This window comes from Arvicanthis niloticus, chromosome 3, assembly GCF_011762505.2.
Source record: "Arvicanthis niloticus isolate mArvNil1 chromosome 3, mArvNil1.pat.X, whole genome shotgun sequence".
NCBI lineage: Eukaryota > Metazoa > Chordata > Mammalia > Rodentia > Muridae > Arvicanthis > Arvicanthis niloticus.
In genome coordinates this window covers 63,349,552-63,471,447 of record NC_047660.1, presented here as the reverse complement: position 1 = coordinate 63,471,447, position 121,896 = coordinate 63,349,552, and the positions used below count along the sequence as shown (strand labels likewise).

General features: G+C 47.4%; 5 protein-coding genes and 3 pseudogenes across 10 annotated transcripts; 4 read left to right on the top strand and 4 right to left on the bottom strand.

Annotated features, from left to right (window-relative positions):
* Nucleotides 1–3,236: 3,236 nt before the first annotated feature.
* On the top strand, nt 3,237–14,180 carry Nfatc4 (nuclear factor of activated T cells 4). Of its 4 annotated transcripts, XM_034497703.2 has the most exons (12): nt 3,249–3,379; nt 3,953–4,673; nt 5,095–5,222; nt 6,253–7,348; nt 8,893–9,055; nt 9,654–9,853; nt 10,156–10,328; nt 10,719–10,859; nt 11,928–11,983; nt 12,247–12,373; nt 12,516–13,097; nt 13,790–14,180. In XM_034497703.2, the coding sequence occupies exons 3-12, from the start codon at nt 5,123–5,125 to the stop codon at nt 13,855–13,857; spliced, it is 2,706 nt and encodes a 901-aa protein (XP_034353594.1). In that variant the 5' UTR covers nt 3,249–3,379; nt 3,953–4,673; nt 5,095–5,122; the 3' UTR covers nt 13,858–14,180. The 4 variants fall into 4 exon arrangements, with proteins under 4 accessions (XP_034353596.1, XP_034353594.1, XP_034353595.1 ...); XM_034497705.2 differs by lacking the exon at nt 3,953–4,673 and having other exon boundaries at nt 3,237–3,379; XM_034497704.2 differs by lacking the exon at nt 3,249–3,379 and having other exon boundaries at nt 3,467–4,673.
* Nucleotides 14,181–24,683: 10,503 nt separating this feature from the next.
* Nucleotides 24,684–25,514, bottom strand: LOC117705607 (large ribosomal subunit protein eL24 pseudogene; annotated as a pseudogene).
* Nucleotides 25,515–31,252: 5,738 nt separating this feature from the next.
* Nynrin (NYN domain and retroviral integrase containing) lies at nt 31,253–49,894 on the top strand. Its single transcript, XM_034498283.2, has 8 exons — nt 31,253–31,549; nt 38,319–38,974; nt 39,091–40,605; nt 41,469–41,599; nt 41,739–41,835; nt 43,328–43,429; nt 43,723–43,824; nt 45,326–49,894. Exons 1-8 carry the CDS (start codon nt 31,352–31,354, stop codon nt 48,162–48,164), a joined length of 5,640 nt encoding a protein of 1,879 aa, XP_034354174.1. The 5' UTR covers nt 31,253–31,351; the 3' UTR covers nt 48,165–49,894.
* A 3,450-nt stretch (nt 49,895–53,344) lies between these two features.
* On the bottom strand, nt 53,345–58,693 carry Cbln3 (cerebellin 3 precursor). Its single transcript, XM_034497230.2, has 3 exons — nt 58,295–58,693; nt 57,869–57,988; nt 53,345–57,584 (listed from the first exon to the last, which is right to left on the bottom strand). Exons 1-3 carry the CDS (start codon nt 58,568–58,570, stop codon nt 57,387–57,389), a joined length of 594 nt encoding a protein of 197 aa, XP_034353121.1. The 5' UTR covers nt 58,571–58,693; the 3' UTR covers nt 53,345–57,386.
* Nucleotides 58,694–59,353: 660 nt separating this feature from the next.
* On the top strand, nt 59,354–72,935 carry Khnyn (KH and NYN domain containing). 3 transcript variants are annotated; one of them, XM_034497522.2, is made up of 8 exons: nt 59,354–59,454; nt 60,179–60,396; nt 60,906–62,044; nt 62,170–62,300; nt 62,376–62,472; nt 68,261–68,368; nt 68,556–68,657; nt 69,071–72,935. In XM_034497522.2, exons 2-8 carry the CDS (start codon nt 60,196–60,198, stop codon nt 69,318–69,320), a joined length of 2,028 nt encoding a protein of 675 aa, XP_034353413.1. In that variant the 5' UTR covers nt 59,354–59,454; nt 60,179–60,195; the 3' UTR covers nt 69,321–72,935. The 3 variants fall into 3 exon arrangements, 2 of the variants coding, with proteins under 2 accessions (XP_034353413.1, XP_034353411.1); XR_004606418.2 differs by having other exon boundaries at nt 59,392–59,574; nt 68,261–68,428; nt 69,071–69,090; XM_034497520.2 differs by having other exon boundaries at nt 59,393–59,574.
* Sdr39u1 (short chain dehydrogenase/reductase family 39U member 1) lies at nt 71,448–74,350 on the bottom strand. The gene is made up of 6 exons (XM_034497523.2): nt 74,290–74,350; nt 73,913–74,019; nt 73,747–73,829; nt 73,301–73,422; nt 72,409–72,552; nt 71,448–72,164 (listed from the first exon to the last, which is right to left on the bottom strand). The coding sequence occupies exons 1-6, from the start codon at nt 74,303–74,305 to the stop codon at nt 71,752–71,754; spliced, it is 885 nt and encodes a 294-aa protein (XP_034353414.1). The 5' UTR covers nt 74,306–74,350; the 3' UTR covers nt 71,448–71,751.
* A 30,680-nt stretch (nt 74,351–105,030) lies between these two features.
* On the bottom strand, nt 105,031–107,279 carry LOC117706332 (crooked neck-like protein 1 pseudogene; annotated as a pseudogene).
* A 14,298-nt stretch (nt 107,280–121,577) lies between these two features.
* Nucleotides 121,578–121,896, top strand: part of LOC117706334 (large ribosomal subunit protein uL23 pseudogene) — a 470-nt pseudogene continuing 151 nt past the window's right edge.

The following is a 121,896-nucleotide window of genomic DNA, read 5'->3' as shown; positions in this document are numbered from 1 at the left end:
CCTGTGAGCTTTCAGAGTCTCTCCTGTCTCAACAGTCTTCTCATCTTGCCTGAGAATCAGTAGGATTGCAGAAGCAATCTACCTAGTGTGCCCTTATGTGGGCTCTGGGGATTTGAACTCAGGTCTTCACCCTTGCACACCAGAGCTTTACCTGCTGAGCCATCTCCTCAGTCCATTCTTTTTGTTTCTTTCTTTTGACAGAGCCTTATAATTAGCCCTGGGCTGGCCTTGGTATCTCAGTGTAGACCAGGGTGGCACTGAACTCACAGAGACCCGTTTGCCTTGGTTGTGGGATGTTGGGATTAAAGGCTTGCATTAGCACACTTGGCCCTGCATCTTTTCTGGCCATTGCTTATTATATGGTTTTTTTTTTTTTTATCACAACCAATACTAAAAATAATTTCTTATACTGTTCTGCGCACCTCTCGAGTCCCCTTCGCCCTCGAAAAAGGACACGAGAGACAGTCGGGTAGTTACTGCAAAACGAGGCTTTACTCTGTAACAGCAAACGTGGAAAACTCGGAAGGACGCGGAAGGAAGCAGAAGGGCTGAAAACAGGAAGGGGCCTAGCTTAAATACACCCTAGAGTGACGTATTCACTTCTGATTGGCTGTTCACTCACCACCCAATATTACGCCTCGGGATTGGCAGTGACTTTGGCGGGCTTTCTGCCTTTGCAGCTGCGCAGTTACTTGTTTACTACTGGGAAGACACGAGGCCAGCGCCATCTTGGAATGGCAAATGTATAACCACTGACCACGGCTTCCTACATTATACAGAAGAGTTTTTTATATTTTTTATTATTTTTTGAGACAAGGTCTCACTATGTATGTATGTTTTGCCTGTATGTATATCTGTGAACCACATACATGCCTGGTGCTCTCAGAAGCCAGAGGAGGGCATCAGATACCCTGGACCTGGAGTTACAGATAGTTATGAGACACCATATGCATGGGAAACCAAACCTGGATCCCTTGGAAGAACATCAAGTGCTCTCAACCATGGAACCATCCATCTCTCTAGACCAAATCTAATCATCTTTTGTGTTTTAAAAATAACACATTGTGTTCAATTTATGCCTTGCATGCATTCACGGATATGAGGCCACACCTCATCTAAAGGAAACTGCTGCTCCTTCCTCCAGAATTAGGGGTGGAGGCTGGAGAGATGGCTCAGTGGTTAACAGCACTGACTGTTCTTCCAGAGGTCCGGAGTTCAATTCTCAGCAACCACGCAGTGATTTACAACCATCTGTATGTAACGTGATCAGATGCCCTCCTCTGGTGTGTCTGAGACATCAACAGTGTACTCACAAACAGAATTAGGGGTGGGAGCTCATGAGCCCCTCCCACCTCTATGCTATAATGTTCGATGGCTTGATGGTGTGCATGCAACCACAACTGCTCTGAGTTCATGACTGTAGTAGTCCTAGAATGTCCTGAAGAAACATTTTCACTTGGGTCTCCACCCCCTTCCTCAGTGGTCTTTGAGTCTTACTGTGCGGAGTGATATAAATGTTGTGTTTGTGGCTGAGCCCTCCACAGGGACTGCTCTGCACCTTGCCCAGTTGTGATTTTCTGTATTAACTGCCATCCACTACACAAGACACTTCTCTAATGAGGTCTGCTCCAAGGGTGTTGAACTATACATTTTGAGAGCCATTTGACACTATGTGATAGGTTTACCACTAAGAGCTACCCAGGCGTGGATTTTGGTCAGCTTTACAGTAGCAAGCATGTGTTTCTTCCTTTGGAGCAGGCCTTAAATCTAACCAGAAAGAAGTTTGTTACCCCCAAAACATCCATGCCACCATTGCTGCCTTACGGTGGTTGTTTCACAGGGTTCAGGGCATGGTAAGGTTGTTGATGACTCTCCCAATTTCAGCAGTCAACATAGGATTTTCCAGTCCTATGAGTGATTGTCACTTTCATATGCACATGTACTTGCAGAAGAGCTATAGATAATTTTCTCTTCCCACCCCTTTCTTTCCTAACAGACTCTTGTTATGTAGCCAGGATGGCCTCTAGTTGGTAATCCCCTTGACTCAGTCTCCTGAGAACTGAGATTACAAACTTGACACGAGGTCCAGCTGCCATTTATTGAGGGCATAAAAGCAAGTCAAGAAATAGTATGTTAACCAAGACCTCATGCACATAAAAGATCGTGTTTGTGTACAAGTATATGCTAAATAGACACAAAACTTGCTATCATAGTTCACTACATATTTTGTCTGACCTGGATCATTTACAAAGAGAATGCATTTTGTATAATTTTTTAAAAAAGCTATTCTATAGACTTCCAAGTCTATAGAATAATACCTATTAGAAAACAGAACACAAACTGGGAAAGGCATCATTAATTTAAAATTCCAGCACTTGGGAGGGGGGAGGACGATAAAGAGGGGCTCCAAGACCATCTGGACCACTTGAGACCGGCTCTAGAGCCGTGGTTCTCAACCCTCCTAATGCTGCGATTCTTTAATACAGTTAGTTGCTCATGTTATACTGAACCCCAATCATCAAATTATTTTCGTTGCTACTTCCTAACTGTAAGTTTGCCACTGTTATGAATCATAATATAAATATCTGATATTCCCGATGGTTTGGGGAGCCGCAGGTTGAGAACCGCTGCTTTAGAACAACCGAACTGAACGAATAAAGCAAAAAGCAAAGCCAATCACAAGTGAACTCTGTTCAGGTGGGTACGCTAGGGGGCAGAGGAGCTAAGACCCACAAGGTGGCAGGAGAAACCGCCAAGAGGGAGGAAGGGCAACTGTGCTTTGTGGTCGCCAGGGGGCAGTAGTGTAGGACAGCCTAACCAGTCCTCGACCTTTAAGACCAGGGTGGACAAATCAGAGGTCATATGTTCCATCCCTCTGTCTAAGCCTAGGCTGTCTGGAGAATTTGCAGTAGAGGATGCCCTACTCCGAAATACTTTGTCTATCTGGGCAACCATTGACATTAATACCTCACTTGGGCCTAACTGCTCTCTCTTCTGCCTCCTTTCTTTTGCAACACCATGGTGGGGAAGTTGAGTCACCGGGAGGAGAAGGGAAAGAAAGTCGAAGTCAGCCAGCCCTTGTCTTCCAGACGAGGGAAGGGGGAGGGTTCTCCAAGAAAACAAAGCGGGGTGGGTGGGGAGGCGGTTGGCTGGGCAAAGGCTGAGCCAGACACATGGAGAAACACTGCCCAGGATCAAAGGAAATATGACATTTGAAAAGAATGTGCGCGTCTGCTTGTGCCGCTGAGCGGGGGGTATGAGGGAGCAGGGCCCCGGCCGAATTTCCGGGTCTGTTCTCCACGGATTCCCACCTCTGCCCACCCTTCTCTTAGGTGCGGGGTGGTAGATGTTCTCGAGGTGCTCCTCGCGCCCCCTAACCGTGAGTTCCGCCAGTTTCGAGGTGAAGCAGGACGGGAATGTAACCTGAGAAGAACCAAAGGGGAGAGAGGGAGGAGGGGGGATCAAACCAGGCCCTCTCCAGGCTCGGCCTCGGAACATTCTTCTCTCCCGCCCGCCAAGCCTCTCCTCTCTGCCCCTCCCGCCTCGCGGCCCTGGGCTTGCAGCCGGGGAAGCGCCGCACGTCACTGGGGTCCCCGGGGGCTGGGGGGTGGTCCCCAGGACGGGCTCCAGGGAGGACTGAGGGGAGGGAGGGGCGCCGACTCCGCCGCCAAGGAGCTGGGGCCCGCCAGGCCGGCCCCCCTTCCCTCTGCCCCGCAGAGCCTGTTTCTCATTAGAGTAATGGGCGCGGTCCCCGCCCGGCTCCCGAGTGTTTGTAAACGTCTGACCCGAGGGCCGGCGCTTAACCCTTTAGGTGCTGGGCCGGGGTTGCTGTTGGGGGCGTGGGCCGGAGCCTGAGGGGTCTAGAGACTGGAGATCAGCCAGGTTTATTAGGAAAGTTTGGAGCATGTGGTAATCGTGCAAGGAGGATGGTGACTGCTCCCTTGCCTTGCAGCTCCCCCAGTCCGAATCAAGAATCTCCAGTCCCATTCTTTCTCTTCTAACCCGGACCTCTTCCTGCCCGCCCTTCCTAGAAACTCCAGACCGGGTCTTCCTTCCCTGCCCAGGTGACAGGTGTCCAACCGGTGGGCCTAAGTTTTTAGCTTCTGGCCCTTTCTAAACCAGGCCAAGAATTTAGGATGGCCGGGAGCGGAATGCCTTGGGATCAGAGAGCCATTCGAGTCTGCAGCTTTTGAGAGGGGGGAGCGGACTTCCTCTGAGGAGGCTAATTAATGGCCTATCTAGGTAGCTGGGACAAGGGTATCAACAAAGCCTGGCCTGGATCTATGCCCAGCGGGGGCTGTGGGCCTTCAAAGGGTTAGAAAGGTCTGAGAGGCTTCTCGGACAGCGAAAAGTTCTTCATCTTAAGGGGTGGCTGGTGGAGGTGATGGTTAAGGAGTGCAAAGGCTCCTTGGAGGGCCAGGTAGAGTGGTCTCAGCGAGGGTGGAGGAATGGCCTCCTCTTCAGAGCAGCTTAGATCCTCTCTCAGTCCCAGAACTCTCTTCAACTCAAGATTTAGATTAAAAGTGCAGTGAGGTGGCCTTTCTTGGGAGATTTTGGCTATACTACTCCAGAATGTACCGTTGGCCTGCTACAATGGGGGGCGGGTGAAAAAAATATGGCCTCTTTAAGGAGATCGGACCCGGACCCCCACCCTCTACGCTGGGACTAAATGGGTGAGGTTTGCGCCCTCGGTGGGAAATGATTGTCACAACTGCGAGCCAATAGGTACCATTAGGGTTCTATAACGTTTGAAGGGACCATTTTCCAATTCAGTTTTTTCTCCCTCTTTGGAGGGGGTGGGACTGGAGAAATGACTGAGGGAGGGAGAGTGGGGGAGGACTAGGGGCGCGTGGTTTTCCCATCTCATCCCTGGAGGAGGGGCCGGTGCATCCAGGGTAGCCAATCAGGGACAGGCTGGGGGGGCCGCTTTGAAGAAGTTTGGGAGAAAAAAAGTTTGGAAAAGTTTCTATAATAACGAGGGGGCGTCCGGAGGGAGGCGGCAGCGACAGAAGAGGGGGCGTCTCAGGGAAAGGGAGGGAGGGAACTACCCTCCGTGAAGCTACAGAAGCGTCCAGAGTCTCCCCTCCCACCCAGGCGGGACCTAGGGTCTCCGGCAGGATCCATGGGGGCAGCAAGCTGCGAGGATGAGGAGCTGGAATTTAAGCTGGTGTTCGGGGAGGAAAAGGAGACCCCCCCGCTGGGCCCTGGAGGCCCTGGGGAAGGTTAGTGTGGGGCTGGGTAGGGGTCTTTTGGCCAGTGACTGAAGGGCCAGGAAATCTGAGTCGGGACAGTTTGGGGGCCTGGAGCCAGGGGTGGGGGGTGAGGTGGGTCAGAGGATGAGGGGAGCTGAGGGACTAGACTACCAAGGCTGTGGAAGTGAGGCTGGGGGCCATGGCATCATTTTTTCCTTTTTAGGTCCTGACTGGGGTGGGAGTAGGGGTGTTGTTGGCTACGCGCCGCCTGCCGGCTGGGCCGACTGTCTCTAGGATGGGGTGCGGAAGGGAACCTCGGCCCCCAAGAGCCCGAGGTGCCGGCTTGGGAAGGGGAGGTTTGGCCCTGGAGTTTAAGGCTTTAGGACCTAGACCTGGTTCTGCAGACGCGACGCCTGAGGCTGGGGGCTCCCTCGGGCAGCGCAGGGACACCCCTCCCCCTCCCCCTGTCTGGCCGCAATGAGAGGCAGATGGCGGGGAACGAGTCGGGGGCGGCGGCCGCCGCTTGCACGGAATCCGTGCTGCCCGCTGCCCCCCCCCCCCTCACCCGTTGGCTGGGCCCGGCATGCATCACCCTGGGGCTGCACCCCCGCCCCCTTTTGGGGGGGGCGAGGGAGGAGCCACCTCCCCTCGTCACCACAGACATGCCCCCATCCCTCCCACCCCCAGGCCACTGTTGCGATGGTAACTAGGGTTTCTGCCAGCACCATTTGGGGGTTTGGGAACCGACGCTAATTGGGTTCATGTGTGAGTCGCCCCCAGCCCAGCCCAGAGCCTGGGCAAGCACGCCTCCAGGCCCGGCTCTAGCATTCCCCAATCCACCCCAGCCCACCTGCCCAGGACCAGGGTGTTAGAGTATGAGGTTCTGGCATGCCTGTATCTCTTTTCTGTCTTCTGATGTTCAACTTTTCTTTTGTCCCGAGACTAGGAGACCTCTTCTAGCTGAGCATGTCAGGCTTTAGGGGCTGACCATCGGAGAATCTTAGACATCTCACCAGCTTCTCTCTCCCCATCTCCCTCTACTTCCCTTCCATTTTGACAGAGCTGGACTCAGAGGATGCCCCTCCTTGCTGTCGTTTGGCCCTGGGGGAACCCCTTCCTTATGGTGCTGCCCCTATTGGGATTCCCCGACCCCCACCCCCTCGACCAGGGATGCACTCACCACCACCCCGTCCCGCCCCTTCACCTGGTACCTGGGAGAGCCAGCCAGCTCGATCGGTGAGGCTGGGGGGCCCAGGAGGTAATGCGGGGGGTCCTGGGGGCGGTCGTGTTCTTGAGTGTCCCAGCATCCGGATTACCTCCATCTCTCCCACGCCTGACCCACCGACCTCGCTAGAGGACACTCCTGAAACTTGGGGGGACGGCTCTCCTAGAGATTACCCTCCACCAGAAGGCTTTGGGGGCTACCGAGAGGCTGGAGGTCAGGGCGGAGGTGCCTTCTTCAGCCCGAGCCCTGGCAGCAGCAGCCTGTCTTCGTGGAGCTTCTTCTCTGATGCCTCAGACGAGGCAGCCCTGTATGCAGCGTGCGACGAGGTGGAGTCTGAACTTAATGAAGCAGCCTCCCGATTTGGCTTGAGCTCTCCACTGCCCTCGCCCCGGGCTTCTCCTAGGCCATGGACCCCGGAGGATCCGTGGAGCCTATACGGTCCAAGCTCCGGAGGCCGAGCGCCAGAGGATAGCTGGCTACTCCTCAGCGCTCCTGGGCCCGTCCCAGCCTCCCCTCGGCCTGCTTCTCCCTGCGGCAAGCGGCGCTATTCTAGTTCCGGAACCCCATCTTCGGCCTCCCCAGCTTTGTCCCGCCGGGGCAGCCTTGGGGAAGATGGTCCAGAGCCACCTCCACCACCCCCATTGCCTCTGATCCGGGACCCTAGTTCCCCTGGCCCTTTTGACTATGTGGGTGCTCCACCAACCGAGAGCATCCCTCAAAAAACGCGGAGGACTTCTAGCGAGCAAGCAGTGGCCCTGCCTCGGTCTGAGGAGCCTGCCTCATGCAATGGGAAGCTGCCCTCCGGTACAGAGGACTCTGTGGCTGCTCCGGGGACTCTGCGGAAAGAGGTGGCTGGCATGGACTACCTAGCAGTGCCTTCTCCCCTAGCTTGGTCCAAGGCCCGGATTGGGGGACACAGCCCCATCTTCAGGTGAGGGTCAGATCTTGCACTCTTGAGCTCTACAACCCACTTTAGCAGAGAGCAGGAAGGACAAAGGATGAGTTTAAGACAAGTCATAATTCCATGTGTGTTCCATATCTCATAAGAGCTTCTGCAATAACATGGCCACAGTTAAACCAAAATTTGGTTTTAAGGCAATTTAGTTTTTTGGGTTTTTTGTTTGTTTGTTTGTTTGTTTTGTTTTTTTAAAAGGCCAGCTGTCTGACAATGGGCTGAGCTGTAGATGGCTGGCTGCTTCCCGGGAACCTATTAGAAAAGTCCTCTTCACCCCCACCCTCCAGTATTCTAAGAGAAACAGGCAAAATGGAGTTCCTTCAGGGCTTCTTACACCGCCAGCTCTGGCCTAGTTGATCTTAGCCACTAGCTGTTTAGACAGAACAGATAGAACAGGCCTCTGCTCCAGTATAAAACATTCTAACTCTTAATTTCTAGGTCTAGTGCTTAAGAGCAGCACTTCAAATTGGAATAAAGTTACATATATTTATTTGCAAGTCAAAGAATTTATACTGAAATTTGGCATCTCTGTCCCTTCTACTCTTAAAGAATTCTGTTCATTTCAATAGTCTCAAACCTCAGGATGTCAGACTGAGGTGGCTCCATCCTGACAAGCTTCTAGAGGGAAGCTGAGTCCTCTGGGATTCCAATAGGTCAACATTTCTCAACCTCAAAAAACTACTGTTTGAGTTGGGAAATTTGTAGTGCCGGGCTGTACTGTCTGCTGGTTTATCATCCCCCCAGGCCTATACTTACCTGCCACAAGCAGCCCCATTTTGCAATAGTTACATCGATTAAAAGACATTGTCAGGTATCAGTTCTCTCTACATGCACAGGCAACTGCCAGCTGAGATTTACTAGCAGATTATAAGTACAATTCCAGAAAAGCGGCTCCCAGCCCTTGCAGCTTTACCTACTTAACCCCAATTAGAGGGAAGGAGTTGGCCAGTAGCAGAGTAGCCAACCCTAGGTTTTACACAGGCTCTGTCCTCAGTCTCTTTGTCTGATGCTTTTTCTGGTCTTAAGTGACATGTCTGCGTTGTGCCTGTGCTCCTAGTTGGGAAGACCAGCTTGGCCTTTGGGCTTTCTTTCTTTCTTTCTTTCTTTCTTTCTTTCTTTCTTTCTTTCCTTGTTTTTCGAGACAGGGTTTCTCTGTGTAGCCCTGGCTGTCCTGGAACTCACTCTGTAGCCCAGGCTAGAAATCCTCCTGCCTCTGCCTCCCAAGTGCTGGGATTAAAGGCATGCCCCACCACCGCCCAGCAGGTTCCTCTGTTTCTTGATAAAGCCTCACATCCTGTGTGCAGAACTTGGGAGAAAGGCGTCTCTCAGGGCTTTTGTCATCTTCCACAGCCTCCTCTTCAAAGGACTCTGTTCCTTATCAATCCCATTTCTAAACTTTTAGAATTTAGATCCTTTGTGGTTTCTTATCTCTCCCATATCCATGCTTCCTCCTCCCTCCCAAACCCAGTGTGACCCCAATGGGTCTGAGGTTCCAGGCAACCATGTTCTCTTCTCTCCAGGACCTCTGCCCTACCTCCCCTGGACTGGCCTTTACCCAGCCAGTATGAGCAGTTGGAGCTGAGGATTGAGGTGCAGCCTAGAGCACACCACCGAGCTCACTATGAGACTGAGGGCAGCCGGGGAGCTGTCAAAGCTGCTCCTGGAGGCCACCCTGTGGTCAAGGTAAGGGCAGAAGGCAGGCCCGTGTTCTGTGTTCTTTCTCTTCTCCTGTCCCAGGTTCTTGCAAATGGGCTTCAGCTGTACACAGAATCATGGCACTGCCCTTTCCCACACTCTCAGCTGTGACCCTGCAGACAGCCTAGGGGAGGGACTGGAACTGGGGAGGAAGGGTACACAGCAGGACCCGGATATACTTTCTACTCTTCTGTTCCCCTACACCCCCCGCCCCCCCCCCCCACTTATCCCATGGGACATCAGCCTCAAGTTGACTTTGGAAAATGGTGACTTGCCAAATGTGGGGGACGGTTTGAGCTGAGGCCAAAGGTCACTGGGAGTTAGGTTTTCTCTATACTGAGTTAGGCTAGTCTTTCTTGGAAGCTCTTCCTCCTTTGCCCAGCCCAGTTTGGGCTGTCCAAGAAAAACACTGTGAACTCCAGGTCACATTTTCTCTACAACTGAAGCCCAGTTTCCCACAGGGAATCCCTTATAGGATATTCTTTATCTTTTACCATTCTCATCCTTGGACTGAAAATCCAAGGATGGATAAAGGTTAAAAGACACAGGGGCTTTCAAATAGGTGGCCTCTGTCTCCCTCTGTCAGCTCCTAGGCTACAGTGAGAAGCCACTGACTCTACAGATGTTCATTGGCACTGCAGATGAGAGGAGCCTGCGGCCCCATGCCTTCTACCAGGTGCACCGTATTACTGGCAAGATGGTGGCTACAGCCAGCTATGAAGCTGTAGTCAGTGGTACCAAAGTGTTGGAGATGACCTTGCTCCCAGAGAACAACATGGCTGCCAAGTAAGCCCCCAGGCAACTTTAACCTCTTCTTCACCCCTAAAGTTCTGGGAATTGAACCTAGGGCTTGACATATGCTCAGCAAGCCACACCTTCCTCCCCATCCTGTCAGTTTCTATCCTTAATGTTTAGGAAGGTAGTTTTGAGATTGGGGAGCTTTCTGGAGAGGCCATCTTTAGATTAGAAAACAGTCCCTCTAAGCACCTCTAGACACTCATGGCCTGAGGCCTGAGGGCAAGGGGACTTCCCCTCTGGAAAAATGCATCTTCGGCTAGAAAGGCTTACCATCTGTCCTTTGACTTCAGCATTGACTGTGCTGGAATCCTGAAGCTTCGGAATTCAGACATTGAGCTCCGGAAGGGTGAGACAGACATCGGGCGCAAAAACACACGTGTGCGGCTAGTGTTCCGGGTGCACGTGCCTCAGGGCGGCGGGAAGGTCGTCTCTGTGCAGGCAGCATCAGTGCCCATCGAGTGCTGTGAGCAAACAGGCCCTGGCCAGTTCTGTGTCTTGCAGCTCTTTTGTCTGTCTGTCACTTATTTTTGCTACATAGTATCCTGTGCACTGTGTGTCCTGGGTAGTGGCGTAGAGGTTTCAGCTTTTGTTCTAAAATGATGAGGGAGAGGTGGAGGTGGTATTTTAGTTTGCCCCTGCTATAGACTCTGTCTCGGGGATGCCAGATGAACCTGTAGGGCTCTGTTCTGTGTCTGCTTCGGGTCCTTACACAGGCTGTGTGGTTTCATGTTGCTATTGGTTACCTTTTGTATTTGTCACTAAAAGGAGGGCTCCCCTAAGGCTGCTTGTGGTGGAGAGGGCTGTCTTTTCTCCACTCAGCCCAGGCAGGTTTCTTTCTTATTTTACCTTGCAGCCCAGCGCTCAGCCCAGGAGCTGCCCCAGGTGGAGGCCTACAGCCCCAGTGCCTGCTCGGTGAGAGGAGGGGAAGAGCTAGTGTTGACTGGTTCCAACTTCCTGCCAGACTCCAAAGTGGTGTTCATTGAGAGGGGCCCAGGTGAGTACCTACTGAGAGGAGAGGGAGGAAGGAGAGCTAACCATCAGCAGGCAAAACTCTGACACTGTCACAAAAGTTAAGCCCCAGTTTTTTTTGTTGTTGTTGTTGTTGTTTGTTTGTTTGTTTTAATCTCTCTTCCTTGTGTACAATTTCTCATGAGGAGATGGATGTGACCACAATCTAAAACTCCAAGGACAGTGAGCAAAGGCAAGGAATACATATCTCTGGGGCTGGAGAAATGGCTCAGTGGTTTAGAGCACTGGTTGCTCTTCCAGAGGACCTGGGTTCAATTCCCAGCACCCACAGGACAGCTCACAACTGCCTGTAACTCCATTCCAGGGGATATGATGCTATCACACAGACATACATGTAGGCAGAACATGAAATAAAAACTAAAAATCAATAAATCATAAAAAAAGAAATGCATATCTTGCTTATTGAAGAGGAACTGGCTTTGAGATGGTTTACCCTCATGAAGATAAAGTATTTGAAGAAAGAACTCACAGTCACAGATCCTCCTGGGCCTGTCCTGGGATAAAGGCATAGCTGTGGTTATAAGAGCCTGTGGGGTGCCCCAAGATGAATCTAAGGGGTGGAGAAGTGGGAGACTTAGAATTCTGGGGCCAGCCACCAAACTGTTGCTTTTCCTTCATTCCACCCCGCTCACTGATGGCCCAGCTCCAAGACCCACATTTAGCACCCTGGAGTCAGGTCAGAGAAACTGCAGAGACTCCACACCATTAGCTTTGGTCTTAGCCCCTCCCTTGAGGATGGGGCCCACTCCTCCCTGTTGGTAGCGAGGGAGGGGATGTGTAAGTTAGTAGGTGGGAGGTCTCCCGGGCTGTTGCTTTCTAACACTAACTCCCTCTTTGTCCTAGCCATTTTCCTTTGCCTTAGTTTGACTTTTGTCCTGTCTCTTTCATTGGCCAAACACCTAATATACTCTGTGCCAGACCTGCTAAGAACCTTTTCAGTTTGGTGTTGACTCCAGCAGGAGGAGACAGGGCAGAGGACTGGGGCAAGGGGTGGAGTCTAGAGCGGGGCTGAAGCTCTTTTTCTCCGGAACAGATGGAAAACTGCAGTGGGAGGAGGAGGCCGCAGTGAACCGGCTGCAGAGCAGTGAGGTACCAGTGTCCCCGGGGGACCCAACCTGGTTGTGGGGTGAAAGGGAGTAGAAGTCAGGAAGTTCTCAAGAGCCCTCTTGGGCTTGGCGTCCAGAGTTATCTTCTCTGGCCGGGAGGGTCTATTTGCTCACGTAGGGAGATCTTCTCCAGGCAACCGACTTTACTCCTTAGCCGTGGAACTAGGAGCTAAGTGTTGGGTCCATGGAAAGATTGGGGTGATGCGAGGCCTCCAAGAACTTCTGTCCCATCCTCTGTTCTCCTAGGTGACATTGACTCTGACCATCCCTGAGTACAGCAACAAGCGGGTGTCCCGGCCAGTCCAGGTCTACTTTTATGTCTCCAATGGGCGGAGGAAACGCAGTCCTACCCAAAGTTTCAAGTTCCTGCCTGGTGCGCTCTAAGACTGCCTGTAGTGGGGGGAGAGGGTGTGGACCCCAGCATGAGGGGCTCAGGGGTGAGTGGGAAGGGAGGGAGGGTGGAAGGTGTGAATCGGTCACCAGAACCTCACCAGCCTCCTGCCTCATCTTCCTAGTGATCTTCAAGGAGGAGCCCCTACCAGACTCATCTCTCCGGGGCTTCCCTTCCACATCCGGTCCCCCCTTTGGCCCTGATATGGACTTCTCACCGCCCAGGCCCCCTTATCCCTCCTATCCCCATGAAGACCCTGCTTATGAGACTCCTTATCTGTCAGAAGGCTTTGGTTATAGCACACCCGCTCTGTACCCCCAGACGGGGCCCCCACCATCCTATAGATCTGGCCTGCGGATGTTCCCTGAGACTGGGGGTACCACAGGTTGTGCCCGCCTACCTTCAGTCTCTTTCCTTCCGCGCCCCTTCTCTGGTGATCAATATGGAGGACAGGGCTCCTCTTTTGCCCTGGGGCTTCCATTCTCCCCTCCAGCCCCCTTTAGGCCTCCACTACCTTCCTCCCCACCACTTGAAGACCCCTTCCATCCCCAGAGTGCTGTCCACTCCTTACCTGCTGAGGGCTACAATGAGGTGGGGCCAGGCTATACCCCTGGGGAGGGGGCTTCGGAGCAGGAGAAATCCAGGGGTGGCTACAGCAGCGGCTTCAGAGACAATGTACCTATCCAGGGTATCACCTTGGAGGAAGGTGGGTGTGGGACTGGGGGCGGTGAGTGTGAGTGATCGTAAGGCATGTTTGCTGAAGGCTGGAGCTTGGCTGCTCAGGGACTTGGCATTCTTAGTCTCCCAGGGCTAGTCAGTGGGCTCAGAAGCAAGTTCCTGGTGTGCGTGTGTGTGTCTACCTGAATTCATCAACTCAATTCTGAAGGGCACACAGAGTATCTGTTCCAGCCTTTTTTTCTGTCTCTGCCCTAATCACAAAATTTTGGCCCTAGAAATATTTCAAGACCATTCATCCCTTCTGGTTCCCTGAACTGTAGACCCAGGCAGTGAGTTTCAGGGAGGGACATGGCTTGTGGAAAGCCAGGCTGAGTAGTTCCCCCTCACCTTATCTTTCCTTGGCCACTGTAGTCCACATTGGTGAAGAAGACCTTCCCATTTTGTCTCTTTCTCCAACTGATGACACCTGTGTCCGACCCGCTGCCACAGATGTAGGCCAAGATGGCAGGAGAAGGCAGGGCTGGAAACTTGCATGGATGGAGTTGGGCAAAATTTAGTTAGAAGCAGTTGTTATGAGACATTGGGGAAACTGAGGCCCAGCCAAAGAGGAATCCAGAGGTGGCCTAGCTGGAGGCCTGCCTGGAATTGAAGGGAGGGGTGGTCTCTGAAAAAGAAAAAGACCTGCCTTAGCCCTATCTTTCAACTGCCCCTCCTTTACAGTGAGTGAGATCATTGGCCGAGACCTGAGTGGCTTCCCTGCACGTCCTGGAGAAGAGCCTCCTGCCTGAACCACATGTAGTGACCCCAGAAGCCCCACCTCCTTGCCCTCTTAATTGGGGTCCTGGCTCCAGAAGCTTGGGGCCAACTCTAGTTTCTCTTTGCCCAGCTTCTATCTTCCTGTATCCCCTTTCTCTCCCAGCTAAGGTGTAGCCCCCAGGCCTGGTGCTGCCTTGAGAGGGACTGAGGGTGTGAAGGACAGGGGATGAGGGTGGAGCCTGAGGCTGGATGCCAGAACTGACTGGGATGAAGATGGATGATGCCCAGGTTGTGCAGGCTGTGATGCTGGCAGGCTGGACAGGTTGATGGGTAATAAACTGCTCACTGACCAGTGCCTCAGGTTCCAGAGCTCTTTGGAGAAAGGGGTGGTGTAAGCTTACTCCAGCTTTGGCCCATGGAGCCTGAGAAGTTGGGAGGAGATGGGGCCTGGCTTGGAGCAATGAATCCTAAGAATCTTTCTTATGGAGGGGACTGGGGGCTGCACACAGGGGTCCCTGAGGCCTCGTGGCTGGAGCTGAGGTGGAGATTCAAGACCTCCACAGGCTTCTTTACCCTGCTTGGAGATTCAGGTTCCTTAGCTTTGGGATGAGGTCTTGGAATCTTTGAGTTCTCAGGTTCCTGTGTCTTGCCACTACACAGATGATTCTGATTTATAGTCAAGGTGAGAAAACACCAGTCTGGTTTCTCACTCATTTAGAGAAAAAGGAATATGAAGTTCAGAGAAACAGGCTTGCCTAAAATCACACAGCTCCACAGCAGCAGGCTGCACATTGGATTCCTGTCCCACACTGCACACTTGGACATGCTAACCCAGATGACTCAGGCCCCCGAGGCTCGTTCTCTGAAGTGAGGGAGGGGACAAGGAAGAGTTGGCATGGGCCGACTACCCATGGAACCCACTATCCTTGATGATTATGAGGCCAGTCTAGAAATATTATATGTTAGTAGTAGACTGCAGGAGGCCAAGCAGTTTTCCAAACAGCTCTGAATTCCTTGGTGCTAAGGCATGCATGAGCTCCAGGCTTACCTTGCAGATATGTCCATGCTGGCGTCCTGCATTGCTGGTACATCCATTGTTGTTAACAGACCCAGGCAGGAAGCCTGTTGTGTGCCCTATCTGGGCAATCTATGAGACTGAGATGCTATGAGCCAGGGAAAGTCAGACTATCTACCTGCTTACCCAGAGCCTGGTAGACATGGGTAGACATGGTGTACAACCAACTTCATGGGTTCCATTCGCTTTGAGAGGGTACACCCAAGCCATTCAGAGAGTCAGTCCTTGGAAATCTTGCCTCACCTCTAGGCCGTTGGAGGCATCTTCATGCCCATTGATTGCTGATAGCCCTGGGACTTTTCCTGGACTCCTGGAAAACAGGGCAAATCCAGATAGCCCTGGAAAGTCCCTGGAAAGCCACAGAAACTGGCTTAGGATTGGAAGACTGAAGAATCCAAGTGCCCTCTTCCCTCTGTCCATTGCTGCTTCATAATCAGTTTCTTTACTTCCTAGAACACAAACTGCTGCAAACCAAATTGACATCAGCTGCTCAGCTCACCAGGCCTTAGTGTGTCTGTAGTGTGTGTGTGTGTGTGTGTGTGTGTGTGTGTAATACTCTCCAACTCCAATCCAGAGTCATTATCCTATCAGTTTCATGTTGGAGGGGAGGGACCAGGGGACACATTGGTTATTTAGAGCGTTCCTCGGCTCCACCCCAACCTCTTACAGGGTGGGTTAGTCTCCATTTGAATGAAGGGTTGAGAATTTGTTGTATTGGTTACTTTTCTGTTGTTTTGTGGAAATACTATGGTCAAAAGCAGCTTAAGAAGAATGAGTTTATTTTGGTTTAGGGTTCCAGAGGGCTGGGTGTTCTTAATGGTGGGAAAGTGAGGCGGGTGGGGGGGTGGGGGGGATGGGGGATGGGGGGAGGGAGGGGGAGGGCGGGAATCGGAGAAGCCACATCTTATCCACACACAGGAAGCAGAGAAAGAAAGCACGAAGTAGGGGGAGGCTATTAACACCCCAAAGCCCAGCCCAAGGAATGGATGCTCTCCAGCAAGGCTCTTCCTCCTAAAGGTTTTGTAACTTCCCCAAGGAGCACCCTCAACAGTAGACCGAATGTTCAAATACTTGCACCCATGGAGGGCATCCTCTCCCCACAACCACAGACCTCTAACAGTTGGGTCCATCTCCTGGCAGGACATTAGGGCTCGGCGTGGCCAGATATTTATTGAGCAGCTACCAAGTGTCAGTCTGGAGGATTTCTTAGTCTGCTGAGCTGGAATTCATATCAAATCAAAGACACGTGTCACTACATTGGGCTTTTTTTTTTTTTTTTTTTTTTTTTTTTTTAGATAGTCTCTTCTAGCCCAGGTAAGCCTGGAACTCACTCTGTAGCCAAGGATGACCTTGAACTTCTCATCCTCCGTCTCCTGACTGGGACTATAAGTGTCTGCCAGCAGGCCCAGTTTTATGCAATGCCAGGAGTAAAACCCAGGGCTATATTTTATGGTAGGCACACACTCACTCTACCATGTAAGCTATATTCCCGGGTCTCTAGTTTGTTTGCTTTTGTTTTTGTTTTTAATACAGACTTCTAAGCAACCTCTAATCTACTCAGTTATGGTCTTGAAGTTCAGGACCCAGGTATCTGCATTTCGTTTTTATTTATTTGGGGAGGTATCTGCAATTTGTTTATTTGACAAGCTAGCCTGGAACTCAGTATATAGCTAAGGCTGGTCTCAAACTTGCTATAGTCCTGTTTTACTGGGATTACAGTGACCACTATGCCCACTGGGTCCATGAATTTTAAAGAACACAGAAGGCACTTCTCCAGCTCAGGAAGTTGAGAACTAGAAAGTGTAAGCTTCCAGCATAGGGTTTTTTTTTCCCTTTATAATCATGTCTGTGTGGGTCCCAGGGGAGGACTGTGTGGAGAAATGGGCTGGAGCCTCTACCAGGTCTATCCACCTGGTCAGCTTTTGTTCCAATGGAATAAGAGACAGTTTATTCTGAGACAAACAAGTAACCGTGGACAAGGATCCAGGATGCCTCGAATGACATGTTCCACTATAAGAGAGGTTACCTGAAGTTAAAATCACACATAAAAAAAAGTTGAAGCTGGGCGGTGGTGGCCCACACCATCTGTCTCAAAAATTCTGTCCCGAAAAACCAAAACCAACCAAACAAACAAATTGAAAAAGAAAGTTATAAATGGATGTATTTACATGGGTGACTACATCAAGTGGGTGGGCTACAGAAGAACAGGGAGATTTTTGCTGCAGATTATAAAATTCTTACTTTTAGGGTTGGCGGACCTAGGGGTCAGATAAGTTCAACCAATGTTTCAAGAGCTTTATCAATAGCTATGGAGATGCTGCTCAGATAGATCTGTTGAGAGATCTCAACAGCTACCAAATGAGCTAGAGATAGCCCAATTTCAACAGCTACCAAATGAACTAGAGATAGCCCAATTTCAACAGCTACCAAGTGAACTAGAGATAGCCCAATTTTAACAGCTACCAAATGAACTAGAGATAGCCCAAGGTAATTTTGGCCCTTGATCAAGCAGCAAGTCGATCTACATTGTGAGATTCTAATCAGTCTCCAGGGTCTTTAACACAAATGAGGTTTCTTTGGAGAAGTTCATTTCACAGAATAATTCAAGGATGGTCTCAGGCGGATCCTGGAGCCGTGTTGCTGAAGCAGCCGTTCTTGGGACTCGCTGAGTCTCCTGTGGCTGGAACTCTGGGCCTTCAAGATACTTGGAAAGAAACAAACTGGGCTGCCTTCCAGTTGAGTTTTTGGCTGTGTGTGGAGCCAGTTCTGTGAGTCCTGGGGTCTTGCTGCTGGGCTTTCTGAGTTGTGATGGAGAAAAAGGCCACACAGAATTGTCATCTCACACACCCTAGAAATTGCAGATGCAGAGCATGTGAGGGCTTGATCACTTTTTTAGTGCCTTGTTTTGGTGGCTGTTGGTTCTCCCACAGACTTCTACAGGGCTCTTGTGCAGTGAAAACTCAGTGTCTTGTAGTGGGGACACAAGGGTCAGTGTCATGCTACGACGGCCTTGAGCTTGGATGTCCAGAGATGTCTCTAGAGGGAAGAGGCCTTTCTGCCTAGAGATTAGAGTGATGTGGGCGATAGGACCTACGAGGCAGAAATGATATATTGCTGTGGAAATGCTGAGAGTCGAGCCCAAGGTCAAGTGTGAAAAATATTTTACTAAGTGAATGTTTCTAGGCTGGCTTGTAAGGGAGGAAAGAGAATTTCTGGGAAAAAGATAGATTGGGGGGGGGGGGGGGCATTGTGCTTGCAGATTAAAGTGTATGAAGCCAAACCTTGTTTGGTGACCACACCTAATGATATCAGCACATGGGTGGTGGAGTCAGGACAATCAGGAGTTTAAGGCCAGACTTGGTTACACATGGAGTTTGATGCCAGCTGGAGCTACAGGGAACACTTTCTCAAACCACACAGACAGACAATGCTGGAAGTCACATCGGGACAGCTAAGAAGAAGTGAAACACACTTTAATTGACCAGCTAAGAAGTTTGGCATGCATTTTATAATAATAGAGAAACATTTTTATGTATTTGGTCAGAGAATGTGTGTTTATATATGTGTGTACATGATAGCTTACAGTTAGAACCTATGTGAAGAGATGTTGCCAAGAAGAGCAGAAAGAAGGGTTTTGCAGCAGGTTAGACAAAAGCAACCTGTTTTTACCTACTGCTCAGATAAACAGGACGACCTAAGGCAGGGGTCAGAGAACAGGAAAGCCGGAGAGTTGAGCTTAGCCACCAATGAACCATGTGACTCTTCATCATGTCACTAGGCTGAACTGGATCCTAGCTACATTGTTTCAAAAGCATTTATTGATCTCTTGCTGTTTATTGTTCTTTGCTTTTAAAAGTGTAGCAGGCAGCTAGAGGTTTTGGAAACTCAGAGAAAGGGCAATCTACCTGTGTTTTTCTGTTGCTTGCTTGTAGCGCTGATACACAACTATACTTGGAAATAACTCCCTGGGCTCATCTCTTGTTTGGCAGGGAAGAACAACCATACATTCTTAGAAAAGAAAATGTATTCCCAGTGTTATTATCCTGAGCCAAGGAGTGTCTAGGGTCAAGACTATAGATGCAGACACTGGGTGAAATTGGAGAAAATAGCTCTCCCTGCTCTCTCAGATGGATGCTGGGGTATCTAGTAAGGCCTGAGGACCTCTAAGCAGCCTCTCCCACAGTGAGGTAGAATCTGGGCAGGGCTGATAGCCAGGAGCCAATGTTGCCCAAGGTGGCCCACAGGGGTGCTTCTTATCTGAGACTGCCCAGAGGCTAACACCCAGAAGTACTGGGCAGGTGACTGACAAAAGACAGGAGCAACAAAGTGGAGGAGTAGAGGCAGGGTGGCCAGGAGGGCGGGGCTTCTGAGAAAGGTTAGGAAATGGAATGTCACATTCTTGTGAGAATTTCACATTTGGTGTCCTCCTTTGCCTTTTCTCAGCCTGTCTCCCCACTCTCCCACCAGAGAGACTGACTCCTCCTCCTCAGAATCATTAGTCATTTGGCCCTTAACAGTCCTTGTGGTGGTGAATAAGGATGTCTCCCATAGGCTCATATACTTGAATGCTTAGTCGGCAGGAGGTGGCACTATTTGAAAGGCTTAGAAGGATTAGGAGGTGTGACTTTGTTGGAAGAAACTGTCACTGGGAATGGGCTTTGAGCTTTCAAAAGTCCACAGCAAGCCTAGAGTGTCTCTCTTTGCCTGTGGATCAGGATGTAGCTCTCAGCTACTGCTCCAGTACCTGCCTGCAGGCTGCCCTGCTTTCTGCCATGGTGATAATGGACACTGTAAACAAGCCCCCAATTGAATGTTTTCCTTTTATAAGAGTTGCTGTGGTCATGGTGTCTCTCCACAGCGACAGAACACTGAGACAGCTGTAGAGCTGCGTTATTAAACGTCCTGTGAGGGAGACCTCCCTGTCTCCTTCACTGAGTGGTAAGATTCTAAGGAGCAGAGACCACCTCTGCAGTGTCTCACAGCGCTGTTGTGTGCTGCGGGGAGAGGGTTTTCATGGTTTAACTCTGAGTTTGGTGCAGCTGCAAACCCAGGTTCAGGGAGTTATAAAGGAGGCGGCAGGAGCCCTCACTCCACCTCAGGTGCCTCAGCCAGCCCTTTACACCGTCTCATTCCTGTGATTCTGGCAAGTTGGTCTTCTCAGACAAGAAAACAGAGGCACCAAGGGTTTAAATAATATGTACAGAATCAGATATCACCAAGGAGAGAGCTGGGATTTGAACCTTCAAACTCCAGATTCAGTTATATTTTATCCCAGGTTGCAACCAATTCCTTATAATATAGATGAAATCAGATTAAAAGAAAGTTCCACAGCAGTCTTTCAGTGGGAAAGAACTGATTTTTAACCAAAGGTGCTGAGAGTCAGGTCTCACTTGGATACTATGTTATTTCTCTTAGCCTTGCGCATCTTATTCAGGACAGCTACTGCCAGCCTCCCTGCCTCATCAAAGAAGTGAATTGTGGGCAGGGAACAGGAGGATGACAGGCTGCATTTGGGGTTTGATCCCTCCTTTCTTACTCCATTCTTTAAGATTTTAAGGGTGTTACTAGGTGTTGGAGAGAAGTCTTCTGTGTCCACTGTCTCCTAGAAGCAGAGGGCAGAGGAAGAGAGGACCCCGAGGCCTTGACCTGCCTTGACTCAAAGTGAGGACACACAGCAGGAATGGCTTTTCAGAGCAGAGATGTGGTTTTTTGGATTGTTTTTTATGTTATTTTCTCTATTCTATTGTTCACACACATCCTGCCCCCACATCTTCTGATGTCACTGAAGGAATGGCAGCAGCAGGGAGAGTGAAGGCATCTGCCACGCCCCTTTTATCTGGGTGGCCATATTTGGGGGTGGGGATTCCCACATCAGTTAAAGCAATCAGGACAATTCTGCAAATGAGGCTCCCTTCTCCTGTGATTCTTCCGTGCTATATTGTCATTAAAACCAACTGTCACTGGGCTGGAGAGATGGCTCAGCAGTTAAGACTGCTTCTCTGGGTGACCGTGGGTTTGATAACCTGCACCCAAATGGTGGCTCACAGTGGTTTGTAACTCCAGTTCCAGGGGATCTGAGCCTTTCTTCTGGCCTTGCCCTCTTCTGGCTTCCATACACACCATTCATGCATATGGTGTGAACATGTAAAATAGAAATAAATAAATTGTTAAAAAAAAAAAAGCTTTAAGTAGACTTTCTTTTCATGATAATTTTTGGTGAATAATTTTTATTTTTTTATTTATTTTTTTTAATTCTTGAGACAGGGTGATACTGTGTAGACTTGGCTAGCGTGGAACTTACTATGTGGACCAGGCTGGCCTTAAATTCACAGAGCTCTGTCTGCCTCTCCAGAGTGCTATGATTAAAAGTGTGCACCATCATATCCACAATGGCTAATTTGATATTTCACATTCACTGAACTAAGGAATATTCAAAGCTGGTAAATCATTGTTTCTGGGTAAATCTGGAGGGGGTTTCTGGAAGCCTTTATCACTTTAAGTTATAGAAGGTCTGTCCCCCAATCCCAGCCTCAGAGAAGGGTATACCCAGTCATCTGAGAACCTGAATATAATAAAAAGGTAGATGGAAGACAGATTCTCTCTGAGCCAGGACAGTTTCTGTCCTCAGACATTAGAGCTACTGGCTCTCAAGTCTTTGAATCTGGCCTGAATTTGCCACGGACCCCTGTGCTTCTTCAGCCTGCAGATGGCAGAATGTGAGATTCCTTAATCTCACATTCCATAATTCCATAATCATTGTCTTAGTCACTGTTCAAGTGCTGTGAAGAGACACCATGACCAAGGCAACTCTCTTTATAAAGACTCATTTAACTGGGGACTGGCTTACAGTTTCAGAGCTTTAGTGCATTAAGTCCCGGGAGGGAGCACAGCAGCACTCTGGAGGCACAGAGCAGTCCCTGAGAGATCCTGGTCTGCAGGCAGCTGTGGTGCTGTGGAAGTGGCTAAGAGCTACATCCTAGTCCATAGGCCAAGAGAGATGAGCTTGGTTTTGAAACCCCAAAGCACACCCTCAATAACACACTTCCTCCATCAGGGCCACACCTCCTAATCTGTCTAATTTTTTCCAATAGTTTTGTTCTTTGGTGACTAAGCATTCAGGTAGATGAGCCTTGAGGGTCATTTTAATTCAAACCACCACAGTCAGATTAATCAATTCTAGTAATAAGTCTCACATTCATTCTTGCCTCTCTCTCATTGGTTTGTTTCTTTGGACAACTCTGACTTGGATAGAATTATCAGAGGAGGATTTATTTCTGTGCGATACAAGGGGAAGTTTGTTCTGCAGTTGCTGCTATTGTCACAAGTCTGTGGTGTAGCTCTATGAGTTTGTTCACAAAGAATTTACTCACTACTAAGTAGTGGAAAATGGTAGGTTCTAGAAATATCAACAAATCCCATACTTCCCATACTCAGGAAGTTGGTCTCTTTTTGAGACAGAGTTTCTCTGTGTAGCCTTGGCTGTACTGGAACTTACAAGTTAGTCTATAAACTTAGTTTGTAAACCAGGCTGGCCTTGAAATCATAGAGATCCATCTGCTTCTGCCTCCCAAGTGCTGGGATTAAAGACATGTGTCACCAACGCCCCGCTAGGAGTTGATGTCTTAAGACAAAGTGTTTGCTTGATTGGTAAGGTAGCTTAATAACTTCTGTCTATTGTGGCCTCATAACAATCTGCTTCAGTTCTGTGGTTTACAGTGACATCGATTCACTTCCTCATAGCTGTGTGGTTGATTCATCCTGGCACTTTAGTCACCTGGCATACTCTTGAACTATGTTCAGTGCCTGGTTCAGCTGGTTGGTTCTGTCTCCCAGGTCTGAAGCTAGATTTTTTTTTTTTTTTTTTTTTTTTTTTTTTTTTTTTTTTTTTTTTTTTTACAATCATGTGAACTTTTTCTTCTGGCTATCCTGGGATCTCTTACATGAGGACAGAACATCGCAAGACGGCCAAAGCCAAAGTTGTTAGGTCTTACTTAGCTCAGTGTCACCCTCCCAACATCCTATTGGTCAACACAGGTTAAAAGTCAGGTCAGATTGGGTATGTGTTCATTGGTCTATGCTCTGACTGTGGTGTAACATGTAACAACATCACATGTGCATATCAGGATGGGAGAGGTCTGGGGCCATATTTTACCATCAGCCAGAGTTGCTAACATAAAAATAAAATTTCTCATGAGCACTGAGATTATAACTCTTTTTATTTTTTTAAAAAAGAGAGACTCGGTAATAAGCCTCTAAGATGAGTGGATTCTGTCCTGTTTAGACTAGACAGCTCACCTATAGCTCATCATAGAGGCTATTTCCCTTTAAAGTTGAAAAAGGTGGGATTTTTAGAGTGAGAATGTAGATTTTGGATACTATAACTGGTGTGCACCCACCCCCCTTCTTATGTGGCTGAGGCTGTCCTTGAACTCTGATCTTCCCACTGCTGCCTTTCAAGTGATGAAATTACAGGCTTATGCCACCATGTATGGCATGAGCTTGTGTTTTTAACCACTATATTCAACTTCTGTCACCAAATGTTCTCCCTGGATAATGAATGATACTGGAAAATCATTGCTAAGAAATCACTCAGCATGTTCGAGGAAGGCCGTGCCACAGAGAAAGTGATGTTCTTTAAGCAACCAGAGTCTGGATTTATTGTGGAGCAGGGAGAAGCCTCTATACCAACTTCACTGTGGTTACAGTAGCCTGGGCAAATGGTGTCTGCAGCATCTGCACCCATAAAGCTCAGAAAATAAGAGGCTCGTGGTCAGACCAGAGAAGCCCCAGATGAGCCAGTTGGCCATAAGACATTAACTTGACTGTACCACTTTTCCTCCTGAGAACTTCACAGGCCCTGTCCTACCTGTACTTGGTGGTCTCTGTTTAGATATATTATTTTGTTCCTAATTATTTAAAAATAGAATGGGACAGAGAGATGGTTTGATGGATAAGGTTGTTTGCTCTGAGCACATGAGAATCCCGGTTTGAATTCTTATCACTTTATCCTGGCACAATACTGTTCAATTGTAACTCTGGTGTTGGGTTTCACGTGAAGACAGGCAGATCCTAAGAACTCCATTGCCAGCCAGAAAGCCATACAAGAGAACTATGAAGTCCTAGTTCAGTGAGAGGCCCTGTCTCAAGGCAATTAGGTGGAGGCCAACAGAGTAAGACCACAGGCCAGCAAGGGCTCTAATGTAGCCTGTGAATCTGGGTGGATGATGATGTTTCAATGTCCATTGATTACCTTGGAGCAGATGCTGATGGCGGAAGAATTTGCCAAGAAAGGTAGGAATGTGTGGGAACCCCACACTTTCCACTAAATTTTGCTCTGAACTAAAACTACTGTTAAAAATAAAGTCTAAGTTGGGCTCAGCGGAGTAAGCCTGGAGTCCCAGATACTCAGCAAGGGGAGGCAAGAGGAGCAAATTCAAGTCCTGCTCCAGCTACAGAGCAACTTCAAGGACAGATGGGAAACTCCGTGAGACTTTGTTTCAAAATAAAAAATAAAAATAAAAATAAAATAAAATAAAATGTAAGAAAAAAAAATTAAGAAGCCACTGAGATGGCTCAGTGGGTAAAGGCAGAAAATTTGAGATAAATCTTCTGGACCCACATGGTAGAAAGAATTAACTCCTAAAAGTTGTTCTGGCCACCACATACCTGATATGGCATGTGTACACACACACACACACACACACACACACACACACACACACACACGCCTAATAAAAATAAAACACAAAGGAAAAATAAAGTTGGGAGTATAGTTCATTTGCATTAGTCTAGCGTATCCAAAGCCCTAGAATCAACCACCAGAACTGCCAATAAATAAATAAGTAAAATCAATGAATACACTATTCATTTATTTAAGACAGAATCTCATTATGTAGCCTTGGCTGGTTTGGCACTTGCTGTGTAGAACAAGCTGGCCTTGAATTCATATAGATCTGCCTGCCTCAGCCTCCTGAGCTCTGGGATTAAAGGAGTGCACCACCATGCCTGGCCAACTTGGTTTTTTTTTTTTTTTTTTTTTTTTTTTTTTTTTTAAAGGATAACATTTCTGAAGAAACTATAGTACGCAGTTGTTGTTTTAAAGTTAAAGACAGATTTTTAAACTCTGATTTAGCAAATTAGTGTTTCCCACCAACTCTGGGAGCAGAGACCTTCACAGGCTTCACAATCTTTTGTTTAGGCGCTGCCTTTGTGGGGACCTTGGCAGCAGCCATTGCTGTCTTCTTTGATGCCTGCTTAGCCTTTTTTACTTCCTCGGCAGCCCTGATAGCCTGCTCTCCCTGATCCTTCCTAACTCCTGGTGTCTGATTCCTCTTGGCCATTACATCAGCAAGAGGTGCGTCAGTAACGGCTCTCCGGAATTTGACTGCATGGTGGGTTCTTTTTTCTTCCGACTGTCCTTTCTTGTGTTTTCTTCTGTAGAGGACAGTCCAGTTTATCTGCTGAGGATTCCTTTTGGAGAGGAATGCAGACTCACACTTCGCATTAAGAAATGGGGAAAACCTTCCCCTTGGTCCCGGCTTAGCGCCGCCTGTGTCCCAGGTAGATCTTGTACCTGCCGAAACCGCACAGCTCGACCTTCATGGTGATAGACGTTGGCCTGCCCGGGGAAATAAGGCGAAGAGAAAGAAACTGCAGTTGTTTTAAAAAACCTACATGACATATAGCATTGGTTTTTATTCATAATAGTTAATGTAGTTAGAATGAAATCATTGTGCAGTTTCTGTCATTTCAGCTCTGTCATTTCAGGGCCTTAAGCAAGCTCACTCTGGTTCCTACTGGTCTCTAGCCTCTCTTCCAGACACCTAGAACCTTGCTTGGCACATGATGGACACTGTAGATATTAGTTAAAGGACAGACAAATCGATCTACATGGCTTAATGTGTAACTGGATGAGAGTAGGAGCTGAGTCCCCCTGCTTCAGAGTGGCTTTCATTAATATTTGACATCCTCCAGGGCTCCTCTCCCTGTGACGTCCTGCTTAACTCTGATGGCTTCTGACCTCTAGTCCTGCTGAGTGACCACCTTGGTCCCTTATCTCCCCTCAGTAACCATCACTCAGTATGCCTGGTGCTTTCCCCAGAGACCTACAGCCTCTTTGCAGGTATTCACCCTTAAAGCGTTTCTACCGAGCCCCAAAGCCACAGGCTACATGGTGCTCTGAGGAACTGTAAATCTTGTTCCTTAGACTTAGTTGTTCAGAGTGCACCAAGGGCTTCGTGGTCGAAGATGTGGGCCAGGTGTGGAGGATATCAAGGTCCTCTAGTGTCTCTTGTACTTGGGGAGTAGATCCTTAGGAATACAACTCCATGGTTCTTTTAACAAGGGCTAAAAATATGCCAGGATGGAGGCAAGGCAGAAATCACTGAATCTGGTGAGCCAGCAGGGCAGACAATCTTGCCAGCTCAAGCCAAGACAGTAGTTCAAGGAGTCTGGTTCAGAAATGAGTTGTGGAGAAAGGTAAAAAGTGTCATCATGTAAGATACAGAACTCTTTCTTTGCCCATTGGCCTTGAGATAAGGTCTCACTCTGTAGCCCAGCTGCTGGTCCTAAACTTGGGGTGATCCTTCTGCTTCAGTCTATTTATAGGATTTTAAATTGTGAACCACACACTAGCAAGAAAAGTATTAATGACAGATGTATTTAGGTATTGGAACATGTATATAATAACAGGGACACACACACACACACACACACACACACACACACATCTTTCTCCTGTTAATATTAAAAAATTGTGCCAGATGGCAATAGGCACATACCTTTAATCTCAACACTTGGGAGGCAGAAGTAGGTGGATCTCTGAGTTTCTAATATGGCTGATATTGGCTTAGTAGTTTGTGTTTGTGATCCAGCACTTGGAACGTGGAGGCAGGAGGCTCAAGTTCAAGGTCATTTTTAGGTTACGAGGTGAGTCTGAGCTGTGTGAGACCTCTCACTGGTGGCAGCACCTGGGAGAGCAGGACCTGTAGCTGGCATGGGCAGCACAATAGAGCTGGCCCTGGTGGCAGGGGCCCAGGTGAGCCAGCCCTGAATGTGGGAGAGCGGGAGAACTGACTTAGACTTGTGCTGGCTGCAGGACTTGGCAGAGTAGGCCCCAAGCCTCACCTAGGCAGCACAGTGAGCTAGCCCTGAGGGCTTGAGAGCAGGAGACTTGACCCTGCTCAATGCTGGAGGTGGCTTGGGTAGGATAGCTGAGGGCATTGACAGGGAGTTCACTTGGTGGTACAGATAAGAGAGGTTGACCAGCTCAGCTGGGTTGGCCCAAAACCTACCTCACCTGTGAACTGTTGGCCCTGGTGAAAGGGCTGGTCCTGCAGACCCAAAGCTGCAGGATCTCCGTGACACAGAACAACAGCAGGATATCCAAGAGGAGTCCTGTGAGGATCTAATATTGATGGTGTGTCAGAAGCCAGAGGCCTGGAACCAGACTAATAACTCATTGCAAGGAACTCATTGCAAGTGAAGATGTGTGGATAGAGAGGTATACTGTGGGACACACTGTGACTCCAGCTTTCTATGCTTTGTTTTGTTTGTTTGTTTGTTTCTTATTTTCTTTGGGGGGGAGAGGTTGCCAGGGTGGAGGGTGGATAGGAGGAGACAAGGAAATAAGTGGGACTGGGGTGCATGATGTGAAATTCACAAAGAATCAATAAAAAGTTGAGGGGAAAGTCTGAAAACAAAGCAGGATGCTACAGTGTGTGTCGATAATCCCAGCACTTTGTTTGGAGCAGGAGAATCACAAGTTCAAAGCTAGCCTGGACTACATACCAAGATCTCTGAAAAATGAGTAAATTAAATAAATAATCTACAATGATGGAAAGCAGGAGGATGAATTCTAATACTAGACACACACACTCGCACACATGTGCACGCACACGAGCACAACGCACCTAGCATGTGCATCCCTTCTCTTTAGGAACTGGTCCACCATTTGCTCCATCATCCTAACTGTCTTGACACTTTCCCGAAGTTCTAAATTACCACGGTTCTGGAGAGCCATCTCTGTGTATATCTTCTACTGCAGCTTCAGGTCCAGGAACTTTCAGGCCGTATGTGCAGGAGTGTGAGCTCCGGGATTGTTTGCAGCAGATCTATTCATTGTTATATAGTCAAGGACAGATAAAGCTGACCACTTAGGAATGTGAAACTCTGAGACAAAAGGCCGTTATCAGTTAGTGTACATAAATTTTCTACTAATAACTTTCCTTTTTCGGCAAAATAGACACGGCAGTAAGGCTATCTAACCTATGAACTAGATTCCTAAAGTCCAGAAAATAGCAAGGATATTCCTGATAGTTTTTGGTTCTGGTTCACAAAGCTCCCCACCCTATCCTTAGGAGCTCACATGGGTGTGGATCTGGGCTAGGTATTTGAATGACAGAACTGCCTCTCCCTCCAAAGCTTTGGAAGGATAAGGATCTATCAGTCAAACTCACAGGGCAGGGCCCTTCTTAATCCAGATGATCTTTTGGCTTGGAGGCCTCTCATTCCTCCTGCAAGCAGACTCCTGGCAGGGCTTCTTACCCACTGCCTTTCATGCTTATACACTTCCTAACATTTACTTCTCTGTAGCCAGGACCCTTCTACTCAAGGTAGATCTGGGCCAGGTTTCAGGAGGCTTCCACCACAAGCAAGCACCATTTAACCTAATGTTGTAGGTAAAGAATGAATGAATGTAGGCCAGGCAAGGTGGCAGATACCATTAATCCCAGTATTCACTTGAGAGGCAGAGGCAAGGATCTCTGAGTTTGAGGTCAGCTGGTTTACAGAGCTGGTTCCAGGACAGCCAGGGCTACACAGAGAAGCCCTGTCTCGAAACTTCCCACTCCTTTTCTCCCTCTCAAAGTCAACGAATGTAGTTGAGCTGGTGCTGGGAAAATACTTGGATAAAAATTTGTTAAGAGAAGATGGGTATGTTGGTGCATGCAAGTAATCACAGCCTTTGGGAGACAGAGACAAGAGGATTGTTTCTAGTTCAAGGCCAATTTGAATGATGTAGTGAATTCTAGGACAGTCTGAGTCATGTAGGATCCATTCCAACAAGCAAGTAGATACCCAAGTTGAAGCTGCACCCAAGAGCCTGGCTCCTAGCAGATAAATAAGTAAGTATTGAAATTGTTGAATGAACTTGACCCAGTGAATACATCAAGAGAAGGGACACTTGAGTCCCAACCAAGGGATTTTCTGACTTGTTTGAGGGTTCACAGCCTCATTCCTGACAAAGTAGGGTGATAACCAGCTTTTTGGACAAATCCACTTCATCAGTGTGGATGGATGATCAGGCAGTAAAGGCCGAGTCAAGGAGAAGAGAACTTCTAGGGCAGAGAATCTCTAGGACACATCGGCTTGAGCTGGGATGGGGAAAAAGACAAGATGTGGGAAAGGAGATGACCAGTTAGCAAGTGTTGCAGTACACTGTGCACAGCTACACTGGTATGTAATTCAGTCCCTGAATTACGTAAGTTTATTATGAGATCTGACGTCTATCCTGTGCCCCAGACTATTACCCCCACGTTTGTGAGCTAAGGCGACAGAGCACAAGCGTTTAAATAAGTTGCTTTAAAAGGATCTGTTTTGGAAGTATCTATGCTTGGCTTCTTTTCACCCTCCACACCACCTCTTTGAACATAGGATTAAACCTGGGGCCTTTCCCTGACAATAGTAATTGTACTTGAAGTTTCAATCATTAGTGGGGGACCAGAAAGAACTTAGCATCACTAATAGAAGGGGTGGCAAGAGGCTGTGTGGCTCCCCACCTATCCCTTGATCCTGAAAGGGAAACTGAGGCACAACCCTCCATCCTCTTCTGAGTCAGGGTCTCTGGCCTCGGCCTTCTGCGTGCTGGAATTTCTGATGTGCACCACCAAGCCTGTCTTTTGATAGACAGCACAATTAAAGGCAGGGAAAGTGGAGAGAAGTGTGGTCACTCAGACAGCCTTTGACTTCAAAGGGTTGAGGAGCTGACTACCCAGAACCCCACAGACCACCTTTTCCTTTTCTGAGTTCCAATCCAGGGATAAGACCTTGTAAAGGTAGGGTTTGACCATCCAGTCTAGTCTGGCAGTAACCTGAATCTTTTTCCCCTTGGCCCCTTCTGTATAGAATGCACCTCCCCACTGGCCTGCATACACACATAGGTGGCTCTGTAACACAGATGCCCCAGGAAAGAGACTTAGTTTTTTAAAAAAATCAGCTGTCCTTTGTTCCCACGGGCCAGGTCATACTTGTGTCTGTCAGACTGTGACTCTTAGTTTGTTTGGAAAGTAAGGTTTTCTTGAGGCCCCAAGTGCAGACTGTGCCTTCACAGTGCCAGGCTACTTCAGGCTACAAGACTACATAAAGTGTTCTTTGTACTGAGCATGTCTCCAAGGCTGCTAGGGTTTTTAAAGTGTCCCCAGCCCAGGGCTAGTCTTGAACCACTGATGCCAACCAGATGGCTGTGGATAAGGGTGGTTGGAGACCCTACCTCCCACTGGCTCCTCACACCCTAACTCACACTTGCTAAAAAGGGGTTCTCATAAACACAAGCCTGAAAACCCTGGCAGCTAATTCCCCTGCCCCTCCAGCCCTGGGGGGCTTCCGCAGGGTCTGGGCCTTGAGCCAGTTCCTGGCGGTCCCCAGACTTGAGTGGGGGGTGGGGGTCAGAGCTGTAACCCTTTACTTCCTGCTTGGTCTCCAGCCCGTAGTTACTACAGGCTGTAGCCTCTGTGGTCTCTCCACCCCATTTTCCCTTAACCCTTTCCTGTCAGAAAGAGCTGGGTGAGGTAAGGGTTTTCAAGGGAAGTCCAGACAGCCAAGGAGTGTGTGTGTGTGTCTGTGTGTGGTGTGTATGTGTAGTGTGTGTGTGTGTCTGTGTGTGTGTAGAGCACTACTTGGAATCTAAAAACAGGGTCTCAGAGACCAACTATTCAATCCTTCCACTTCTTTCTTTGAGGAAAGAACTTTGACCCTTGAACACAAAACTTGGGTGGAAGGCAGTTGCTTTCAAGACCCTGTCTGGCCCTCTCCCTCCCGCTCAGCCTCCTCTCCTTCCCTCCCTCAGTCTCCAGCGCCCCTTTAAGCCATCCAGCGGCCTAGGCGAGTTTATCCAGGGGGCCTGGCTTCGAGGTCGAGGGGGAGGAGGGGGTGATGGTTGATGGGGAGGAAGGGCGGCGGGAATTCGCACGGTCCCACCCCTAGCTACAACCCTTAGCAGGAAGAGCTTGTCTCCAGAGCAGCGGCGGAAAGGGACAGAGCTGGGAGGGCGGGCGCGGAGAGCTGGCGTGTGGGTCGCAGAGCCCGCAGCAGGGAGGCGGGGGCTGGGGGGCGGGGGCCGGGGGCGCGCCTCAAGGAGGGGAGGCGTGGCTTAGTCTGCGGGGCTAGGTGGCTGGGGGCCTCCGTGCTGGGACCCGTGACACTTCTCACGCTTTCCAGGGGCGGGAGGGACAGCCATGCTCTTGTCGGGGGGTAGACCCCCGGCGCAGGAATGGTTCATGGTGCAGACAAAATCGAAGCCTCGGGTACACCGGCAGCGGCTGCAAGTCCAGCGCATCTTCAGGGTCAAGGTGACCGCCTTCCAGAGCCGTCCCGACACCCCTTACTTTTGGCTGCAGCTGGAGGGGCCCCGGGAAAATACGGGCAAAGCCAAGGTAAACAGCTCGTTTTGCTCCTTCCTATCTCTTCTGGCCAGATCCTCTTTCTCACTCCTGAACAGTTAGTAATTCCAGAGGTCTTGAGCTTGGGTCCTGCTGCTCGACTTGCAGGCTCTTGGCCTCCCTCCCTTCAGATCTGCAGTCCCAGCTCTGTCCCTCTGCTTCCTTCTTTCTCTTCTGCCCCACCCCTCTCTTGCATGTCACATCTGTCCTTTAAGTGTGCTGGGGTAACCTCTGCTCAGAGTCCTTTTCTGACCAGAGCCCTGATTTTCCATCTTGGGATCAGTTTAAGGGCCTGCATTTCTGTGGCCTCTGTAACACACCTCTTTGTTCTCACCAAGACTCTCAAAGGCCTCCATCCTTTCTTTCTGTTTAAATCCTGGGCGGTTTCTCTAAGTACTAGGACGGAGGAGGGCCCTAGAGACACTTGTAGAGCAGTGTTGGCAGTTTATAGAAGAGGCATTAGGGCTCAGAGAGGGTGGGGGTCTGCCTCAGTTATCAGTGTCAGGAAGAAGTAGGTTGGTGGAGGCTGAGCTAGAACCTAGGACCCTGCCCCATATTCTCGCTGTGCCCAGTGGCCTGTCTGAGAAGCTCAGGGTAGGACGCGTCTGTTCTGGAAAGCAGTGCCTTGGGATGCCAGGGAATCTGGCAGGAGGACCACAGACATTGAAATGAAAGGCCTGCTGTATGGAGCTGGATATTGGATAGGCCAGGTCACAGCTTGTCCCTTATACGCTCAGCTTGGCTTCTCCCACCAGCTCCTCTGATTGGGCTCCTCCTTCTGCTTCAATTATACCCAAGGGCCCCCACTCCCTCAGATTCCCTTATCTTCTCCTGTAGGAATGCTCCAGGCTCCCTTCTCTCAGCTACTACATGCCAGTCTTAACCCTTTGGCTGAGCTTTACCCATATCTCAGTTAGTCAGGGCCTAGGTAGGGGAGGCCCAGAACACAGCCAGCAGAAGGACGGGGAGGCTGGGAAATTTCTCCCTTAACACGCCCAGTAAGCTGCTGTATCAGCAGTTTTCCAGTTCTGACAGAGGTGCTGGGGGAGGGGAGAGGTGTCTGCCCAGAGAACAGATGTGCAGGGGCCTCCTAGTTTCAGAGGCTGGGGTAGGGTAAGCTAAGAAGAGGCTTAATCTTTCTGTTACCGTAAAGTACCACAGCTCAGCCTTCATGGAGATCTAACTAACCAGCTGACCAGCGACTTCCTTAAGATGGAGCCTGAACCCAGGGCCTGTGCATACCACACAGGCCCTCTGCCACTGAGCCGCCTACTTCCCCTGCCCCCCTGAACAGCACTGCTTGAGATGCTTGCATTGTGTTTCTTGTTTAAACTTCAAGTCAGCTTCAAGCTTGTCAACATCGCCACCTCTTTGGGCTGTAGATTTTCACCCCCAAGTTTCTCACTCCAAGCCCTGCTAAGTGGATCCAGTGGCGCTGTCAGTTTCCTCTTGCGTCCCTCATTGCCTTAGAGAGAGGCATTGTTGAAGGTGGGAACCGCTTGCAGGGATTCTGGGTAACTTCCTTTCTTGTACTGGTGGAGACAGAAGGAAGAAGTGGGGGAGGGGAGCAAGGGCAAGGGACAGTGGAATGTGGGGAGGATAAGGATTTCAGGAGGTCTGGGTTTGACACGCTGCCACCACATCATAGCCCAAATAGAGAAGCATAGTTTGAAGAGGCCCAGGCTTAATAATTCAGCCATCTTGAACCGTTTTTTCCTTGTTTGTCAAACAATGTAGTAACATGTAAGAATTGTGAGGGCCACCCGAAAGAATGAAGACAGAAATCAGGTACTGCTGTTAGTAACTAGCTTTATAAGGGACCAGGCCTTTCTCCCAGTTTGATGTCTTGAAAGCTGACCGGCTTTGATTACCTGCTGTGAGCCTTTCCTAATGTGAGGATGCCTTGTTTTTCAGAAGGATGCAGTGTGGCGGCTCCAGTTGTACCTGTAGGGATCTGGAGTTTTGCCTTCGGGTGGTTGGTTGCCTTCCATTCATAGGTCAACTGGTACAGAACTTTTGGGAGAGACGGAGGGGGAACAATGAGGTCGGTCATTTGTTCTGGTCTGAGCGGAAGAGGGGTCAAGAAAGATGCAGGCTCACTTAAAGTAGGATCTGGTATGTTTTTATATTATTTGTGCTTGCTTTTTGGAAAAAAAAAATCTCCATTAAACTTGTGCTTTAAAGTTCTTGTGCAGTGGCAGGATTTAGGAAATATCAGATATGTTACTGTGTATCATACCCCAGGTAGGAAAACAAATCCTGGGGAACCTGGCTCCCCTGAGGTGAAATCACCAAGTGGAGAGAGGGGTTGGGCAGTGGTGGAATGAGCCCAGCGCTGAACCTGTGCACCCCTTCTGCACTGTTCTGCATAATGGACTATGGGGATGGGTTTGAATGCCGCCAGACAGGACAGGTGACATGGTTACTTCTCTTAATTTTGGAGAAAATAGATAGAGGTGACGGGGAATCCAAAGACAGTGCTAGTGGAAGTGGCTTCTGGAGTCTGTGTTCCAGTTCTCTGGTTGTAAGACGGAAGTTGGTCTGTCCCTGGTACTCAGTGGGTAGAACCATGGAAATTGATTGTGGCCAGGTGTGTGCTGGGTGTGGCTCACGCAAACCCATTGTTAAAATTTTAGGAACTTTGCAAGCTACTGGAGAGCTCTTTTTAGCCACTGTGAGAATATTTACACCGCACAATTGGCAAGCGCTCTGAATCAGGGTTGTACCTCCTAACCCATGAGCTGCTGATGGTATGTTAGCCTACATGTCTGTGTCGTGACTGAGAGCCTAATCTCTTTTTGTTTAAATGTAAGTTTAAAAAAAACATTTTATTATTATTATTTTAAATTTTAATTTAAAGTTTTATTTTGTTTTTGAGACAAGTCTTTCTGTGTAACCTTGGCTGTCCTGGAACATGCTCTATAGACAGCAGGGCTGGCTTCGAACTCACAGAGATCAGCCTGCGTCTGCCTCCTGAGTGCTGGGATCAAAGCCGTGCAGCACCACTACCCAACTTTTTGTTTTTGTTATTTTTTTTTTAATCACATAATATACATTTAATAGTTATTGTGCCTTTTTAAAATTCACAAAATGTTTCCCTCCCTGCCTTCAGCACCTTCCTGGTGTTCACGAGTCTCCATGTTTCTCACGGAGTATGTATCTACTCTTGTGCTTCCACTGATGTCAGATGTTTGCTTTCTTTTTCCTGTTGTTACACGTGAGGGGTTAGCTCCCTCACGCTGACACTCCCTCTTCCTTTCCAACGTGTTTGGTCTCAGTTTTCTAAGTCTGTATTTAGGTTTTGCTCCATCATGCCTCTGCTCATCATCCTAGAACGAGTCTGGGGCCCTTGTTTTCCTTTTGCTTTTATGGTTTAGATGAGGTTTACAACTCCTTTCCAGATTGCTTGCCTTTCTCTGTACACATTGCTGATGCTCAGACCTTCTCCTCGCTCCCACTGCATTCTTCTCCCTGAGTAAACAATTATAAACAAGAAGCTTTCACTTGAGCCTGTAGTGGTGCCTGGTCACAGTGAGAGCACATTGCAGAGGAGGCCTCTTCCTTTTAGAAGAGCTCAAGCTATGAGAGAAAGGCAGGGCAGGGATCCCAATATCCACTTAGGAGCATGTCCTGATGACCTCACTTCCTTTCGTTAGATCCCACTTTCCAGAGGTCCCACCATCTCCCAAGAGTATCCAGTGGAGGACAAGTCCCTACAAATAGGTTTTAGAAGAACATTCCGAACTCAGCAGCCAGTCTGTGTAGCTGCGGATAGTCTCTTGTGGACAGCCCTCGGTTTATGCTCCGTTCTGTCCCTCTCTCTGTCACCTCAGGCTTCAGTTTACCGATCTGGCATCCTGTTATCTCGTTCTCTGTTAAATCCATTCTTTCTTGGGTTGATGGTGCTCATCCATTTGTAGTTTCCTTTTCTCTCCTTCTTCTCACCCCTTTCTTCTCTTCTTTTCTTTTGACAGAGGATCTGTGGAATATTGGGCAGTATGTTTTTCAAATAATATCACTTTTGTTTTTGATGTTTTTCTTATTATTAGGTGCCATTTATCTATAGATTGTTCAAATCATTTTCTGGACTCTAGATACCTGCTGTTTCCTTGTCTGGTTTTGCTTTTCAGTGTATATCAACATTATGGGTAAGACCGTTGACTTTGGGGTCATTGTGCTGGGTAACCATGCTTATATGTGAGCTTGAACATGTGATTTTCTCTCATCTAAAAGGAAGGTAATGAAGGTTGGCTTTGTAGGACCAAGGGAGGAATATATTAGATAATCTATGTGCCCAGCACATGATAAGGTTTAAATAAATAATAGTTCATATTTATTGTTTTTGAAATGATCTTAATTGCTATATCATTCATAAAAATGGTGAACTATCAGTGGAACAATATTTTAAGCACTCTCTGTGTGGTTAGAAAGACTGAGAAGGAGAAAGAGAGAGAGAGAGAGAGAGAGAGAGAGAGAGAGAATGAGAAAAAGAGAGATAGAGCCCTCATGAGCGAGCATAAGTGTGCCATGTTGGGACCTGCACTAGTCCCTGTTTGGGCACCAAAAATGTTGGGGCCTAGGCTGCCCCACGTTGGGCACCAAAAAAGTGTGGTACTCTCAGAGGCTAAAAGGTGACAGAACTCCTGGAGCTGGAGTCATAGGCTGTTGAGAGATGTCAGATATAGGTTCTGGGAATTGAATTTGGGTCCTCTGGAAGAGCAGCAAGCACCCCTAACTCTTGAGCCATCTCTCCAGCCCCTCCTGCCTACCTTTTTGAGGTAGCATTTTTCACTGAACACGGGAGTTGCTGACTGACTAGCCTGGCTGGCCAGTGAGTCTCTGGGATGCTTCCCCCACTCTAGGGCAGTGGCTCTCACCCAACCTTCCTAACACTGCCGCCACCCTTTCAGACAGTTTCTCACGTTGTGGTGACCCCCAACCATACAATTATTTTGTTGCTACTTTAGAACAGTAATTTTGCTATTGTTGTGAATGGAAATGTAAATATCTGTGTTTTCTGTTGGTTTTAGGTGACCCCTGCAAAAGGGTCATTTGACTTCACCCCCAAAGAGGTTATGACCCACCAGTTGAGAACCACCGCTCCAGGTTCTGGAGCTCTAAGCTCAGGTCTCATGTTTGTGCAATAAGTATTTTACCCACTGACCAATCTCCCTAATCCCATTAGGCTTTTTTTTTAAAAAAACAATTATTTATTTATTATATATAAGTACACTATCACTGTCTTCAGACACACCAGAAGGGGGCATCAGATCTCATTACAGGTGGTTGGGAGCCACCATGTGGTTGCTGGGATTTGAACTCAGGACCTCTGGAAGAACAGTCAGCGCTCTTAACCCCTGAGCCATCTCTCCAGCCCCCATTAGGCTTTTTTTAAAAAAAAGAAGTTGTCCCCAATTTTCTTCCTTAACCTGCCTCTGACTTTACGTATTGTTTTTGTATAGTTGGGATGTGGGGTGCATGGGGTGGGGAACATCTGTTAAGGTGAGAGCTGTACATACATTTGCTCTCTCTTGGTAGTGAGACCAGTTGAGGTTTGGGTAGGATGCCCGTCAGATTTTGTTGAAAGAAGTTACAACCCGGGAAGAAGGTAAACCCAAGCTAAATCAGGGGGAAGTGTCCTGTGCCCTGAGCAAAGGTGCTAGCGTGAGCTTCAAGATGGCTGCTAGAAATTTAAAAGGGATGGGGTGGAGGAGCATTTGTCACGGAATGGAACTGTCAGGGAAGGCACAAGAGGGTCTCTGAAGGGTGTGGATGTGAAAGGTCTCAAGGGTGACCTCAGTTCACTTGGGCTGCTGTCTTCAGAGACTGTTTAGGAAGGAGCTTCTGAAGGTCACTGGGTTATGCCGGTAGGTAGATGAAACCAGCCGCTCTCCCTGCAAACATGAGGGCTAGTCAGCCAGAGAACTAGAGGCTCTCTTTCTGGTTAGACACAATGTGAATCTGCTGCATTTTCATCTGGACACTGGCCCAGCAACTTATCTCTACCACCAGGCAACAGTTACCATGGTAACAGGTACAGGTTGTGCTGGAGAGCTTCTGACGGGAGATTAAGCCTGGAATCCTAGAGGATTACCTGGAAATCACTGTGTAGTCTGCCAGAGGAGCCTCAGAGAGCTCTGGTTTCAGTCAGGTAGACATAGGCTATGATCTGGTGCAGACACTGTTGAGCTGTGTGCACTTGGGCAAGCTCTTATGAGTCTGTAGAATGGGAACAGGCTGTGCCAGGCACTGTCCTAGTAAGCCGAGCTCACTTAGCTCTTTGAAGCTTCCAGTAGACTCATGAGGCAGGAATGGATGGGGAGACACAGATGGGAGGAAGGAATTAATAACTTGCCCCAGGCTGCCACGTTCTCAGCACATGAGAGTACTTAATAGCGTGTGGCTGGGGGTCTGGACCCAAGCATATTTAGCTTTACTTGCCACGCTCTATGAGAAGACATCGAAGTCCTGAGAAGATGGCTGACTTCCTACAATCCTCCCTTGTCTGTTAAGGCCAAGTTAGAACTAAGGGTGAGGTCTCTTGACTCCAAACTTGGATCTTTTCTTCCCTCTGAGTTCTCATCCATTCTGTCACTGTTCCCTGCAAAGAGGGGGTGGGACAGTGGGAGAACATCTGGCCTTGGTGGTGTCAGCATTGGTCAGCTTGAGCTTAGTGAGAGGTTGGCTTTTGAGGTACAGGGGACAGACTGGGGTTAGCCACTAACAGAGGACTGGTCCCCTTTGTTCTCTCCTTTCTACCCAGGAATATCTGAAAGGTCTGTGCAGCCCAGAGCTATGGAAGGAGGTTCGCTACCCCCCAGTCCTGCACTGCGCCTTCCTTGGGGCACAAGGCTTGTTCCTGGACTGCCTCTGCTGGAGTACTCTGGCCTACTTGGTGCCTGGTCCCCCTGGCTCCTTAATGGTGGGTGGGCTGACTGAGTCTTTTACCATGACACAGAACTGGCTGGAGGAGCTGGTAGCACGGCTGCGCTGGGGCCCTGCTCCAATGATCACCCCCCGAGGGGTTTGGGAGACAGAGGTGACCCGGGCTTTTGGGGCTCTGGTGTGGATTCGTGGTGGCAAGTATGCAGGAGACCTGCTGCAGCTTCCTCCAGCAGTCCAGGAGCTGCTTCTCAGTCTGGTCCGAGATGCTGCCGGCAAGGAAGACATCATTGAATGGCTCGGCCACTTTGGCATCTCTGGTACTTGCCCCCACCCAGAGATCCTGGTTTGCCTTGCCCGGCAGCAGAAGGAAGGCTCATCCCTGGTGACCGTAGGAGAGAGTCCTGGAACCCTCCAAGAGATAGGAACCTTAAATCGGGCTTCAGAAAACTCAAAGAAATCAACAAATTCAGGAGCAACTGGGTCCCTGGTCCCAGCTCAGAGCACTCCACAGGAGACAACACCCCAGCTAGGCGGGTAAGTACTGGAGAATGGGTTTTCTCCGCCCCTGCCCTGATCCCGGTCCCCATGGAATAGTAATTCGGTACCAAATTGCCATTCTCACCTTTTCAATGAACTTGGGATTTCTCCAGGGACCAGTCCAACAAGCAAGGTGATGATACGAACAGTGTTGGAGAGGAAGGGGCCTCTGCACAAGACAGCAGCAGCCAGGACTCTGCGAACCACACACAAACCCTCTTGCAGCAAAAGCAGGTACAGAAGACAGAAGACAGAATCTCATTGCTGTCGCCAGTGTCAGCTCTGAGCGAGTACACATCCTGGAAAGTCTGGGCCCCGGGGCCAGCCTTTGGACCCTCGTGGCCAGGGACCATTGCTGCCACCTTCTGGAAGATCAATGAACTGCAATCTCTTCACCTGGCCTGGCTCCTATCCCAGGCTTGCTTCAATTTCCCCTTCTGGCAGAGGCCCACGGGCCCCATTCAGCTGAAGCTGCCAGGGAAGAATCCTTTGCCTTTAAAGCTGGAATGGAAGCAGAAAGTGCTGGCTCCTCTGCCCAGTGCAGAAAGCCCAGCTTGTAGACCAGATGGGGCGCTAGGGAGGGAGACAGCCCTAAAGGATAGCCCGAGGCCAGAGACTACCACCAAAATTATTAGTTTATCGGTGGGGTCAGGGGATTGTGGTGTCAAAGAGAAGGTTAGCCCAGGACTTTTGCAAGGAGGGCCATCTTCGACATCTGTACTCCAAGCTGGATCTGAGCGGGGAGATAAAGGAAGTGCATTGTCAGATTGTAAAGGCCTGGAAAAGTCGGCCTCTTTAGCACTGTCTGCAGAGCAAGCGGGACCCACAGCTCAAGCCGGGATGTCAGGTCGCTCAGTACCTGAAGCTCCAGCAATGTCTGAAACTCTTGAAGTGTCCACAGCTGCAACAGTGTCCAAGGTTGAATACCCACCCACCAAGGAGGGTCTGCCTGCAACTGCCAAAGTGTCTACAGCCTTAAAGAAACCTGCCGTGTACACAGAGTCTACAGATCCCAAAGTGCCTTCGGCTCCTACAGAACCAGCAGCTCCTGTGGTGTCCACAGTCCCCAAAGCAGCTGTGGATCAACCAGCAGCTCCTGCCACACCCACAGCCCCCCAAACTCCTACAGCTCAGAAATCACCTTCAGTGAAAACACCTGCAGGCCCCCAGAGCCCCAAAGTTCAAACTGAGACCATAGCTAAAGCAGGGTCTGAGGCTCCCAAAGCACCTGCAGCTTCTAATCCCTCCAGAGCTTCTAAAACACCAGAAGCTCAGGGGTCTGCAGTAGCAGGGCTGACTGTGGATGAAACCAAACTCCTGAGTGAGGTTCAGGCTTCAAAGAGTAAAGCCACTATGCCGAAAGGCCAGGTAAAGCCTGGAAGGCAGGGTTTCCAGTCCAGTACCACCATGGCCTCCAGAAGTAAGCATCAGTTCCTAAAGGAAGGACTTCTTGGGGCTTGGGAGGGGTCCCAGAGGCTGTCACCTTACTCCCAGGGCACCAACATAGTGACCAGCTTCCAGAGGTACAATGAGGCCTTGAATACACCCTTCGAGATGAACTTGTCTGAGGAGCCTGGGAATCCAGGGCTGAGGAGAGTGGTCATTGACGGCAGCAGTGTAGCCATGGTGTGAGTAGCGATGGGCGGCTGTGCTGGGGAGCTGGGCAGGCGTGGTGTGGGTAGTGATGGGTGGCTGTGCTGGGGAGCTGGGCAGGCATTCCTTCCAGACCTTCTATGCGAGCAAAAGATAGAGGGAAGGGGTCCATGCTGAATGGCTACTTCACTGTAGGTCGCGTGTACAGAATTGGCACAGAGGACAAAGTCTTTATTCTTAGGTAGATGTAGAGAGAATCTGCGAGGTGAAAATTTTTGCTTATGGTTTCTGAGTCAGCCAGGGATTTATGTGGCCTTTGGGCTCAGATCTATCTGCTGCAAAGGTCCATGCTCGACTCAAGTCGGCTTTTTGGTAGCTCAAACTTCAAGACCTGGCCCCAAACCTACTAGAAGCTTTTCCAGACCGCAGCCAGCCTAAGATTGTTTTGCATGCTCAGTGCTTGCTTCTGTAGAGGTGTGAGTGCAGAGATGTCCTTAGTCTGTCACATGGTAGAGCAGTTATTTGTGCTCTTATTTCGGCACACAGTAGGTGGTCAGGATTTTTTTTTTTTCCTTCTGTCTTTAAGTTCTAGGCAGCTGTTTGAGGGCAGGGCTGCAGGCTGAGTCAGATAGCACACAGCATTCAGCATTCAGGAGGCAGAGGCAGGAGGGATCTCTGTGAGTTCAAGACCAGCCTTGTCTACATAGTAAGCTCCATCCAGGACAGCTAGGACTTCAAGGAGAGACCCTGTCTTAGAGAGAGAGTCGGGTAGGAAGAGGGTAATGCTGGAGCATCTTTGGTGCTCTTGGGACATTACCTGCTTGGTTCTCAGGGCAGGGGATGAATGGTGGGACAGGGCCTTCTGGGAAGTAGCTCCCTCATTCCCACTGTCCCACAGACATGGCCTCCAGCACTTCTTCTCGTGCCGAGGCATCGCCATGGCAGTGCAGTACTTCTGGAATCGTGGACACCGAGAGATCACCGTGTTTGTACCCACCTGGCAGCTGAAGAAGAACCGGAGGGTGAGAGGTGAGGTGCCTACACTGCCCAGCCCTTCCAAGGTCACCTGACTTTTCTTTTCCTTGCCTTTCTGGCCCACTCTTCCACCACCCCACCCTGGTCTTTCCCACATCGCCCTTCTGCTATCTCTCTGTTCTGTCACCCTCAGAGAGCCACTTTCTGACGAAGCTTCACAGACTCAAGATGCTTTCCATCACTCCCTCCCAGCTGGAAAATGGCAAGAAGATCACCACGTATGATTACAGGTATGCTGGGCCCTGGCTCTCCGTGGGGCTCAGGGTGGAGGGTGTCTCACCTCATTTCTCAGGGGGAAATGGAGACAAATACCATGTCTGAGAGCAGGGATTGGCACACAAAGGAGGAGATGCCTGAAGGTTGGTTCTTCCCAACCACAAGGTCACGACTACCATCTTTGGAACTCTGGCGCTGTACCTCCTCAAGTTTACTGGCTTACTTTCTCCATGGCCTCTAGATGCTACTACGCATGTTCACGAGCACGCGGCTCATTCAAACCATTGCATTGGATTGCAGCTTGAGCTGCTAATTTGCTAATTTGAGGTGCTGCTCAATTGGACGAGCATGAGGCCCATCCAATTAGCATTCGAGGTACCCAAGGCTTTCGGTGCCAGCTTGGGTTAAAGTTCCTATCTCAAGAAATGCTTTCAATCTTTGTTCCTCAAGCTCTGATGCTGGAGGAACCTTACCTAGGCGGATCCTTGGGCGAGGCTATAGAAACGGAGTTAGATGGGCCTGGTTAGCCTAAACGTTGACATCCTCTCTGCTTGTCAACCCTCAGCCTTCATTGTCCAGCATGGCTATAGAACCAGCATGCCTAGGGGAGTCTGTGATCTGGCCTGTATTAGGGCAGGGAAGGAAGGCCCTGCTGTAGACCTAGCCCAGATGCCCAGCTGGCAGCTCTTGACTTCTCTTTGGCATCTAGCATGTTGGGTAGGGAGAGGTTCTGTTTCTTTCCTGTGTTCCCTACAATCCATACAGCCATTAAACCTGTGAAGAGCTGGGCAGGGCCAGGCAAGCTTCCCATCTCCCAAATCTGACTCCTGAGTGAGTTCCTGTTCCATTAACTCCTCTAAATCCAGGCAAGGGTTGAAAGGAGGATGACGTTTCTGTTGAAGCGCCCTCTGCTGGGCACTTGGAGAACAGCATGTGAAATCCCGGGGAATGCTTTTTCCTGGTTATGGCCCTCCTTAGAAGGACAGTGATCCTCTGGGAGAATGGGTTTGTTTCTTAAGCCATGTGATTTTATGTGTTGTTATGTATGTGGATGTCCATCTTTACATGGGTGTGAGTATTGTGCCTTGATGAAGACTATTATGTGCTCTGCACTAGGCACTGAATCAGACTCAGTTTAATTATTACAGCAACACGGGGCAGGTATTTTATCTACATTTTACAGGTGAAAAAATGGGGGCAGAAAATACTCATGTGTGAACATGACCAGAGGACGGGTTCTGTGTTGCATGAGTCTGCTACGTGTGTGAGAGGGGTGTGTGGTTGTATATACATTTGGGGGTCTATGCAACCAAGTCCACCTTCTGAGGGATGCTGGGATCCCAGGTGCACACATGGGAGAGAGGATGTGCTCTAAAGCCTTGGCTTGATCACAGGGAGCAGAGTTTTTGTCTGACCCTCCAGGGAGTTCTAGTTCATTTCCCAGAGGGTCCAGAAAAAGAGAGGGGATAGCTGCTAGTCAGTTGGTGACTTCCTTTTCTCTTGCAGGTTCATGGTAAAGCTGGCAGAGGAGACAGATGGAATCATTGTCACCAATGAGCAGATCCACATCCTAATGAATAATTCCAAGAAACTGATGGTCAAAGATCGGTGAGACACTCTAAGGACTTGAGCCTCTGTTTCCCAGTGATGTCAGACAGCCTGTGGCAGAGAAGATGGTGGGGCAGGAAAGGGAGCCTTAGGGTAGGGCTTGCCAGTGCCTGCCGGGGTGTGTGTGTGTGTGTGTGTGTGTGTGTGTGTGTGTGTGTGTGTGACAGAGAGAGAGAGAGAGAGAGAGAGAGAGAGAGAGAGAGAGAGACTGACAGACAGACCTGCGGAGGCAACAGGGCATGGCTGATTCTTGGGCTCACCTGTGACTTTGCCTCTTTCTCCTGTGGGTCTAGCCTGCTGCCCTTCACCTTTGCCGGGAGTCTCTTTATGGTACCAGACGACCCCCTAGGCCGTGATGGCCCCACCTTGGAGGAATTTCTGAAGAAGCCAAACAGGTAATTTGTCAGGCCTTTACCTCGAAGGCATTCCTGGGACTGACCAGAAACTTAGTGTTAGTTAACATTTATCTAGTTCTCAATATTGAACTATTGAGGGCGGTTTGACCTGTTAACATCTTTAGTCGTCTGCCACATTTTGGTGCTTTTATCCACTCTTTACATTAGGCTTCTACTGTTTCCCACGTGCCTTTTCATGCGTATTTCCACAAATGGTGTCTGTGCTCCGCCTTTTCTTGCTGTCTTGGAGCTGTGCCGTATTGCAAATGTCTGTAGTTCACTTCAGCAGCTGTGAGACACTCCATTACACGTGCGTCTAGCAGGCAGAAAGAACATAGTCTTGGGCCGGGGCTATTTGACTATTTCGGCTTTAGACTGGTGATGTGGGGCAGGAAACAGGCTTGTTTTGCTTTCCTCATGTTCAAGAGAGCCATGTCTACATTTGCACTGTCACTTTCCTCTCCTTCGATGCTCACAATTTCAGTTAGGTGTAAATGACCATATTCCTCATTTCATAGATGAGACTCAAGTCAGTTTTCCAAGGTCATTTTGGCAGAACTAGTTTGTGGCAACTCTGAGCTTTGACTTCTCTATGGTTTGAGCCACATAGACTGCCCATCCCCCGTGCTCTGGGGCCTGTGGACAGGACACTGCTTCCTGCCCACCCCAGCCATCTCTCACCTCATTCCATCAGCGGAAATGAAGCTGAGGCTTTTCTGTTGTGTGTTAGGCTTCCCCTCCAATGCTGACCTTCCCCTGGAATGTTCATCCTGAGGTAATAGTGTCAGTTATTTTTTTACCAAGCCATTGGCTTAAAACTAACTTAAATGATTCATGGTCTTAGTTTATTTAGTTTTGTTCCTTGCTGTGATAAAATACCCCAATAAAAATAACTATGGAGAAAGGGTTATTTCAGCTCAACAGGGTTTTTTTTGTTTTGGTTTTTGCTTTTTTTTTTTTTTTTTTTTTTTTTCGGGGTGGGGGAGGGAGTCACAGTGGCAGGAGCTTGGGAAGAACTGGTCACGTTATATCTGCAGTCAGAAGAGAGCAGTAGATGTGTGTTTGTTGGTGCGCAGCTCACTGTCTCCGTTTTGCAATCTTGGATCTCCTGCCTAGGGAATGAAACCATCCATAGTGGGAGGGTCTTCTCACCTCAGTGTAATCAAGATAATCCCTCACAGATCTGTCTACGGGTACTAGATCCAGACAGTCCTTCACCGAGACCACCTTCTCAGCCGATTGTCAAGCTGACAATTAAAACTGACCATCACAGTCAGTAAGGTTTTGGGTTGATACATTCTCAAAGCCCAGAAGAACCCTTATTGAATGAAGTTCTAGCATTCGTAAGCTAGAGAGCAAGTATTTACGGGCTGGCTCCTGACTGACCCCTACCATGAGTGTGAAGTAGGCTCTGTGGGGTGATCACATGTGTGGCTTTCCTCTCGGATAATCTGTGGGCTTGGGGCCACCCTTCTCATTTTTCTACTTGTTTTGGCAATAGGTTGGACATGGACATTGGCAATTTCTTGAAGGTGTGGAAGACCCTTCCTCCCAGCTCAGCCAGCATCTCTGAGCTGGGTGACGATGCTGAACCCTTGGAGGAGCCACAGAATGTAGAAGAAGGGGAGAAAGCGGGGGAAAGCCTGGAAGAGGAACTGATGCAGGAGCCAGGAATTCCAAAACCCGATGAAGAAAACGAGCAGGACTCCAACCCCGTGTCGGTGTTTGGGGTGGAATGCCCTTCCTTTTCCGAGGAAATCCTCCAGTGTCTCAGCCTGCATGACCCCTCTGAGGGGGCTTTAGACATCGACCTTCTGCCTGTGGTGTCATCTCCATACCTGGATGTCCCCTGGGATGGGAAGGCTCCCTGCCAGCAGGTTCTCGCCCAGCTTGCCCAGCTCACTATCCCCAGCAACTTCACCGCACTCTCCTTCTTCGTGGGCTTTATGGATTCCCACCGGGATGTTATCCCTGACTATGAAGTCCTTGTGGGCCCCCTGCACAGCCTCCTCAAGCAGAAGCCCGACTGGCAGTGGAACCAGGAGCATGAGAAGTCCTTCCTGGCCCTGAAACGAGCTCTAGTGTGCGCCCTCTGCCTGTCAACCCCCAATCCCAACCTGCCCTTCTACCTGGAAGTGACCGTCAGCCAAGTGTCACTGACGGCCAGCCTGCACCAGGAGCACTCAGGAAGGAAGCACCCCATCGCCTATACCTCGAAACCCCTCCTCCCCGATGAGGACAGCGAGGGTCCTCAGTCAGGGGGGGACAGCCCCTATGCTGTGGCGTGGGGCCTCAAGCATTTCTCCCGATGTGTTGGAGACAATCCAGTGGTTCTACGCCTTTCCTATGCCTCCCGGACCACCGTGGATAATGAGGCATGGGATAGCCGTAGAGCTTCCAAAGCATGGTTGATTCGGTGGTCTCTCTTGCTCCAGGACAAAGGCAAGAGGGAATTGGAATTGTCCCTTCTCCAGGGCCTGCTGGGGGAAAACCAGCTGCTGACACCCGCTTCCTCAGTACCCCGAGTTTTCCAGCTTCTGCCTCCTTCTTCTGACCTGTCTACTTTTATCTGTGTCCATGTGTCTGGCTATTGCTTCTACCGTGACGACGAGTTGTGTGCTGGGTTCGGTCTCTACATCTTGTCCCCCACAAGCCCTCCGGTCTCCCTTGCCTTTTCCTGTTCCCCATATACATCCACATATGCCCACCTGGCAGCCGTAGCCTGTGGCCTAGAGCGCTTTAGCCAGTCCCAGCGCCCAGTGGTTTTCCTCACCCACTGCAACTGGATCTTCAGTGTCCTCTGGGAGCTCCTGCCACTTTGGAAAGTACGGGGCTTCCTGTCATCTGACGGGGCTTCACTACCTCATCCAAGCCTTCTCTCCTACATCATATCTCTCACATCTGGCTTCTCATCCCTTCCCTTTATCTACCGAACCTCTTATCGGGGCTCTCTGTTTGCTGTGACAGTGGACACTCTGGCCAAGCAGGGTGCCCAAGGGGGTGGGCAGTGGTGGGATTTGCCAAAGGATGTGCCAGTGCCAGTGGTGACTCCCCATACTAAAGGCAGGAAGCCCAACTTGCTGGCCTTGCAGCTGAGTGACAGCACCCTGGCCGATATCATTGCCAAGCTGCAGGCAGGGCAGAAATTGTCTGGGCCCTCCCCTTTCAGTTCTGCCTTTAACTCACTCAGCCTGGACCAAGACAGTGGTCTGCTCATGTTCAAGGCGGAAAAGCATCCCAGGGTCTGGGTAGTCCCAAGGCAACTTCGGAGGGATCTGATTTTCTCTGTGCATGACAGCCCCGTGGGGGAGCACCAGGGCCTGGAGGACACTTATAAGACGGTGAGGCTGCTGGGATGGTGGCCTGGGATGCTGGAGCACGTGAAAGATTACTGCAGGAGCTGTTTGTTCTGCATCCCCCGGAATCTCATAGGTGGGGAGTTGAAAGTTATTGAGTCCCCATGGCCTCTCAGGTCGACTGCTCCCTGGTCCAGTCTGCAGATTGAGGTGGTGGGTCCAGTTACTGTAAGTGAGGAGGGTCATAAGCATGTGCTCATTGTGGCAGATGCCAATACCCGGTGGGTGGAGGCATTTCCTCTGAAGCCCTATACGCACATGGCTGTGGCCCAGGTGCTACTGCAGCATGTGTTTGCAAGATGGGGTGTTCCCATAAGGCTGGAGGCAGCCCAAGGCCCCCAGTTTGCCCGGCATGTTCTGGTGAGCTGTGGGCTGGCCCTAGGAGCTCAAGTGACTACACTGAGTAGGGCCCTCCAGTTCCCCTGTCTGATGAGTTCTGAGGCCTACTGGGAATTTAAGAGGGCCCTGAAGGAGTTCATCTTTCTATACGGCAAGAAGTGGGCATCCTCTCTGCCCTTGCTGCACCTGGCTTTTAGGGCCTCCACCACGGAGGCCACACCATTCCAGGTGCTGACTGGGGGTGAGATGAAGCTGATGGAGCCCTTGTGGTGGGAGATGAGCCGGGCCAACATCGAAGGGCTCAAGATGGATGCTTTCTTGCTACAGCTGATGCGGGAGCTGTTGGATCTCCACTGGAGAGTGGCCGAAAAGGCCAGCGAGAAAGCTGAGAACAGGCGTTTCAAGAGGGAAAGCCAGGAGAACGAGTGGAGCGTGGGTGACCAGGTCCTCTTGTTGTCTCTCCCCAGGAATGGCAGCAGTGCCAAATGGATGGGTCCTTTCTATATTGGGGACCGGTTGAGCCTATCACTCTATAGGGTGTGGGGCTTCCCAATCCCGGACAAGCTGGGCTGCATCTACCCTAGCAGTCTAATGAAGGCCTTTCCCAAGAATGACACACCCCTGTCCCTTGACTTGGAGCAGTGAGTTAGAGCAGTCAGGGAGCTGCCTGTTCTAGGGGTCCCACATTTCTGCTGCTAGTCCTCCCTTCTGATCAGAGCAGTGCTCTCAGCTCTTTGGGGCCCCTCAGTTGTGCCTTTTGTGGAGAAGTTCCTTTGTAAAGCCTTGTGAATTGCCTTGACCTAGGGATGAATGTCCCTATAAAACATCCCCAGATAGGGGTGTTGGAGAATGTGCCAAAGCTTGTCCTATTTGGGCTCTGGCAGTTTTACACCTGGGAGCAAAAGAGTCTCCTTAACAAAGTAGGCTGGGTTCACAGTCTTTCCCAAGTGCTGTCTTTTCCCTTCTTACACATTCAGGTGTATATTGGTGTATCCACCTCTCCCCAGTGTCCTACACTCAACATATTACACTTAATAGTGTGTATTTGAACTTCCCAGTGGGTATCATGGCTCTCTCCCATATGAGTGCCTCCCCTTACACCGTGCATTTGGTCAAGCCTTTGCCTTTTGAGTTCTCAGTGGCACAGACACACACTGCCAGCAAGAAGGGAGCAATTCTCCAGTCAGCCTCCTTTGCCAGCGTCGGGACAACTGTTAAGAAAGGGTTGTAGCCTTCCCGTGCCTCCAGGATGATGGCTCCGGGTGGAGGTGATCAGCCATAAGCCTCCTGTTCCCTTAGGGAGATGGAAGGGATGAATTGGCCTACCTCATTTGATTCCAGTCTACAGAGATGATTCCTGACCCCTGCTGTGGTGGTGGTCACCTCACAGGAATCAAGGACCTTGATACCAAGCGTGGCATCTGTACTGGAAGAGCTGCTTCTATTAGGTTCAGTGATGCTCACGCTCTGCTTCAAGGGGAAGGCATCTGACGTGGGTAGTTTGATTCGTGGCCAGGCACTGGGTGGCTTTTCCTCTCCCTCCTCTGACTCCTCTCACCCCTTGCCAAAGCTCACAACCCTCTCCTGCCTGCAGTATGCCCATCTCCTTAGATGGCACTGCTTTGTCCTGGTCAGCTGCAGTACCCTGATTCTGCCTTTGTGCAGAGCTCACTCAGCAGGAGCGGGCCTCTCATAATCATGAGGGCTGATTCTCGCTGCTCTGCATTTCTACACAGCTCTGCAGACAGTCTGGAGAGAAAGGCCACTGTGACTTAGATCCCTAGTATCCCATTTCTTGAGGAGCCAATCCAGTTGTCTAGCTGAGTTCAGGTTGCCAGACAGGATGTCATAGACTCCCCTGGGTCCTGAGGAGAAGTTGCTATTGAGTCCAGCTTTCACAGCAGAGGAAAGAGTGAGATGACTTGCCCACAGTCAGGCTGGAGCTGGGACTTGGATAAACCTTCCTGACTTCAAGTTCACGACGACAGGGGTTCTAGCAACATGCTCAAGCATGAGAATCCTTTCGGATTTTGTACCTCTCTTCCCTTTGATGCCGTTTCCCAACCCTTCTAGATAAACTACCTGGATGCTGTTCTTCAGCTGCCCAGGAATGGATGCTGGGTGCTCCCCAGATGCTGAAAGGTTAGCTGTAGGATTTTTAGCAGGTACTGTATTTCTTCACACCGCCTCACTTTTGCCTCCCCCTCCCCTTCATATATTAGTTGGACTCACTCCCCACCCCCCTTCATATGTTATTAGTCGGACTCATTTTCCCACCCCAGGGCTTTATTCAAACCCCTCTTCCTGTTAAGTACAATTTCGATCATACGCTCTTTCAAGTGATTTTTATTTTTCAATAAATCAATTAAAATGGAGCCAATGTTTAATTTTTGTTCCAAACTGGGGGATAAAGAGAGTGGGGGGTGTCTGTGGGGGTTTATTGCTCTTCCTGAACTGGAAACCCTTGTTCTTCCTCAAGTTCAGAGTCCTTGCTCTTGGCTAAGCATTCTGAATTTGGGCCTTGGCTTTCTGCTGCCTGTTCTACATGCCCAGACTTCTGCTTGGTGCTGGCACGGTTATAGAGCGTAGGAGGGAAGTGTGACCTCATATGTAACCCCATTCATTTCCTATTCGGAACACACCCTACTGTGTGCCCTGCTCTGTCTAGGAGTGGAGAGGGTGACACGGAATGTGAAGGGCATAATCTCTTTCCTCTTGGAGCCCAAGGGCGAAGGAGAAAGATAAGCAGACCCAGGATATCATAGTTTGACATGAGGCATGTTAGAGCCCATGGAGCAAAGGCCGAGGCTTCCGACCTGTGGTATTCACAAAGGTCATCCCAGAGCCCCTCCTGCAAAAGCAAAGGTCGCTAGTTAGTGCAGGTCAGAGAGTGAGAGCTCACAGGTGCTGAAGTGGATGGTCGTTTGGACAGGTGGTCAGCAAAATCCCGTTCTTTTCCTGTCCAGACAGCTTAAAGCAATGATCAGCTCCTATGCTCACTGGTTTCTAAATATATATATATATATATATATATATATATATATATATATATATATATATATTGCTTACTGTTACTTTGCAAGGTTCTAGTAGAGATTTGCATGTCCCTCTGTTTTTGAGACAGGGTTTCATGGAACCCAGGCTACCCTCCAACTTACTATGTAGCCGAGGCTGACTTAGAATTTCCGATCCTTGATTCCACATCCCAGGTTTTGAGATTACAGGCACAGACCACCATGCCTGGCTGAGAGTCCCTTTGTTTTTTTGGAGAGTAGATAGTTTGCCCACAGCCCAGCTTGTGGACAGTGTTAACAGACACCAGCGCCTTTGTTTCCACCCATGGCGTTCCCATTCAGGGCATCGGTAGCCGAGCTTTCTCATTTCTGAGTGAGGAGTGAGAACAGTTACCACACAGACAGCCCCTTCACCTAGGGTCAAACCATACAGCCCTCCCATCCTAGGCATCCTAGGGTCAAAACGCACATAAGTATCTGTGAGTTTGATACCACTGTACTGGGCTAAACCTTTGTGCTCACTCTAAAACTGAACACACCCGGAGGAAACATTGAAACAGGTAAAGGGCCTAGGACTCAAAGCATCCCATCTGCTTTTGGAGATTGCCCAAGACCCCTGGGACCTCGAAGCCTCTAATTGTTTACTAATTCACACACTAACAACTCATATATATTGAGTATTCACCAGGCACTAGGCTATGTGCTTTCTAGACCTAACACACTTAATAGCTCCATTTTACAGATGAAGAAAATGAGGCACAGAGAGGTGAGGCACCTTACTGAAGATGTAGGTGGCTAAAAGAGAGGCTGGGTCTGTATGACATATCTGATGCCACTCAGGAACCGTGCGTCACTCATGCTTTCTCCTCTGCCAGCATTTTAACATTGCTGTTGAGTTCCGTCCCCATGCCTCAGTCTGTGGTGTCTCTGTATTTTATTAGTGCATCACGTAGTGTTAGTTAAGATTTCTCCATTTGCGAACTGAAGAGATGGGTAAGCGGCTAAGATCAGTTGTAGCTCTTGCAGAGGTAACCCAGTTTGTTTCCCAGTACCCACATAGCAGCTCCCAGCTGTCTAACTCCCTCTTCTGACTTCCACCAGCTCAAGACATGCACGTAGTGCACATACATACATGTAGGCAAAACAATCATACATATGAAAAAAATTTAAAAATATAAAATAATCTTTTCCTTTTCAGTTTGGTCCAGATTAAGATGCTTCACAAATTGAAACATATCCTGATTTTTTTTTTTTTTCTGTTGAGTCCAAGAACAATCCTCTTGATCCTAGGAAGTTTTGACTTCAATATTATATTTTCTAAGGAGTGTTAGCTTAATGATGTGATTTCTTATGTATTCATGTTCTTACCGGTGATGAGCAATGAAGCTAGGGAGACTGTAACAGCTGGATTGTGAGACATCTCACACAACGTAAAAGTTATTCATGCCATTCCAACAGCTGGATTGTGGGACATCTCACACAACATGAGTGTTTTACATGCTGTTCCAACACCCACTGGAGGCTTTCAAAGCTTGATGGTCTCTTAGCTGGAACACTAAGGCAATCCTGGAGTGGAGAGAACGCACTGAGGGTTGAGGAGAACTGGAGGCCAGAGGCAGGTTAAGGAGCTTTTCTAGAAATCTAGCTAAAGGATTGCTAGTTCCTAGCCTGGTAGTTGGAAAGCAATAAGCAGAACCAGCTGCTGTGGTGGTGAGGGGGAGTCCCGGGGAGAAATGCTGGTTTCTGGTTTGGGCAACAGGAAAGCTCAAATTACAAAGTGAACAAAGTTGTGAGTGGAGCCTGTGATTCTCAGCGGGTTGAGCAGAGGTGGAATGCGGGGGTCTGTTCAGAAGGGTTACTGCTGAGAAGGTGTAAACATGGGGCGGTGTTCATCGTGTGGATGGACACTGGTGCTATTGAGAGTGTGTTAAGACCAAAGAAGTTCATTTAAGGGAGAGTTAGGCCTGGTGGTACATGCCTGCAACCCGAGCAGCTCAGCAGGCTGAAACCGGAGGATTGTGGGGCTGGAGACCAGGCTGGTAAGACCCTGCCTCAAAACAACAAGGAAATGAACAAACAAAAAGTGGCAGACAAGTCTCACAAAGGGGTTGGGACATGGGCAGAAAGATATTCAGAAAGCCCCGAGAGTGCTCCAGCAGCACACTGTTAGGTCATGGGCAACAGGATCTGAAGGTAGGGACAGCCTGGGCTGCAGGAAAACTCTCCATGTATGACAACAACCGTGACCACTGGGGGAGTAGGTGACTGGCCAGAACAGTGTGGGTGGAGTAACAGAGCCAGACTTCACCAGTGACTTCCCTGGCCAGCAACTGGTCACAGATGTTTATATCCTGACATCTAGGCCTAAAGAGGAGGTGAGTTGATGCTAAGGGGTTTGGTGGTTTTGAGAGTTGAAGATTGCTACCTTTTCTCTTTTAGATGTAAGAGATGCAAACTCTTAAACCTAATTGCTGAAGGGAAGGAGTGGAGAAGAGCCATAGGCAAGGTGTGTGCCCAGAGGAAACAAAGTTGGTGGAGGAAGACAGACACTGGGACCAGAGGGGAAGTTCAGCCTCCAGAAAGCAGTGGAAGAGGCAGAAGGGGGGGAGGGGGGAAGGGGGGGGGAGGAAGAAGGCCGGTGTGGGAGCGATGGGGGTCGGGGCTCCAGTCCCAGTTTGCACTCGGTGGCCCTTTTCCTATGTGCAAATTAGGTGCCAGGAAGGGAGCAGAGTGAAACTTGACAGTGGATTCTATTTTTTAGGTTCTCCAAGTCTAAGGAGCTTTGGTTCCTAGAAAGGACTACCCACTGCCTTCAGGGCTTTCCTCAGGATTTAATAGAAACATACTTAAGCAAAACCGAACACAAAAACACATAGCCAACAATCAACAATCTTTACAACAAATTTTACAAGTCAAATCACTTAAACACTGATTACAAATTCAATTAAATTCTCCTGAATATTTTAATGGAATTGCAAGTCTAATAGGTCAGAGCCGTTAAAAGCTTTGAGCATTTTGATAAAGCAAACACATCACTACAGTATTATACAAGTTTTGTGTGTGCATGTGTGACAGAGTTTATGTAGCCCAGGCTAGCAGCCTTCAACTCCAGATTTTCCTGCTTCTGCCTCTCAAGTGGCAAGTTTACTGGTGTGTACCATCACACTAGGCTGGGTTGCTCTGTTTTGTTTCATTTTTTGTCAAGACAGGTTTTCTCTGTGTAGCCCTAGCTGTCCTGGAACTCACTCTATAGACCAGGCTGGCCTTGAATTCACAGAGAACTGCCTGCCTCTGCCTCCCGAGCGCTGGGATCAAGGTGTGACATCACCACTCAGCTGGATTGTCCAGTTTTAAACCTTCACTCCCACTATCATAAATATGAGTTTGTAGTTATGAAATGGATACTATCTCACTCAGACCAAGTTTTGGATTTGGTCCTCAAATGTAAAAACGAGGGCCACACGGCTATGTGGCGTAACGATACGCCATCTGATTCTGGGTCAAAAGAAAGGAGGGCCATTTTCTTTATGGCAAAGGAAGTCCTGGACTATCAACCAACGAATTCTTGTTTGGGCAAGAACTGATTTACCTTCTAAAATGATTAAAACCAGAGTCTGTGTGAGTCAGGGAGCAAGCTGGAGAGATGGATGGTGGTTAAGAGCTCTGGCTGCTTTTCTATTGCTTATACTTCCAGCATCAACATGGTGGCTCACTGCCACCTGTAACTCAATCGCAAGGGATCTGATGCCCTCCTCTGGCCTCTGAGGGAACTGTGTGTATGTGGTGCACAGGCAAAATATCCATACAAATAAAATAAAAATAAACTAGAAAATAAAACAAAACCAAAAACTTACATTGATCTTTTTTGTCTTGGATATCAGACTAGTATCTCCCATTTGATGGGTGAATTGTGCTGAGTGTTTTTCTGGAAATGTCATCTCGAGATTTTTAAGTCTGTGTTATGCCGGTATCTCAGAGTCTATACCCTAATCACCAGGATATCTTAATATGCTGTTACATGGCATGGGGACTTTGCAAATACACTGCTGGTGGGGACTTTAAAATAGAAAGATTCTTCTGTATATTCTGAGTGGGTCCAGTCTAAGCACCAAAGCCTCAAACTTCAAGAACTTCTCCCATGGATATCAGAAAGATATGGCAGGTATAGGCTGGAGATAGTCAGAGGGTAGGGCTGTGTCTAAAGCTTTTAGCTGGAAAACAGAGGAGCCTGGGATATCAGCACTACAGTTCTAAGGGGCTGAATGCTAAATGAATTTGGAAGTGGCTTCTTCCCTCTTCCCTTCTGGGAAGGAAGGGTACCTACCGCCTTCCACCTTAGTTTTCAATGTTGAGAAACCTTAGCAGAGGACAGTCATGCTTTTGCAGAGTGTTGACATACAGAAACTGCAGTAAGTAAACAGCATCTATACCTCCTGGTGTCGCAGGCTGATCTAGTCTATTGTATTCTGAAAAACTTCCAATGTCCAATTACCCTTCTTCCTTACTCTAAGATTCCTGACTTTTAGCTGGACATGATTGTCTGGAATAAAGTCTGTGGGCTTTGGAGGCATGTCCATGATGTGCATGCCTGACAGCCTGAGTTCATATTCAGGCCGGCCATAGTGATGCTTCTTTAATCCTGTGCTCTAAGGAGAAGGCAGAATTTCAGAAGCTTCCAGACCAGATAGCATGGTGTACGAAGTGAAAAATTAGAGTCCCTGTCTCAAACATAGCAGGAGGTGGGGACCAACACCCAAAGTTGTCCTCTGACCCTCTCCCTCTCTCCCTCCACCTCTCTCTCTCTCTCTCTCTCTCTCTCTCTAACACACACACACACACACACACACACACACACACACACACACGCCCAGTGTGGCTCCATTCTGGCAACTTGATGTCGGGATGTAATCAGAAATGTGTGTAGGCAGCTGTCAGAAAACCTTCCAAGGGAGCTGTGTCCTTTCTTCTCTACCTTTTTCCAGCACTGCTGGGATGTAATGGCTGACACACAGGGAGCCATCTTGGGACATGTGGTGGCATGCCAAGAGGTGTCCCAAAAGGGAAGACTGGGCTTTTGTGGTTATAAGCAGCTATGTATCCTGAACTCCCCAGGGGCAGATTCTTCGATGTGAGAAACTTCAACTCCAGATTTTCCTGCTTCTGCCTCTCAAGTGGCAAGTTTACTGGTGTGTACCATCACACTAGGCTGGGTTGCTCTGTTTTGTTTCATTTTTTGTCAAATGTTGTCTTGTTTAAACTATTCTTCGTGGTCACAAAGCAAGGACAAATGCTGAAGGAACGTGTTCCCCTACCCTCTTGTCTACTCCCTACCCACTAACCCAGTGCCTGGGTTCAAACCTGGTGCTTCATGTGCTTCTGTCTCTGAGCTACAGCTACATCCTTATTTCTCTCTGTTTTCTCTTCCTTTCTCTCTCTCTCTCTCCCTGTCTCTCTGTGTCTGTGTCTGTGTCTGTGTCTGTGTCTCTCTTTCTCTTTTGGACACGGTTTTACTATAGCTTGCCTGAAACTCACAGAGAGCCACCTGCCTCTGTCACCTGAATGAACACCTAGATTTTTATTTTAAAACTTGGTTTTGGTATTTATTTAGCATGAGTACTATATGTTATAGCTTTTAAAAAACTTTGACTGTTATGATGCTCAGCTTTGAATTTATTTTCTCTTCAACACGCCATATGTGCTTCAATCCATAGTCCCTGTTCCAAACTGCACCCTCACTAACACCACAAGTACACTGTCTTAACAACCGCAGCTCCCCAGTTGCTCTAGATAGGTCCATTCACGCTGGACCGCTGGGATGACCTGGTAAAGGAGAGTTTCTGATGTTGGTGAAAGAGTAGTTGGAGGGAGGAGTCATGAACTTGCAGGTAACAGGAGACCAAAGAAGGAGAGCAAGACCATGCAGATCTAGAGAAAGAGTGATGAGGGGTGGGGTGGGAGAGGGGGAAGCACAGGCTACAGGTACAGGGAAATTAGCTGGGAGACAGCTGGAGGAACTAGGTGTTGGTCAAGAGTGGGGAGTGACTGAAACTTAGGTTTCAAAGGTGGGGCAGTCCTAGGAGGTGGAGGAAGAGGACACGTGGTTACTAATGACTCAAGCATGACCTTTGACCCTGCCTCCAGGTCTGTATACCTGCTCTAGTTTCTCCTGTTAACTAGAGCAAACACACACACACACACACACACACACACACCTGTGCCTCTGGTCAGGAGATGAGGGCCAGAGTCCATTGGGACCTGGCACAGATGGATGGCAGGATTCCTAACTTCTGACTGTCCCAGTTTACCTGCAGAACATTTACATGTTCAGGGTAGGCACATGGTCCCATCCTGTCTCTCCAGCTATGGATGCTCTGTGGCCCTCCCCACACTGCTTTTTGTGGTTGAGCTGTCAGCCCTGTTCACAGGGTGCTGGCTGAGAGCTCTTGTTGGCATTCCTCGCAGGATGGAGCCTGCAGGTACTATGAGGCTGGTCCATCTGGGCCCCTGTGGGAGCCTGTCAGGCTTACCTGCACCACCTGTCACCAAATAGCACTGAGCAGGAAGCTGGGGTGGAGAACAGGAGTGGAGTCTGTGAAGAAGTGCAAGCTTCCCCCTTGGCAAATCCTGCCTTAATCCTGGGCTGCGGGCAGGATGGTGAGGACTGTTCATTTAGAGATCCCATAGCTCTGCTCCTAGCCTTAGGTGTTTAGATATGATCTCATGCAAGGAGGTGGGCCGTAGGCAACCTGGAGGGGCCCTTTCTCTTGCTCCAAAGAGACTTGTTTCTGGGGCTGGGGCAGGGGAGGGCGGAAGGGTCAGGTGCTAGATATCTGTCGTTTAAAGGCATGGGTCCTCAGAGTGGGAAGATGAGGAAGCCAGAGAAGCTCGAATACTTCCAGCCACCCAGAAGATTCCCTCGACGAAGGCGCAGGGACACACGGTCCCCGGGGTCCAGGGGAAGCAGCACAGAGCTTGTGGCTGCCTCTCGGGTCACATCAGGGTCATTTGCAAAGGCTGAGATGACCGGCCATGTGTTCAGCATTAGACTCACCTGGGGGGGAGGGGAGTCCTGTTAGCATCTATGCAATAGTCCTTAGCTCAGGGCCCTCCATCTTCCCAAGAGCTTCCCTTTGGGAACCTGAGGCTCAGTGGGCTCTCCAGTGGACACTGAGGGGTGGCCAGTGTTGGGCTCTGTACATCTGCCATACCCTGCTAGCCAGGACCGTTCCTCCCTTGCTCCTGGTTCCCTGGTCAATAAAAGGGCCACCCAGGGATGGGCCATGGTCCACTATGACCTTCCCCTCCCCCCCGGAGGTGGGCTGGCACTCAGGTCACCTGGACAGTTTGGCGGTTGTACACCTTTACCACATGGAATCGGAAGCTGTAGACTCCACGGACAGGGGCCACGAAGCAGCCCGAGGTACGATCGAAGCCACCACCCTCATTCACCAGCACCTGGGGGAAGCAGATGCCCGGGGCTCAGGGACGACATCACTGGGGTTGGCACTTGTGCAATGAGTGAGGAGAGAAGGGGCAGCAAACAGATGTGACAGGAATCTGTAGACTCAAAAGCTATGAGAAAGGGCTAAGATGGCTGTGTGTGTGAATCAAAGAAGGCAAACAGTTGGTGGCCATCTTAGAAGAAGGTGGAGCAAGAGATGCATGGAATGGTTTTCTTGCAGTCTGAGGGATGCCAAGTGGCTTGGACAGTAGAGTCCAGGTCCCCTTGCATGGCTTCTGAACAGGGGCAGAGGGGATTACCTGGTCGAAGTAGATCGCACCACTGGTACCATTGCCGGTTTCTCCTGATGGTTCATGGTGGTGGCTTCGGACTGCAGCAAACGCCACTCGTCCTGGGGGTGCCTCTCCCAGGGCTGCTCCCCCAGGTCCTCCTGCAACAGGCCGGCCTGGCTCACAGACCACCAGGCACTCCCCCTCCAGCAGGACAGGCTCCGACCCTTCTTGAGCCCACCCAGCCTCCAGGGTCAGAAGCATCAGGGCCAAGGACAGCTTGGGGCTGTGCCGTTTTGTCCCCATCCTTGGTAGGTGCCTCTGTCACCCACAGATTTCCCTGTCTTCTGTCCCCTTTGCTCTCCCTCTTCTGCTTCAAGGCTTCAGTACTCTTGCCCTGATCTTCTGTCCTCTGTGAGCCTGGCACCTAGCCCGGGCACTCCCCCCTCTCCTTCCTCCCCCCCCCCCCCCCCGTTTATTTTTGTGTCCCACAGCTCTGCCTGGCCTTACTACTGCTGTCCCTGCAGGTCCCTCCTCCTTGGCAGAGCATGGAGTGACAGCAGTTGGGCCCTGGGAGGGAGAAGAGGAACGGAGAGAGGACACGAGGGCTCTAGCCACACAAGGGTGCATGTATACACACACACACACACACACACACACACACACACACACACACCACAGACACTCAAGTGTGAAACCAAGTTTCTTCCAATTTCTTCCTCATCTTCTTTTCAGAATTCTCCACAATCTTTCTTTCTCCAGGGAGTCTTATTGTTGCAAGGTGTGTCCTCATCCCCCCACCCCCCCACCCAGAGCCCCCAATCTATCTACTTAGTGAAAGGGCTTGTGCCGAGGCCAGGATTCTCTTGTGACTCTGGACCAGTCACTTCCCCTCTTCGAACCTTCAACTGTGCAGAACACGCAAGGACCCTGGGAACGGGAGGCGAACGTGAGAGTTGGCAGGAGGCGTTGGGGGTGGGGTGAGTGTCGGTGACACCGTAGGCCCCGCAGGAGATGCGGAGGGCGGGTCGCTCGGCAGCAGGACAGGAGGCGGAGCCCGGGAGGAGGCGCGCAGCCCTGCCTTGAGCCTAGGCCGGTGCAGCCCTGGCGGGGGAGGAGCCGGGCTGACTCCGCCCCGGGCCGGAAAGTGACTCGGAGACCACAACGCGTTGTTGATGAGCGAAGTCTAGGTGGGGTGAAGGATCCGAGAGGGCCTCTCAGATTCGGGCCCCTGGCCCCTGGGGCGCGGGAGAGGCTCCCCCCAACCCCGCGGGCACCTAGAAGGGCGGGCGGAACTCGCGGCTTTGGCGGTAGGCGCGCCCTTTCTCGGCGCTCGGGAGCTGAAGGCCGCGGCGGGAGGGTGGTCGGGCTGAGGGCGGCCGCCGCAGGCTGTGGGAGGGCGGGATGGCCCGGGGCCCCGGGTGGGTGCTTGGGCTTGGACAGCTCCGGGGGGCGCCCGGGAGGTGGGAGTGGCGGACAGGGCAACCCCCCACCCCAGGACTACACAGTTAGAGCCTCTGGCGCGAATTCACTTCCCAAGAGGCCCTCCTCGGCTCAAAAAATCCGAGACCTCTCAGCTCTGAGAGTCTTTCTTCATCCACCCACTTCTTGTGACCCACACAGAATGAGCTGGAGGCCCGCTCACCCTTCCCCTCTCAGGGCGGTGGTCATCAGTTTCCTCTGGCCTGTCGCCCATCCCAGATAGCCTTGTTGATGAAGGACTTAGGCTCTGGGAGAGGCCTGTGTACAGATAATTTTCTATACTCTCCACCCGAGAGGTGGACTTGCTACCTCCTTGGGTTGTTTACCAGTTCTATAACTAGGTGCGACCTGTTGATTGTTGGATGTATGTTGTGTGATTAGGATTTGGGTTGAAGGGAGACAGAGACTTTGAGATTGCCTCTGTCCTTCCAGGACTCCAGGTAAAAGCCATGTCTATTTGGGGGTTTGCCTCCCCGACTCCCGACCGCTTTGCGGTGTCTGCTGAGGCAGAGGGCAAGGTTCGGGAGCAGCAGGCTCGCTTGGAGCGTATCTTCTGCGTGGGAATGAGCGTCCTCTCCAAAGACTGCCCAGAGAACCCTCATATCTGGCTGCAGCTTGAGGGCCCCAAGGAGAACATCTGTAGAGCCAAGGTGAACTCCTCTTCCTTTTAGGGCTGCTACAAAGCCTTTTACTACGCTGCCCCTCCCCTAGGCAGAATCGGGAGGAGGGGCTGGGAAATGCCTCTTGGCTGTCTTATTGGCTGCCTCTGTCCTGAGCTTTGAGGAACTCTGCGGATCTTTTAATTTAGAATTTTGGTTTCACTTCTGCTATGATGGCCTAGGTTCTGCAGGCATTTAAAAACAAATCACTTCTGGTTCTTGGGGATAGTAGGGTAATCCCCACTGTACAGGTGGGCCTTGCTAAGGAATTCCCTGGGGTTTAGAGGGGGCTGGCCACATTTCTCCCCCCCCCCCCATTGGACCCAAGGCCAATAGGCTCCACCAATTGACAGCCCTCTGGTCTGTTCTTAAATTTCGATGTCTACAGTGTGAATAGTAACAGTATCTACTTATATGATATAATCGCTTGGAGCTCAGGAAGAACAGTGGACCTGAAAGGGATGGCTTCTAGAAGTTTCCTCTCTGACCTTCCCATCTAGGAATACCTGAAGGGGCTCTGCAGCCCAGAACTACAGAGTGAAATCCACTACCCACCCAGACTGCACTGCATCTTTCTGGGAGCCCAAGGCTTCTTCCTTGACTGCCTGGCCTGGAGCACATCTGCCCACCTGGTGCCTCTGGTTCCTGGTTCTCTGATGATCAGTGGCCTAACTGAGGCGTTTGTGATGGCCCAGAGCCGGGTGGAGGAGTTAGTGCAGAGGCTGAGCTGGGACCTTCAGCTACAGTCGTGTCCTGGAGCACCTGACAGTGGTGGAGTGCTGAGAGACTTCTCTGCCCTGCTACAGACTAGAGAGGATGCCTACACAGAGGCCCTGCTGCAGCTGCCCCTGGCTGTGCAGGAGGAGCTCCTAAGCCTGGTGCAGGAGGCATCCAGAGGGCAGGGTCCACAGACACTGCCCTTTCGTGAGCTGGGGAGCTCAGGCCTGTTGAGCTCTCAGTTTCAGGGAGTCAGGGCTCCCTTGAATGAAGGCAGGGACCCCCTGGGCACTGGAGTGGCAGGGTGGGGAAAGTCATGGGCAGTAAGAGGACAAAGTCGTACTGTGGAGAAGGAGGGAAGGAAACAGGATGCAGTCAGGGACATGGGTTCAGGGCAGAAGGAGCTGTTTGGGGAAGAGGTCTGGGAGACAGGAGTGGCTTACAGGTCACAGCCAGCAGGTGGAGGAGCAGAGGAGGTGGCACCCTTGAAAGGAAAGGCCTCGGGAAAACAGGAGGTTCCTCAGCAAAGAGTGGGGTTCAGTGTGCAGGGTGAACCTTCTGGTACGCATGTGCCTTGTCAGAGGGCAGCTCCAACCCGGGGAGCCTCTCTCCTCCAGCGGCTCCATAATGGGAACACCTCACCTCCAAGAGTGCCTAGCCCTCCACCTGCGCCGGAACCCCCATGGCCTTGTGGAGACCGAGATCGAGATCGAGATCGGGGAGACAGGGGAGACAAGCAGCAGGCTGGGGCTCGAGGTCGAGGGTCTCCATGGAAACGAGGCACTCGTGGGGGCAACTTGGTGACGGGCACACAGCGTTTCCAGGAAGCCTTACAGGATCCTTTCACCCTGTGCCTTGCCAATGTGCCTGGCCGGCCAGATCTCCGTCATATTGTCATTGATGGCAGCAACGTAGCCATGGTGTAAGTAGCTGGTGGGACTGAGTTCTGCGGAGGGAGGGTGAGACAGGCCTCTTTGTTTTGGAGACAACTGCTGAGGGGCTGATCCTGCAGCCTTCTCTGGGTCTGAGCATTGCTTCCCGTTACAGGCACGGCCTCCAGCACTACTTTTCAAGTCGGGGCATTGCTCTTGCTGTGCAGTACTTCTGGGACCGCGGCCACCGTGACATAACCGTCTTTGTGCCTCAGTGGCGCTTCAGTAAGGATTCCAAGGTCAGAGGTAAGTTGGGTCTGGTCATCTGTGTCCTGGCGAGGCTGGGTCCACCTTGAGAACCTTGTTCTCTTTGTTCTACAGAGAGTCACTTCCTGCAGAAGCTGTATTCCCTGAGTCTGCTTTCCCTGACACCCTCACGAGTCATGGATGGCAAAAGGATTTCTTCTTATGATGACAGGTAATTGTTCCTCTCCTGACTCCAAGTTTGATATTTAAGGAGTCTAGTGGGATTTGTGACAGAGACGCTCTTGACCTCTGCCTTCCAGCCTCAGTAGTGGAGTTAGTTTCCGTGGGACTAATGATGGGGTAGGTAGTTCAGTTCTGCAGGTGAGGGGAGATAGGCTATAGACAGCGATCGTTTGCCTGCTCATTATTCACCTCGTATTTATATAAAGTGCTTTATTGTCTAGAAAATACTGTGCAGTTGAGATCTGCAAAAGCTGGTGGCATAAATAGCTGACAGAATTTCTAAATGTAGAGAAATTGTTTGAACATTCTGGGAAAGGGAGAACAAACCTTTAAATAAATAGAATGCAGAAACACAATCTTTAAATGCTAGGAGTGTCTGGAACAGGGTATGGTGGCAGGCCACCTGACTCAGGATGGAAGGGAATGTTGGAATCAGACCCCAGGATTCCTTAGTTGTCTGCTTTCTCTGAGGCTTCTGCCCTACCTCTTAGTGAATCAAATCAACCTCTTTGTCTCAGGACCCTTCTCCATTCATTCATCTCCTTGTGAATTTCAAAGGAAGCTAAGGTATGTGCTTGCCTTGTCCCTAGTGCTAAGCAGGAGTCTAGTGACATTCTCTCTTAACATTGCATGGGCCCAGTTAAGTGTTGCATGAAGCTGGGTGTGGTAGTCACTCCTATTGTCCCAGCACAGGAGAGACTGAACCAGGATAGTCCCCATTAATTTGAGGCCAGCATGAGCCACAAAGTGTATTTCAGGCTAGCCTGGACAACAAGGTGAGACCCTGTTTCAATAAACTAAAAAATAATAAATAAATAAAGGCAAAAAGTGATACATAAAATATCATCTTCATTTACAGAGGTAGAGACAGAGGCTAAGTGTTTAACTCCCTTGGCAATAGAAAATTAGAATTTAAGGTTACCATGTAGGCAAAACAGAAAACATAGGGTTTACTCCTGCCACACTTGTGCACACGTGGTGTAGAAATATGTGCATTTTAAAGCTAATTAGCTATTTTTAAATTTTTGTAAAAGTTACGTTTTATTTTATGTGTAGTAGTGTTTTGCCTGCATGCATGGATGTGTATGCCTAGTGCCCACAGGGTCCTGAAAAGGGTGTTGGTCTTCTGGCCTGGAGCTGCAGGCCACCGTGAGTTCCTGCTGTGGATGCTGGGAACCAAATGCAGGTCTTGTGCATGCACAGCACATGCTCCTAACTTTTGAGCCATCTCTCCGGCCCTGTTTAAAATCTTTCAACAACTATAAGTACTTATTCCTTAGGACATTCATTTAGTTTTTAAAAATTAGTTTCCAAATCACAGTGATTATCTTAGTTTATTTTCCTATAGTGGTGATAAAATACTCTGAAAGAAGCAAATTAGAATCAAGCAAATTTTAACCTGGAGCAGTGGCTCAGGTTAAAAGTGCTTGATGCTCTTTCAGGGACCGGTTTCTTTCCCAGCACCCCCACCATGCATCGCACAGAGCTCCAAGGCATTTAACACCCTAATCTGGCTCTGTGAGCCTGCGATGTGTGTGTGCAGACACATACAACCCAAGTTGGATCCTTGGGCCCAAATGGTAGAAGGAGTGAACTGACTTCCCCAAGTTCTCTGATCTCCACATTCTCATTGTGTCACGTGTGTACATGTACACACACACACACACAAATTTAAAAAGCAACTTTAAGGGCTGGAGAGATGGTTCAGTGGTTAAGAACACTGTTCTTCCAGAGGTTCTGAGTTTAATTCCCAGCAACCACATGGTGGCTCACAATCATCTGTCATGGGATCTGATGCCCTCTTCTGGTGTGCCTGAAGACACCTACAATGTACTCATATGCATAAAATAATACATCTTACAAAAAAGGGGCAACTTTTAGAAGGATAATTTTAGCTCCCAGTTTCAGGTTATGGTCCACCATAGCTGGGAAACCATAGTAACAGGAACTTAAGGGAGCCAGTCAGTCACATCACATCCATCATCAGGAGCAGAGAGCAATGCATGCATACATGCTAGTGCCCAGCTTGCTTCCTCATAGGATCCAGAATCTGCTGCCTAGGGAATGGTGCCACTCACAATGGATGGATCTTTCCACTTTAATTAAGGACATTCTTTCAGACCACCTGATCTAGACAGTTCTTCATTGTGAATGCTTCTCAGCTGATTCCAGATCGCATTAAGTTGACAATTAAAAGCTAACCAGCAGAGTGGTTATATATTTTATCTTTCCAGATATTTAGCTTTTACTTCTGAGAAGGAAATAATATTTTACAAAAGGTACTAAACTTTCTTTGTGTCTTAGTTAGGTTTTTATTGCTGTGATAAATGCCATGATCCTAAGAAGCTTGGAGAGGAAGGGTTTTATTTCATCTTAAACTTTTAGGCAATAGTCACCTCTGATGGGTAATTAAAACTCTGATGGGAGGTCAGGGCAGGAACCTGGAGTTAGGGATTGGTGCAGAGACTGCAGAAGAATGCTACTTACTGGCTTGCTCAGCTGGCTTTCTTTTTCTTTTCTTCTTCCTCTTTTTTTTTTTTTTTTTAAAGATTTATTTATTTTATGTATATGAGTACACTGTCACTGTTTTTAGACACACCAGAAGAGGGCATTGGATCCCATTACAGATGGTTGTGAGCCACCATGTGGTTGCTGGGAATTGAACTCAGGACCTCTGGAAAAGCAGTCAGTGCTCTTAACCACTGAGCCATCCCTCCAGCCCATCAGCTGGCTTTTTTTTATCCCACCCAGGGCCACTTGCCTAGAGGTGACACTACCCTTCGTGGCTGACACTTCCTTTATCAATTAACAAGCAAGAAAATGTCTCATACATCTGCCTATAGTCAATCTGATGAATCATTTTTCTCAACTGAGGGTTTTCTTTCTAAATAACTATATTGTGTCAAGTTGAAAACAAAACTAAAACAAATAACCTCCCAAAATCCAAAACCTAACCAGGATACTCCTGGTGCGACTGGGTGTTTTTTGGATAGGATCTCATTGTGAAGCCCTGGGCCAGACTGGTACTTCATCTGTGTAGGCCATGTTGGCTTTGAGCTTGTGGCAGTCCTCCTGCTTCTGCCTAAGTGCTGCTATTTTGTTTTAGGTCTAGGTTTCAGTTTATCTAAGACAATAACAGAATTGATACTGGAGACTGAGTTGTTTTTAATGCATAGTTGTGTAGAGCCTCGTGGGTACTTGATATAAACTTGGAATGTTTCTTCACTATGGAAAATCAGTGCAGTAGATAGAGCACAACAGGGCCTAGCGAATGGGCCGCAGAGCAGGATGTATCCTCCCATGAGGCAGTAACCTGCTTAACTAGAAAGCGGCTCTGTGACGTACACAGAGCATGGCTTCCGCTTAGCCTCATACCTGGTCCTGTTCCTGGTCTTCTCTGTACCACAAATGCCTTTCAGATACTGACCACACACTTCTAACTAGGTGCATGACTTGGAGAAAGAACTCTGGGGCAAGAGTTGGTCCAGGATCCTCTGTAAATGAAGCACTTCCAGGACTGGGGGAAGGGACCCCTATTGTGACTGTGTTTTACAGGAAGGAAGGGTTGTTCAATGAGAAGGATATGGGATGGGCTGGACCTCTTTGATTTTAAACGTCTAAAGTCTACCCACCATCTTTGTGAATGTCACTGAGGATGCAGAGTAATTAAAACAGCATCGGCACGGTGGCAAATATCTTTAATACCAGTTCTTGGGAGATAGAGGTAGAGGCAGGAAGATGAGGAATTTGAGGTTAGCTTCAGCTATTCAGTGAGTTGGAGGCAAGCCTGGGCTATGTGACCTCCTGTCTCAATATAAAACAAAATAGAACAAAACAAGAGGATTACAAAAGTGGGCCGCAGGTGTCTTTAAAAAATTTAAAATTTTGGGGTTGGAGAGATGGCTGAGTGGTTAGGTGCACTGGCTGATCTAGAGGTTCTGAGTTTAAGTCCCAGCATTCACATGACAGTTCACAATCTTATGCCTTCTTCTGGTCTGTGGGTATGCATACAGACAGACAAAGAACCTGTATACGTAAAAAAACCAAAACAACAACAAAACCCCCATCAAAATATCAAAACAAACCCTTAGAAACAATAACAAAAAGCTTTGAAGTTTTATTTTTCTATTTATTTTTTGAGATAAGATCTCCCATAACCTAGGCTTGTCTCAGACTCAGTGAGTAACTGAGGATGACCTTGAAGTGATTCCCCTGTCTCCACCTTCTGAACGCTGCAGTTTCTGGTGTATATTACCGTGGCCAGTTTATGTGGTGCTGGAGACTGAACCTAGGGCCTCGTGCATGCCAGCTGGGCACGCTACCAAGCAAGCTAGGTGCCTTTCACTGTAAGGGCTTAGGATGCATTTGGAGACGGAGGGAATAGTTTGAGAAACTGAAGTCAGAGAGCAGAGCATGTGTTAAGAGTATAATCTAATCCTTGATCTTAACTGGAGTTGGGGGCACTTGAGGGGAATCCTGAGAGAGAAGACTGGAAGGGTGACATGGGGGCCCTTAACTGCCAGGCCTGGACATTCGGCCTTTAGTCAAGGTCTTTCACTTGGGCTGGGTTGGGCTGGGGTGAAGGGCAGGAGTGGAAGAGCTCTGTGTAAGGGGCGAGCAGGTGAGACTGGAGGACGGTGGGTAGTTAGGTAAGGCAGATGAGCTGGTAGAAGGCTGGACAGTAGTCTTAGTTTTAATGTCTGAATTATTAAGGTGACTGTGGCTCTGGGAAAGAAGGCAGTGTGGTAAGTCCTGCAGTGGAAGCTTTTCAGAGGATAAATGCAGGTTTGTGAGTGACGGGTGGGTGGGGTGGGAGAGAGCTAGCTCTTACTGGTTCTTAGACAGTGTTGGGGAAGGTTGTGGTGAGTGGTGCTGATGGGAGGCTGCTGCCTTGGACTCATCATTGTTTCTCTTCTAACCTCCCTCTATGTTCAGTTAGTCACCTGCAGCTGGGGGATGCTGAGGAGAGAAGCCGATTATGGAGGCACAGGCTGTGATCTCAGCCATTTGGCAGGACGATTGAGAGTTCAAAGCCTACTTGGGCTACAGAGCAAATTCAAGGCTAGAACGAGTAACTTAGCAAGATCTTGTCTCCGATTTTTTTGTTTGTTTTTGAGACAGTTTCTTTCTATGTAGCCCTGGCTGGCCTGGAACTATGTAGACCAGGCTGATTTAGAGTTCACAGAGATTCACTTGTCTCTGCCTCCTGAAGCAGAGGCTTTTCAGGTGTTAGGATTAAAGGTGTATACCACCATATTCTGCCTGTCTCCCTGCTCTGCCCAAACCTTTTGGTCTCTATCTCTGTCTGTCTGTCTGTCATCCTATCTATCTATCTATCTATCTATCTATCTCTAACCTATATCTATGTATCTATCATGTTTGTCTTCTGTCTTATTATCTATCTATCTATATCGATCATCTATCTATCATCTATTTGTCTATCTGTTGGACATCTCCTATCTATCTGTTTTCTATGTATCTATCATCTATATCATCTATGTATTTATAATCTGTCTATATCTTTCTATATCTATTTATCTATGTATCTATTCATCATCTATATATCTACCTACCTACCATCTCAGTGGTAAAGCACTTGCCTAGGATGCGTGAGGGTCTGGGCTCAATTCCCAAGAAGCCCTCCTCACCCTTCTTGAGTTAAGTAAATGAGTTGGGAGACTGACCTCCATCACCAGAAGTGGATCACAGGCACTGATAGCTTACTGTGGGGTCAGATCCTTGGAGAATCCCAGAATGGTGTCTGTGTTTTGAGACAGGTTCATGGTGAAGCTGGCTGAAGAGACTGATGGGATCATTGTCTCCAATGACCAGTTCCGGGATCTGGCTGAGGAGTCTGACAAGTGGATGGCGATCATCAGAGAGCGGTGAGAGAATAGGGCACCGGCTCAGACCTTTCTCTAAACCAGCTCTTCTCTGGCCACTGGGTGAGAATCCTGGGAAAGGGCTTGAAGATGCCTCAAAGGATGATAGCCAGTAGCTCCTGGTGGTGTTGGTCCCAGACGCCTGGGAGTTGGTGAGGTCATTTCTGTGACTTCCTCTTTCCTCTTCTAGCCTGCTGCCCTTCACCTTTGTGGGGAACCTCTTTATGGTCCCAGATGACCCACTTGGGCGAAATGGCCCCACCCTGGATGAGTTCCTGAAGAAGCCAGTCAGGTAATGCCCCCACTTCTGCAGGCCCAGTGTAATTCTGCAGTAGTCGTAAGTTTGCTGGCCTGCTCTTTAAAGTCTCCCCAGGGAGTCCTGACACAGACCTTTGTACTAGTTAGAGGAACTTTTATTTTCTCTTCTGGTCAGTGTGTTTGATGGATCTATTTGGGAGGTAGTTGCATGTAGTGATAGCCAGTTGTACCCCACACCCTCCTTTGGCTCATTAACAAGTGATTAAATAAGGATATCTCACTAGGGTTCTGTCTTCCTAGGTGGTTGATACTGCCACTCAGTGGCTTGCTTAGGAAACTTCACAAATTTTGTCTCCTACAGATGGAAATAGGTCGGCTTGGCTGAGGTTCCTGGAGCCCAATTTTAATCCAGGGTGCTTATCAGTTCTTATTCTGTGTTTTCTCCAGGAAACAGGGCTCTTCTAAGTCTCAGCAGCCCTCCAAAGGTTCCACAGAACACGGTAATCAGCAGCAGGGGAAGGAAGTGGAGAAAGGCAATGGTGGCATTCGGAAGACCCGGGAGACAGAGCGGCTCCGGCGCCAGCTGCTCGAAGTGTTTTGGGGTCAGGACCACAAGGTGGACTTCATCCTGCAGCGGGAACCATACTGCCGGGACATTAACCAGCTTTCTGAGGCCCTGCTGAGTCTCAACTTTTGAGCCTTTCTGTTCTGCATAGCTGCTACCCTATTAGAGTCAGCCTCCCCAGCCAAGCCCCTTCTCTTACAGTCCCTCTGCCGTTCAGACTATGACCCAGACTCACTCCAAGAGGGTGCTTCGGCCAGAGGAAGCATCAGAGAATTTGAGTGTGGGAATATATTCTTGCCTGGGGCACTTTGAGGACAGGGACTTAAAGTGATTCAACCTGAGGGTGGACTGCAGCTAGCTCTTAGGTTTTGATCAGACTCAACTCCTCAACTTTGTCTTTACAGACAGTTTCTATAGGGTGTACAGCCTGTTCCTGGAGACTGAGACTGTGGCTTCACTACCAAGTTCCTTGGTTGGAGGCTAGGGTAGGCTGGAGGTGACAAAAAGGCTAAGCTGAGAAAGAGAATATCCTCTGGCTGTTCCTCTGAGTGGCTAGGATAGGCTGAGCTGAATCCTGGCATGTCCGGAGGAATGCTGGCTCCTGGAGGGCTCACAGCACTATGTGGACTGTTGTAGTGGGACAGCTGAGAACCAGAAGGTAGAGGAGGGCAGGCTTCCAGTCTCAGTTGTGCCTGCCTGTGACCTTGACAAAGTTGCTTGGCCTTTACTTATGTCTATACATCAGGTATAAAAATAACCTTGGATGGAAATGAGAACAGAGAAGACAGCTCCCGTGAGGACCTCTGTACATGGATCATGGCTCAAGTGTGTCTGCCTGTGGCTGGGTGCACAGGCTCCCTAACCAAAACTTCAGAGATGTCCACTGTCCACTCCCTCAATCTTAATGCTGGGTTTTCAGTAGAACATGCCCTGTAATGGCTGCATCCCTTTCCATCAACCTTTAAAACTCATGATAACAAAATAGTCAAATTAGGGTTGATGGTTGCATTGCTTAAATACTCTCAGGGCTCTTATAACTGGCAGCTTCTCAGTTGCATTTCAAGTGTTTGTTTACAGATTGACAAGGCCCTGGTTAAATCCTCTTTCTGGTGTTGAGCCTATTCACCAAACCCATGACGTCATGATTGGCAGTGACAGTATTAGTGGGATCTAATATTTTCTTTATGGAAGACAGGTTTCATTTGGCAAGACACACTGGTCTCTCTGTGTGTATGGGAAGTGGAAGCTGAAGCATCAGGATTGAAAGATACCTGATTGGTTACAGGTCAACTCCACTGACCTATCATGACAAGCTGTTTACATTCTAATTCTCACAAGTGATTGTTTTGTATTTGTGTGAACTCTCTGCTGGAGGAGTTTACTATCTGCCAGGTGGCACATTCCTCACTTGGGTGTTAATCAGTTTTCTCTCTAGTGTAGTGAAGAGTCACTACAGGAGTGACTTCCCTAGGAGTCAGTCAGAGCTAGTCGGCTTCCTAGAGGCCAGGGTCAGATAGAGGTATAAAAGGTAAGGCAGGTGCCCCTGGGTTCATGGAGCAGCTCCCTGAATTAGATGCTCTTCTCGCTCTGACTTATTCCAAGTGACACAGAGTTGACTGTGTGGCTCTCTGGGTCCCAGTGTCTTCGTTTTGTTGGGCAATTTTCATTTCACATCAGATTAATTAGATGTTGGAGACAAGTTGATCAGGGAAATGAGAAGGGAAAAGAAGAGAATGGTTTGGACTGGGTGCTGGTAGAACTGCTTTTTAAGTTTGTGATTGGTGTCTTGCTCTTTTTACTTGCCATGATGGTGGGTGTACAGAAGGCTGGGATTATCTTCCCTTTTATGCTAAGTTTCCCGGAAGGCTGAATGTTCCCAAGAAGATGAGAGACAAAGCCTAGATTTAATAGGGACATTGACTTTGTCTTACTGCAGTATGGCGAGCTGGGACTTGTGTAAATTCATGGCTGTTTGGTAAACGCTGAAGGCTAACATACAGGGCCTTTTCCCACTTTTGCTGGCATTCTCTGAAGAGGTCAGGGTGACACTAGAACTCACTGGAAATACTATATATATTGTCTTTAATCTCTGTCATAACCTCATGTCTAACCAGCTCATTTGGGAAGAGAGACCAAGAAAGAAAAGGATGAGGAGAGAGGTAAAATGTTCAAACCCAGCTTAGGGAAAGCCATGTAGAGTAATAGTTCTTAAGATAATTCGAGGGGAATATAAGCCAAAGACATAGCTGAAGCCAGTGATCTAGTGATGTAATCTATCTTTATTGCCATAACTGTAGAGCTTTGTCTACACAGCATATAGGAGAACCAGGGCAACAATGTGACACAGAAACCACAAGAAGTTGAAGAGGTTAAGGTTAGAATGAGATTACATCCTCGAGACTGGAGTTTCTCAGATAGGGGTGGATCAACAGAACATGCGAAGAAAGGGGGGAGAGAGTGTAAGACCTAGATGGCTTCTGCTGTCAATCAAGTACAGGGATCACCTGACCCACTTGTCAGGATGCAGGAACAGGCCCAGCTCCGCTTGGGGCTCCTTCTCTACTCAGGCTACAACATCCTTCAAGGCAGCTCCCAACTCTGGAAAGGAATACTGGTAGCCAGTGGCCAGTGTCCGCCGAGGGACCACTTTCTGGCCTTCCAACAGCATGACGGCACGCTCTCGTCCAAAGACTGCTTGTACCACAGTGCTGGGGACAGGTATGAAGGCTGGGCGGCCCAGGGCAGCACCCAAGGCCTGGGCAAACTCGGCATTGGTAGTTGTAGATGCTGGAGCCACTCCATTCAGGACTCCTTGGACGTGGTTTGCTTCAAGGGCATGATTCAGAATTCCTGCCAGGTCACCAATGTGTATCCAGGGGAAGAATTGGTGACCTGAACCAATGGGGCCTCCTAGGCCCAGGCGGAAGGGCAGAAGCATGTGGCTGATGGCACCGCCCCCGCGGCCCAGCACAACCCCTAAAGCAGACAGGTAGTACAGGAAGGTTGCTTAGCCTTCAAACTCTGTACTACTCTAATTTCCCTTCTCCCTTCCTCATGGTCTTCCCATGTGCACGTGGAGTGGACAGAGTTGAGGGCTGTGGGTCTTGGGGCTTTCCCTTTGTATCTTAGCTAAAGTGCTGGTGTCCTCTCACTGCAAGCTCAGCCCTCCTCAGCCCAGAAATCTTCCACTTTGCCTGGTTCCCAGGCCCTGGGTCCTCACCTGAACGCACCACGACCTGGCGTGTAGATTCTCCAGGAAGCCTGGCTGCTGCTTCCCACTTGGTTACCAGGTTGGAGAAAAAGTCAAAATCCCCTCCTGGACTGTCTTCATCATACTCCTCCGTTAGGCTTGGCTGGTAGTAAGCTGTCATGGAAGAGCACTCATTTGCTTTGGCAGCCCCTGGCCTGCTGGGGTCTTTGTAGTGAAAGGCTCCTTAGTCTCAGTCTCCTTGTCCTTTTGAGTTTCCACAGGAGAAGAAAGAACCGTAACTGTTTCCCCCTTGAGCTTCTCCATGTGTTCATGCCTGACAGTTAGCTTTTGGCTGCCAGGCTGTGTCCAGAGGCTGCTAGCTTGTAGTGGGTAGGGACAGAAACGGAGGTGCTAAGCTGCTTGAGCCCTCCTGTTCTTGATATCTGTGACTTTTTGGCAAGCTACTTCTCTGTATGAAAAATCTGCATCTTTAGTATGGGAGTAATTGTACCTACCTCATAAAGTAATTGCAAAGATTAAATAATATGTATAAAATAGCACAGTGGCTACTACTCATATTTTAATTGTTTGCAATTGTTTGGTCTCAAAGGATGCACAACAGAGGGAGCTCATCAGGGCAGTGCAGCAGGCTTGGGAGTGGGAGCCGCCTTCAGCACGAGGACCCACCCCACCCCTTCTCTGAGGGCTTCCAATTGAGGCTCTCTAGCCAAGTACACGCTCCCTCACATCCTGTCTTTCCATGCCCATAAAGACCAACACTGGGTCAGGAGAAGCCTGTATGGCTGGAGGCCTAGTTTGGAAAGGACTCATGCTTCGGGTGCTGCAGCCCCAAGGGCCTCAACTGCTTGCTCAGTTCTCCCTGGTTCTGTTAATGTAAGAGGCTGGTGATTTGGGGGCGTACCTACACCTGTGACTAGTATCCAAGCCTGAGGTGGGTGTGCAGCTTTGGTGATGGCTTTAGCCAGCAAGTGGGTGGTATCCAGGCGGCTAGTAAGAACCTCTTTTTGGAAGGTTTCATTCCATCTGCAGAGAAGATGAAAGAGAAGGTCAGAAGTACAGATATGCACCTAAACCATGTCCTCCCTACTCATCCAACTCACCCGGGTCAGCCAGTTGTCCTAAGTCTATCTTAATGCGTAACTCAGGGTGGCTAAGAAAGATAGGACTCACCCCCAACCCCCACAATAGGCATGGACTGTATCTCTTTATCCACAACACTGGGCTTTATTAGACACTGCTATGTAACAGGCTCCAAAGGCTTAAGGGGCACTTGCAGTGTATGTCTGGCATGCACAGTTCACAGGCGTCGACCTGTGCAGGTGCTATCTACTTTATGGCCCTGTTGACCTTCGCAGAGGGTTGAGGATGTTCTCTCCAGCCAGGTTGATGACAACATCGCAGAGGGGCAGCCCCGACTTACTGAGCTCAATCTGTGGGAGAAAGCACAGTGCCTGCTGGTACTGTCCTTCCCGCGCAAACTGCCCTCCCCCCACCTTCCGGAAGCTGGACCTACCCACGTGATTCGACCCGGGCCTGGCTGTCTGGAGACCAATTTAACTTCGTGGCCCCTGGCTTTCAGTAGCCGGGTTAGGGCTGTCCCAATGAATCCCGTCCCGCCACCTGATGGGAGAGCACAAACTGTTTACTCAGCGGGGTGGAGGCAGGTCACTTGCTGGCGACCTCTTTGGGTGCGGTCCCATCTGATGTCAGGCCTCTCCACCCCACCCCTCGATGCAGGGGTGACATAGGTCACGGGGTTTCACAGATTCAGCTTTTGGGGCTGGGAAACCAAGCCTAGGTTGCCTGCTTAGGAGACTGCACCCTGTGGGCCTGTTTTCCCAGCGCTCGGCTGCAGCCTAAGCCGGCATGCGACTCTCAGCCGTCCCTCACCTACAAGCACCCGCATAGCGACAGGGAGCTAGCACGCCTGCGCGAGATTTAAATACGGGACGCGACTACGCGCCTCACCTCACGCGAATTTCAGTAGTAGGTGTGCCCCACCCTCTCCGACCCGGAAGAAGTTATAGTAATAGCGAAGGACCTTAAATGTTTCTAGGAAGGGAGGTGGATGATGCAAAAGAGATGGAGGAAGGACAGAAAAAATCCGCTCTTAAAGAAGCAAGCACAACTCCAGACCGCAAAGCGCTGGGCGCTTGTTCAGTATTGGGGCGGAGGCACTGTGGAATTCTTAGGCTTCTTCATCTTTTCTCACTGTTCTGCCTCCTCCTGCCAGGAATCAGGGTGCCTGCCGGAGTTTCTTCTCCAGTTCATGTCCTCACTCTTGTTCTTGCTTCCCCAGCTGAGGTTCTCACAAGCGTGCGTTCCACCCTCTGCTTCCCACTTCACTCCATTTCCGGGCTCTCCGGGAACACGTATTTCACCAAGTCCAATGCCCAGTTATAGATTATTTTGATTGATCGCCCAGCCAAAATCGCTGTCCTTTCTCTCCCCCCCTTTAAAAAATGATAGGTATTTCTCTATCTCCGGTGAAATGAGCCAATTCAAGCCAGATTAGGTTATTATTAAAGCCAGGTTTATTGGGACGCTGGTCTCGGGCGAATTCACTGGCCCCAAGGACTGAGGAGGCCAGGGGACTCGCCATGGGGAGGAGTTGGGGAGAGAGAAAGAGAGAGCGGGGTGGGGTGGGGTGGGGGGTGGGAAGGAGAGAGAGAGGGAAGGAGGGGGAGAGAGGGAGGGAAGGAGGGGGAGAGAGGGAGGGAGGGAGGAAGGGAGAGAGAGAGAGCGCGCGCAAAATATCTGGATTATCTAGGGAAGAGCCTCTGGGGGAGGGGCAACCAAGCCCTTGGGCTGGAAATGTCAAGGTTGGGGATAAGGTATGCCAGGTAGGGACTGAGGGATGCTGGGAGAATCTGGAGGCCAAATCTGCTTAGTTAATATGTCAAAATGTAAAATATGTGTCACAGTCCTTGTCCCTGGTCTGAAACCAAACAAGAAATGTTGCATTTTTGGCTTTAGTGGAAACCACACTGTCTTCTGGGACTTTAAGAACCAAGTTTGGCCTCTGTTGCTTGCTCTGCTTACTTTAAATTCGTAAACTGTAGATGATTGTTCCTAGCTGGATCCTAGGACCCTCTCTTCACACTCTATGGTCTTGCTCGCCCTTCCCTGTTCTGGAGCTCATCTCTACCCTCGTGAATGCTAGGGAGCGCTTGCGTGGAAATAGTATTGCTTTGTCACCCTCCACCTTAATTTTTGGGACAAGGTCTTGCTGAACCAGGAACCCACAATTGGCCTAACTGGCCAGGGAGCCCCAGGCTTTTGCTGTGCCGGCTGAGATTTCAGGCACCAGCTTTATACATACACAGTTTTTCACAAAGATGGAGAGCTCAGAATTCAGGTCTCCCCATGTCTGCAGTAAGCAGTCTATCGGCTGAGCCATGTCAGATCTCTGTTTCCAGCCACCATCATCCCTAGCTGCCCACAACACAGGACCCTGTCACAACTATCTGTGTTGTGAATTCTGTCACTAATTTTTCATAGAACCCTCAAATCTATGCAATTCAGGATCTTGGAGTTTCTGACTCCCATAAAAATCTCTCTAGATCTCTCATTTTAAAAAAGCACACGGAGAGATGGCTCAGTGGTTAAGAGCAACCACATGTTGGCTCATAACCCTCTGTAATGGGATCTGATGCCCTCTTCTGGTGTGTTTGAAGACATCTACAGTGTACTTCATATAAAACAAATCTTTGTTTGTTTGTTTGTTTGTTTGTTTTTCGAGACAGGGTTCTCTGTGTGGTCCTGGCTGTCCTGGAACTCACTCTGTAGACCAGGCTGGCCTCGAACTCAGAAATCCTGCCTCTGCCTCCCAAGTGCTGGGATTAAAGGCATGCACCACCACTGCCCAGCAAAATAAATCTTTTTTAAAAATCCAAAAGGCTAGAAGATAAAATATTTTTGCTCCTAAAAATGTGTATGGTTGTTTTGCCAGCATGTATGTCTCTGTACCACATGGATGCCTGGTACCCTATGAGGCCAGAAGAGGGTGTGAGATTCTGAGACCTGGAATTACAGCCGGTTGTGAGCTGCTATGCAGTTGCTAGCACTCCAGTCTAGGACCTCTGTGTTCTTAATGATCGAAACATCTCTCCAGTGCCTCTAGATCTCTGGCTGCCTGTAATGCAGTTGATTTCATGTAGTAAATATCTCTCAGTCTGTTTCTGTATCTGCTAACTACAACCCTCATTCCACTTATTCTTGCCTAAATTCCTGTACACTTTCCTAATAGGAGTCTTGATTTTGAGTTTTTCTACACTTTTTGATTTTGAGTTACCTACACACTGAGAGCTGAATGATCATTGAATAACACATGACAAAACCACTGTGTCATGTGTAATATGTTCTAAGGAAGCCTGCAAGTACAGAATTAGTAAGTCAGATAAAACATAAACACCCTCCACCCCTGCTTAAAGGCACTGCCAAGTTATTTAGAAAGCTAAAGGGATTCTCTAGAGAAAAAAAAAAATGGCTTGGCCAGAACCTCTGCTAAAGATGTGTTGCTTGGCCAAACTTTAGCTTTTCAGTCTTCTTTTAGGTTCATCTGTGTATTTCCTTATAAAACTCAGCCGCATCAAATCTTCCTGCTAAATTCTTTTTAGCAATAACTCTATTATTATTATTATTCATATCCCTCTCACTGCCCTCCTTTTGGTCACCTTCCACAGTCCCTCCCCCAACCCCCTCCACTTCTTTGAGCGGGTGGGGGCCCCCTGGGTATCCTTCTATCTGGCACATCAAGTCTATGTGAAGGTAGGCACATCCTTTCCCACTGAGGCCAGACAAGGCAGCCCAGCTAGAAGAATATATCCCATGTACAGGCAACAGCTTTTGGAATAGCCCCCATTCTAGTTATGCGGGACCCACATGAAGACCAAGCTGCACATCTGCTACATATGTGTGTGGGAAGGCCTAGGTCCAGCCTGTGTATGTTCTTTCATTGGTGGTTAAACCTCTGAGAGCCCCAAGGGTCCAGGTTAGTTAATTCTGTTGGTCTTCCAGTGGAGTTCCTATTCCCTTAGGGCCTGCAATCCTTCCCCCAACTCATTTCATAAGAGTCTCCAAGCTCCATTTACTGTTTGGCTATGGGTGTCTGCATCTGTCTGAGTCAGCTGCTGGGTGAAGCCACTCAGAGGACAGCCATGCTAGACTTCTGTCTGCAAGCATAACAGAGTATCATTAATAGTGTGAGGGATTGGTGCTTGCCCATGGGATGGGTCTCAAGTTGAGCCAGTTATTGATTGGCTGTTCCCTCATTCTCTGCTCCATCCCCAATCCCTGCATTTCTTATAGACAGGATAAATTTTGGGTCAAAAGTTTTGTGGGCGGGTTGGTGTCCCTATTGCTCCACCAGTTCCTGCCTAGTCATAGAAAGCAACCTCCCCAGGCTCCATAGCCTCGGTGTTAAAGACACCCTCATTAATTCTTGGGCACCTCCCTTATCCTAAGTCTCTGTCTCTCCCTGAAGATGACCCCTACCTCCCCCCTCTCATCAGTTGCAGATTTCCATTCATTCTCATGGCCATCCGGCCATCCCCTTGCCCCTCCCCACACCCAACACTGAGTTCCTCCACCCCACCTCCTCATTCCCTCTCCCTCCCAGTTCCCTCCTCCACTTGACTTCCATAGCCATTCCATTCCCCCTTCCAAGTTAGCTCTTGTGTGGGCATGGATCCTGTTGGGCTGTGTTGTGGGTTCCACATGTCTTCTGCTCTGGGCAGCTCAGGGAGCGTGGCTCCAGGGAGAAGTAGAAGCACGAGATTTTTGACTGAGTTCACTCCACACGGTGCCTGGTGGACACTGCGGTGCTCTTTCTCACTCAGTCTGAAGTTCCATGGGGGGCAGAGCTCTTGAGTAGACCTGGTGGTCTCCATTCGCGGCTCCCAGATGCCGCTGGGGAGCCGCGGATGAACAAAGACGTGAGAGGAATGAGGGGAGAAAGAGAGGCCCCGACAGTGCCCCATGGGAAAGAGACTCTTGGTCTCTGTACTCGCTTGGCAGGGTTGGCTAGCTTGGTTGAATTGGCGGTCCCTGTGGCTGGAAAGAAGAGAAGTTCTCCATGGAAGATTAGATGCTGGCTCTATAGTTGAGACCTTCTCCACGGTTCCCCACGGCAGGCCCCAACATGAGGAAGTCCATGGTTTTTAAAGCTTTATTGTCATGGCAATGGTAGATGAATCTGGATGCACACCCGACACAAACCTCTTTGGGAGGGGCTACATTGAAAAGCGTGGACCAATGGAGTCTTGGTCACATGTCAGGAGCCTGGAGTCTGGGGGTGTGGCCAAACACCTGCTGTTGTCCATTAGGGTCCGGGGGTTCAAGGCCTGCGCTCGACCACGAACCAAGCTATCCTTGCATGGTCCCACAAGTCTCAAGCATGCTCACTTGTGCCTTCCTTCTTGTTTACTTTCATTGGGTCTGTGGGGTGTAGCATGGGCATCCTGTATTTCATGGCTAATATCCAATTATAAGTGAGTGCATTCCATGCATGTCCTTTGAGACTGGGTTACCTCCCTCAGAATGACAGTCTCAAGGTCCATCTATTTGCCTGCAAAATTCATGATGTCTTTGTTTGTCATAGCTGAATAGTATTTATTGTGTAGATGTGCCACATTTTCTTTATCCATTCTTCAGTTGAGGGATATCTAGAATTACTCCCTTTTTGAGAATTTGGTTATCCTCCATATTCAACTCAGTTTTCATCTTTGCCTCCCTCCAGGTGGTGTCTGGCCATCTTGATTTGTTTGTATATACAAGCTACATTTCTCATTGCTGTAAGCATTGCAAACTAAGCAATGAAGTGGTTCTTTTGGCTCCAGTTTGAGGGTACCAATCCATCATGGCATGAAAGGCATGGTGGTCAGAGTTGGAAGTGTCTAGTCAGGAGACAGAGAAATGAATGTGGGTGTGTGGGTTATTCTTTCCTATGTGTTCAGGGTGGGACTCTAATGTATGGGATAGTGCCGCCCACAGTCTTTCCTTTTCAGCTAAACTTCTCTGGAAATGCCCTCACAGACATACTCAAATGTATGTCTCCTAGGCAATTTCAAATCTAGCCAAGTCAACAGTGAAGATTAACCAACATATTTGTCTTCAGCAAAACCTGTTAGGTTGACTTAACCAGAATTCCATATATCCTGATAATTCCTCCCAGGTATAATGTTAAATAAAAAAAGGAAGTTGCAAAAGTATTTACACCATAATTCTGTTTAAATATTTTTTTTAATTTATTTTTTATTGGATATTTTATTTACATTTCAGATGCCATCCCCTTTCCCCCTTTCCCCTCCCTAGAAAACCCCTATCCCATGCCCCCTTCTCCTTTTTGCTTTTACACAATTTTTTAAATGTTAACCAAAGGCTTTATAAGTTTGGTAATGCTCAATATCAATCAGAAGTGAAACCCAATAACCAACCTAGATATATCAACTATCTTTGACTGGCGGAGACATGTGAACATCTGCCTCCATGTTTGGCCCCCCTCTCTCTTTCTGTCTCTCATCACCTGGCTCCTCCTCTCCTTCTTCTCCTCCTCCTCTCCTTACTCCTTCTCTTCCTCTTCATACTCCTCCCACTTTAGCTCCTCCTACATATCACCCTTCCTGTTAAAATAAAACTTTTCTCTCAAAATACAGTTAGAACATAACTATACCAATTTATGTCAGTAAGGTACAAGATAGTCCTAATACCCAGTCCATCATTTTGTTGGCTAAGCAGAACCTCTGTCATCTCTCCTAACTAAAAGATTTAGTTTTGAACCTGGCTTTTTTTCTTGGCTTTAGAATGAATGTCAGCTGAAAACCATCCTCTCAAATCTTTTCTCTCAAAGTAAATAGCAAGGATTGGCTATGAGACTATAAGTTTTCAACCCTGCCAGAAATCCAGAGTGACTGAGTTAACTGAAATTATGGGAACCACAAAGCATAGCTTCTAAAACTTAGCCAATTTATAGAGACCCCTGATCACCTGGACAGTCCTTATACTACAGAACGTTGGAACATCTGATCTTCAGCCTTCTGGCCCAGGATCATCTGACAGACCTAGTGATGCAGAATTATTAAGGGCTGATTACTCTGTCTTGGCAGATATAATCAGTCAACTATTCTGCAAGTGTGTCCTTTTCTGGACAGTAATTTGTCTGTAGATGGAAAGAGGCAGTTCTTGCCTAATGGCTGTCTCACCACAATTGGAATAACTCCAAAGATGCTCAATTTCTTCTTAGAATCCAAGACAGGAAACTGTCAGGAGCAGACAGGTCTCTAATCAAAAACATGAATACAGAAATGTTTGTAACATCAATTCTGTGGATTTCTGATGTTTTGAAAATCATCTATCCATGTAAGGCAATCTGGACTGTTGACTGTTAACTCCTCTCAGCTATTTCTAAATAAAATATAGAAAACACCCTAACAATAAACTCAAAGCCATGAATTTGCTATAGGCCCTTAACTCACAGATAACCATCTCAAATCAGTTAGAAAAGTTAAAGAAGGACTGGGTCTAAGCCTTGTATTCCTATATGTGTTATACAGGCACAATGCCTATGAGAGTAACAATATTCATCTCACTTTTATATCAATAAGAAGCTCATACCAAGGAAAACCTTAAATTTGAAATCAAAGTAAATTTTGTACTATTTAAGAAATTATAACTTCATCTTTAATAACAATTATACATATTTCTACCAATAGGTTATGGCTATGCAGTAAATCCTAGCTAATTCTCCCTGTTCCAACAAAATCACTAATTTTCCCTAGAAAGACAGCCCAATATTAATTAACCACCTCAGTTCCCAAGCCCAGAGAATAGGAGTGCCGACTCTTCTTTAACTTCTTCAAGCTGATTATGGGCGTTGAGATATTAGAAGAGAGGCAGAGGGAAGAGTAAATTGATAAGCCTCTGACACTGTGTCTTTACTGCATGCAGCTGGAATTCCAGGACATCAGAGGTTTGAGCAGGTCTGCTCAGCTTGCCTGATGAGTAGATACACCAAGGCTATGTATTTTGCAATATACAATTCTCAAAACAAATTTTAGTATCAAGATAATTTTTTGTTTGAATTCTGGAATCTAGTCTTCTGGTGGCCTGCCTCTGTCATGTCTAATCCATATAATTCTGGGAGTTTCTATGAGGGTGTGCTCCCACTATCCTCCCATTTTCTTCTTCCTGCTCTCAAATTTCCCAACATTAGGGAATCCAAACTTTCAGGCACCAAGGCCCTCCACTTCCACTGATGCCTAACCCCTAACCCCATCCCCCATCCTCCAATTACTATGAGGGTGTGGGGAACCGACACAAGGTGGCTATCATCCTTGCAGCCATCTTGAGCCATATACCTGGACAAGAGATTTGATTACATTGGCCTACAACAGCTGAGCACACTCTGATAACATTTTGTTTTAGATACCCAGGATCTTCCCTTGGGTATGTGAGACTTAAAGCTGTGATTTAGAGCCTAGACTTAAGGGCGTGACTTAGAGATCAGATTTAGAGATAAGACCTAAGGGTGTGACTTAAGGGCATGACTTAAGGGCGTGGCTTAGAAGTGAGACATATAAAAGGTGAAAGGCAGACAGAAGAGTTTGGTACAACTTGGAGTAGGAATTAGGCATTGAGGAAGAGGACACTTGGACTAGAGAACTCGGAAGAATTATTATTAGGTGGTAGGCACTTAGCACTTGGAAGAAGTAACTTGGAACTTGGAGGCACTAGGGACTACTAGGAACTCAAAACTAGGGACTTGGAGAGAAGAAGAGAGACTGAAGAATAAACGGTCTCCATTCTTCGAGTCCGTCCTCACTCTCTCTCTTACTCTCTTACTGAACCCCAACCCGTGGACTGGAGCAGCTTGGGGCAGTGCAGGCTCTAACAATTTAGCCCCCAAGGCTTTTGGCAGTGCGGGTTCCAACACTGACAAAGTGGTCCTCAACATTTTGTCCCCCAAACGTGTTGCAGCTCGGGCTGCAACATGAGGGTGTGCTCCCACCATCCTCCCATTCCTGCCTCCCTGCTCTTGCAATTCCCCAACACTAGGGAATTCAAACTTTCAGGTACCAAGTCTGTCCACTTCCACTGATGCCTGCCAAGGCCACCCTCAACTACCTATACAGGTGGAGCCATGAGTCCCTCCCTTTGTGTTCTTGGGCTGGAGATTTTAGAATGGTTACTCAAGCTTGTTTCTTAGGACCATTTGCTTGAAAAATTGTTTTCCAGCCTTTTACTCTAAGGTAGAGTCTGTCTTTGTCACTGAGGTGGGTTTCTTGTATGCAACAAAATGCTGGGTCCTGTTTATGTATCCAGTTCATTAGCCTATGTCTTTTAATTGGGGAATTGAGTTCATTGATGTTAAGAGCTATTAAGGAACAGTGATTGTTGCTTCCTGTTATTTTTGTTATTAGAGGTGAAATTATCTTTGTGTGGCTATCTTCTTTTGGATTTGTTGGAAGAGGATTACTTTCTTGCTCTTTCTAGGGTATAATTTCCCTCCTTGTATTGGAGCTTTCCTGCTATAATCCTTTGTAATGCTGGGTTTGTGGAAAGATATTGTATAAATTTGGTTTTGTAGTGGGATATCTTAATTTCTCCATCTATGGTAATTGAGAGTTTTGCTGGATACAGTAGCCTGGGCTGGCATTTGTGTTTTCTTAGGGTCTGTATGACATCTGTCCAGCATCTTCTAGCTTTTATAGTATCTGGTGAGAAGTCTGGTGTAATTCTGATAGGTCTGCCTTTATATGTTACTTGGCCTTTTTTTTTTTTTTAACTGCATTTAATATTCTTTCTTTGTTTTGTGCACTTGGTGTTTTGATTATTATGTGACAGGAGGTATTTCTTTTCTGGTCTAGTCTATTTGGTGTTCTATAGGCTTCTTGTATGCTTATGGGCATCTCTTTCTTTAGATTAGGGAAGTTTTCTTCTATAATTTTGTTGAAGATATTTGTTGGCCCTTTAAGTTGGGAATCTTCACTCTCATCTATACCTATTATCCTTAGGTTTGGTCTCCTCATTGTGTCCTGGATTTCCTGGATATTTTGTGTTAATAACTTTTTGCATTTTGTGGTTTCTCTGACAATTGTTTCAATATTTTCTATGGTATCTTCTGCACCTGAGATTCTCTCTTCTCTCTCTTGTATTCTGTTAGTGATGCTTGTGTCTATGACTCCTGATTTCTTTCCTAGGTTTTCTATCTCCAGCATAGTCTCCCTTTGCGATTTCTTGATTGTTTCTACTTCTATTTTTATGTCCTGGATAATTTTGTTCAATTTCTTCACCTGTTTGGTTGTGTTCTCTTGTAATTCTTTAAGGTATTTTTGTGTTTCCACTGTAAGGGCTTCTACCTGTTTACCTGTGTTCTCGAGTTCTTTGAGAGTGTTATTTATGTCCTTCTTAAAGTCCTCTATCATCATCATTAGAACAGATTTTAAATCTGAATCTTGCTTTCCTAGTACTATGGGGAATTCAGGACTTTCTTGTGTGGGAGAACTAGGTTCTAATGATGCCAAGTACCCTGGGTTGCTGATGTTTATGTTCTTGTGCTTGCCTTTTGCCATCTGGATCTCCTTAGTGCTACCTGCCCCTGTCTCTGGAGCCTGTCTTTTCTATTATCTTAGTTGTATCAGAACTGTGTGGGGTGGGTTTTACTGCTGGGGTAAGAGCTGGGGCCCAAAATCTTCTCAGTGCTCAAGTGCAGACAAGATACTGCCAGGGTCAGAGCTTCTGGGAGGCCTGCTTTCTCTGGGTTCCTAGAGATTGGAGGCAGAGCTGCCGCCCAAGATCTGGTCAGTGCTCAGGCCCAGACCAGAAGGAACCGGTGCTCCGGGCCAGGAATGACTTTCTGGGTCCTTGTGGGTCCCAGTTACTCCCTGTTTGGGGGGGGGGGGGCGTTGCTGTCTGCTTACCTAAGATACTGCCTGAGTTAGAGCTCCTGGGAGCCCCACTTCCACTGGGTTCTGTGCAATTGGAGATAGAGCTGCCGTCTGGGCTCAGTGCGTGGGCCTAGACCCCTGTTTAAATATTAAAAGCAAGACAAACTATGATATTTTAAATAAATAGACGTGTAAACGTATAAATAAATGCATGAGAACAATGAGAAACTCAGGGTAGTATTTTCCTGTGGAGGTAGGGTATAAGGGGGAGGAATAGTACCCAGGGGACTCATTTCTAAGATAAAGTGAGTGATGGGTCCAGGCTCTTTATTTAATTAACCTTGTTATCTAAAATATTTTATAATAAAACCACATTGACTAAAAATTTATAGTCATGTCATATTTTAGATGTACAAAAATATAACTTAGAATGTTTTCTCCCCCTTCCCCTTCCCCTCCTCTTCTTCCTCTTTCTCCTCCTCATTCCTCTTCCTCTTCCTCATTCCTCTTCCTCTTCCCCTTCCCCTTCCCCTTCCCCTTCCCCTTCCCCTTCTCCTTCTCCTTCTCCTTCTCTTTCTTCTTCTCCTTCTCCTTCTTCTCCTCCTCCTCCTTCTCTCCTTCTCCTCCTCCTCCTCCTTCTCCTTTTCTCCTTCTCTTCTCCTTCTCCTCCTCCTCCTTCTCCTCCTCTCCCCCCTCCCCTCCCCCTCCCCCTGCTCCTCCTCCTCCTTCTCCTTCTCCTTCTCCTTCTCTATGTAGTCTTATTTGAACCACCATGTGCAGCTTGTAAGTTTACTTTCTGTAATTAGTTTTCTCACAAACATTTCTAGTGGAACAAACTTAAACTGTCCAGATAAAGGAAGAGGTAATCATTACTTTAAAATTTCCCTTTGTTTTTTGGGGTTGGGAAGGTAAATTTTTATTCTTTTAGTGTACACTGTTCCTCTTCCTTGCTTATCAGAGTGCACAGATGAGGCAGGTCACTTGGTTAGGCAGTTAGTCATCGCTGCTTTTTCAGAAGGATCTTGTTTCATTTGGTTTTAGATATTTCCTAAGGCACAGCTGGTTAAGCCTGGTTTTGGGTGTGGGACAGTGGATAAACCATGCCAGGAAACTTGGTAAGGTAGAGAGGGTCTGAGACCCCAGCACCCAGGTACTCACCCACTTGAGACAGTAGGCACCTCCCTGCTCCCAGATTCCTGGCCTGGAACTTGTGCCCCAGGACAGAGTTCTTCATGCTAATGAGATACCTAGAGGCCCTGAGGGTTTAGCCAATAAGCTTTCCTTCCCAGACGTTCCTCCCAGCAAAAGGTATTTAATCTCTAGTTCACCCTTGGGAATTGGTACACATCCATTTTCCATGATGAACAGTCAGTAAACGGTATGGAGAAACATGGACTGATTGAAACCACCATGGGGAGCATGGAGAAGACCTTCGCCTACAGAGTCCCAACCCAAGTCTCCTGTAGAAGGTCTCTCTGAACTTCCAGACAATGAGCTAAGCCAGAGTTCCTCATTTCCCCCACCCCGAGTTCACCATCCTCAGCCCACTGGCCTCCAATGGTACTGGCCTCGTCGTGGGCCCATGACCTCCAATCCTTCATTCCTGACCCTTCTGTGTGACTGAGAGTTAGGGGATCCCAGCTTTGTCCTCCCCTGTCTTAGACTGCTATTCTCCCACTCCCTGAGCAGTGTCCCTAAAGCCCAGCAACAGTACAGGGCAACAGTACAGGGAGATGCAGGCAGTCAAGACTCCCTGGGGAGTTTCACCTCCCCAGCAGCCATGCACACAGCCTCCCAGTGGTGGGGTGGAACGCAGGTCCATATTGGGGTACAGTGACTTGGCCTCTGCATTGTACATCCTGGCAAGTACATTCCCAAGCTCTTTTTACTTTTTATTTTGAGGCATGGTCTCATTAAGTTGACTACACTGACTGGCATTGAACTCATTCTAGCCCAGGGTAGTTTTCAACAACAACAACAACAACAACAACAACAACAACAACAACAACAACAACAACAGCAATGACAATGACAGCAGCAGCAGCAGCAGCAACAACAACTACTACTACTTTAAAATATTTTATTTTTATTTTGTGTATATGAGTGTTTTATATGCACTGTGTGATTGCTTGGTGCCTTCAAAAGCAGCAGGAAGAGGGCATAGATAGGACCCTTTGGGACTGGAGTTATAGAAAGTATGAGCCATCATATGGGTGGTGCTGAGAACCAAACTGCCCTTCCCTGTAAGAACAGCCAATGCTCTTAGTCACTGAGCTAACTCTCCAGGTTCTAGCGCTGACCTTGCTTTAACCTTCCAAGCAGCTGGGATTGTAACTTGTGGATGTGCACCACCAGGTTTGTCTCCCCTATACCTTTATTTTAAGTAGGAAATTACTATGTATCCTGGGCTGATACTTTGTATCACCATCCTCTTGGCTACTACATCTGCAATGCCTCCGTTTTGGATGTTCATATTTGTACTTTGATGTCAGTGTTTGGGGTTATCCCTGCAGTTAACGAAACACTTGCCTTCTGGCCAACAGACCTGTGGGCTGTCTTCCCAGGAGGGAGTGACTCCAGAGGGTGAGGCTAGGGAGGAAGCCTCACTGCCTGTATTTACTGACCTAGTCTCAGAAATGCCAGACAGTACAGTTACATTATAATCTGAGTAGTAGAATTGAGTCTCTGAGTATGGAGGCGGGTGTGTGTGTGTGTCAGGGGGTAGGGGTGGAGGAGGTGTGGGGAGATCACTTTTAGCTCCAACTTTTGAAGAGAAGAATCTCAAAAGATGTCAAAACAACTGCAAGCTCTGCTGGCGTAAAGCTCACTCCTGGAAGCTTGCAGCTTCGCAGGCGTGCCTTGGAATTATGTCACCGACCTTGCTCTTTTCACACACCCTGATGTCCCTCTGGGTTTTGTGGATTATTGTTGTTTATTGAGACACAGTCTTTCTGTGTAGCACTGGTTGTTCTGGAACTCACTATGTAGACCAGGCTGGCCTCGAACTCACACAGATCCTCCTGTCACAGTCTTCCCAGTGCTGAGATTAAAGGTGAGTGTTATCATGCCTGACTCCCTCTGGGTTTTTGAGTATCTTCACAGGTGACTCAGGAGACTTTTCTGTCATTCTCTTTTAGTTCCACAGGAAATGATGTAAAGAATCACTGTTCTAATGTAACGGGCTTCTTTCCTGCTCTCTGATTTAAGGAACTAATTTTAAGCTCAGTTTTAGCTGACTATTTTCTTTTCTCAAAACTGAACCAAACCAAAAATAAACAAACAGACAAATAAAACATAAAATGGCAATATGGAGCTGTTCAAGAGAACCAGGACAGGTCTGCCATAACCAGGAACACAGACAGGGAGCCTAGCATGGCTGTCCTCTGAGAAACTCTACCAGCAGCTGACTGAGACAGCCAACCATTGGATTGAGGTCAGGGACCCCTATGGAAGAGTTAGGGGAAGGACTGAAGGAACCGAAGGGGATGGCAGCCCCATAGGAAGAACAACAGTGTCAACTAACCCAGACCCCTGGGAGCTCCTAGAGACTAAGCCACCAACCAAAGAGCATACATGGGCTGGTCTGTAGCCTCAGCACACATGTAGCAGAGGCTGCCTTGTCTGTTTTCAGTGGGCGGGGGTGCACCTAATCCTGTAGAGATTTATGCCTCAGGGAAGGGAGATTTGGGGAGGAGGGGATAAGCTGTGGGTGAAAAAAAAAGAGAGAATTGGGAGTTCAAGGTCATGCTCACTACATAGTGAGTTCAAAGCCAGCCTGTGCTTCATAAGACATTGTCTCAAGCATACATACACTCACAGAACCCCATCCCCACTCAAACCTAACACCCCCACTCCAAAAAAATACCAAACCAATCAAACAAAATCTTACTGTTGTCTGTGAGACCCCTCACTTCTTAGTTTAAAGAAGTATAGTATAAAGAAGTTGATTTAGAGTCAAACCTGAGCCCTATCTTACCTGTTCCCTTAAACTGGAGTGAAATGAATTAGGGCAGAGAGATACACTGGTTCAGACTGCAAACCAGTATATACTGGTTCAGACTGCAAAACATCCTGGTTTTGTTCATGACGATGTGCAGGGGCTCCAGTATCATCAGGAATCCTCTTCTTCTCAGTTCTTTGTATAAACTGCCCCCACTTTCAGGAGGATTCCTTCCTTAAGAATGGATTCTTGTTTTCTATGTTTAGAAAATAATTATTTCCTTTATCCCAAGTTAAAAAAAAAAAAAAAGAATCCCAGAACTGACTGCTATTGGAGTGATTAGAGTCACTTTGAGTTGACCATTGTGGATAACCATGAAATACTCTGAATGGCTAGGCTTGTGTTCTGTGTCTGCTGCTGAACCAGAGGCCCTTACTCTTCATTCTTCACTGTAGAGACCTGGCTGGTCTACTGTGTTAAAGGACTTCTCACCCATAAATATACCAGCTATTCTTATTTTTTTGAGTTTTTTTTTTTTTTTTTTTAATTGAGACAGGGTTTCTTTTCATAGTCTCAGCTGTCCTGGAACTCCCTCTGTAGACCAGGCTGGCATCAAACTCACAGAGATCTGCCTACTTCTGCCTCTGCCTCCTGAGTGCTGGAATTAAAGGCATGTGCCACCACCACCAGGCTTTTTGTTGTTGTTGAGATTGTTATTTTTACTTTTTACTTTTTATGTGTGTGAGTGTTTTTCTGAATGTACATCTGTGTACCATGTGCATGTAGTACCTGGAAGACCAGAAGAGGTTGTCAGATCGAAATTACAGGTAGTTATGTGCATGGATCTTGGGAATTGAACCCACGTGCTCTGGAAGAACAGTCAGTGCTCTTAAATGTGGAGCCATCTCTTTAGCCCAAATAACCCAGTTCAGTGGTTCTCAATCTGTGGGTCTCAACCCCTTTGGGTGTTGACTGACATTTTCACAGGAGTCGCATATAAAGTATCCTCCATAATTAGATATTTGAATTGTGATTCATAACAATAGCAAAATTACAGTTATGAAGTGGCGATGAAAATAATTTTATGGTTGGGAGATCATTATAACGAGGGTCACAGCACTGGGAAGGTTGAGAACCACTGCCCCTTTTATTGATTACAATTTTCTTCTTGTAGTTCCATCTTTCTTCCTGACAGTAGTGGTGTAAGAAAGGTCACACGGAGCCTTTTAGACCACAGGTTCACAAGTATGGAGGGCCATAAATACCCTCATGGAGGGGGGATGGGCAGTCTTTCCAAAGCTTTATGCCTGGTATGATTAGGAACAGAGCTGTGGTTTTAGACATCAATCCCCTGTCAGGGAAGCTGTTGGGAGCAGCCCACTTCTCTTCTAAGCTCTTTCATTTTCTGGACTCTGGGGATGGTATGTCTGCCTTTTGCTTCCTCTGCAGTTTCTCCTTTAACAACTGAACTATTTAAGTTAAACTACTTTCAGTCAGCATTTAGCACTTTGGTAGTTTACATATTTAAATATGGGTCAGAAGTGGGTAATTTCTAACTGCATATCTGGGCATAGGGGCAAGTGCAGCATCTTTGCCTCCTGGGAAGGCAGAGGTTCCTTCTGAGTCTTCAGCAATCAGAGGGGCTTCACTCACTGAAATGGGGTAGTCTCCCATTCAGCAGCACCCTAGGATAGCAGAGGGAACTGAGCATAGGCCCCTCTGGTAGTCAGGACATTTCTGTGGAGCAGCATAGGAAGCAAGGACTTAGGGAGGATCCTGGCAGCTCCATTCAACTTGGACCAGTGCAGACTGGAATTCAGGTTTGCTGTAAGCCCTTGCCAAAGGCTCCACTTGTAGGGGGTGGTTCTGCTGCTTTGATCGGGAATCTGCATGTGAGCACTGAAGGTCCTATTCCCTAATCGGTTCTTGACCAATTGATAAAGACACCAGTGGCCAATGGTTGGGCAGAAGAGGTGGATCTTCCAGGTTCTCACAGGCAAGCTAGGAGATGCAGGGGGAGAAAAGAGATTCACCATGCTTTGCAGGCAGAAAGAGCCACCAGCCATGTGAGATATTGTGTAGAGTGTCCATTGGCCACTTTCCTGATTGGGCCCAAGGTAGCAGGCAGGAAAGTAGAAGCATAACTAAGCTAGGGCAGATTTAGAAGTGTTGAGCAAGGAGAAGATAACTGGGCAGGAGTAAAGAAAGGGGCGTACTAGTCAAGGGAGACTCAGAAGAGCCCAGCCACTAAGCCATAAGGCAGGCTAAAAATGAGCTTGTGTGTGTGTGTGTGTGTGTGTGTGTGTGTGTTTCATTTGGGAATCCAAGGGAACCAGGACAGTGGCTGGTAGCGTGGTCTGCCAGGAACTTAAAGTAGGGTAGTAGAAAGTACACTGGACAGCCTAGTACCCTTAATACTTTAATGCTCTTGTTTCATGGGCACTGGATAAAAAGTGGGCTATGGACTGCCCTTGTGTGTATCCTATCTATGGTGTGTGTGTGTGTGTGTGTGTGTATGTGTGTGTGTGTGTGTGTGGTGTGTGTGTTGGAGGGTAATGAGGATGGTACTGGTCATTGGATTGTCCAGGCTAGAGGATTGTTCTTTTGAATCAATTGAGGTCTTTACTGGCTCAGACATTCAGTTTCCCCTTAAAGGAAGGGCTGCAGGATGTAGAGTCCTGCCATGGTTCTGGCTTTTTCTGAGTATGTTTTTCCCTAGCTTTTTTTTTTTATAGGTCTCTGAAATTTATGGAGAACCTCTTCCTATCTCCCAGACTATCTACAACCCCTGTCTCACAGTTGCTCAGCCTCACATGAACCAGATAAAGAGATTGAGTAAGTGGAGAAAAATTGACCTACAGGGAGGGAATCAGGGATACTCACCCAGAATATTTGTATGGAAGTTCAGCCTGGGTATTTGTTTCAATGCAGGGAAGATGCTAACTTCTCTGTAGAGTGAAGGTGTTAAAGGTGGGACTTCCTATATCCTGTGCTCAGTATACAAGGGCATTTTCTTGAGCTCCTATTATGTGAGGCATCTGTGATGATGAAAGTAGAGACTAGGTGACTTGAAAGTCCTCAGGTACATCTGAGTACATGTATTTGTGCATGTGTGTGTGCACATGTATGTATGTGTTATGGCTCCATGTGATTCAGGTAGCACTAACCAAAGCTGGCTTTTCTTTGTCTTCTTCATTTTTATCCACTCACATTTTCTTAGACCAACCATCCATTGTTGAGCTGAGTGGCTTTCTAATAAGGAAGTTGTAAGTTGATCCACCTCTCTTTAGATAAAACTAGGCCAGACCTATCTACAGGAGGCTGGACCAGAAACAACACAGTGTTTTGTTGAGTTTAGAGAGACAATTATGGTGTGACTTGGGCATCTCACCAAAGACTTGATAAGAAGATGGTGAGGCCGGGCAACGGGCAGTGGTGGTGCACGCCTTTAATCCCAGCATTTGGGAGGCAGAGGCAGGAGGATTTCTGAGTTCGAGGCCAGCCTGGTCTACAGAGTGAGTTCCAGGACAGCCAGGGCTATACAGAGAAACCCTGTTTTAAAAAACAAAACAAAACAAAACAAAACAAAACAAAACAAAAACAAAAACAAAAAAAAAAAAGAAAAAAAAGAAGATGGTGAGAGTGAGAAAGAAGAAAAATGGTGAGGAAGAAAGGGGAAGAGTAACAGAAGAGAGGAGGCTTCAGAACACACAGGCGACTCTGAACCTAATCCCTATGATTAGGAGACATCCTGTGAGTGTTCCTTTGGATATGCGCAGGCTCAAAGCTGAGGGTGCACTTAGTGGCAAGATGGTGGCTGTAGAGGTTCAGGGTACCTAGTGTGGGTCATGAAGGAGGTGGCTGTCACCAGCACACTTTATAGACCTAGACTCCACATCCATGCAGATGCCAAGAATGACACTGAATATTCCTTGGATGAAATGCTGGGACACAGAAAAGTCTTCACTGTTGAGACTGAAGAACTTCTACAGGGACATAAGTTTCTGATGGAAAGTTGGGTTCAATCTATGGAGGTGGTATGGCCTAATACCTCTCCTGTGTTCTGCTGACACAGCTCCCATTGGTGACCAGCATACTGCTAAACTTACTGATCTCTGGCTTCTGTATACTCTGCCTCAGCAGCATTTGTGGCTATAAGCATATCTTATATTGACAAGTGTATTTCTTCACTAGTGTTCTAGGACCCTAATGTTCTCCTAGTCACTTGTCAGTCCTCTTTGCCAGGTACTGACTGTCTACTTACTTCTGTGAGGATAACTGAAGACATATCAACTGTAACGTGGGAATGTAATTCCCTCAGGCTTAGAAATCTGCAGTCTGTGGCAAATGTCGGGGCAGAACATGAATCCACTCTCACCCCTCTTCTACCCTTATCTTCAGCAGCTCTAAGAGGAGACACCGTCATCTCTTGTGGAAATTCATACACATGTAATAAACGCTCAGTCCTCACTCTTTCTCCCACAGTCACTATGTGTCTGAGCTAATGCCATCCTTTGCCTAGATTATCAGTAGGAGAGCCTTGCTTTCTTGACCCCCCATTCTTGCTCTCTCGATTCATTGTAAGCAGAGTAATTCTTATGAAAAATTAAAAATAAATTTTAGCGTCACTTAATTCATGCTCAAAGTCTTCCAATAGATTTTGGGGTGAGAGTAAAAGCCAGAAGACCTTGAAAACCTTCAGGGTCCATTGTGATCTGGTGCTCACACCCTCAGTTTCTGTCACTCTCCCTCCTGCCTGTCCTGCCTGTCCTGCCTGTCCTGCCTGTCCTGCCTGTCCTGCCTGTCCTGCCTGTCCTGCCTGTCCTGCATCAGGCCTGCTCTCACTCACCAGTACCCTGCTTGAAATGCCATGTGGATCCATCATGTATCTGGTGTCTTAGGAGATGTTCTTTGAGCAGTGCAGTTTTCTTCCTCACCTTTGGAACTTCCTGTCATCTGTATCCTGCTTTATATTTGGTGCCACTTACACGATGAATTTACACACTTACTCCTCACAAGAACAGGGGCTTTAGCTCTAGCCATGAAATTTGAACAGTGCCTTCTTTTTACAAATGGCTGATTGGTATTCAATGAATAAGTGAGAATGGTGTTAGGAGTGTAGTCCCTGGCCAGGCAGTGGTGGCGCACGCCTTTACTCCCAGCATTTGGGAGGCAGAGGCAGGAGGATTTCTGAGTTTGAGGCCAGCATGGTCTATAGAGTGAGTTCCAGGATAGTCAGGGCTACACAGAGAAACCTTGTCTAGAAAAACCAAAAAACCAAAAAACAAACAAACAAACAAAAATTAAAAAAAAAAAAAGAAAAAAAGAAAAAGAGTGTAGTCCTGGAAGGAAAGTACCGAGATTGAAATTATAGGTTTCCTTGTTATGGTTTTATGAATTTCTCTTAGTTTCCTTGTCTGTGAAACAAAGATAGCCATGGCATTTGCTTCATATGATTGTTATTGAGACCAATAAGCTATATTGAAAAAAATCTTAGGGTGCCAGAGAGATGGATCATGGGTTAAGAGTACCTATTGCTCTTACAGAGAACCAGGTTCAGTTCCCAGCACCCACATGGTGGCTCACAAACATCTGTAACTCATCTAGGTCCAGGGCATCCAATGCCCTCTTCTGACCTCCAAGGGCACTAGGCATGCAATATGCAGATAAAACATTCATATACATAAAAAAAGAATCTTAGAACAGTTTGGATTTGGTAAGTGTCAATCATTCTTCATCACCATCACCAGATGAAATTCCTAGGGTGTTGAAAATATGATGCAGAATTCTGAAACTTTGGAATGAACTGGAGAACACAGAACATGAGGATACACGTAGCGGGGACCTTTTGTGGCAGATGTGGTTTCTAAAGGTGACGGCAACAATGGTTCAGCTTCACACTTTGCTCTGGGATCTTCTTATTCCCAATCAGGTGACGAAATATCTGTTTCTTCCTGTACTGGCTGGTTTTGTGTGTCAACTTTACACAAGCTGGGGTTATCGCAGAGAAAGGAGTCTTCCACTGAGGAAATGCCTCCATGAGATCCAGCTGTAAGGCATTTTCTCAATTAGTGATCAATGGGGGAGGGCTCAGCCCATTGTGGATGGTGCCATCCCTGGACTGGTAGCCCTGGTTTCTATAAGAAAGCAAGCTGGGCTAGGCAAGCCAGGGGAAGCAAGTCAGTAAGCAGTATCCTTCCATGGCCTCCACATCAGTTTTTGCCTTCAAGTTCCTGCGATGTGTGAATTCCAGTCCTGACTTCCTTTAGTGATGAACAGCAATGTGGAAATGTAAGTTGAATAAACCCTTTCCTCCCCAACTTGCTTCATGGTTATGATGTTTTGTGCAGGAATACAAACTCTGACTAAGACACTTCCCTTGAGCTTAGAGGGTGCTCCATGGTGGTGACTTCCAATCCTTAGACATAGAAATGACACACACATTTATCTTATTGTTGTGAGAACTATCCACTAACCTCTGAGGTGACCAAAACTCTCCCACAGAGAGAAATTGCTCAGAGATGCCACAATTGTCTAGCTGATAGCCTTACAGGGTTCCCAGTCAAAAGCAGAAGCAGCTGCCAGGTTCGTGGATGAAGATGCTGCTAGGTGCTCCTATGTCTACTGAATCAGCCTCAGCCCCAGTCTTCCTGGATTGGGATATAGGGGTTACAGGGGTGGTACCAGAATTCATGGTGCAGAGACTTGTATGAATTCTTGACCCATGCAAAAATACCATGAGTCTTTTTGTTTTTGTTTTTCTGAGACAGGCTTTCTCCATGTAGCCTTGATTGTCTATGAACTTTATCTGTAGACTGGGCTAGCCTTGAACTCACAGAGATCTACCTGCCTCCTTACTTCAGAGTGAAAGATTTGCAGCGCTACCAACCACCCTGATCTAGGTTGGACTGGGATTTGCTATATAACAGAGGATAACATTGAATTCCTGATCTTTCTGTCTCTACCTTCTGAAGACCCCCAAACTTGGGAGACCCTTCCTCAAGTCTCAGGAAATCACGACCACCCCAAAATCACAAGATATCACAAGGTATGGTTATACCTGGATGCAATCAGCAGAGGTTTATTGGGGAGAGTTGGCTAGTCAAGATCAAAACTGCTCGTCCACGCAGGAACAGAATTTTGACAAAAGGCCAGCAAGCTGAGGGTTTTTTTTTTTTTTTTTTTTTTTTGGCATGGGGTGGGGAAAGGAAGGAATTTTCACTCAGTTACACATGATTGGTTGCATTGTTGCTTGGTTACACATGATTGGTTGTTTTACAAATTTTGAGCATCAGCAGGCTGTAACACTGGGAAAACCTCAAGGGTGGGGTACCAAGAACAGTGGAGGAACCCACCCTAAATGATTTAGAGCCATGTGAAAATCACTCTGCATACTCATTCTTTTAAAAAATGTAGTTTTACCATGTCACTGTGCCCTACCTTGTCATTACCAACTATTTCAGGTTAACTATTTCTCACTTGCCATAGCCCTACCCTGAGGCTTGAGGAATGTTAATCCAGCAAGTGTCCTCTGATTCAGGGATAATGCCCCCCACCTGGAATGTGTCTGGGGCAGTGAAAGCCTGAAATTTTACATCCAGTTCTGCTTTCTGGAACTTGCATTCTTTTGCTCAGGTTTAGGGTAAAGAAAAAAGCCTATATATATTTCATAAAATGGTCTTTATAATTTTTCACTCTACACTTCCAGGTGATGAGATCACAGTTGTGTGTTGGAACTTCCAGTAACCACAGATGTTTTATTTTGATACTTGGAGTCTGTAGCATTGTAACAGTAACTGGGCACTCAAGGTTGACCATGAGAGCAGAGCCAAAAGTGTAGCAAGTATACACATGCAGGTAAAGCCAGGCCCAGCCAGGGACAGAAACAATCCAGACTATGAAAAATCTAGTCATAGATTTTCTTATCCTGAGGGATAATAGAGCTGAGTTAAAATATAAAAATTAATCAATGAAAAACTGAAAGATGGATTATTAAAAGGCACAGTCACAGGGTAAATTCAACAAGTGAAATTTTTCTAGGTAATTAAGAAAAAAAACTCCCTTTGTGTTTGATCAACATAGTCCAAAAGGCTGTGAAGACCAAAACTGAACCTTATAAAAATTTCCAGGGTGTGGTGGCTCACATCTTTAATTCCAGCACCTGAGGGCTAAGGGAGGCAGAGTCAGGTTGAACTTGTGGCTTTGAAGCCAGCTTGGTCTACTTGGTGAGTTCCAGGACAGCCAGGGATAAATACTGAGATCCTGTCTCAAAAACAACCTAAATTGTCTGGTGAAGACAAAAGAGAGGCACCAAAGAAAAAGAATTTAGTGAGAATTAGAGATTAGGTAATTAAAAGCACCTGAAGGGACTGAGAATCAAACACAAAAGAAATCTTTGAAATACAGTGTAATGCTAATAAAACCAAGAGATGTCACAGTATGAGCACACTTCTGGTAATTGTTAGTGTCCCAGTGAGATAGGTAGGCTCTGTCAAGAGCGAGATCCTAACACTGTCAGGGTTAGTAGCCCTGTAGAAGATTAAAATGTGCCCTTTTGTTTTAATTAAGACATACTGGAGGAATTTACAAGAAACTGGACCAAGTCAGGAAGTCATACCACTTTGGTCTTCACAGGTGGTGTGTGGTGAACTTGCTCATCATGGCATTGAGCCATCTGCCTAGAGGTTTCCATGTCTGCCTTTTCTGATCCTGGGGTTTTGGCCTTGAACTGAGGGTCTCCAGGAACTCACCTGCTCTGGTAGTGCTGAAGAGCCTTTGCTACTGAATATGTGTATTCAGCGCTTCCTCAATAAAAGCACCCTGCTTCCTTTGGAGAAAACAGGAATTAGGAAGTGAACTCCTGCCCTCTCCATCCTTGCTCCAGCCCCTCCCGCCCCATTGTGTTCTTTGGTCTTCACTCACCAAGACTTGAACATACAGCATTTGTTCATGTAACCACTTTCCTACCAGAAAACAGCAGCAGCAGTGTGGCTGCATCCTCCCACCAACTGTGTCTCTTCCTGGTTCTACTTCTTGCATCTCATCAAATGTAATGACCATCTTAATTTTTTTTTAAAGATGATTAGTTTGTCTGCTTCTGAAGGTTTATGTAAGTAAACTGATGCAACTCATCTTTAAAATCTTCCCTTTTCCAACCAATCTAGCATAAAACCCAGCTAAACCACTCTTGGGCTGTCGAGAGCCCAGTCTGTTATCTGTCATGAGCAGATTGTGATAAAGTTTTAGGGTCCCTGTGGGAAGAGGAGCGATAGGTCCTCTCCACTCAGGAATCTTATACAGGATTGACTGTGAGATGGTCGGTTCCCCTAGGAGAGAGTACACCAGAGACAGAGGTTTGGTATTTAATTGCTCTTTAATAATGCACAGCAAACAATATATTATCACCAATGCCAAAGCTATTGTAACAATGAGGTATTGCCACATTTCCTATGCATTGCCTCTATCAATGTCAGTACACAAATAATAAATTGCTAATTACTGAAGAAATAAACATAGCAGTAAGCACATTATTATTCATGAGTTATACGACCTGAGTCCTTATGACTGTAGTTTCCAGCAGCTCAGGTCTGGAGAGTGTTTGACCAAGTTGCAGGCTTCGATCTCTCGGCTGTCTCCTTGATGATCGGGTGCAGAGTGCTCAGTCTCTCGGCTGCTGCTTTTATGATCCATGCTGCAGAGTGCTTGGTCTCTTGGCTGCAGAGGAGGCCTGGACGGAGGATCACGCTAAGTAACCATAGCTACCAGTGTGATGAAGTGCTCCGGCCAAAGGCTCCTTTTTTTATGCTTGAATTGGGGTTACTGCTGAAGTACATGGCAGATAACCAGATGTGTCTGGTTATCTTTGGGCTATGACTTCATTGCAGGTGGGCTTTTAGTTATCATCATATTTTAAGACATGTCCAAGCTTGTTTTCTGGACTTGTCCAGACTTGTTTTCTTTCCTATTACAATATGGAGTCATCTCTGTTAAGGACCTGCTCCTTACATGGGCACGTACCCAAAAGATGCTCCATTCTACCACAAGGACAGTTGCTCAACTATGTTCATAGTGGCTTTATTCATAATAGCCAGAAACTGGAAACAACCTAGAGGTCCCTTAATGGATGAATGGGTAAAGAAAATGTGGTCCATTTACACAATGGAGTGTCACTTGGCTGTTAGGAAAAGATGACATCATGAAATTTGAGGGCACATGGATGGAGTTAGAAAAAAACCATTCTGAGAAAGGCAACCCAGACACTGAAAGACAAACATGGTATGCACTCACCTTTAAGTGGATATTAGCTGTAAAGGATAATCATGCTACCATTCACAGACCCAGAGAGGCTAAGTAATACGGAGGGCTCTAGGGAGGACATATGGATCTTCCAGGGAAGAGAAAATAGATTTTGTGGGTAGACTGGGGCAGGAGGGGATGGGAACAGGAAGGATCAGATGTGGGGAAGGGGTGGAGGGAGAGAAAACGAATGGGGGCATTTAGAGGAACATGTGTAAACCTAGTGCAGTGGAAACTTTCTGGAACCTAGGAGGATGAACCTAGAGAGGACGCCTAGTAACGGAGGATACAGAGCCTGTACAGGCCATCTTCGGTAAGCTGGCAAAGCTCCCAGTGGGATACCAACCCAGCCACAAAACCTTCCACTCACAGCTGTCCTACCTGCTGGAGCAATGGTGCCTTAGAGCAGGTGAGAGTGGCCAAGCAATGTCTGGTCTTACTTGAGGTCCAAGCCACAAGAGGGAGCCCATGCCCATCCTGGACGGCCAGGAACCAGCCGCCGCATGGCTCAGAGACCTTGATAGAACCAAATAATACTGACAAACCATCAACCAAACCAAAACCCCCAAACCAACCAACCAAACAAACCAAAAGCCACAAACAAACAAACAACTCCCAAAACCAAAAAACCTAAACAACCAGAAACTAAACCAAACCAAAATAACAGCAGCAACAATAACAACAACAGCAACAACAAAAACAAACCAAACCAAAACAAAAAGCAAATGAAGTGACTCCTAATGATATTCTGCTATAGATAGATAGGCACTCATAGATAGGTGCCTACTCAGCTGTCTCCAGACAGACTTCCTCCAGTAGCTGATGGGAACAGATGCTGAGACCCACAGTCAAGCATTAGGGGGAGCTTGAGGAGCCCTGTGGAAGGTGGGGTAGAAGGATCGTAGGAGCCAGAGGGGTAGAGGACAGCAGAACATGGCCTGCAGAATCAACTGAGCAGGGCTCGGAGACTGAAGCACAAATCACAAAGCCTGCCTGGGCCTGTGCTAGGTCCTCTGCTTATATGCTGTGGTTGTTTAGCTTGGGAGTTTGTGGGACCCTTAACTGTGGGAGAGGGGGTACCTCTGACTCTTTTGCCTGCTCTTGGGATTCTTTTTTTTCTCCTACTGGATTGCCTTGTCCAGCTTTAATATGAGGTATGAGCCTAGTCTTATTATGTTGTATTATGCTGTCTTTGGTTGTGGGGAGTTGAGTCAGGGGCTTAGAGGGACGGTTGGGCTGTATTGTATGAGAAAAGAATAAACTAAAAAAAATCTGCAAGCTGGGTGTGGTGGCACATACCTGTAATACCTCATTAGGGGGACAGAGACAGGTGAACTTCTGAGTTTGAGGTCAGTCTAGTTAGTCTACAAAGAAAGTTCCAGGATGCCGGGCGGTGGTGGCACACGCCTTTAATCCCAGCACTTGGGAGGCAGAGGCAGGTGGATTTCTGAGTTCGAGGCCAGCCTGGTCTACAGAGTGAGTTCCAGGACAGCCAGGGCTATACAGAGAAACCCTGTCTCGAACCACCCCCCCACCCCCCCAAAAAAAAGAAAGTTCCAGGACAGCCAGAGCTACACAGAGAAACTCTGTCTCAAAAACAAACAAACAAACAAAACAACAAACCAACAAACAAACAAACAAAAAACTATTCTTTCTTATTCTTGACATTTTGATTGTGAGATTTACCTGTTTGGTGGCTGGTTACTGTTTGTTGCTGCTGGTCCCTGTTGTTTGACCTTGTCAGAATTTTAATTATTCCTTGTGGACCTTGAGTTGTTCTACAGAACACAGTATTGCTTTATCATGCCTTATTCATGCTTTATCATACTTTATCATGCACACTGTGCAGACATCTGGGTGTGTTTCTAGGTGTGGAATTGATGTGTGGGCATTGTGAGTCTTTATAAGGAAGTAAGGGACTGTCCAGGCAACCAGCTGTCTCTACAAATTATATAATATTAGAAGCTAGGTCTTTGTGCTTCCTACATATTCAGGTAATATTTAATTTCTTCTTAGATCTGTGACAGGGTTAAAGACTAGTTATAGTCTCATAATTGAACTTAAATTGTTTAGCATTAAAGAAAAAGTTCCAGATTTGAAAGGATGAATTTCAGATGGTAATGCAAGTTAAAGTCAATTTAATTCAGGCATGGAACTGTAAACTCTTTAAGATAGGTGGTAGAGTGCTTTATCTAAATTGATAGGTGTTGGGGACCGCACTAGTCCCACGTTGGGGTGGCCAAAAAATGTCGCAGCCCAGGCAAAATGTTGAGGCCCGGGCCGACCCACGTTTGGGCGGCCACTGTATCCCGGCCCAAGCTGCCGCTCCAGTCTGCAGGTCGGGCTTCAGCAAGAGCGAGGGTGACGGCAGATTCTACCTAATGTCTGATGTGTATGAATCTCTCTCTCTCTCTCCCTAATGTCTTCTCTCTGCTGTGTCTCCCTAATGTCTTCTATCGTCTCAATTCTGATCTGTTCTGTCTCTGCCTTTTATATGTCTCACTTCTAAGCCACGCCTCTAAGTTACACCTTTAATCATGCCCTTAGGTCTTGTCTCTAACTCTGATCTCTATAATCTCACACACCTTTAATCTCAAGGTATCTAAACCAAGATTATCAGAGTGTTCTCAGCTGTTGTAGGCTATTGTAATTCAAATCTCATGTCAGGGTATATGGCTCAAGATGGCTGCAAAGCTGATAGCCGCTTTCTGCTAAAAGTCGGCACCCAACAGGTCCCCCTTTTTAAATTTTTTATTAAAAGGGAAGGCTGGGAAAACTTACGGAAACCGTGCCTGTCCTAGGTTGGAGCAAAGGACCCCAGCCTCCCTTTCCCGTCCTTGGATACTCAACAGCCATTGGTTGAGCTCCTGTCTTAGGATGGTGAGGCCTCCCTTCTTTTAGGGGCAAGGGTCTCGGTATGCTCTCTTACCCGTCACTGACTATCCGGTTTAGTGCGTAAGTTAGGGGATATACCTCATTAGTCTTGATGACAGAGGTTTTACAATCCCTTGCTTCCAGCCTGTAATAATGGACCTGTGTGGGTTTCATTTGAATAGCATCTCATACAAAAGCCATCAGTTTGTTGAAACCCGTGGACCCAAAAGACAAGAGACTTAACAACGCCTGAATAGTTAGTATGACAGCAACACTCTTTTTAAAGGGCAACATATAACTCCCTCTATCAGAGGAGTAAAAAGTGTAAGCCTCTTCTATTCTGTTTATAAATGCCTTATATCAGAATCTAAATCTATATAAATACAAAACTAATCATAGCTTTGATCTAAAGAAAACTAAGGAAATCCCTGTTCCTGCTCTAGTCAATCTCAAACCCAAAAAACAACTATAGTAACTGTGGTAGTGTGTTTTCTCCTGGGTCTAAACAACCTAAATTCCCACTAAATCTAAAACAATCTAGTTCCCCACTAAATCATAAGTCAGGGAATCGAGAGTCCAATAGAGCTACCCTGAAGATATGGGTGGTGATGTCTTCTTCAGCACTGATAACTTCCCAAGTCAGGTTTACTCGTTGATCTGTTCCAGTTTGAAGGCAATTGTGAAGCGTCTTCATGTTTCCTGTGAAGAAAAAATACGCTTCTCAGGGGGTTTCTCCTCCCTGGATTTGTTATTGTTGTCTATTTGTTTAATCAGTCTCTCTGGCAGCCAACGTGCAGCATCTGCAGTTTGGGAATATATGCAGACAGAACCTCTTCCCCAGATAAGCACTGAATCTGGCCCATTCCAGGTTCCAGTTAATGGGTCTTTCCAGAGGACTGTTGCAAAATTCTTTTTGGTATCAGGATGCCAGAATCTATCTGCAGCAGGTTTTCCTTCAGAATCCAAATTTAAAAAACTTAAAATGAAGAGTGCATGATGAAGGATATTTCTGGGGGATCCCTTGGTAGGGTACCATTCCCCCTTTTTAATTTTTACAAATTGACATTTAATGGTTTGATGTGCCCTTTCTACTATACCTTGGCCCTGTGGATTATATGGAATACCCATTTTATGTAGTATTCCCAATCTTTCACAAAATTGGTGGAAACTGGAGCTTGTATAACCTGGGCCATTGTTAGTTTTTATCTGTTTAGGCACACCCAATACAGCGATTGTAGCAAGCATATGAGCAATCACATGCTTGCTTGCTTCTCCAGTTTGTAAAGTTGCATAAATGAAACCACTGTATGTGTCTACACATACATGTATATATTTTTGCTTGCCAAATTCATTATAATGAGTAACATCCATTTGCCAGATACTGTTTGGTATCAGTCCCTTTGGATTTACACCCAAATGAGGAACTGGTGAAAGTTTAACACATGATTGACATTGTTTGACTATTTGTCTAGCTTGTTCTCTAGTAATTTTAAACATACCTTTTAAAGTTTTAGAATTAAGGTGATGTAACTCATTAGCCTTTATGGCCTGATCCAAATTAGATTTCTGATCTGATAAAGTCACTGCAGCTATACAAGTAGCTAGTTCTGCCTTGGTATTTCCTTCAGAGAGAGGACCTGGTAACCCTGGCTAACCTGGAACTCACTCTGTAGAGCAGGCTGGCCTTGAACTCAGAAATCCACCAGCCTCTGCCTCCCAAGTGCTGGGATTAAAGGCATGTGCCACCACTGCCTGGCTTGATCCAAGTTAGATAATCTCTTCTCACTTTTTACTAATCCTTTCCCTGGGGGAAAATCCAGGGTTTATCATTTGAGCCATGATTATTTCATTAGGGCTGCACACAATCAATCCCAACTGGGATAACAGATCTCAGCCCCAGAGATTAATGGGAAGGCCTGAGATGACATAGGGTTGTATATTTCCTGTATTTTCTTCTTTATCTTTCCACGTCAGCACCTTAGAGCTTTGTAGTGGATTTTGACTTTGGCCAATTCCCCTTAAATTGGTTAAGGTTGGGGTCATCGGCCAGGTAGCAGGCCAATCACTTTGTTTTAGGATAGTCATATCAGTTCCTGTGTCAACCAAGCCTTGAAATGCCTTTCCATCTAGCCAAATTGTCATCATAGGTTTTTGTTTAACTATAGGCTGTACCCAGTATGCATCAGAGGAACCAAAACCTTGATCCCCTCTTTTAGGATTCTTATGTTTGTGATTAGTAGGGTACAATGGAAGTAACAATAGTTGAGCTATCCTCTTTCCTGCAGGAATGGTGACTATGTTTTGAATTGCCTGTGCCATTACTTTAATCTCACCCTGATAATCATTATCTATAACTCCAGGAAAAATTTGTAGTCCCTGCATGGTAGTACTGCTTCTTCCCACTATCAGGCCAAACACATTTGGATACAGTGGTCCAAACACTCCAGTGGGTAAGGCCTGAGGTCCCATTTCTGGGGTTAATACTGTGTGGGTGGCAGAACTGAGGTCTAGTCCTGCGCTTCCTGGTGTTGCTCGACTGAGTTCAGAAAGGGATTGGTGTTTGTTGGTAAGAAACTGACTGCTCCATAAGCCTGTTCAGGGTCTGGAGCTGGCCCCTGTTCCCGTTTCCCTGATTATGGGAAAGGGTATTACCTTGTGCGTCTTGTTTAGACCTACAATCACTAGCCCAATGCCTTCCACGTTTGCAAATTGGGCAGAGCCCAGGCTGTTTTCTGGGCTGTCTCTGGCTTTAGAGTACATTCCAGAGGTGTGTGGAGGTGCACACCTTTAATCTCAGCACTCTGGAGGCAGAGGCAGGCTTGGAACAGAAGTTCCAAGATAACCCAGGCGGGTTTCTGAGTTCGAGGCCAGCCTGGTCTACAGAGTGAGTGCCAGGACAGCCAGGGCTACACAGAAAAACCTCGTGTCGAATACCAAAAGTGAATAAATAAGTAAATGTAAAACTCAACAGATGAGTGAACGCTACAAAAGCATATGGAAAGAGAAGCCTAGTTTCCTTCCACATTACAGCGACATCCATTCCCTCTGTATCTAGGTAGCATCACATTGAGTGCCACCACCCATGGGCTGACACTCACACAGAGTCCTGTATGTTTGCCTCCAGCACTGAGACTTTTATGGAGTAACTCTATCTCCATTATTGTTTTCCACCCCACGGTTGTGAGCTCTGGGCACACAGTAGGCTTCTGGGTCAGTGGGAGACAGATGCACTATGTTGGTTCACTGGAGAACTTAGTAGTTACTTCTGATCAGGAATAGCACTCCTCCCCCATCCTCATTCTGACCTGTCTACTCAGCTCTGGCACATTAATGTCTCGAGAACTCAGCTGCTTCTCTTGACCAACAGGAGCGCCAACCTCTAAGGTGAGGGGACTGGGGTCAGCCTGATGGGATTGCAACTGTGCATTGCAGGAAGCTCTGTGTGAAGAGATGGGTCTTCTGTGAGGACGTCACCCCGCAGCTCCTGGGCACAGAGACATGGAAGCAGGTTTTTTTTTTTTTTTTTTTATATATTTAGAGATTTTATTAGTGCAAGTCCATTTAATTCTGAGAAGTACACACATGATGCTAAAAAAGGCGGCAGGGACAGGTGTGCCGTTGGAACAAGACTGGTATCAGCACATTCCAAAAATATTCCTTTACTTGCAGTTTCCCACCCATAGTTAATCCAGCAGCATTTTAAAAAATAATTCAAAGATGTCAAACAACCCCTTACTGGGTAAATATATAAAAACATCCAGAAGTCAAAGCTCTAAACTGTGGATTTATAAAAAGCAGTTACAACATTTAAAAAGATGAGGCTTCACTCTCATCAATGTCCTTATCTGGATCCTGTTCCGCAGCTTCTCTTTCCTGTTGCTGTTTCTTCCAAAGCTTGGCCATCGCCAGAAGCTTGAGGTTAGGCTGGTTGGCAGCATCCTCTGGAAAGATGTAGTCATAGACTTCTATCCATCCGGCATCAGACCCATCGTCGGCCTGGACCTTTCTTCTCTTCTTGACCTTTTCTGGCATGAGTTTGTCTACTCTCTCCTTGTCTGATGCTGTTCCAAATTCATCTTCAAAATTTCGCCAGGATTCCAGCAACATAAGCCTCTCTTCTTTTTTTCTCAGTTTCTCATGGTCTTGTTAGCTTCTTCATAAATCTGTCTGCATTTAGCCACACTTCCTTCTTCTTTCCCAGAAGATAACTCAAACTGAGCAAAACTAATCCATACCTTGACGTGCTGTGTTCGCTGAAGCAACTGTCGGTAAAGGTTTCTTCTTCTCTCAGTTTCTTCCTGCTCAATCTCAAAATCAATATATGATTTCCAAAGTACCTCTGGCATATCCAAGCGTGGCTGGCTGATGGCTAATTCATATATTGCCCGAGCTCTCTCAATATCACCAAGGATTGTCTCTAATTCTGCAAACTTAATCCACGACGTACAATTTTCAGGTCCAAATTCCAAAAACTTTTCATAAAGCTTTCTGCATCTGTCAAATTCTCGAAGCTGTAGTTCCAGTTCTATGTAACCTTTGAATAACTTGTTCTTTGGACATTTGCCTATGGAAGTTCCCAGAGCTCTTCTGGCAAGTGGCAGATTTTTCTGTCTTATTTCAAACTGTGCGTAATATAACCACATTTTGGCAAACGTGAATTTTTTGTGAGGAATTAGTTCCAAAGACGCTTGATATACCTGTCTTGTCCTCTCAGGATCCTTGGCCTCCAGCTCTTCATAGAGTGCATAGTTAATCCAGAGGTAGATGTAGCGCTTCCAGTGCCTCTTCTCCTGGATGGGTGGCACATTGGCAATGGCTCTCTCATAGACTTCCCGCACAGTGTCAGCTTCTGCATCACTTTCCACCAAGCGTAAATAATCAAACCATGCATCATAATTGTGTGGATTAGCCTTCACTTCTTCTTCATACTGGAATCTCCGCTTGCTCACGATGATATCTTCTATACCCCTCCGGTCACCAAACTCCTTCTCAAAGAGGGTATAGTTTTTAAAGAGTTCTTGGGCTTCTTGTTTTGGAATCCTATCCAGGGCATATCTGTAGATAACTCGTACCCTTTCAGATTCTTTTTGGTTTTCCTCAAATTTAGCAAAGGCCACATACAGGTGTTCGTCCATATGCTCATCCCCAAAAAACTCAACCGCTCTCTCGTAGACTCTCCGAGCTTGAGCAAAATAAGCATGCTTCTCTTCAAACCGAGCATACTTGATCCAGTTCTTCACAGCAGGGTGCACGAGCACAAAGCGTTCATAAATGGTGCGGGCCTTCTCCACCTCTTTGTATCTCAGCTCGAAGTTGATATAGGAGTGCCAGGCCTGCTCCTCAGGCTGCCATTCCATCCAGCGTTCAAACACCTGCCGAGCACCAGGAGGATTGTTCAACATCTCCTCCATGTATGTGTACTTGTACCAGAACTGGTCGACTCGTGGCAGAGTTGTTACGGCACGGTCCCAGATATTTCGGGCATGGTTGACCTGGCGGTTCTTCATTTCCATTTCTGCATATTTCAGCCAGAGTGGAATAGTCCGGCCGTTGACATCTAAAGCACGCTCGTATATGGATCGAGCACTTTGAATCTCCTTTAGACTTTCCTCCCATTGTGCATATTTTATCCAGTTGCTAATCACAGCTCTATTTTTTCTTATGTTATCTTCAAAAGTCTGCCTTTTCCGTAGTTTGTAATCCTCTAATTCTTCTTCGTCTGTGATCTTCTGCTGAGGTGGAGGCGGGAGGAGCTCGAGTTCTCTTTCTTTAGCTTCTCTTAGAAGCTGCTCAGCAGTTATCTGTACCTCTGCAGGCGCTTTGTTTTTCACCTTGGCCACTTTAGGAATCCGCTGATTCCCAGCTGCTGTGGAGGCCGCCATGATTGCAGCGGCGGAAAAACGAGCGACCCTGGCCCACACCCTGACTTCAGAAACCGACTTCAAGAAACAGCCCGAATCGCAGAGCCAGCCCACAACAAACTAGATTCCGGAACCTGTTGGGGACCGCACTAACCCCACGTTGGGGTGGCCAAAAAATGTCGCAGCCCAGGCAAAATGTTGAGGCCCGGGCCGACCCACGTTTGGGCGGCCACTGTATCCCGGCCCAAGCTGCCGCTCCAGTCTGCAGGTCGGGCTTCAGCAAGAGCGAGGGTGACGGCAGATTCTACCTAATGTCTGATGTGTATGAATCTCTCTCTCTCTCTCTCTCCCTAATGTCTTCTCTCTGCTGTGTCTCCCTAATGTCTTCTATCGTCTCAATTCTGATCTGTTCTGTCTCTGCCTTTTATATGTCTCACTTCTAAGCCACGCCTCTAAGTTACACCTTTAATCATGCCCTTAGGTCTTGTCTCTGACTCTGATCTCTATAATCTCACACACCTTTAATCTCAAGGTATCTAAACCAAGATTATCAGAGTGTTCTCAGCTGTTGTAGGCTATTGTAATTCAAATCTCATGTCAGGGTATATGGCTCAAGATAGCTGCAAAGCTGATAGCCGCTTTCTGCTAAAAGTCGGCACCCAACAGATAGGTATGATAGACTACATATTAAGTGAATTTCATATCTTCTAATTAACATAATTGTTATAGTTGTGCTCAACTTATATCTGAGAGAAAGAGCCTTTTCAGTTGGACAAAAAGGGGTTGCCCTGGTGCTGTTTGTATTCTGTTGTTAATTCTGTTTCCTTGAGAGAGGTTGCCCAATGCATGAACACTCAATCACATACTCAGGTGATCTCATGTGAACCTTCTCCCCATCCTCACTGGTCAATAAAGGCGAGAGCCTGTGATTGGGCAGTGGAGGGGAAGGATGGGATGACAGTTTTGGGGGAATGAGGGAGAGGACAAGAAGGGAAGAGAGAGAAGACAGAAGAAAAGGAGGAGGAAGCCATGATGGAGCAGCAGTGACTGAAAAGGGGAAACTGCAAGTAGCAAAGGGTCTCATAGCTGGGGAGTAAGTTAGTACAGTGCTAGATCTGCCCAATTTAAGCACATAGCTTACAGTGATAATAACTGGATTGTGTGTTTTGTATATGGGCTTATTAGGGTTGGAAATTATTACAACAGTGGATAAGGGTTCCCTGGAATTATCATCTTTTTGATTGTAGCCATTCCTGTGAGTGTGTTATGCTATTGCTTTGGGTCGTAATTTGTGTTTTCCTGGTAACTAATGCAGTTCAATAGTCGGCATGTTTATTAGTGTTAACTGTATGATTTTGTTAATTTTTTTGTTCCAGTCTCCTGATTTTGCTTTTTATCTGGATTTATAGAGATTCCCCCTTCTTCAACTTCCTAAGTGCTGGGATTAAAGGTGTGTACTGCCACGCATGTCTACACCTGTCCATCCAATCTTTCCTCATCCATTGAAATGCATAATTTACAAATGAAATAACTCACATACACAAATAATGTATGTGAGCTCTTTGTTCATATTTGTAGACTAAGTTCCAAGGAAAAAGCCACACCTGTGTTAAGATTTCACAAAGATGAATGGCCAATTAGAGCTTTAGGAAAGAGTTGGAGTAGTTCAGGTTCAGAGCAGATTATTCTGGGTTATCTTCATCTCATTCATTGCCCATCATCTGTATCTGACCTGACATCCTTTGACTATCAGACAAAACCTCTGGGGATGGATCTATAGCAGACCACAGCTTTCCACTAGCCATATGCTCAAGATGGCATCAGAGAGCATCTGAATGCCATGGCAGATTTTTCTGCACTTTGCTATAACCTGTCCATCTGCTGTCTACACCAGTGTACTGGTAAATACCTTAACTCATGACTGCCCCTTGTTCTATGACTATAGAAACATGTAACCCTTTTTGTGGTAGAATATTTTATTCAGGGCAACCTGAATTTTGGGTTCCCGAGCTATGGCCACACATATTTGGCTCAGAATAAACTTTTAGTGACAGCTGTGTTCTGTATTAATATACATGTGTTACAACCCCTTTCCCTTTTTGAGACAAGGTCTCACTATGTAGCCCTGGCTGGCCTGGAATGCTTAGAGCTCTCCTTACCTCTGCCTCCTGAGTGCTGGGATGAAAGCTCTTGTTTCCACACATGGCTTAGAGAGTGCACCCATTCTGTGCCTTTCCTTTCCCATTTGCCATCTTTTGATGACTAGAAATCTTTCTTATAGTCCATTTATCAAATAACTTTTATTTCAAGGCAATAACTCTCAATTATGAGATGACTTTTTTGCACCCTTCAGTAGATAATCATATAAAATATAGGACACTCAAGTGAATATGGATAGCAGGTAAACAGTAAAAAAAAAATACATTTTTCTGATTAAATAGCCATATGTCTCAGCTGTATTCCCAGCCTTCATCTGTAAACTTACAATTTTAACTATATTTTATTTATTTAGTGTGAATGTATTCATGTTCACACACATGTGTGCAGGTGCCATAGTGCATGCATGGAGGTCAAAGGACAGCTTGTGGGTGAGTTGTCATCTCCTTTCATTTTGTGGGTCCCAGGAATGAACTTAGGTTGTCAGATCTCCCTCAGGCACTTTACTCACAGAACCATCTCCGTGGCCCCATAGACTTTCCTATCATTTTGAGGTGGGATCCTCTTTCTGCCACAGCCTCCTGAGAAACTGAAATAACAGAACTGAGTCATGGAGTTCAGCATTTTCCTTTCTGTGTGTTTACATGTGTGCGTGCGGATGTTACTACTTTTTCTTCTTTATTCAAAGTTCAAATTTAATAGGACATCCTGTTTTCTCCCCTTCCCTTTTACGTTTTTCAACTATAGCCCTCATTTGTCACTGTCTTAGAAACTTTTTTGTCACAATGGGTGATAAACGGGGACTTCTGCTGCCATCTAGTGGTCAGACGCACACACAATGTATAGACAGGATGTCTCCTGTGGCAGGAATTTATTAGTCCCAATTGTATGAGGATGAGAACTGGCTTTGTGCTGTTTGTGTGTGTAGAAGAAATCTCCTTGAACTACTACTTTCTAAAAAGTGATACAGATATCTTCTTAGTGCATTGTCAGGAAATTCTGCTTTGTTATTCACCAGCTCATGACCAGGAATTGGTTTTTGTGTTCATGAACAGGGGTCAGATTTAATTCACTGAACAGTTGACCTTTCTACTTCACTGATGTTCAATTGTTTATATACAAATGGGTTCATTTCTGGACTCCATTCTGATTTTTTTTATTGCTTTAGTTGATGCTTTTACAATACCATATCATTTAACCACTATAATTTTAAATAATTTGATTCCTGATTCTATTTTAGATTGCTTTTTGCCTGCTTGCCCTCACTCTTGCTGGCAAGCCCATTTCTTCAGTGGCATTAGAGCCTACTTCTTTGTGATTCTAGTGTGTGCCAAAAACCAGCTGAGACATCCAGCCTTGCATGACCAAGTACTGAATTACTGAATTCTTGGACCTCAGGTTGGTAAACAGCTATTGTTGGACTATCAGAACCACAGCCTGATCTATATCTACACACACACACACACACACACACACACACACACACACACACACTTTTTTTTTTTTTGGTTTTTCGAGACAGGGTTTCTCTGTGTAGTCCTGGCTGTCCTGGAACTCACTCTGTAGACCAGGCTGGCCTCAGAAATCTCCTGCCTCGGCCTCCCAAGTTCTGGGATTAAAGGTGTGCACCACCACCGCCCGGCTGACACACACTCATTTTTATAAATTCTGTTCCTCTTGAGAACTCTGATAATATTGTCAGCCAAAACTAAGGATATATGAAAAACTAATGAAAAGGTAAAACTAGCAGTGGGAGAGATGGCACACTTGCTACTCTAAAAAAATTCACTTTTGAGCACCCATGTCAGGCAGCTCACAGCAACTTGTAACTCTAGCTCCAGGGAATCTCCCACCCTCTTCCAGACTCTGAAGGCACCCACCTACATGTACCCACCCCCATCAGCCTACATAAAACTAGATTGGAAATGCCATGCATAGGTGGATAACGCTGTCCCCAGAAGCTATGGGTTCTTAAATGAAAACCCCAGTGCTATGGGCAGGCTACCTTCCCAGGAGCTTTTGGTCAAGGAGGTTTTCTTTCTAAGCCCTTTAAAACAAGAAGGTGATTGGCAGGGCTGTTGGCTGCCCACCAGAACTAGATGGTAAGACTGTGGCAGCTGCCAAAAAGATTGAGGAGATCAGCAGGACTGAGAAGGGGACAGACTGTCTTCCCCAGGGAAGAACACATCAGTTGGTTATTTATACTAAGTGGTTAGCTTTGAAAATACATCCAAGTAACGTTATACAGAGCAGGACACATTTGTATATTTATAGCTGTAGCTAACTATATAATATCTGAACAGGATCAGGCCCTTGAACATCCTGTCATGGATGAGGGAGGGACTTGCAAGGCTCCCTCTCAGGATCAGATACTTAATGGTCGCTGGAAGAAGAAGAAATATTTACATTTTCTTCAACAGTAAGGTAGTCATGTTCCTGAAAGCAACCCTAATGAAACCCATTGGGTCACACTGAAAGATATAGAAAACTTATGAAAAATATAGAAAGTTTTCATGACCCCTAGACCTGAGCAAAAGAATGCAGGTTTACTAGTTCAAGGAAGAGGAACTGAATATAAGATTTCAGGCCTTCACTGCCCCAGGCCTATATTCCGGGAGGGGTACATTATCCCTGAGTCAGAGGACACTTGCTGGATTACATTCCTCAGACCTCAGGGAAGAGAACCCACCTGTGGGTGGGGAAGGCCCAAAGCAGGAAGACACATTCCTGACCACAAAGAAAGATGCAAGTCACCTGGGTGGGCTGACTGCAAGATAAATGGTTGGGCAAGGTTACATCCTTACAAAAGATAAGTGTATAAGATGTTTTCTGCATGACCCTGACTAAATTTGGGTTGGGACTTTTAAAGACTTTCTACTGTTTTTATGTTATGTTTCCTTGGTTACCCCCTCACCTCCCCTTGGTTTGTGGTTCTTCCCTATATAAGCCCTCCATTCCCAGCTGATGGGGTCGACACTCCTCTGCCCCTGTGTGGGTTACAAGTCTCGGCCTCAGTCTAGTGACCCCGAAATATACCTCTTGCTGTTGCATCAAGAATGGTGTCTTGTGAGTTATTGGGTGGCCTCAAATTCCTGAGGCTTGAGGGAGGTCCTCCCTTCGTGGGGGGGGTCTTACAACACACATACACACACACACACACACACACATATATGTGCATGCATGGACATGCATGTAATTATATTATAATCTTAAAAATAAAACCAACAACAAATTCTTGTAAGCCAAAATGTCCCTTCTTCTCTTATAGGAACAGGGAAAGAGAGAGCAATGGGGTTAACTATGATCAAAATACATTATATACATGTATGAAAGTGTCACGATGAAGCCCATTATTACATATGATTAATGTGTTAATAAAAACATAAGAAGAACCTTATAAAAGGAGCTAAATTAGGATTCTCCAATAAAAGCAGAGCCAGTGAGATAGATTATATCCTATATACATTATTGGTATGTATACATGATACATGTAAATTCGATACACAGATATATGAGAGATTTACTTTAAGGATCTGTCTTACAACCTGCAGGAACTAAGTCTAAAATCTGCAGTGATGACAAGCCAGCTGGCTGGATATACAGGTGCGAGTGGATGCTGTAGTCATGAGTCTGAACCCTACAGGGCAGCAGCTGGAAACTCAAACAGAGGCTTATTGTGTGTGTGTGTGTGTGTGTGTGTGTGTGTGTGTGTGTGTACACGTGTGTATGTGTGCATGTCCCCATGTATGTAGAGACCAGAGATCAACACTGAGTATCTTTCTCAATTGTGCCCTACCTTATTTTTTGAGGCAGGCTCTCTCACTGAATCCAGATCTCTCACTGGTAAGCGAGTGCCAGGGACCTGACTATCTCCAGCCATCAGCACTAGGGTCACAGGTAGGTACTACCACACCCAGCTTTTTATGTGAGGATCTACTCAAGATGAGAGGCCAAACTTACTTCCAAAAAAAAAAAAAAAAACCAGGAAAGACAGTTAAAAGAGCGAAGGCAACAAACTCTTGACCTGACAAAGATCTTGGTGACAGCCACTGCCGAACCAGAAGACTGTAAAAGATGCCCCAAACAGATGGCTTCCAGAAAAAGAGATGGGGGCGTGGGGGGGGGCTAAAGATAAAAAAGCTCCCACTTGAGAAAGAACCAATGTGCTTATTATAAGAAAGAGGGCCACTGGGTCAGAGGATGTCCCAAGAAGAAAAAGCCTATTCAAACCATTGCTTTAAAAGATACCCAGGGTTGCTGGGCAGTGGTGGCACATGCCTTTAATCCCAGCACTTAGGAAGCAGAGGCCTGCGGATTTCCGAGTTCGAGGCCAGCATGGTCTACAGAGTGAGTTCCAGGACAGCCAGGGCTATACAGAGAAACCCTGTCTCAAAAAAAAAAAAAAAAAAAAAAAAAAAAAAAAAAAAAAAAAAATACCCAGGGTAACCCTGAAAATAGAGGGGAAACCCAGAAGCTTCCTTGTTGATAATAGAGCTTAACAATCTGCCTTGCTAGAACATAAAGTCTCTTCAAAAGTTTATGAATCATTTCTTGGTGACAACAGATCCACCCCCCCCCACCAAAAAAAAAAATGTCTAGAGGAGACCCAGGAGCCTCCACTAAGAAGGTCCAACTCTGTCAACCACAGGTAACCTCCCTAAATCTGGGATAAACATATTAAGAGAAGGTCAGAGTTGGCTCTCCAAGGCCAGAGAGAACTTTTTACACCAGCTTTGGGGTTGACAGAAGTGACTAAGCCTTTTTCCATTTCTTCATGGACAAGAGATCTGAGACCTAGTTGCCAGAGGCTGCCCCAACCCCTGTTTGCACATCATCATGCCCATGGCCCTCCTGGTTAAGGATACTGACAAACTGTAACTGGGCCAAGTCTGACTATCACCAGTACCAGAATAACTCATTACCAATCTCTTCTCTTAACTCCCCCAAGACAATCTTTCAGGCCCAGATACCCTGAGCCCAGCTACCCTGCTGCCTGAATCAGACCTTCATGGGCCATTACATGTCTGCTCAGACATTTTGGCCCACATCCATGGGACCAGACCAGATCTTCAGGATACACTGAGATTTATATGGGTGGAGCCACTTCTGGCTGGAACATCAGCCCAGAAAGCTGAACTGATAGCTCTAACCAAGACACTGGAGCTGAGAAAAGACAAAAGATACAGCTAGCCGATATGCCTTTGCTATCACTCATGTCCATGGGGCTATTTATAGACAGAGGCCTTCTGAGGCAGAAAGACTATCAGAAATAAAAAGCAAACCCTCTCTCTACTAAAGGCTCTATGGGGTCTAAAAAGCTGGCCATCACTCATTGCTTGGGACACCAGAGAGGGAAGGACCCAGTTTCAGAGGATAACAAGAGGGCAGATAAAGCAGCTGGACATGCTGCCCTAGACATCGGGCCTCTCTCGCTCCTGACTTCCCTGGATCTGGGGGATCTTATGTTCCCTGGCCTCCCTAAGGATTCAAAAGATGACATAATCTGGGCTAGGAATTTGCCCATGTCCCAATGTTATGACAGATGGTGGAGAACAACAGATTATAAACTCATTGTGCCAGAAAAAATGAGACTATACATACTTCAGAAGACCCACTGCTCTTCCCACATAGGTGTCTGGACACTATGACATCCTAATATCAAGATTAGAGATGCCAACTCAAAGATAGCTGAGATTGTCAAGAACTGTAAAACCTATCAGCTAACTAACATGGTGATTAATAAAAAGAACTCTGATAATAGGTTCAGAGGCACAAAGCCTAGAGCCTACTGAGAGACAGATGTCATAGAGACAAAACCAGGAAAATGTAGATATAAATATTTACTGATGTCTATGGAAACCTTTTCAAGTTGGACTGAGGCTTCCCCACCAAACGTAAAACTACATCCACGGGTACAAAGAAACTTTAAAGGACATACTACTAAGGTATGGATGACCCTCAGATGATAGGGTCAGATAATGGACCAGGTAACTCAGGGACTAGCCAGCATTAGTGATTGATTAAAAACTATTGTACATATAGACCCCAGAGCTCAGGACAGATAAAAAGATAAACAAGACCCTAAAAGAGACCTTAACTAAATTGACCTGGGAGACTGACAATGATTGAATAACTCTTTTACCTACTGGGTATGAAACTCTCCTCACCCCTTTTGAAATTATGTTCAGGATACTATACCTCACCTCCTCCCCGCCCCCATTATTCTTACTATACAGGCAGAGGTCACTGCTGAGTTCGAGGATTACCAATTGCTGGATGATCTCAAAGGTGTCCAAGGGGCTCACAAACATGTTTGGCCTAAACTTTTATGTTCTCTATGAAACAGGTCCCCCTCCAGCCAGGGGTCATTAGAGCCTCATTAAAAAAGTCCCTATGTTATCATCTTGACCACACCCACACCCACAGCTCTGAAGGTTGACTGGATTACAACATGGACCCACCACACACCCATTTACAGTTAAAGATGACCCTGACCAACAGGAGAAAACTCAGCCTCAGGATTTCCCCTGTCCCCCACTGATGGGGGCCTTACCCAAACCCTAGAGACACCACAAAGATGGGACAATGACAACTATGACCTCCTCTAAAATATGATGGTCTGGTCCTTTCAGGTCACCAATACATCCAGGCCTGAGTTAACTGAATCTAACAGTTACTAGCTGTTTTCATGAGATTAGATATACTACCAGTTCTTCCATAACAAAGCCCAGGAGCTTCAGGAAGTCCAAAGATTGGGCCTTCTAGTTACCAGAGAAAGCAGGGAAATGAGAGGCCAAACCTACTCCATCTTGGGACTGGCCTTTGTCCTACAAGAAAAAAAAAAGCTTAAGAACTTGACCTTCAGCTGAACCCAAGCTACACCCAAGTACCAGGAAGGACCCCATGGCTTGTCCTTGGCCCATTCCCTGGAGTTACTCCTTAGCTACTTTCTAGCAACAGTCAATCAAAGATTAGTCTGATTGTTTCAAATGTACTTTCAGATCGTTTGTTGAGTGTTCATAGTTTTGCTTCACAGCACCCACCTGTGGGCTTACAATAGTCATTCAATTAGATGCTTACCAGGTCGAATAGTCTCTTGCTCGCTCCCATTTCCTATAAAGCCTTGTCCCAGTGAGGATTCGAGGCTTCTTCACCAAACAATCCTGCTGCATCAGGGTTGGAGGTAAATAGGCCCAAGCTTGTAAATAAAGACCCTAGTGTGATTACATTAAAGTCAGCCCCTGGGTGGTCTTTTGGGGCTCAAGAACCAGACACACAAAGTCCCCAGGCTTTCACAGAAGTACTTTATCACAGAGTGGTCGTCCCAGGCCTGTAGATAGGGCTTCCGTGTTATAGCCTTGAGAACCCACTCTTCTGGAACTGCAGGCCTTGCTTTAAGCCCACCCTTATCATAAGGGATAACATGCTTCAAAATCTCCTCATTAAAACATTAATACCATCTGAAAACACCTTTGTAGGGACAAGCTGCAATCTGCACTCTTACAGTTGGTTCTGAAGTCATTGTCTTCCTCTGTTAGCACTATTTCTGTCCCTCCTCTTTGACAGGCCATTCTGTTTGTTTGGGTTGCTATCCATAGGGGTAACCAAAACCTTTATCTTTGAGGTTACCGTGCCTTTTTCAGGATAGGCTTTTGGCAGTTTCACATTATAATTGTCACCAGGCATAGAATCACCAAGAAGGAGTCCTGCTACAGTCTGAGCCATGACTGTACTGTCATGTAGCAACCGCTTTGTTGCTGTGATGATCAGGGTCACATGGTCACTGTTGTGCACACTTTTGTCAAGAGAAGCTTGGCATGGCAACTGGAAGCTGCAGTAGCTTTAGATTTAGTCTAACCCTGGCTGTACACCTGGTCCTAGTGGTGTTGACATGGAACCAAAAGTTGTGGAGACAGAAGAGCCAGACTCTCCTGGTGATTGCTAGGGTGCCTCCTTGGGATTTGGTGGCTCTGATATTCAGCTCATAAGGGGCAGCTCTACTCACACAGCCAGTTATGTGCTGAGGTCAGTCAGTGTTGACTAGGGGCTGCTGGCATTGCAGTTCATTTTTCTGTGGTAAGTAGCTTTCTGCAGTGTGTGGCATGGCCTTACTACACAGTATTTCACTCATTGGCTTTCTTCTTTCAGAGAACCCACCTTGGTTTGTCATGGCAGCTATTGTGTCCTTTGGTCAAGAGTTGAGGCTGCTCAGTAGTTTGAACCTGATGCAGGATCTGTTCTTGTTTTGGGAGATATTCTGAAAACTGATAGTGAAGACCCCCAAACTCGGGAGACCCTTACTCAAGTCTCAGGAAGTTGTGACCACCCACAAATTCCAAGACACTATACCTGGATGCAATCAGCAGAGGTTTATTAGGGAAGAGCGCTGGCAGCCAGCGGCCAAACTGCACATTCACACAGGAGTAGAGTTTGACAAAGCCAATCAGTCTGAGGAGGGTTTTTAAAGGAGTAAACCACAAACCAGGGGAGTGGGAAGGGGGGTGACGGGTTGTCAAGCATACATAACATAAAAATAATGGAACACTTCAGAGGAACTCACCCTAAATGATTTAGAGTCATGTGAAAATTACTCTGCACACTCATTCTTCTCAAAAATGTAGTTTTACTATGCCACTGTGCCCTACCCTGTCATTACCAACTATTTCAGGTTAAATATTTTTCACTTGTTCTGGCTATAGCCCCACCTAGATGACTTGCATCTTTCTCTGTGGTCAGGAATGTGTCTTCTTGCTTTGGGCTTTCCCCACCCTGAGGCTTGAGGAATGTTAATCCAGCAAGTGACTTCTGATTCAGGGATAATGTCCTCCACCAGGAATGTGTCTCGGGGCAGTGAAGGCCTGAAATCTTACATTCAGTTCCGCGTTCTGGAACCTGCACTTTTTCTGTTCAGGTCTAAGGGCAAAGGAAAAGTCTACATATATTTCATAAAATGGTCTTATAATTTTTCACTCTACAATAGTAGCTATCTGAGGCACCCAATAAATGATTCAGTTTAGTATTCCCAAGTGCACTACATGCTAGCTGCCAACTCCAAAGTTGCAGTTGCAAAGAACACACTACTTCTCTTTGGACTCCGTGCCATCAGTACAACGAAGTACTCTGATGCCATTGTGAGAGAGTCCCGACTTGGAACTTCCCACTGGGCTTTAGGGAAGGTCCCTGGGTCACCCTCCCTGTCCAACCAATTAATGTAAATGTCACCAGAACCACCAATCATTATGTGCCTAGTGGCTGCTGCTATAATCCGTCCTCAAAAACTGTATAAAAAGCTTATGAAAGAAAGAGAAGAGGTCGTCTGTCCTCTGGGTGCAGGACGACCCCATCACACTGGAACAATAAACCTCTTGCTTTTGCATTGAACTCTGTTCTTGAGTCTCATTTGGGGGTCTCCCGGTAGCTAAGGCTCACCTTGAGTCTTACAATTGAACTGCTTGAACAGAGAGTCCTTCTGGACTATGTCAGGAGAGTATACAGGGTAAACAGTGAGAAGAGTATTTTCTGTACCCGGTGAATGTAAGCTACTCTGATCCTTCTCCCTGATGGAGGCTGGGAAGAAATACACTTCATCATCAAAAGCCTCACACCAAAGGCTTATGTCCTTTAATCTAGTAAAGATACGAGAAGCAAATCAACAGCAGTCGAGGCTACCAGTTGGTGAAGTTGACGGGGTCCACTGCCATCCATCACGGTGCGTTTGGTTCCCAAGAAACCATCCTCTGCATTGTTTCGAGTTTCTGAGTGTGCTACTAAACTGTTATTTTTACCTAGAATGCATTACTTCTGAGTTGTCATGTTGGCTGATGGAGGGTAGTGGAGGAATTGTGTGACACTATTCCTGGGGAGACATAAAGAAACATCTTCTCATCAAGAAGAGAATGACAATAGACTAGAGCAACAGTAGTACCAAAATGCAGCTTGGTGAATCAGTGAGTCCCCTGGGAGCCTGGGTGACTCAAAGGCAATCGACTGACTGCAAGCTCTTGGGTGATGCTCTGGGAAGCTGGAACCCTGGGGCTCTCTGCACAACCTGCAGGAGGTTTGGCAGATTGGAGAGACTGTCTTCTAAGTAGTCCTCTGTTTATGCAACCTTAAAGAGGACAGGGCCTTGGAAGACTTCTGAGTTCTTTACACACACACACACACACACACACACACACACACACACACACACAGACACACACACACACACACATAAACACACACACAGACACACACACAGACACACACACACACACAGACACACACACACACACAGACACACACACACACACACACACAGACACACACACACACACACAAACACACACACGAGTATGAGTGTCTGCAGAGTTCAGAGGATCCCCTAATAGCTGGTGTTACAGGTAGTTGGGAACTGCCCAATGTGCTCGTGCTGGCAACCAAACTTGGGTCCTCTATGAGAGCAGAACATACTCTTGATAGCTGAGCCTTTCTAGCCCTGCTTCCTGAGTCTGCATGAGCCAGCTTAGGTACTTCCTGAGTCCTAGGAGTCTCCCTCCAGGGTAGAAAGTTTCAATATGGAGGAAATTGCTACTCAACAGTGGCACAGTTACACAGATGTTTATTCGGTTCTTCTTATCCTGGTCTCCTAGTTTATACATCTCAAACATGCATGCAGGGTACAAGGCTTGACCCACAGGTTGGTAGGAGGCCTGGGGTCATCTGTTTTCTCAGTTGCAGCTAAAACAGCAGGCCATATTTTCCTTATTTGTTATTCAATATTGGACATTCTGTAATAGTAACACAAAAGAGACCAAGATACCACTCCAGGTCCACTCCCTACCCAGCCCTGGGATCCATATTGGTGGGAAGTTTTGTGGTTGGAGTTGGCTATTGGAAGCTCTGGTTGGGGTTGGGCAGTAGGTTAGATTTGTCCACACACTCTATCAGACCGTTGAGCCCACTCTGAGTTCTCCTTGGGCTGCACACAGCCCACAGCTCCTATCCTGCAGCCACATGAAGAAGCAGGGCTTCTCCTCTCTCCTCAGTGCTCTCATAGCCTCTCCCTGGCCAGACCTCTGTGTCAAAGAGGCTGAGCCAACATCCCTCTGCTGCTCTGGGTTGCACCACACACACCTCCCCATCAGTCTCCAGAACACTGCCCCCTTTGCAAATGGTCCCTTAAGTAAACTTTCCTCAAATTGTCCTATGTCCTTGTGTTATCTGTTGGGACTGGCACCTGGCCGAAGGGTCCTTTGAGGACAAAGGTCTGAATGAGAAGCTGAGATGGCTGTTTCAGAGCCCAGAGCTGGAGTTGATAATGGAAAACATGCCACTGGTCTTGGTGCATTTTTCGAGGTCAACATACGCAGTGAAGATAAGGTCATGTGCTGAATGAAACCACAGTAGATTTCCATCACGAAAGCTACAAAGGTCTCATCTTGCTGGCCATCTGCTTGTGGGTGTAATTCTTAACGAAATGAATTTGAAGTAACATAGCCAACTATTCTATGTTGCGTTTGGTGGCCCTAAATCCATGTAAATGAAAACAAACAAACAAAAAATACTTCAATTATCTGAAGACTTTAGAAGTACTGAAGGCTTGAGTAAGGACAGAAGCTTCTTGTCACTTAATCAACACCATGGGCACACTAATAACGGCTCCAGCCACAGATCAAACAATCAGGAAGATCTGTAGACTTCTCTTTCCACATCCCTCTAGCCTGGCAGCCTGATAGATCATGTGCCCAGAAAGGCAGCCACAGATGGTTTTTATAAATAACGTTCACAGTCACAAGAGAATTTACAGTTGACCCTGTCCTAGAAACTACACCCGCCTATTCCTTTTAGCATTATGTACCATGGCTGTCTTGATTTGACAAGATATTCATCTTGGCCAGAGCCTGTGTTCAGCAGGCCTAGATGACCCTTTCCCAGGGGTTACATAAAACTTGTTGTCAAGGCATGAGGCTCATACAACTACCCACTCTGGTTTTCAGTAACTCCTAGGAACTCAGAATCAAGTTTTACTGCCAGATGCTCTCCTGGCATCTCCTGGCCTCTTGCTCAAATTACAGGTTTAAGCACCTGGAATTCCTCTTCATGCAAATAAAACATTCCCAGCACCGTAGTTCCAGCCAATAATGAATGCTCTCCTTGAAAACCCACTCTCCGCTTTTCACCAAGATGGCGCCGAAAGCAAAGAAGGAAGCTCCTGCCCCTCCCAAAGCCAAGGCGCCAAGGCGAAGGCCTTGAAAGCTAAGAAGGCAGTGCTGAAAGGTGTCCACAGCCACAAAAAGAAGAAGATCCGAACATCACCCACCTTCTGGCGTCCCAAGACACTGCGGCTCTGGAGGCAGCCAAAATATCCTCGGAAAAGTGCGCTCAGGAGAAACAAGCTTGCCCACTATGCTATCATCAAATTCCCACTGACCACTGAGTCAGCCATGAAGAAAATAGAGGACAACAACACGCTTGTGTTCATTGTGGATGTCAAGGCCAACAA

Bases quoted from the DNA above. Each gene is read 5' to 3' on its own strand.
- Sdr39u1 (XM_034497523.2), bottom strand. The intron at 73,423-73,746 runs GTCAACAGGGCC...TCTTCTCTGCAG, and splicing joins ATCCTCAACCCTCTGCGAAG to ATGGAATGAAACCTTCCAAA. The intron at 72,553-73,300 runs GTACGCCCCCAA...CTTCCATGACAG, and splicing joins GATACTAGTCACAGGTGTAG to CTTACTACCAGCCAAGCCTA.
- Khnyn (XM_034497522.2), top strand. From the start codon at position 60,196: ATGTCTATTTGGGGGTTTGCCTCCCCGACTCCCGACCGCTTTGCGGTG. The intron at 62,301-62,375 runs GTAAGTTGGGTC...TTTGTTCTACAG, and splicing joins TAAGGATTCCAAGGTCAGAG to AGAGTCACTTCCTGCAGAAG. The intron at 68,369-68,555 runs GTGAGAGAATAG...TTCCTCTTCTAG, and splicing joins ATGGCGATCATCAGAGAGCG to CCTGCTGCCCTTCACCTTTG.
- Nfatc4 (XM_034497705.2), top strand. From the start codon at position 5,123: ATGGGGGCAGCAAGCTGCGAGGATGAGGAGCTGGAATTTAAGCTGGTG. The intron at 5,223-6,252 runs GTTAGTGTGGGG...CCATTTTGACAG, and splicing joins CCCTGGAGGCCCTGGGGAAG to AGCTGGACTCAGAGGATGCC. The intron at 11,984-12,246 runs GTACCAGTGTCC...CTGTTCTCCTAG, and splicing joins ACCGGCTGCAGAGCAGTGAG to GTGACATTGACTCTGACCAT.
- Nynrin (XM_034498283.2), top strand. From the start codon at position 31,352: ATGCTCTTGTCGGGGGGTAGACCCCCGGCGCAGGAATGGTTCATGGTG. The intron at 31,550-38,318 runs GTAAACAGCTCG...CTTTCTACCCAG, and splicing joins AAAATACGGGCAAAGCCAAG to GAATATCTGAAAGGTCTGTG. The intron at 38,975-39,090 runs GTAAGTACTGGA...GGATTTCTCCAG, and splicing joins ACAACACCCCAGCTAGGCGG to GGACCAGTCCAACAAGCAAG.
- Cbln3 (XM_034497230.2), bottom strand. From the start codon at position 58,570: ATGGGGACAAAACGGCACAGCCCCAAGCTGTCCTTGGCCCTGATGCTT. The intron at 57,989-58,294 runs GTAATCCCCTCT...TGCTTCCCCCAG, and splicing joins GTGCGATCTACTTCGACCAG to GTGCTGGTGAATGAGGGTGG. The intron at 57,585-57,868 runs GTGACCTGAGTG...CCTCCCCCCCAG, and splicing joins ACAACCGCCAAACTGTCCAG to GTGAGTCTAATGCTGAACAC.